The sequence below is a fragment of the Sciurus vulgaris genome (genome assembly GCF_902686455.1).
Source record: "Sciurus vulgaris genome assembly, chromosome: 3".
NCBI classification, from domain to species: domain Eukaryota; kingdom Metazoa; phylum Chordata; class Mammalia; order Rodentia; family Sciuridae; genus Sciurus; species Sciurus vulgaris.
The window spans coordinates 43,155,682-43,299,385 of record NC_136463.1 but is presented as its reverse complement, the minus strand read 5'-3'; the positions used below and the strand labels follow the sequence as shown (position 1 = coordinate 43,299,385).

General features: G+C 41.9%; 4 protein-coding genes and 1 pseudogene across 18 annotated transcripts; 2 read left to right on the top strand and 3 right to left on the bottom strand.

The window, feature by feature from the left end:
* Positions 1–15,672: 15,672 nt before the first annotated feature.
* On the bottom strand, positions 15,673–21,493 carry LOC306658386 (uncharacterized protein). Of its 6 annotated transcripts, none has more exons than XR_013763037.1 (6): positions 20,361–21,493; positions 18,637–18,766; positions 17,949–18,472; positions 16,764–16,885; positions 16,452–16,545; positions 15,673–16,210 (listed from the first exon to the last, which is right to left on the bottom strand). XR_013763037.1 is itself a non-coding variant. In XM_079135277.1 (6 exons), the coding sequence occupies exons 1-5, from the start codon at positions 20,480–20,482 to the stop codon at positions 16,488–16,490; spliced, it is 528 nt and encodes a 175-aa protein (XP_078991403.1). In that variant the 5' UTR covers positions 20,483–21,493; the 3' UTR covers positions 15,673–16,210; positions 16,452–16,487. The 6 variants fall into 6 exon arrangements, 3 of the variants coding, with proteins under 3 accessions (XP_078991403.1, XP_078991404.1, XP_078991405.1); XM_079135277.1 differs by having other exon boundaries at positions 17,949–18,044; XM_079135278.1 differs by having other exon boundaries at positions 15,673–16,204; positions 17,949–18,044.
* A 48,262-nt stretch (positions 21,494–69,755) lies between these two features.
* Positions 69,756–70,246, bottom strand: LOC306655698 (apoptosis inducing factor BLCAP-like; annotated as a pseudogene). The gene is made up of 2 exons: positions 70,209–70,246; positions 69,756–70,057 (listed from the first exon to the last, which is right to left on the bottom strand). The product of its transcript is annotated as an apoptosis inducing factor BLCAP-like (transcript).
* A 10,234-nt stretch (positions 70,247–80,480) lies between these two features.
* SHMT1 (serine hydroxymethyltransferase 1) lies at positions 80,481–106,823 on the top strand. Of its 3 annotated transcripts, none has more exons than XM_079135273.1 (12): positions 80,481–80,627; positions 86,511–86,625; positions 87,968–88,113; positions 90,090–90,205; positions 90,497–90,657; positions 96,994–97,075; positions 97,564–97,776; positions 99,415–99,531; positions 101,171–101,293; positions 104,057–104,173; positions 105,170–105,280; positions 105,629–106,823. In XM_079135273.1, exons 2-12 carry the CDS (start codon positions 86,530–86,532, stop codon positions 105,799–105,801), a joined length of 1,455 nt encoding a protein of 484 aa, XP_078991399.1. In that variant the 5' UTR covers positions 80,481–80,627; positions 86,511–86,529; the 3' UTR covers positions 105,802–106,823. The 3 variants fall into 3 exon arrangements, with proteins under 3 accessions (XP_078991399.1, XP_078991400.1, XP_078991398.1); XM_079135274.1 differs by lacking the exon at positions 80,481–80,627 and adding an exon at positions 80,670–80,985; XM_079135272.1 differs by lacking the exon at positions 80,481–80,627 and adding an exon at positions 81,190–81,376.
* SMCR8 (SMCR8-C9orf72 complex subunit) lies at positions 90,664–116,425 on the bottom strand. 4 transcript variants are annotated; one of them, XM_079135259.1, is made up of 3 exons: positions 113,582–116,425; positions 111,206–111,497; positions 90,664–92,062 (listed from the first exon to the last, which is right to left on the bottom strand). In XM_079135259.1, the coding sequence occupies exons 1-3, from the start codon at positions 115,936–115,938 to the stop codon at positions 92,051–92,053; spliced, it is 2,661 nt and encodes an 886-aa protein (XP_078991385.1). In that variant the 5' UTR covers positions 115,939–116,425; the 3' UTR covers positions 90,664–92,050. The 4 variants fall into 4 exon arrangements, with proteins under 4 accessions (XP_078991385.1, XP_078991383.1, XP_078991384.1 ...); XM_079135257.1 differs by lacking the exon at positions 90,664–92,062 and adding an exon at positions 104,184–104,348; XM_079135258.1 differs by lacking the exon at positions 90,664–92,062 and adding an exon at positions 106,642–110,410.
* Positions 116,426–116,740: 315 nt separating this feature from the next.
* On the top strand, positions 116,741–143,257 carry TOP3A (DNA topoisomerase III alpha). Of its 4 annotated transcripts, XM_079135252.1 has the most exons (19): positions 116,742–117,121; positions 118,897–118,956; positions 120,195–120,268; positions 120,848–120,923; positions 121,618–121,726; positions 122,876–123,019; positions 123,131–123,301; positions 123,589–123,689; positions 125,820–125,894; positions 127,006–127,088; positions 128,306–128,513; positions 131,147–131,332; positions 131,449–131,578; positions 134,399–134,512; positions 134,616–134,781; positions 136,679–136,822; positions 138,738–138,860; positions 140,053–140,753; positions 142,174–143,257. In XM_079135252.1, the coding sequence occupies exons 1-19, from the start codon at positions 116,942–116,944 to the stop codon at positions 142,350–142,352; spliced, it is 3,024 nt and encodes a 1,007-aa protein (XP_078991378.1). In that variant the 5' UTR covers positions 116,742–116,941; the 3' UTR covers positions 142,353–143,257. The 4 variants fall into 4 exon arrangements, with proteins under 4 accessions (XP_078991379.1, XP_078991381.1, XP_078991378.1 ...); XM_079135253.1 differs by lacking the exon at positions 138,738–138,860 and having other exon boundaries at positions 116,741–117,121; XM_079135254.1 differs by lacking the exon at positions 120,195–120,268 and having other exon boundaries at positions 116,982–117,121.
* The last annotated feature ends 447 nt before the right edge of the window (positions 143,258–143,704 follow it).

Here is a 143,704-nt window from a genome sequence, read left to right as displayed (position 1 = left end):
TCTACAAAACCTTTAAAGAGCTCATTCCAATACTCCTCAAAGTATTCCATGAAATAGAAGAGGAGGGAACCCTCCCAAACTCATTCTATGAAGCCAATATCACCCTGATACCTAAACCAGACAGAGACACATCAAGGAAAGAAAATTTCAGACCAATATCCTTAATGAACATCGATGCAAAAATTCTCAACAAAATTTTAGCAAATCACATACAAAAATATATTAAAAAGATAATGCACCACGATCAAGTGGGTTTTATCCCAGGGATGCAAGGTTGGTTCAACATCCAGAAATCAATAAATGTCATTCACCATACCAACAGACTAAAAGTTAAGAATCAATAGATGCAGAAAAAGCATTTGATAAAATACAGCATCCCTTCATGCTCAAAACACTAGAAAAAATAGGGATAGTGGGAACATTCCTTAACATTGTAAAGGCCATCTACGCTAAGCCCATGGCTAATATCATTCTAAATGGTGAAAAACTGAAAGCATTCCCCCTAAAAACTGGAACAAGGCAGGGATGCCCTTTTTCACCACTTCTATTCAACATCGTCCTTGAAACCCTAGCCAGAGCAATTAGAGAAACCAAAGAAATTAAAGGGATACGAATTGGAAAAGAAGAACTCAAACTATCCCTTTTCGCTGATGACATGATTATATATTTAAAGGAACCTGGAAATTCCATTAGAAAACTCTTAGAGCTCATAAGTGAATTCAGTAAAGTAGCAGGTTACAAGATTAATGCTCATAAATCCAATGCATTTTTATTCATAAGTGATGAGTCTTCAGAAAGAGAAGTTAGGGAAACTACCCTATTCACAATAGCATCGAAAAAAATAAAATACTTGGGAATCAATCTCACAAAAGAGGTAAAACACCTCTACAATGAGAACTACAGAACATGAAAGAAAGAAATTAAAGAAAACTTTAGAAGATGGAAAGACCTCCCATGTTCTTGGATAGGCAGAATTAATATTGTCAAAATGGCCATACTACCTAAAGTGCTATACAGATTCAATGCAATTCTAATTAAAATCCCAATGATGTACCTTACAGAAATACAGCAAGCAATTATGAAATTCATCTGGAAGAATAAAAAGCCAGAATAGCTAAAGCAATCCTCAGTAGAAAGTGTGAAGCAGGGGGTATCGCAATACCAGATCTTCAACCTTATTACGAAGCAATAGTAACAAAAACGGCATGGTATTGGTACCAAAATAGACAGGTAGATCAATGGTACAGAATAGAGGACATGGACACAAACCCAAATAAATACAATTTTCTCATACTAGACAAAGGGGCCAAAAATATGCAATGGAGAAAAGAAAGCCTCTTCAAAAACTGGTGCTGGGAAAACTGGAAAACCATATGCAACAGAATGAAATTAAACCCATATCTCTCACCCTGCACAAAAATCAACTCAAAATGGATCAAGGACCTCGGAATCAGACCAGAGACCCTGCATCTTATAGAAGAAAAAGTAGGTCCAAATCTTCAACATGTTGGCTTAGGATCAGAATTCCTTAATAGGACTCCCAAAGCACAAGAAATAAAAGCAATAATCAATAACTGGGATAGATTCAAAGTAAAAAGCTTGCTTTCAGCAAAGGAAACTATCAGCAATGCGAAGAGAGAGCCTACAGAGTGGGAGAATATCTTTGCCACTCATACTTCAGATAGAGTGCTAATTTCCAGAATATATAAAGAACTCAAAAAACTCTACACCAAGAATACAAATAATCCGATCAACAAATGAGCTAAGGAAATGAACAGACACTTCACAGAAGAAGATGTATAAGCAATCAACAGATATATGAAAAAATGTTCAACATCTTTAGTAATAAGAGAAATGCAAATCAAAACTACACTAAGATTCCATCTCACCCCAATTAGAATGGCGATTATCAAGAACACAAGCAACAACAGGTGTTGGAGAGGATTTGGGGAAAAAGGTACACTCATACATTGCTGGTGGGTTTGCAAATTAGTGCAGCCACTCTGGAAAGCAGTATGGAGATTCCTCAGAAAGCTTGGAATGGAACCACCATTTGACCCAGCTATCCCACTCGTTGGCCTATACCCAAAGGACTTAAAATCAGCATACTACAGAGATACAGCCACATCAATGTTCATTGCTGTTCAATCCACCATAGGCAGATTGTGGAACCAACCTAGATGTCCTTCAATTGATGAATGGATAAAGAAACTGTGGCATATATGTACAATGGAATATTACTCCACCATAAGGAATGATAAAATTATGGCATTTGCAGGCTAATGGATGAAATTGGAGAATATCATGCTAAGTGAGATAAGCCAATCTCAAAAAACTAAAGGACGAATGATCTCACTGATAAGCGGATGAAGACATATAATGGGGGGTGGGAGGGGTTAGCATTAGGGTTAGGGTTAGTTTGAGGGTTAGGGTTAAGGAGGGTGGCAAGAATGGAGGAAGGAAGGACTGTATAGAGAGAAAAGAGGGGTGGGAGGGGGGAGGGGTAGGAAAAAAATAACAGAATGAATCAAACAACATTACCCTATGTAAATTTATGATTACACAAATGGTATGCCTTGACTCCATGTACAAACAGAGAAACAACATGTATCCCATTTGTTTACAATTAAAAAAAAATTCTAGTAAACCAACACCCTTTCTACACAACTTGGAGGTGAGACTTGGTGGATATCAGTGAAGCCTGCGGTAGTCTGGGTTTGAACCCTGCCTCTAGCTGTGTGACCCTGGGCAAGTTATTTTCCTCTTCTGTGCCTTGGGTTCATATGTAAAATGGAATTGATAACTGTACCTATGTCTTGGGTTACTGTGCAGATTAAAGGAGGCACTCCACACCAATTCCTTAGAATCTCTGGCTAACCATAAGTGCACAATACCTATAGTTCATTTTGGGAGAAAAAGTCATTTTGCAAGTATTTTCTTCCTTTATCTTAGCAGTGGTACTTGTAGGGGAGGAGGGAGACCCAGGAGAGAAGGCATGGCATGGTAGATTCTAGGATAGGGGTGTGCGTGTGTGTGTATGTCTGTGTGTGTGTGAGCATGCATGCAATAAGGGCCAAAGAGGGATTTTAGACTGTGTGAGTTCTTAAGGGTCAAAAATTGAAAGAACCCCATAAGGACAAAGAACTGACTCAGAAGGCCTGAGGAAGTAGGGATATGGGCAGGTTAGAATGTGGAGGTTGGGCAGAGGCAGCCCCAGGTCGAGGTCTTAAAAAAAAAAAAAACTATGAACCAAGTAAATTAATAAAGCACTAAAAAACACATTCTCACCATAGACTGTAAAGAATAATGAGGACAAGAATGGACAATTCTCCTCTTTTGTTAGATTAATTCCCAAGTATTTTATTTTTTATTTTTCTGATGCTACTGTGAATGGAGTGGTTTTCCTAATTTCTCTTTCAGAGGATTCATTCTGTACAATGAGAACTACAGAACATTAAAGAAAGAAATTGAAGAAAACCTTAGAAGATGGAAAGATCTCCCATGTTCTTGGATAGGCAGAATTAACATTATCAAAATGTCCATACTACCTAAAGTGCTATACAGATTCAATGCAATTTCAATTAAAATCCCAATGACATTCCTCATAGAAATAGAAAAAGCAATCATGAACTTCATCTGGAAGAACAAGAGACCTCAAATAGCCAAAACAATCCTGAATAGAAAAAGTGAAACAGGAGGTATCACAATATCAGACATTAAACTATACTACAGAGCAATTGTAACAAAAACAGCATGGTATCCGGCACCAAAATAGACAGGCAGACCAATGTTACAGAATAGAAGACACAGAGACAAAACCACATAAATACAGTCATCTCATACTAGACAAAGGGGCCAAAAACATACAATGGAGAAAGAGAGCCTGTTCAACAAATGGTGCTGGCAAAACTGGAACTCCATATGCAGTAAAATGAAATTAAACCTCTACCTCTCACCCTGCACAAAACTCAACTCAAAATGGATCAAAGACAAAGGAATTAGACCAGAGACCCTGCACCTAATAGAAGATAAAGTAGGCCCAAATCTTCATCATGTTGGCTTAGGATCAGACTTCCTCAATAAAACTCCCAAAGCACAAGAAATCAAAGCAAGAATCAATAAATGGGATAGACTCAAACTAAAAAGCTTTTTCTCAGCAAAGGATACAATTGAGAATGTGAAGAGAGAGCCTACAGAGTGGGAGAAAATCTTTTCCACACACACTTCAGATAGAGCACTTATCTCCAAAATGTATAAAGAACTTACAAAACTTTACAACACAAATACAAAGAACCCAATCAATAAATAGGCCAAGGACCTGGACAGACACTTTACAGAAGAAGACACACAGGCAATTAATAACTATATGAAAAGGTGTTCAACATCTCTAGTAATTAGAGAAATGCAAATTAAAACAACTCTAAGATTTCATCTTACTCCAAATAGAATGGCTTTTATCAAGAACACAATCATAATAGATGTTGGCATGGATATGGGGAAAAAGGCACACTTTTACATTGCTGGTGGAGTTGCAAATTGGTGCAGCCACTCTGGAAAGCAGTATGAAGAATTCTAAGAAAACTTGGAATGGACCCACCTTTTGACCCAGTTATCCCACTCTTTGGTTTACACCCAAAGGACCTAAAATCAGCAAAATACAGTAACACAGCAACATCAATGTTTATAGCAGTTCAGTTCATAATAGCTAGATTGTGGAACCAATCTAGATGCCCTTCAACAGATGAATGGATAAAGAAACTCTGGTATATATATACAATGGAATACTATTCAGCCATAAAGAAGAATAATATTATGGCATTTGCAAATAAATGGATGAAATTGGAGAATATCATGCTAAGTGAAATAAGCCAAGTCCAAAAAACCAAAGGCCGAATGTTTTCCCTGATAAGTGGATGATGATATATAACGGGGGTGGGGGTGGGGAATGAGAGAATAATGGGGGAACTTTAGAATATGTAGAAGAAAATGAGAGGGAGGGGGGTATGAAAAATGGTGGAATGAGACAGACATCATTGCCTTATGTACATGTATGATTACACGAATGGTATGAATCTGCATTGTGTACAACCATAGAAATGAAATTATGTACCCCCATTTGTGTACAATGAATCAAAATGCAGTCTGTAAAAAATTAAAAGCTAAATAAAAATTAAAAAAAAAAGAATGGACAATTCTCAGGCTAAGGACAGCCTCTATGTTGGAGAAGAAAGAGGCTAGAAAAAGACCAGGGAAGGCTTCCAGGGCGCCTGGCAACATGGCTCTCTCAAGTGGAGCAGTGAGTTCACAGGTGCTCATTCTACTTCTTTAAACTAACAAGGAGCAAGTGTGCTCTTTCTGTGCATCGGTTTTATAAAGTGTGAGACAATCTGTGATTTCTGGGAGGGGAGAGAGAGAGAGAGAAATAAATGTGTGTGTATAATGCTGGGAGTGGAACAGAGGGCTTGCTGTATACTCAAAATGCACTCTCCCTCTGACCTACATCCTGGCCTCTGATGGATGTTTTGAAATAGTCATAATCAACTTTATAACCTACTTTAATTGTAAAACAATTTTTCACATTATCACCAAAAGACAGCAGCATAATATTTAACTAAGCAGTTATCAATCTATTAATAAACAAATAGTAGCATTTTTCAGTTTGTGGGCCAAAGTAAACTTTTAATACAAGGCACAAACTCATGTGAGATTTAACTCACCACACCATCATCTGCAGGCTTTTTACACACACACAGTTAATAGATAAATCAACAGCACAACAATGTTATATACCACAATTAATAATAATAAAAGAGGTATCCACATCACAATGATGGCAGTTCTTCCTCCAGCATTGCCAATGACTGTGACTGGGGCCTTTGCTTTAGGAATCAGCATCAGTTACAATAAACTACACACATCAAATTTATATATTAAAAAAGGAAAACAGAGCATTTAAGAAGTTAATGTTGAGCTGGATTTGTAGCTCAGTAGTAGAGCACTTGCCTAACATGTGTGAGTCACTGGGTTCAATTCTCAGCACCACATAAAAATATATAAATAAAATAAAGGTGTTGTGCCACCTCCAGCAGGTCCAAGTGTATATTTAAAAAGTAAAGCTCCTTAGAAAATGCTTTCATAAAATTAGAGTTGAAAATGCTATTCTGTGACTCAAAGGTCATAAGTCACACAGAAAATGACTGATTCCTGACAGCAAAACAGAAAGAATATAGATGTTTAGAAAGACAAAACACAACCACAAAAGTGTTCCCTATAAACATCAGGTAGATATAAACTTAATATCTAGAGGTACATAGAACCTCCTGTGTCAATGTTTTTAGAGGGACAAAAGAAAAATACCTGAAAATCAAAAGGGAATCTGCATATAGCCACTCACTTTCAGAGATGTCAGAGATGCTCAAATTCTGAATGTTGACACATAAGTGTACACATTATGAGGATGTCATTTGCCCCCACTAAGTAGGCAGGTTTTAAGGCTATTGCTGAGTAGCCCCAGTGAGAATGTGGAAGGCACAGACCTGTGCATAGATCCTGGTAGATGCAGCCATGGATACTTCTATGTCAGATAATCCATTGGCAACACCCATTAAAGTTCTCAGCCCGTGTCCCTTTACCTAGCATGGCCAATACTAGGAATTAATTCCACTTCTGCACTCACTCATTTTTTTTAAGGTTTCTTTGCAAGGCTCTTCTTCACAGCATTGGTTGAATTCATAAGGAACTAGAGCCCTCACTGACATCCATGTAGTTGGATGGACAAATCTGCTCCTGGTGCCCAACGGAAAACTAGCTCCAGAGAAGGGTCTGTGCCCATAGGAAGAAGTCAAGGAAGCTGTTACGTGGAAAAACACAGATGTTTCCAGGATGTCTATAATGAGAAGCTCGTTTGGTTTTAAAGTACATAGCAGGATGGTAAATGTGCACACCCGCATATTTGAAATTGATTCTGGGTGTGAGGACATGGTACAAACACATTGCGAGAGTCAAAGAGATACACATGAAAGAGACAGAGTCTGCAAGATTTGCCCAGTTATACATGGTGGCTGGAACCTAGAAAATCCTTTATTTCTACATTGTCAGAGGGAAATACTTTAATAATGCAACTATTTTTAATTATATAAAGATTATCATCATATTAAATCTTATTCAGTAAACCACCTACCTTATTATACCTTATTATGGTATTTATTGAAAGAGAAGGCAAATATCAAATGCAGTAAGAACAAAATGAAGGACACAGTCCCCCTACCCAGAGACAGTGCCCTGCCCAGAAGGGGCTCATCCTTCCAGTCCTTCCCTTCCTGTGCAGGCCTTATGGGCTCTTAGTGCCTGGGTGGAGTGCAAATTGGAACTTGAGCTTCACTGTCATTTTATGTCCACACTGGGGACAGGGTCCCAACAACCACCATCCCTGTTGATGTGGAACACTATTTTCAGTTTTCCATGCCCCACAGAGCTGAAGGGGACATTTGCATCTGTAAACTCATGATCTCTAGGTGTGGAATTTTCTGTTCCCAATGGACACACATTATCAAGGTATTGGCCACAGTTTCTACTTCTGAAATCAGTTGGACACTTGATGGAAAAGGCAGGGGTTGCAGTGATGCCGGAGCTGAGATCCTGGAGCTGAGGGCAAAGGGTGCAGTGGATCGCCCAGTACAGGAAGACACCCTGGCACTTGTCAGGGAACTGGGAGTGTCTCACCCCAGTCCCTTTAGCCCCATGTGATAGCTTCTCATCCAAGCAGCAGGGCCCTGTATCCTGGATATAAGAGGAGGCAGATCTGGTCACCCTGCATGGTAGCTCTCCCTCCAGCCATGGAGCCCCTTCTTCTCACTCAGAGAAACTCTTCTAAAGGCAGGTCAGGTTATAGAGGCCCATTGAATGAGAAGGAGTCAAGAGCAGTTTTCAGCTGCAACAGCTTCGGCTTGTGTTACACCACACAGTAACAGAGTAAAAAAGTATTTGATAAAGTTCAATATCTCTTGATAATAAAAGCCAGCTTTTATGACCATAAATAATGTATTTATACAAAAAAAAGGAATACACAGGAGATTAACTCTTTGAAATGGCAAAATTTTTAGGACCAAGTCTTTCATATTTATATTGGTAAATCATAATTACACATAATAGTAAGCCTCCTTGTGACATATTTGTATTAACACATGATTTGGTCTAATTCATTCTATTATAACTCCTCTTTCCCTCCCATCCTTTCTTCTTCTAATACCAGACCCTACTGGTATACCTTTTATTTCCATGAAATTCATACACAACACCCTTTAAAAATTTTTCTTCACTTTAGCTTTCCAAATCTGGTTTATTTCACTTAGACTGATGCACTCCATTCCCAATCACTTTCTAGCAAATAACACAATTCTATTCTTTATGAATGAGTAAAATTCCATAGTGTATATATATAGAGGAAAGAAGGGGAAATGGAACTCTTAGACACTGCTGGTGGGAATGCAAATTAGTGCAGACACTATGGTAATCAGTATGGAGCTTCCCCAAAGCTAAAAATAAATCAACCAAATAATCTTACTATCTCACTCCTTGGCTTTACATTTTTTAGTAATTTGCTGAGTTCATAAACAATTAAATACAAAAGACAAAAAAGTTGTTAAAGACCCTATAAGTAAGTAAAGACAAAAAAAGTTATTAAAGACCCTACAATGATTAATGGAGGATATAACTTTGGCAAGGATTATAACAGGCTTTGTAGGTTAATGTTACCAACTTCAAAATCTGTGTTTCTCACCCTTGGTTGCACATTGGAATCAAACAGGGGGATCAAGTAGGGGAGTTTTAGAGGGTGCTGATGTTTTCATCCCATTCCCTGAAAATTCTGATGTAATTGAACTGGGGTGCATCCTGAGTTTTGAATTTTAATAGTTCCTCAGGAGATTATGATGTACAGGCAAGAATAAGAACCAGTGTCTTCCAGCAGTTACTCTGAGACTTCACAGTTCATCCAAATCACTTAGAGATTCTGTTGTACTGTAGATTCTGATTCAGTGCTCTGGGGAAGATCAAATTTTTTCCATAGCTTTATTGAGGTAAAATTGAAGTATAATAAAATGCACATATTTGAAGTGTGCAATTTGATCAGTTTTGACATGTATGTCACAATTAATATAAATAGGTTTTCCATTACTTTTTAAAATTTATAATCATGCAGACTGTGTTTCCTGCATGATTTATTACATTAGTAATCAATCACCTTAAGAAATATAGAACCCCACCCCAACATGTCAACTATTTCAAAATTAAAGGGCACATATATCTCAGAGGTCAAGGAGGAAAGCACAACAAAAAAAGTGCTTTTACCTAAGTGATAATAAAATCTTAAAATATCAGGATCTCTGGGATGAAAGAGTACTCAGATGAACATTTATAACTTAAAGTACTTATATTAGAAATAAGCTAGAATAACAAATTATTTTCAAATTATGTAGTTGGAAGGAAAAAATAAGAGTAGGAGCAGAAATATATGAAATAGAGAAGAAATAATACAGCTAAAATTTGATAAAATATCAAACCAGTCTAATCAAGAAAAAAGCAAGAACACAAAAAATAATATCAATGGAAAGGGAGCTGTCAAAATTACCCTATAATGCTAAAAATATGTTAAGGCAATATTACAATTGTATGCCAAAATATGTGATAGCTTACATAACATGGTCTATATTAGAGAAGGATCCATGTGCTGCTGAGAAGAAAGTGTATTTAGTCATTGGTGGATGAAATATTCTATATGTCGTTAAGTCTAAATTATCAATTGTATTTTTTACTTCTGGAACTCCTTTATTTAGTTTTTGTTTGGAGAATATATCCAGTGATGACAGAGGCATGTTAAAGTTACCCAGTTATTATTGTGTTGTGATCTACTTGATTCAGGAAATTGAGAATGGTTTATTTGATATACCTAGATGCTCCATTGTTGGGTGCATAAATATTTATAATTGTCTTTTTGATTCCCTTAAGCAGTATCAAATGGCCTTTTTTGTCCCCTTTGTTTAACTTTGGCTTAAAGGCCACTTTATCTGATATGAGGATAGAAATCCCTGCTTTTTTACATGATCTATATGAGTAATATATTTTTTTCCCATCATTTCACCTCCATCTATGGATGTATTTGCCTGTGAGGTGAGCCTCTTGGAGAAAGCATATTGTTGGGTTGTTTTTCAATCCAATCTGCCAGTCTGTTTCTTTTTATTGATGAGTTTAAGTAATTAATGTTTAAGGTTATTATTGAAATATGATTTGTATTCCCAGTCATCTAGTTTTTCAATTGCATTATTTTCTCCATTGATTGACTATTCGTGTAGGATAGTTCATCCCTTTGCTGGTTTTCATTTTTTTAAATTTCATCTTCATGGGGTATTTTGTTGAGAATGTTCTGCAGTATAGGCTTTCTAGTTGCAAATTCTTTTAACTTTTGTTTATCATGGAAGGTTTTTATTTCATCTTCAAATATGAAGCTTAGTTTTGCTGAATATAGGATTCTTGGTTGGCATCTGTTTTCTTTCATATGTTATTCCGGGACCTCCTAGCTTTGAGGGTCTAGGTTGAGAAATCAGCTGAGATCTGAATTGGTTTTCCCCTATACATAATCTGATATTTTTCTCTTGCAGTCTTTAAAATTCTATCCTTATTCTGTATGTCAGGCAATTTCATTATGTGCCTTGTTGTGGGTCTGTTACAATTTTGTACATCTGGGGTCCTGTACGCCTTTTGCATTTGATTTTCTATTTCATTCTTTAGGATTGAGAAATTTTCTGATATCATTGAAAAGACTGGGCATTCCTTTGATTTGTATCTCCATGCCTTCATCTATCCCAATAAATCTTAAATTTGGTCTCTTCATGTTATCTCACAGTTATTGGAAGTTCTGTTCATGGTTTCTTAAATCTTCTCTCCATGGTCAACTCTATTTTCAAGATTATATATTTTGTCTTCATTGCCTGAGGTTCTGTCTTCCAAGTGGTCTGCTCTGTTGGTAATGCTTTCTATCAGTCTTTTAATTTGGTTATTGTTTCCCTCATTTTGAGAATTTCTGCTTTTTTTTTTTTTTCAGAATCTCTGCCTCTTCATTGAAGTGATCTTTCACTTCCTGCATTTTCTTTGATTTAATTTCTTATATAATTCTTTACTTCACAAATCAGTTTATCTACACGTTCTAAACTCCTTCCCTGACATTTCTTCCACTGTAGTGTCAATAGATTGTTATTAAAGTACCTAGGTTTGTTTGGGACAATTTTTCCCTGGCTTTTTTATATTGTTTGTCTACCCATCTAACAGTATGGATCTAAGGCAGTAGAGTTTCTATTCTGTGGACTTACACTGTCCCTGAAGGTTTCCAGTACCTCACTTGCTGAGAAACTGCCTGTCTGCTTTCTTGGTTTCACTCCACAGAGCACCCAGAAAAGCAACCTCCTCTAGTCTGGCATCTTGAAAATCCTCTCCTTGGTTTTTATTCCAGAGAATTAAAGTCAGCATATTCACCATGCATAGTCATGTTTATTGTAGCACAATTACAATAGCCAAGTGACAGAATCAGCCTTGTGTCTATCAACAAATGAATGGATTTAAAAAATGAAGTTTTACACAGCCATAAAAAAGAATATGTCATTTGCAAAAAAATGGATGGAACTAGAGTCCTTGGTTCTAAAACTTTGGACTTGGGTGAACCCCATTACTAGCATCCCCTGTTGTGGAACTTTCAGCCTCTATACTGCATGATCCAATCCCAATAAATCCCTTCTCCTATACCTCTATCTCTATCTATCCCATTGGTTCTGTCTCTGACTTATACAAGAATAGCCTGAGGCAGGCTTAGAAGACTCTGGATGTTCCACATGATGAACAAATGGAGTTACAAATAGGGAACTGGGGGGCCAAGGGTCCTGCATGCCATGAAAAGATCATTAATGACTTGAAGACCCTATTTATTGTACAGAACTAGTGGAGGTACCTTAATAACTGATATACTAACAAAAATATATAGCACAAATTTTTCCTCAGGGAAATTCTTTCCTTCTCAGAATGGAGATCAAATATGATTGAGTCAGAACTAGAAGGGAAAAAATAATATGTTTAACTACTGGGACAGAAAGGAAGGTCTAACTACACTGTTTTATGAATTACCTTGATGGGTACAAAGCTTTGTGCACAATTATAGTGACAGAAACAATGAAAAAAAAATTTTTGTTCTAAGGAAAAGGGAAATCATCCTAAAACTCCTTTCACGAAAGAGAAAGAAAATAAAAGACAACAGAGTTGGGGTTTGACTTAACGAGGCACCTGAAGTCTTGAGAGTTAACAAACTGTTCTGGCATCTTTGGACAGGAGCACCATCTTGACAAATATTTCACCCCATTCAACCTTCAGCCCAACAGAGAAGTTGTTGTCTCTCTTAGCTTTTGTGAGGTCACAAGGTGCTGGCATAGTCTCTGGAATTCTCTCAAAGGGCAGTAAAGAGCCAACCATCTTGTCACATGTTGGGAGGCCTATGATGGGGTGACCTTCAGAATCTGGCAGGGTCCTTGTTACTCAGGGTGTAGTAAACACAGGTTGTTGCATGGATGCACCCACACATTCCAAGAAAGCTGTGCATGTTTCTAGCAGCAGCAAGGTGTGCAGCACCCAAAGGAAAAGCTCCCACCTGGTCCCTGTCAGGTCAACAGATAACATGAGCCATGGTGAAAGAGGAGACTGGAGCCAGGAGCAACAGTCTCCTCCAGCAGCAGCCTCACAAACCTGGTCTTGAACCACTGTTGTGACTTCTTTCCTTTCTGGGAAAACTGGATTCTTTCAGGTTATTTGACCAATGACATATGACTCCCTAATGGTAAGAAAGCCTCTGACTTGACCATATTTCAGAGCCAGAGACCCTTCCTTCTTTTTCTTTTCTCTTAAGCTATTTGAAGCCCTTTCCTAGGAGGCATCTTTCAGGACCTGGACAAGAGTTAATATGAGAAAGAGGAAAGCAGTGTGGTCCTCCAGCATATGAACCAGGACTATGGGTTGGGGCTGCTACTGCTGAACCTGGATTGACACAGAGCCAGGCTCTAAAGTTCCAGTGACTCCCCTTTCATGGAACATCAAAGTGCACAAAGATAAGTGTGAACCACAAGTAGTCAGGAACAAAACAGAAACAAAAACAAGAAAAAGGCCACTCTAACCATTTCAGAACACTGATAAAAGTTGAAGACAGCTTAATTTAAAGGAGTCAACAACCATCCTAGCTAACTGTAAGTGACTCTGGTTCTCTCCTAATCAGAGTTCACCTCACTCCAGACTTCCCTCTTCTGGATAAGATGAAAGAAGACCACCACCAGAAGAATTTACTACTTCCTGATAGCATGTTCTTGATTTTCATTTCAGTTTTGGCTTCAGGATCTAGAAAGAACCCATAAAAACAGAAAAGAAACTGCGTGGGATGAACTTTGCCTGGAAAATTCAAGAATGCCATTCTTAAATATAAGAACTGAGATGAACCTAAAGAATGAAAAGGAGCCTTGGCCAGATAAAAACAGGTTCATGTAAAAAAAGAGGTTTATTTCAGAAGGAAATGTCTAGTCAGGACCAAGCATGAAAGAGCAGACATAGGGCTGCAAAAGAAGGAAGATGAGGAACAGACCCCAGGCTGGTACATCAGGCCTGTCAGTGCTGGGGCTCGACTCTGATGAACCAGAGCTAGGAATGGCCCTCACAGGTCTACCCTGTCTCCTCCAGATGAGTGTATCACCTCACAGGTGCAGCGGCTTCTCTCAGAAGTGCAAGGTCTTCTTTGTGTGGACTGATCCCTGCACTACCAGGTGCACATCCAATGGATTCCAGCTAATGTTATGACAACCATGCTTGACATTAACACCTGTATTAGGAAGTTCCCCACAAGCTGTAGGGAGATTAATTTAAACTGAGTGCTTAAAATAGAATCAACTTGGATGCCTGTCTGAAATTGAGAGCAAATTCCTCAAGTAGTGAATCATGGTGAAGGGCTACCTCTTCTCCTGGTCTGACAGATGTCAAGGAAGCTGAGAATAGAGATCACCCCTTGCCCTGACCTATATAGCCCAGACTCACTAAATCTGCACATGTATATTTCTTCCTTTTGTGTCACTTTGCTACCTGTTCTCTTTTAAAAGATTTCCTCACTCCAAGAACATCTGAAGATATTTCTGAAACAAAAATTTTTCCCTTACTTCAAAGCTTAGGGAAAAACAAAACTCTTTTTCCTACCAATCTGATTCTGAAATCAATTTGTGGAGGAGCAAGCTGTATGGATTAGCCTCATCTCTTGCACTTAATAATACCACCCACCGAGAGGCTGACATGTTCATGTCTGCAATTCCAAGGACAAGATTAAGCCTCAGGCCCCACATTGCTGGGCTCATTGTCCTAATGGAATGAACCTGGGAGGATATCCCAGGACTGATGGTATAGGAACAAGAGTGAAGTAAGATGTTCAGGACCCTAATCCTCTTGTCAAAACAGCAACTCTACTTAAAAACATTTCTTTGAAAATGCTCAAGGGATATCAAGAAGAACTGAAGATATAAAATTGAAACTTCAAAACAGAGCCTGGAGGGCGGACAGGAGATGGAAACTAACCAATGGGGGTGTTTTGGGAGAAACTATAGAGCCAGGGGCTTAGGGATGCCTCTGAGGACACAGGAGAGGAGCCCAATCTGAGGGGGACATCCAAGTGGACTTAACAAGACTGAATATGAAGTCCTAGGCCTTCCCAGGCACTTTGTGCCCCACCTGCATCTATCACTGGGGCTCCAGGGCTGGATATCACTATCTGGCTCCTCTGAGCTTATTGTGTGCACCCAGGGCTGAGTCCCTAATCATGAATGACTGGATCCATACCTGGTCTCTGTGCATTTGCAGGTCCATTTCCAGTCTCAGCCAACCAGTTTTCAGGCATGCTGGCAGATGCAAGAGTCAATCCACCTAGCTCTTCTTTCAAAACTGATGAAATGGTGCTTTGATTTACTCCACCTGTAAGTTCAAATATGTGGAGCATCTGAGCTGAGTTTGGGTCTGAATTGTGTGGCTGCCTAGTGGGTTCTAAAAGACCAGTTTCCCTAGGTAGATCTTCCCTGAACAGTTCACAAGGTGCTACTAAGAGTGTGTCTTGGGGAAAGTTGCATTCTGACCTGCTGCTCCACAAGCCACAACAATAGGTCAGTAATGGAGTGGGGGCATAAGGCTCTGCACAATGTGGCCATCAATTCCATGATCACCAAGACAGGCTGGGTTAGGTTCAGCATCCACACCTGATCCAGGTCGGTCACAGTGGAGAAACTGGAACCTGTATACACAAGTGGTAGAATTGTAAACTGGTGCAAACACTGTAGGAAACACTATGACTTCAAAAATTTTGAACTGTTCTATCCATGCCATTAAGCAATTCCAAATCTGGGAATTGCATCCTAAGGAATTAAAAGCAGGTGCTCAAACAGACGTTTGTTGGAACTCATGTTCTTTTCTAAAATTTTTTTTGTTTAGATACACATGAGTGTAGAGTGTATTTGACATATTAAACATGCTGACATATTATACATACTGTGGTTCAACCACAGTAACTCAAAAAGTAAAAAAAAAAAAAAAAAAAAAAAAAAAAAAAAAAATACACCCTTATGGCATTTCCCCATTTAAGGAAACTTAATTAGTACTTCCACGATTTTGTGACCAAGGATAAATGAAACTGCACTGGTTTGAAAAATGCAGACTAGGCATATGATAGGACTAGAAAGCTAAGGGGTTGCTGGGGTCTAGTAGGAGGGAGGGGAGGGAAGGAAGGGGATGGTTATGGATACCGAATTCAGGAAAATGTTCTGGAATTACACAGTGGTGATCAGTGCACAGTTTAGAGACTATATTTAATGCCAATAAAGTTAAGTCTTTTAAGAACGAAGAAAATATTTTAATTTTACAAGAAGCTAGATATACACAAATAAATAAACACAGAAAATAAAAAGAAGGAATAAAGAAAGGGCAGGGGAGAGGAATGGAGGCTCTGGGTTGGTCTCAGTAACCAGTGCCAGCTGAGAGGCCAGCAGGAGGTGTTGGCCTGGATGGGCCATAGTGGGTGTTTCCAGCCCCAGCTCTCTCTCAGGTGGTAGAGGTGGTTGAACTTGAAGTGGAGTTTCCACAAGCACAGGAGGTGGGCCTGTAGCTGCCAGAGGAGCAAAGGTCAACAAACTCTCCATGTTCCTTGCAAGGACAAAGTATTTCCCACTGCCTTGCACACAGTTCCACATAGAAACCCAGCCCTGGGCAGTGTTCCCAGAATGCATGCAGTGACAACTCTGCTTGTCACTGTTCCTGCCCCACCCAAGCTTCTGGAAGATCTGCTCCACATGTCCAGCCCTGTTCCTTTCCAACATGTTTATACTCCCCACCTCAGTCCTGCTCACCTTTGGCCTATTCCTCCATGAGCTCTGGGTTTTCTCTCAAGTCTGGACCCTGGGGCCTTGGTCCTCCATGTCAGGGCCTGTCATGGTGACCTGGCTATAGATATTACCAAGTAGATAGTGAAGGAAGTGCAAGCCAAGGAGTGAGGAGACCACCTAGGAGAGATGGAGGGCAGCAGCAGGAGAGGCTTAGCCTTTCTTCCCATGAGGTCAGTCTTGGTGGCCTCACAGGAGCAGGCTGAGGTTAAGAGAGGTGCAGGGCCAGTTCCAGGCATCACAGCTGTATGTGACCCTGTCCCGCTGAGCTGGGCTTACCTTTCCAACATCAGTTCAAGCTCCTGTTGGGTGGTAGAACTCAACATGGTAGACATGGAGGAGGGCAAATCATAGAGGAAGGCTGGCTGCAGGATCTCCACCAGGCTGTTCATAGAGCTTTCCTGCAAGACACATGCAGGGCTGGTGTGAGGCTGGGTGGTATCACATTGTTCAGAAGAGCAGGCTGAGGCTCAGAGAGGTGCAGGGCCAGTTCCAGGTGTTAGAGCTGAATGTGACCTGGGCAGTGCTTACCTTTGCAACATCATGTCAAACTTGTGTTCGATGGTAGAACACGACATGGTTGACATGGGGGACGCTGAGTCATGGAGGAAGTCTGACTCAGGGGTCTGCAGCAGGCTTTCCTGCAAGACACATGCAGGGGTGGTGTCATCCACCTGTGTAGCCACCTGTGCCTTCTGGGTTGGAGCATGGAGACACAGAGTCAGTGCCAAAGTGTGACCCACTAGAAGTGTCTGGGGATGGAGTTGAGTGCAGTATCCAAAGCCATTAGGGGCTTGTCCAAGAGGGGACAGGAGGGCCCCAGTAGAACAATGGCTGGGAGAGTTGAAGGAGGAACTGCCCAGGGAATAGTTAGAAGCCTGAACAGCTTCAGGCTGGTGTGTTAGCTGGCAAGAGGTGGCAGCTCCCTGCATTGGGAGCATTATCCCTCGAGTCCCAGCAGAACATGGCCTCTGGAGAAGAGAAAACAGGCTGATCCCAGACAGGAGGCTCTGTGTGTGGGGACACCCAGGACATGGTTCTCTGTGGCACAGTTGACAAGTGTCCTGGAGGGAATCTCCAGGTGTCCCAGCCCTGAAAGGCTGAATGGCTATGGAAGTGTGCCCAAGAGGAAGGTGGTGACGCCCAGGGGCCCCAGGTCCTGCCCTCAGAGTCTGGGGTATGTTCCTTGAGACATCAAGTGACAGAGCAATGGAATGATTGGCAAGAGTCCCCTGACGTTTTGGCTCAATGCAGCCCTACTAATCCTGACAATGTGTTAGACTTGGAGAGTATGTGGAGGGACAGTCAGGCCACTGGCAGCTGGACACCTGGGTGCAGGAGCTGTAATCAGTTGGATGGCAGAATGCAAAATCATCACAAGAATAGAGGTGGTGTGAGGGCCCTGAGTCACTTCTGTGCTTCTCTGAGGCCCTGCCAGTGGAGTCCCGCGTGTCCAACACTTACCCTGAGGCCCAGCTCCTTGCCAGCTGTTCCTGGTCCTGGCTCTTCCTGAGTTTTAATGGAGCTTACACTGCATGTCCACTGGTGGTGGATGAGAACCTGTGCAGGGCATGGGAAGACGGTGCCTGGTAGCTGGCAGGGAGCACCAGGCCCTCCTGGCCTGTGTTGAGGGTGTTTCTGCCCCTTGTGACCTTGTGTTTCCAGACCTTATCCAGACCCTGTGTCCCAGGTATGCACCCTGAGAGGACAGGAGATGACCCTGGGGGCCCAGGAGGTACCCTGGACACTGCCATTCCCCACCTCCAGTCCTGTTCCTGGGGGGCTGACCATGACAGGACACCAGGCTCCCAATCTCCCACCAGCTGCTCCTGCCTTAGGTGCCTGTTCCCCCATAGTGAGAAGGAAGGCATGGAGGGGCTCTGCAGGGGTACTCACGTGACAGTGTGTCCTGGGTGAACCTCGCCAGGGCTGTCGCGTGTGGGCCATATGCTACTTCCCCCACTTGAAGCAGTAGCTCCAGAGAGGCTCTGGGAATGGGAAGGGGGAGGGGAAGGGGAAGGAAAATAGGAGTGGGATGCAAAGCAAGACTGGAAGTTTTTCTGAAACTTTCTTCTGTGGGGTGTGGTGAGGCTGGGTCCTGGGGAAGGGGTCGTGCAGTCACAAGTAGAAGTCTGGATGCGAGGCCTCCTACCTCCTCGACTTCCACACGGGAGACAGGAAAGCATAGTTTCTGGCTCAAGTGAATTTCACCAAATGAGCTGGGGAGGAGGCCGTTGCTAAGTGGGGGTGCCTGGTTACTGGGTTCCAAGTTCTGTTTGGATCTATCACCAAGAAAGGGAGGCCATGTCTTGGGGTCCCTGACCTGACCCTTCCTAGGTCCCCCTGGGCTCCTGTCTGCTCTCCTGCAGCCCCATGACATTTCTAGATGTGTACACAGCATCCCCAGCAATGAGCCCACATCCATGTTATAGCCCTGGGTGCAGCCAGGCTCCCAGCTCTGTGGAGACCCAGCTAGGCCTAAACCCAGCTTCTCCTCCTTCCTCTCCTGTGACATTGGACAATTCAGTGTGTGTTTAAGGCTTGCCCAGTCTCCCCCTGCACAGTGGGGTCTTCCTAGCATCTGCTTGTTAGCAGTGTCACCAGGCATAGGAGAGGTAACACTTAGAAACCATGTTGTCACATGTCTGTAATGCACAAAAGTAGAGAAGATGTAGAAGCAGGAGGGATGTCACGTAGAACAGAGCTAAAGAGAAGGCTCGCCTCCTGCCTGGTGGTTTTGAAACTGCCGTTTTTCTCCTTGGCCTTCTTTCCCCGTCTGCATCCTGAGAGGATTGAATTGCAGTTAGTGGGGACAGCCTCATCTCCCAGAGCCACCCATCTTGTTCTGTTACAGAATGAGTGAGAGTAAGCAGGTCCCTGGGCACCTCAGGGATACCCCGTCCCTGAAATTCTGGCCTCTTCCCCCTTTCCATTCTCTGGGTCCCAGTCAGGTACATGGAGATGGCTGCTCCTGTTCCATGGAAGCGCCATCTCCATCCTCTTTCTTCCTGCCCCCACCTCAGGGTTGAAACAAGGGTGCTCAACACCAAGCCATACCACCACCCTTTTCTGTGATATTTTGAGAGAGGGTCTCATAACTTTCTTGAGGTTGGCTTTGAACTTGGGATCCTGTTTCCTCAGCCTCCTGAGCTTCTGGTATTCCAGATGTGCACCACCAAGCCTGGCATCTTTGTCTTTTTCTCTTTTATCCCCTCGGGTCCCCTTTTTCTCTGACCTACACTCTGCTCCCCACAGGCGGTGTCAGTGTCTGTGTGCATCTGTGTGTATGTACCTATTGGGAGGCAGAGAAGCAATGTTGTCACATGGCAAAGGCAGGTAGGCGTGACCAGGACCATGGGAGTTCTTTTTCCCACAGAAACCCCATGGGTGATGACTGAGTCCTGACTTCCTAGGTCTGCCTTTTCCTGGAGTATGGCTCAAAGCCCTAATCCTGTATTCAAACTACTACTGTTTTTGGTCAGTAATCTCGCCTATCTTACATCAGATTCCACCTGTTAGCATAAACGCAGTTATGATACAAATAATAACATTGTGTTATTTGAGAAATTCCAAAGATTTATCCCCCTTTTCAGATTTCACCAGCAAAAGACAGTCAATTTTGAACAAAGAACTGTTAAACCTGAGATTGCTGTCTTTTACTCAGCATAATTTTCTTTCCATCAGCCCAGAGCAAGCATGTGGCAATAGTGCATTCCTTTTTATTGCTTTTTAATTCTTTGTTGTGGAGGTACCACAGTTTGTTCCACCATTCAACATTCTTTCTAGAGCATTAGTTTTTCCTAATGATCACTTTGTACAGCAGATAAAATGCATGTTGATGACTGAAATAGTAGTTGAAACACAATACAAGCTCACCTGCATTCTTTACATTCAGGATATTCTGTCCTCTGCCTTAGCACAACTGAGAAAATAATGATCTGAGGGAGAAAACAACAAAATAAACTGCTTATGTCCAGAAGAAAAACTTTTTCTGGCATAAAATTTAGAGAATCCCTCTAGTATGCAGAAACGTGCTTATACACAACCTTGTTGAATCTAAATGTAAACAATCTGTTCTGCACGGGAATTGGATTCTGACTTTATGGTTTTATGGAAGGCAAGATAAAACAGTTGAATGAGGGAGTCAATAAGGTATCAGGGTCTGAATCAATTGTTTTCATTGATTCCATGGGAATTTTGTGCTGTATATCTGATAAATATGTATATTTCATTTTACTTCCCCTATTCTGAGTGCCCTTCTTTGTATACTCATGGCAACCTCCCATGCCTTGAGCGTGAGAACAATTTTAAGTTATGTTTGGATGATGAATTTTAAGAAGCCATTGAAATGTTGGGATGTAGAGGCATGAAAGGCTGGCTTATACACCTTCATTTGCATCTCATTCAAAATGAGTGGATCAAGCAATTTTGTCCACTGGGGAGATTTCATATGGGAGAATTGATAGAGTGTTTAGGGAAGAAGTTCATGTGCCTATGGGATGTTTCTCATAATTGGATTCTCATTCAACTAATTATTTTTTTCAAGTGGAGAACATGATGGTTTTATTATAGTGTTTTAATTTCTTATACCTTGACATTACAATTTCTAAGGGTTTAATAATTGGAGTTTTATTTTCACGCCATCTGGAAAAAATGGGGTTTGCAGTTAGTGTGGCTGTAACTTGTGGTTGAGCTAGCCCACTTGCTTTATACCCAAGTAGCCCCACCCTGAGTGGAAGGGAATGGACTAGAATTGTGATGCCAGCAATTGAGACCAATAAAGTCATTTCCCTTTATGTCCCTCACAAGGGTAGAAAATTTTGGATGTAAATGTGAAGTAGGCTGGGTCCAGAGTTTGGCTATTGTGAATTGTGCTGCTATAAACCTGAGTATGCATGTATCACTCTAGTTAGATGATGTTGCTTCTTCAGGATAAATACTGAGGGGTGGTATAGCTGGTTCCATGCCTAGTCTTTTGAGGAGCCTCCATATTGATCTTCATAGTGGTGGTACTGTTACAATCCCAGAAATAGCATAAACATGTTCTTTGATCTCCACATCCTCTCCAGCATTTATTATGATTTGTATTCTTGACGGCTGCCATAGTGACGGGTGTGAGATGAAATCTCTGAGGAGTTTTGATTTTCATTTCCCTTATTGATGATGACCTTGAACATTTTTTAATATATTGTGCCAGTGTTTTTTGACTCTTTCTTTCGGGCCAAGTCTGCTGTACTCTGATGTGGTATAAGCTGGCCTTGTTGGGAACCTCTTAATATACTGGGAACGCTGATCAAGTGCACTGGGAAGTAGAGTTAAAACCTCTTGGTACTATCTCCAGCTCCCTCCCTCCACTACTATAGAAGAGAAAGAACCATGACCAAAAGTCTGTTAGATAAGGGTGAGTAAGCTGCCTTTTCCCTCCGACTGCTGGAAGGGATTCTCTAAATACTAAACTTTCCCTAATGATAGGGGTGTTTCTGTTGTTCACCATGGTTGCTCTGAGCGCACTTAACTTTATGCTGGTGGAATGACTTAGGATGATGTCATGCCAGAATGACCATCTTATTTTAAGATTAATTGTTAAACCTGGGCATGGTGGTTCACAGGTGTAATCCCTGCTGCTCAGTGGGCTGACTCTGGAGGATCATGAGCCTGAAGCCAGCTCCAGTTTCTTGCTATTTCAAGCGGTGCTGACTTGCTAGGTAAAGGCACACTTTTAGAACTTTGATAGGTGCTGCCCAGGGAGTATCTGAGAGAGGAGTATCCACAGTCATGTAACCCAGCAAGTCCGTCAAGGCCTCCACCTCCCACATTCTCATCAGTGCTATTCTGTATCAGTAAAACTTGCCTTATCAACAAGAACAAATGTCATCTCAGTAATGTGCACATTTCTGTTGACTGATTCAGAGGTTGAGCATCTCTGACAGTTACTGCTCATGTGTTGATTCCCTTTTGAAATACAGACTATTTTCCTTTGCCCCCCAACCACACACACACACACACACACACACACACACACAAAATTGATTCCTGAGGATTCTGTGCGCACCCAGAGTATTAACCCTTTATCTGCCTGAGGGGGTAAGGAACCGTCATCCAATTGTATAGCTATCTATGTTGTGGTTATTTTTTTAAAAATGTTTTTTAGTTGTAGCTAGACACCTTTATTTTTATTCATTTATTTTTATGTGGTACTGAGGATGGAACCCAGTGCCTTATGCACTAGGCATGTGCTCTACCACTGAGTCATAACCCCAGCCCCTGTTGTGGTTCTCTTTGTTTTGCCATTAGGAGTCCTTTCCTTTTTGGTTTCTTCCACTTGTATCATAGATAGGCACTTCCAACCCCAGCATTATGAAGGTGTTGCCTAGAAAACTCTGCTTTTTACTTATGAACTTAGGGCTATCTGGAATGTAATTTTCTAATAAAAATCAAACTTAATCAACCCCTTCCAACACTGTGTGGCCAAACAGATATCTGACTGCACTGAAGTGATAAATCCAGAATAGACAAATCATGTGAATGTAATTATGTGTGGTTGTGGAGTACTAGAAAGAAGAGAACAAGAAGGGATCAGTGGAGGAAAATATTCCGAACTAGAGTTGTGATAGTTGCACAATATTGAAAATGCACTGAACTGGCCCAGGTGAGGTTGCTCTTGCCTATAAATCCCAGTGACTCAGGAGGCTGAGGCTGAAGGATTACCAGTTTCAGTGTAGCCTCAGCAACATAGTAAGAGCCTAAGTAACATAGCGAGACCTGTCTCAAAATAAAAATACAAAGGATTGCGGGTGTGGCTTAGTGGTTAAATGCCCCTGGGTTCAATCCCTGGTAGAAAAAAAGAAAAGAAAAAGAAGAAAGAAAATGCACTGAACTCAACATTTCAAAATGAGTAAAATATTAAATTTTATTTCAAAATAATCATAAAGCAAAATGAGTGAAATAAATAGGGAAACAAATGAAATGGTAAGGGATGGCAGGGCTGCTCTTGGCATAGCAGGTCCAAGTCAGAGCTCAGGAACTGGCACTGTCTGTGGAGTCTCTAGGAGCTCAGATCTGGGGCTGGTGTTAAGGGGTTTCTGGCAGTGAGTCTCCCTCTGGTGCTCAATGTGGTGATGGATTTGGCGCTGGAGGTGCCACAAGCTGGAGGTGACTCTGCAACTGTAAGATGTCCTTCCCGGAACAAAATACTGTCCACCGACTTTCAGAGAAATCTCCACACAAAAGCCCAGCCTGAGAAAGTGTTCCCAGACTGCATCCAGCCAGTGACTGCTCTGTTTGTCATTGTTCCTGGCCCATCCAGCTTCTGGAAGCTCTGCTCTGGGTGCCCAGCCCCATCTCCTTCCCACATGCTCACAGGTGCCCACCGCAGACCTCTCCCATTCACGCTCTGCCTCAGTGGATTCCAGGTGCTTCGACAGTTTCAGGAGTAGGTGGCCTTGTGTCTCAGATGTGTGTCTGGCATGTTGAGCTCTTTGATGTCCTGACCTGCTGCGTAATGTTCCAGAGATGAGCCACAGAGAGAGGAGACCGCCCTAGGGGAATGTGGGTGGGCAGCACATGAGAGGCCAGGCCTTTCTTCCTCACTGCTCTCCCAGGCAACCCTGCATGGGTGCACTGCCAGGTGTCTGGCCCCTGCCTGCCTAGAGGCCAGTCCCACCTTATTCCACCCTAATGTGACAGCCATGGACCACAGGCACCTCTGATAAGGAAGAATGGACTGACAGGAATCCAATGGGAAGAAGTCTTTGATGGAAGGATGGTGTGACCACCTCACCCTTGTTCAAGGAAACCTGACACTTTGTCTCTCTGTTCCCTCCCCAATGGCATGTCAACTCCACGAGGAAAGGGAGGTGTTGTCTGCTGTGTGCATTGCACTTGCTGTCTCAGGGCTGGTGCTCCATAAATATCTGGTAAGGGAGGGAACATGGGAGTCTGTCCTACCCAGCCTTCCCAGGGCCATGCTGCCAAGTTCTCTTTGCCTCATCTGAGTCAGCTTGTCCCACTGATTTTCATAAATATCTACAGGAGGCCAGGAGGATGTCACAGCTCCTCCGGTGTTGAAACTATGTACCCTGATACCCAGTGTGACTGTGTGGCCTGGTCTAATCTAAGAGGGAAGGGGCTGCTGTCCACTGTGTTCATGGAATCATGGTCAGTGCCTAGAAAAGTTTCAGCTCTTAGGGTAGCTTCAAGTTTGTGCAGTAGAGTGGAATGAATGCCATCCACCTGCTTCCAAGATGTCTGAGTGGGCCTGAGCCCCTCTGTCAGCCCTCATGGAATCCAGTTCTGGGTATTCCCAGAAGCCCATAGAGTGAGTCCCAAATCTCCTTCATGGTTTAGCCCAAGTCCAGAGGATAAATGAGGCATGGGGCAAAGATATCCTTGAAGTAGAGAGGAGAATAATCCATGAGAACAAGCACAGCCCCCTCCAGCCAATTTTTTCCATGGGATCAAGTCCTGGTAAGCACTTTCCATGGAAATCACTCCTCAGTAACCCTCTAGGCTGATCTTCTAGTTTCCCCCACTGTTCAGAAGAGCAGGCTGAGCATCAGAGAGGTACAAGGTCATTCCCCGAAACCAGAGTGCAGGTGTCCAGGTCACACGGTGCCTGGAGGGTGGGGCTCACCTTTCAAACATGATGACCTGTTGTGAGGAGGTAAACGTCTAGTTGATGCTGGTGGAGGAGGGATCATATGGGTGGCCATCCAGGACATCAGGCTCCAGGGCTGCCTCCAGATTGCCCATCATGCCTGCCTGTACCTCTCATAGAGTTGGGGTATCATTCATCTGCTTGGCCATCTCTCCCCTTTGAGGGAGTTATTAGCCATAGTGTGATTAACCAGAAGACTATGAAACTTCAAAGCCCTAAGTGGTTAGTGCCGAAGGAGGGATCAGAGAACCCCAGCACAATGCTGGTTCTCAGTTAAAAAAGTGTAATTACAGAGGGAATAGTCTGAAATGTTGACAGCTTCTTTCAGGTCTATTTGTTAGCTGAAGAGGGGGTGGTAACTCCCTTCACTGAGAGCATTGTCCCATGAGCCCTGACAGAAGGTCACATTCTAGCAATGAGAAAACAGGTTTATCCTGGGTGGGAAGGTGGCCAAATGAGGATACCCAGGCCATTGATCCCTATGGCTGCTGAAATGGCTCCAGGAGGGGCTGAGGTCCAGGTCCCACAGTCCTGAGAAGGGCTCAATACTGTGATAACTGCCTCTCTTTTGGAATGGTGCCCTGCGCAGGGGGCCCAGCTCCTGCCTTTGGATCCTTGTGTGCTCCTTGAGACAGCAAGAGAAATGCACAGGATAGCAAGAGGCCCCTGATGTTTTGGCAAAAGACAGCCCTACTAAACCTAATGATGTATGAGACTTGGAGAAGCCATGAAAGGACAGTCAGATAGCTACCACATGGCACCTGGGTCCAGGAGTTTTATTAACTGAAAGTAATAAATGACCTTGCACCTGGCCTTGACCAAAGCTGGGCACAGAGGATGGGATGGATGAGGAGTTGGGAACAGATTCCTTTGGAAAGAGGATTATAACCACTCCATCCCCCAAGCCCTGCAGTGAGGTATTTACTGTCATCTGGGCTCCAGGTCCCTCTCTGTCCTTCTCTAAGCCCTGTCTGTGGAGTCCCTTCTGTGCCCACTCACCCTGAAGCTGGGCTGGTGTCCCCTGGTGGTTTCTGGCCCTGGCTCCTCAGTCAGGATATGGAGCTGATGCTCCTGTTGAGCAGCTCTTCAGTTACATCCTGTGCAGTACATGTGAAGACAGTGCCTGGCAGCCAGCAGCCCCGGGCCCTGCCTGGCAAATGTGCAGGCTATTTGTACTCCTTATGTCTGTCTGTTCTACAAACCTTATACAGACCCTGTGTCACAGCTTCTACCCCACAAGGATGGAAATGACACCGGGGCCCAGGTTGAACCCAACCTTGTAGCCCAATCCTGGGTTTGACCGTGACAGGACAACAGGTTCTCAATCTCCCACCACTTGTTGCTGCCCAGGAGGACCCTCTCTCAGGTCCCTGTTTCCCAACACTCAGGAGGAAGGGGGTGCAGCTGCACAGGGGTGCTCACAGTGCTGGTCTTTTCTGCCTGGGTGTCTGGTATGCCTTGGTGCCTCAACTGAACAGCCTATGCATCTGAGGCAGGGGCTGAACCACCTCTGACTTGAGGAAGAATTTGTCACTGAGGCTGGGACCAGGGAAGTAGGGATGCAGGAGAACATGCTGCTCTCACAGCAGGGCACCCAGAGGCTATGGCAGCTGTTAGTGGGATACTGTTGTCTGTATTCACACATAATATGCCACTGCTTGCCTGAACCACACACTGTTTCTTTGTTCATCTGCTCTTTCACTATGCCTTGTGTCCATTGTTGCCCCTTAAACTTCAAGCTGCTATGGTCATTCTTGGACAAAACTGACTTCATAAGGCTATATGCTCTTGTTTCCCTAAAGAAATATTTAGGTGTAAAATTGGGGATCCTATAGTTGGTGCACATTTAACTTAGATTTACTTAACCATCTTTGAAAGTGAGTTTATTTAGAACCTGTCATTGTAATCTCAGTTTTCTCTGATTTGATTTTGTACGAGCAGCCCAGGAAATGTTGTTTATATTACATAATACTCTATCTCTTTCCTTGGGGATAATTCTTGTACCCAGAGGTAAGGAAGCTTCTGACTCCTAATAAAGCCCGTGTCTTACCTGCCTGCCTGGGGGTGGATGCTTGATTTTCTGTTCACTAAATCAACTTGAAATCATTTTCTAAAGAAGATTGCTGCACATCCAAGTCTAAACAGATTTAACCTAGGCTTTTTTCACAACACTGAAGTGACAAGTCACCCCTCTACCCTCACTAGTCATGAGTGACAGCTGCTTTTTATTCAATTACATTGTTAACCTCACTCAAGCCTTCTATTTTTCTGAATAATATGTCAGGTCATGAGAGAATACATAGGACTTATTTTGGGGATAGTGATGGGAGACCCACCAAATGCCATCTGCATGAGACATGCTGTAGACTCAAGATATAAATAGGCTTAAAATGAAGGATGGAAAAGATACTTAATGCAAACTATAACCCAAAGGGAACTGGGTGGCTGTCCTAACATCAGACAAATCAGACTTTACGATAAACATTATTAGAAAATATAAAGGAGAATATTATTCATCAATAACAGGCAGGAAGAGGTAACAATTATAAACATAATTATACTTAGAAACAAACATTGTTGAATCTGAAGGGAGAAAGACATTTTTACAATAAAAGAGATGTGAATTCTTCACTTCCAATAATTAATGGAAGGATTAAACAATATCAGCATAGAAACAGAGGTCTAGAACAGTGCTATATACCATGTGACCTAAGAAACATCCCTAGGTCACTCTACCCAACCATGCAAAACACATGAGCCATGAAACTCTCTTGGATTGACCACACAGTAAGCCACACAACAATTCTTAATACATTTTTAGAAGCTGAAATCATTCAATGGATCAATTACAAACTCAATGGTAAGAAAATAGAGTCAGAAAGAATACTGGAAAATTCACTGTAGTTAGGAAAAAACTCACTCTGACTGATATAAAAATGGTTATAAAAACAAACTGGACAAGTGTGCACCATGAAATTAGATAACCTAGTTAAAACACACAAAGTAAGGAGTCAACTTACAGAATGGGTGAAAATTATGTCGAATCATATTGCTGAGATTCTAGTATTCAGAATACACTAAAAGCTCTTATAACTCAACAAACAATAGACAAATGGAACTAAAAGTGAACAAATGACCTAAATAAACATTGCTGCAAAGAAAATATAAAATCTCCAAAAACACATGAAAAGATGCTCAATATAAGTCACTCTAGAAATGCAAACAAAACCACAAAGAAATATCAACTTACACCCACTTGGACAGCTGTAATTTAATAACAAACATAAAATACCTAGTATTGGCATGGATGTGGAGAAATGAGAACCCTCATACATAACTAGGAGAGTTGTAAAATGCTGCAGCCACTGTGGAATCCTATTTGGTGAGCCTCAACTAGTTAAATCTATAATTACCTAATGACCCATCAATTTTACTTCTACATATATACATATATAAACTAGATATATTTAAAAAGGCTGCTCAAACAATCTTTCATGAAAGGTCCTGGCAACACTCTTCACAATAGTCAAAACACTGAAGATCACCATCAACTGATGAATTGTTGAACTAAATACTCATTCCTCATACAAAAGTGACCAAGAAATCATGGAACTGTCCTTAAATCTATTCATCCTATCTGTCTCCCTCATTGCCTCTCACCTACTCAAATACTCTTCTCAGGTTTTCATTGTGTTAAAATATACATAACCTGAAATTTACTCTCTATTTTAAGTGCTCAGTTCAGTGTCGTTAAGTGCACTGTTGTGCAGCCATCATTCAATGTCTCTCCACACTAAAACTGGGAACCTATAAAACAATAACTCCCCATTGCTCTAATCCTGGAAACTCCATTCTACTTTGTGTCTTTATGAATTAACTCTTCCAAGTACCTCACATGAGTGGAATCAGGCAATATTTTCCCTCTTACATCTGTCTTATTTCACTTAGGATTATCCATGGTGTAGCCTGTGTCAGAATTTTAAAAGTCCATAACATTCCCTTATATTACATACAACATTTTGTTTATGTATTCATTCTTTTTAGGACATTTGGGTTCCATGTTTTGTTATTATGAATAATAATACTAAGAACATGGGTGCCTATCAAATAAAGTGAACTTTAAGCCAAAGGCATTCAGAAAGAACAAAGAAGGTCATTTCATGTTCCTTAAGGGAATTATACATCAAGAAGACATAACAATCATATATAGTTATCCCCCCCGCCAATGGAGCACCTGTGTACATCAGGCAGGTCCTTCTCAATATCAAAAAACAATAGACCACAACACAATAATACTGGGTGACTTTAACCTGACTCTTTCATCACTAGATAGATCCCCCAAACAAAAACTAAATAAAGAAGCTACAGAAATAAAATTTCAATTAATACTTTAGATTTAATAGACATGTATAGAATAGTTCATCCATTAATGACTGAATACTTATTTCTTAGCAACACATGAAACCTCCTCTAAAATAGATCTTATCTTAGGCCACAAAGCAACTCTTAACAAATACAAAAACACAGAGGTAATACCTTGCATTCTATCAGATCACAATGGAATAAAAATAGAAATAAATGATAAAATAAAAATAGAAACTAACACCTGCAGATTATGAATACACTATTAAATGATCAATGAATAGCTGAACAATCAGGGAAGAAATTAAAAACACTTAGATGTAAATGAGAACAGCAATACAAAATAGAATCTCTGGGACACTGTAAAGGCAGTTCTAAGAGGAAAGTTCACTGCATTGAGTTCATTTGTTAAAATAATAGTTTCCGGATAAATAAACTAACATTACATCACAAAGCCCTAGAGAAAGAAGATCAAATCTACATCAAAATCAGTGAGAGGAAATAATTAAAATCAAAGCCAAATCAATGAAACTGGGAAGAAAACACAAAATTTGGAAAATACAAAGTTGATTCAAATAAATAAAACTGATAAACCATTAGCCAAGCTAATGAAAAGAGAGAAAAATAAAAAACCCAAATTACAAAAATTTCTGATGAAAAAGGAAATATCATGATGGACACTACTGAAATACAGATGGATAATCAGAAAATGCTGGAATTTATACTCTAATAAAATAGAAAACCTTGAAGACACTGACAAATTCTAGAGAAATATGACCTACCCAAATTGAATCAGGATGACATAGAAAACAAACAGATCAATTTCAAGCAATAAAAGTGAAGATACCATCAAATTCTATCAACAAAGTAAAGCCTAGGACCAGATGGATACTCAGTCAAGTTCCACCAAACCTTCAAAGAACTCACACAAATCATTCTCAAATTATTTCATGAAACAGGAAAGGAGGACCCCTTCCAAACTCATTTTATAAAGCTAGTATTGCCCTGATACCAAAACCAGGGAAAGACACATTAAGGAAAGAAAACTTGAAGCCAATATACCTTATGAACATGGATGCAAAAATTCTTAATAAAATACTAGCAAATTGCCTGCAAAAACATATTTAAATGACAATGCACTATGATCAAGTGAGGTTCACCAAAGGAATGCAAGGTTGGTTCAACATATGGAAATCATTAAATGTAATTTATCACATCAACAAACTTAAAGACAAAAACCATGTGGTATCTCAATAGATGCAGAAAAAGCATTTGACAAATACACCACCCATTCATGTTCAAAGAACTAGAAAAATGTGAGATAATAGGAACATACATCAACATTGTAGAAGATATATGTGTAAAATCCAAGGTCAATATCATTCTAAATGGAGAAAAATTGAAAAGCATTCCCTTGAGAAACTGGATTAAGACAAGAATGCCCTCTTTCACCACATCTATTCGACATGGTCTTTGAAACCCAGCCAAAGGAATTAGGCAAAAGAAAGAAATTAAAGGAATAAAAATAGAAAAAGAAGAGCTAAAACTATCTCTAAGCTGACATGATTATATATGTAGAAGACCCAGAAAATTCCTCCAGAAAACTTCTAGAATTCAATTTCAACAAAGTAGCAGGATGTAAAATTAATATCCATAAACCACTTATATTCCCATAAACCAATGATGAATCACCTGAAAGAGAAATCAAGAAAACTATCCAATTCACAATAGCCTCAAAAAACCAAACCAAACAAACAAACAAAAAATCACAAAAAAAAAAAAAAAAAAAAACAAGCAAAAAACACCTACACAAACAACAACAACAACAAAAAAAACCCTTGGGAATCGATCTTATAAAAAAAAAAGTGTGGGGGGGGGGATGACCTCTACAATGAAAACAAAAGAACACTAAAAAAATTGAAGAAGACCTCAGAAGATGGAAATCTCTCCATGTTCCTGGATAGGCAGAATTAATATTGTCAAAATGGCCATACTACCAAAAGTGCTATACAAATTTTATTCCATTACTATTAAATTCAAATGACATTCTTCTTAGAAAAAGAAGTTAAAGCAACCCTTAGGGAGAAAAGTGAAGCAGAAGACATCACAATGAGAGACCTCAAATTATGCTGCAGAGCTGTGGTAACAAAAACGGCATGGAGTTGGCACCCAAACAGACATGAAGACCAATGGAACAGAAGAGAAGATACACAGACACACCCACATAAACAGTTATGTGTCACACTAGACTAAGGTGCCACTAGTATACGTTGCAGAAAAGATAGCCTCTTTAACAAATGGTGCTGAGAAAACTGGAAATCCATGTGTATAGGATGAAACTGAATCCCTAACTCTCACTCCACTCAAAGTGGATCAAGGACCAAGGCATCACACCAGAAACACAGCACCTACCAGACGAAAAGTACACCCAACTCTCCATTATGTAGGCTTAGGAATTGACTTCCTCAATAAGACTCCTGAAGTGCAAGACAAAAAAATCAACAATCAGTAAATGGGTGGTATCAAATGGAAAAGCTTCTTCACAGCAAAGGAAATGATCAAGATGGGAGAAAATCTTGCCACCTGCACCTCAGATAAAACATTAATCTCCAGGATATACACAGGGCTCAAAAAACACTAAAAAACACCAAATAAACCAATTAATAAATGGGCAAAGGAACTGAACAGGCACTTCGCAAAAGAAAAACTACCAATGATGAACAAACATATGAAAAAATATTCAACATCTCTAGCAACGAGAAAAACACAAATTCAGGCTACACTGAGATTCTATCTCCCTCCACCTCAGAATGGCAATTATCAGAACATAAGAACAATAAATGTTGCAGGCTGTGGCGGGGGAAAGGTTCACTCATGCCTTGCTGGTGGAACTGCAAACTGGTGCAACCATGCTGAAAAGCAACATCACAGGTTGGAACTGTGGAGTCCTTCTTGCCTTGTATGATGTTAATACGGCCCATCCTGCCTTGTTGAATTTCTTACAGTCTGCAAACTGGCTGCTGAGGTGGGTCTGTCTGTGCCCACAAGGCCTTTGGCCATGATTCTTTTTCTTGTCTAATATTGGAGAGATGGAGCTGAAGATAGTACCAAGAGACTTTTAATTCTACTTCCCATAAACTTGATTACATTATCAGCATATTAAGACATTACCAACAAGGCCAGGGTTATACCACATCACAGTATTACAGATGTGGCCTGATAAAAAGAGTTAAAAGTAATGGGCACATTACTAGAGTCCCACTTGATCATTACTGATCAGTCCAGTTCATTATCACATCGGATGTACAAAATGTCTCCCAGGGCAAGACCACTCAGATTTGTAGTTTTCCATTGGATTTTAAATTTTAAAAGTAGAAGTGTCTCAGTCATACATGGCTTCATCACTTAGGGCAACTAGTGGTACTCAATTAAGAGACAAAAGCTTATCTTCCTTTGAGACTCATTTAAAGTGTTAACATAATAGTGGATTTCTCTCCTTGTGCAACCCATCCATTCATTTCTTTTCTCTCAGCTATTAGCTATTTCTCCTCCACATTTACATCAAAGTATTCTACCCTTGTGAGAGATGTAAAGGGAAACCACTTTGCTGGTCTCAGTTGGTGGCATCAGAATTTTAGTTCACCAAGTGCCTCCCTGGACCCAGTCCATTCCCATCATTCAACGAGGGATTACTTTTGTACAAGCAAGTGGGATAGCTCAACCACTAGATAACAGCCATACTGACTGCAGACCCCAATTTTTACAGATAGGATGAGAGCAAAACACACCTTATCAGACACTTAGAAATTCTAACATGAAGGTTTAAAAATCAAAATAATATCAATGCAGTCAGATCATCATGATCTCCATATAGAAAGAATGATTAGTACCAGAATCTTCTCATGGGAAAAATCCCATAGACATATGAGCACCAAAACGAACCAAAACGTCTTCCCCAAATCTCCCATATGGAAGCTCCCCAGTGGAAACCATTCCATGGTCCCTTTATCTTGAATGAAGATATTATATGAATATAATATTATATTATATAATAATATAACAATATATATTATATGAATGAAATATAGCATATTTCATATGAAATATGTATAAGTGAAAGTGTATAAGCCAGCCCTTCAAGCCTCTACTTCCCTATTTAAAGATCCAACATTTTAATAGCCTCTTATAAATCTCCACCAAAATATATCTTTTTAAAAATTTTTTGTAGTTGTAGTTAGACAGCAATAAAGATTTTATTTGCTTATTTTTGTATGTGGTGTTAAGACTCAAACCCAGTGCCTCACACATGCCAGGCAAGTGCTCTGCCACTGAGCCATAGCCCCAGTCCCAAAACATATCTTAGGATGAAAACTGTGTTGTTTGATCTGAAGATATATAAACAGGCAGTCCATATCTGTGCAGTATCACTTGTTTCAATAACTTCCCCTTCGGTAGTTATTTGTATCTACAACCAGGAACACAGAGACCAGTGAAGAATTCTTTTCTATTCCTGCTAGGATGCATCTGTAGTCTCCAAGCGCAACTGTCAGCAGGGACTTCTCTGGAAATTTGCTCCATAGCCATCTGTACTCCTGCTTCCCTTGTTCACAAAAAGAACACTTCTTATTGACACTTTGTGCCAAAGAGTGTGCACGTGGAATGTGTCTGGATTCAGCCCTTCTCTTCATTGCTGCAGCCCTTCACCATAGATGCTCATTTCCTGGACCCAGGTGGCCAACTCATATGAGTACACTGGGAATTCTACTTGTCAATTCAAATCACATGCTAATCTGAGAAGGAGGTTCTTCCAATGTCCTACTTCAATGAAGCTCACACATTCCCGAAGTAATTTGCCCTGGGCTGTGTCTTATAGAGGCATTACTTAAATAGGCCAGTTTTCCTTTGTCCTTCTTCCTTATCATAGGACAAGCCAGTGGGTCATACTCATGAATTGATAAAAACTCAAACACATGAGCAAACAACATGAAATTGAGCCTACCAAGTTAATTTGTATTTACATTCTTGAATAGAGTGGTGGCCTTCCAAACAGGATGCTGTCCATTTACCTTGGTGTAGTCATTCATAAACCAACCAGCTATTTGGTTGTACCGAAGGTTTGCTAGAAGAGGAAACAACCCACTGTGCGCATCTTCTCCAACACTCTTCCTTAAATGAGGCCTTGAGATGAGAGTCTGTAGAAAGAACTTAGAGGACTCCATGGAGAGGGTTTGGACACTTATTACTCACATATTCCTTGGTGGCCGCAGGCCAGCACAACATGGAAGGCCACATAGCACTTACAAGTAGGGGAATATTTAGGATAGGTTGTGTGCCTATTGCACAGATTAATTTTTTCAGATGTTTTATCAGTACATTTCTTTACTTTATGGTCATGATCACTCTGGTTTGATCCCCAACTAAAGACTGAAGATAAGGAAAGTGGCCCATTATCCTTCTCCTTGTTATCACATTCTTTAAAGTCCTTCTTACCTCACTGCTGGGAGCAACAGCTTTACTAGTCACTGATCAGCATTTACCCCAACACCACCTAATATAGATCATTATAATAGCCCTTGAATCCCTCAACATATAATTTTTCTACATCATGTTCTCAGATCACTACTCTTAAGAAGACTCATGAGCCAGTCATGGTGGCTCACACCTGTAATTCCAGCAGCTCAGGAGGCTGAGGCAGGAGGATCGTGAGTTCAAAGCCAGCCTCAGCAACAGAATGGCGCTAAGTAACTCAGTGAGACCCTGTCTCTAAATAAAATATAAAAATAGGCTAGGGATGTTGCTCAGTGGTTAAGTGCCCCTGAGTTCAATCCCCAGTACCAAAAAAAAAAAAAAAAAAAAGAAGACTCAAGAACTCTGGGACAGTTATTTTTCTTCCTTTCCTTCCTGCTGTACTGTCTACCAGTATAGAATGGGGATATATTTTTCTCACTACCTCAGAGCTCTTGCTTTTGGCAGAGTGATGGTGGAGCATGTCATGAACCACTTGAGACAGGATAGGTACAGAATTTGAAGAAGTTTGGGAGGTTTTTTTTTTTTATTTGCATCTAGTAAAGGATTTTGTTTCTTAAACCTCATCAAATCAATCCCTTCTCCGCAGTCAAGATTGGAAATTACACAAAATGAGATAATACTACAAGATTAGCATATTTCTCAAAATTGGGCTTGGAAGATCTGACACACAGAGCCTCCACAGGCTGGAAACTTAATGATGAACAGCTTTATTTTTAGTTGCAAAATTCACATAAATATTTTTTGTTCCAGAGAGTCTTGGTGTTACCTAGAAACAATCCAACACACTTTCTAAAGAGACAACTGTCTCTTATCTGAGAGAAAATACTATTCCCCAGGCAGAATGGTTCTTCATGAGATGGGAATTCAGGAACACAGAAAAAAGATATACTGATATACTGAGTCTCAAAAGAAAAGAGATCATAAACCACTTGCTATGGTTTAGATATTAGGTGTCCCCCAAAAGTTCATGTGTGAGACAATGCAAGAAGGTTTAAAACTAAAATGATTAATCAGTGAATTAATCTCCTGTCAGGGATTAACTGAGTGGTAACTGCAGGCTGGTAAGGTGTGAATGGAGGAGGTGAATCTTGGAGTACGTATTTGGTGAGCAAAGCTTAGTCTTTTTCTGCTTCCTGGTGTGATGTCTTAAGCTGCTTCCTTCTACCACACTCATCTGCCTTGATGTTCTGCCTCACCTCTACCCTTGAGGAAAAGAGCCAGCTCTCTATGGATTGAGATCTCTGAAACCATGAGCCCTCAAATAAACTTTTCTTCCTCTAAAATTGTTCTTGTCAGGTCTTTTAGTCTTAGCAGACAAAGGGAAAAATGCTAACTAAAACACTGAGATACAAAACAAGCAACTCTGAACAACACAGTCTGAGCACCCAGCCCCGACCCTTGCCCACAAAAAGTGACATATGAAGAGGTTAATGCACAAGCACTAGAAAAACTACAGGAAATTGCATAGCTCCTCCATGACTCCACCTCTAGTCAGCCCCTAGTTACTGTGTCTCTATAAATATCAACACCCTAAGCCAAGGGATTGCTTTCTCTCCCTCTTGGGATAGTCACACTCTCCCTTGAATTCCTTGCTCTATGTCGAAAGTCTTCTTGATGTCTTGAAGATAGCCCACATTCTCCCTCATTTGTTTCTCTGATTTCCCAAATAAATCTCTGTGTCTCTGACACAAACTGAAATAGTTCTCCATCACATACACCGAGGATGCAATCATTCTGAGTCAAGGTCACCTCTCTCAGAACTCTAGGGACCTCTTCCAGTGGCATTGCATCCGTTCCCTGTGAATGGTTGGGCTTTCTTCCTTCCTCTCACACATGTCCATACCTTTATGGAAGTACAAATATCAAATGAAAATTGTGTATACGGAAGGCATACCCCTTGATGTTTTGATACAGGCATACACTGAGAAATGATCACAAACAAGCTAAAGAGCTTATCTATCACCTCTCATAGTTACCATTTTCTTCTTTTGCGTATCTTGTGGTAAGAATACTCAAAGCCTACCTCTTGGCAAATTTCAAATAGCTGATATTGTTAACTATAACTGCCAGTCTATACATTATATGTCCAGAAATGATTTATCTTGCATAACTAAACTTTTATACCTTAGGAACAACATCCATCACTTCATTTCTCTCTCCCAAAGTCCCAGACACCCACCATTGACTTTCTCCTTCTATGATTTTGACAATTTAAGTTCCACATACAAATGAGATCATGCAATTATCTATATTTCTGTGTGGGCACATGTGTGTATTCATTCATGGTTTGAAAATGGAAGTCACATTATGAATAGATAAAAGCTTTTTAAAAAGTCCACTTGAGGCTTAAACAACAGGACCAGGGGTACTAAAGGTTCAGGGTTATTTTAATTTTTAATCTGGGCCTAGGGGTATAGCTCAGTTGGTAAAGTGCTTGTTCCGCATGCACAAGGCCCTGGATTCAATCCCCAGCACCACAAAAAAAATTTTTTTTAATCTGTGTTTAAATTTTGAATTATTTCCCATGATTTATCTCACCAAGTCTTTCTTGGTAAAATCCAGAGAGAGTTGAGCCTTGACCTGTCCATGGATGGTAGATTCATTATGAAAACACCAGAACCTGCAGCCAGAGTGTTGTGGTGTCTTCCTGAGTGTTAGAGGACAGGTGTCTCTCTTGTCCTTTCTTATCTCTCTTGTCTGGGAAAGGACCTGAGTGTGTGAAGGGGCTGAGATGGTGAGGAAGGGGAGGAGAGCTTGTGATTCTTCCACACAGACTATTCATGTCAGAATAAGCCTCCATCAGCTCTCTCTGCTTTCACAAATCCAGGACCTGTCAAAGCAAATGTGATGATTATCAGCTCAGGAAGTTCATTCCCCTGAGGATAGGAGGAGGCCAAGGGGAATGCTGGGTTCTTTTCAATCACAATTCAGTATTTCAGGAATCTTATCTTTTCTGAAACAGCTTATGTTTTATTTGTGCTCTGTGACACATCTATTGTCTCATGTATTTTATAAAGCAAACTTACCCTAGGAGCTTGAAGACTTCTCCATTCCCAAGCTGGTATCTTTGGTGCACTACCAAAATGTCAGAAGTACTTAACAATTGAGGACTGAAGGTATCTCACTGTTGCAGCTCTGAAAACAACGGGAGGAAAATGGCATTGAACTCCATCACTTTAAACATTATACGTGGTTGCTTCCTGACTGATCACCTTTACTTGGGAACATTGCTGGCTTACTAAAACAGTTATTATGGTTGTTCTTTTATGCTTTTCCTGTTTGGAAGTATGTATGATCCCTATTACTGAAAATTGAAAAGTCATCCCTCTGATTTAATATGGTGAAATTCATTGAGTTTGGATTGGATAAGGTAAATCATTGTATATTTCGTAATCCATCCCTGGTTTCATCTGTTGAAGCAATGTGCTGTTGCAGAATCCCTCCAGCTGCAGTAAGTGGCAACTTCGCCCCCTCTAGTGGCCACAGGGTTGGAACACAAAGGCTTTGCACCTGGGCAAGATGGTCATGTGCCTCCTACTGGCTGCCTGATGATTCACTGGCATTGAATTTGACCCTTACCTACGTGATCTCATTCATTGAGGAACTTTGCTCATAGTCTTCTCTTTGGATCACTTTTCTTTCTATAAGGCCTATAACAATGACCTCATATTCAAATCTAATTTCATTATCTTATAGTTTCCCTTGTTTCTTGGTCACTGTGGGTGAAATTTTGTCAGCTTTGTTGATCTTTTCCAAGAAACAACTTAAGATTTTATGGATCTTATCTACAGTTTTTTTATTCCCATCTTTAATCGATATTATTTCCTTCCTTCATTTAACTTGGGTTTAGATCAAAATTATTTTTCTACATTGTTAACATGTAAATTAAGGTACAGAATTGACAATTCTCTTGAAGACAATACACAGAGTTCATCTTAAAACCACAATGAAACATCACTGCACAACTACTAAAAGAGTTAACATTAAAAAAAAACTAGTCGCCACACCAAAAGTTGATAGAGGCAGAAAAACTGATTCACTCACATGTTGCTGGTAAGAATTTAAAATAGTCAAAATGGCCATACTACCAAAAGTGTTATACAAATTCAATGCAATTCCTATTAAAATCCTATGACATTCTTCACAGAAATAGAAAAGGCAATCATGAAATTCATTTGGAAAATAAGAGACCCAGATTAGTGAAGCAGGAGGCATCATAATACCAGACCTTAAACTATACTACAGAGCAATAGTAACAAAAACAGCATGGTATTGGCTCCAACATGGACATGTAGGCCAATGGTACAAAATAGAAGACAGAGACAAACCCACATAAACATGGTTATGTCATACTAGACATAGGGGCCAAAAACATTCATTGGAGAAAAGATAGCCTATTCAACAAATGGTGCTGGGAAAATTGGAAATTCATATGTAGCAAAATGAAATTAAACCTCTATCTCTCACCCTGCACAAAACTCAACTCAAAGTGGATCAAAGACTTAGGCACTAAAACAGAGACCCTGCACCTAATAGAAGAAAAAGTAGACCTAAATCTTCATCATATCAACTTAGGACATAACTTCCTTAACATGACTCCTAAAGTACAAGAAGTGAAATTAAGAATCAATAAATGGAATGAATTCGAACTAAAAAGCTTCTTCTCAGCAAAGGAAACAATCAATAATTTGAAAAGAGAGCCTACGGAATGAGAAAAAATCTTTACCACACGCACCTCAGATACAGCACTAATCTCCAGGATATATAAAGAACTCAAAAAACTTAACACCAAAAAAACAAATAACCCAATCAGTAAATGGGCTATGGAACTGAACAGACACTTCACAGAAGAAGAAATACAATCCATCAGCAAACATATGAAAAAATGTTCATCATCTCTTGCAATTAGAGAAATGCAAATCAAAACTGATTTCATCTCACTCCAGTCAGAATGGCAATTACCAAGAACATAAATAATAATAAGTGTTGACGAGGATGTGGGGATAAAGGTACACTAATATATTGTTGGTGGGACTGCAGATTGGTGCAACCACTTTGGAAAGCAGTACAGAGATTCCTCAGAAAACTTCGAATAGAACCACCATTTGACCCAGCTATCCCACTCCTCAGTTTATACCTGAAGGACATAAAATCAGTATACTACAGTAAAGCAGCCACATCAATGTTTATAGCAGCTCAATTCACAATAGGTAAACTATGGAACCAACCTAGCTGCCCTTCAACAGATGAATGAATAAAGAAAAAGTAGCATATATACACAATGGAATATTACTCAGCCTTAAGGAAGAATGAAATTATGGCATTTGCAGGTAAATGAATGGAACTAGAGAATATCATACTAAGTGAAATAAGTCAATACCAAAAACCTAAAGGTCAAATGCTTTCTCTGATAAGTAGATGCTGACCCTTAGTAGGGGGTGGATAGAGAAAAATGAAGGAGCTTTAGATTATGCAGAGGGATATGAGGGGAGGGGTGGGGCAGTGGGAATGGGAAGATGATAGAATGAGACAGACATTATTACGCTATATACATTTATGAAAAAATTTTTAATAAAAAATAAATTTAAAATTGTATAGCCACTGTGGAAAACAGTTTGGTAGTTTTTTAAAAACAAAAATTTTATTTGATGTATCAAATGTATCTCTGAGAACTTATGTAGAGCAATGAAAAAATCAATAATCAAACCTCTCAAAAATACCCTTGTATTCAATCTTTTCTAGCTGTTTTATTTGTAAGAGCTAAAAACTGGAATCAACTCGAATGTCCATTTATAGATGACTGTACACCCAAACTACATTCATAACATGGAAAACTACAGCAATAAGGAGGAATTAAAACAAATACATGCAATGACCTGCATGAATATAAAGAAAATTATCCTGAATGAATAAAAGCAACAATCACAAAATAACATATACTGGAGGGCCTATTTGATCTATGTAAAATTCATAAAATGATGAAATTATAGAAATAGGAGAAGCTGAGGATAGGGGCAGGATAAAAGTGCTATAGGGCTGGGGATATAGCTCAGGTGGTAGAGTGCTTGCCTCACATGCACAAGGCCCTGGGTTCAATCCCCAGCAACACACACACACACACACACACACACACACACACACACACAATGGTGTGGCTTTAAAGGGCAAGATGTGGGCTGTCTGCAGAGATGGAAATACTCTGCATCCTGACTGCTTCAATGTCATCCTTGGTAATATCAAAATATAATTTTTTAAGATATTACTTCTGGGCAAAAGTAAAAGGTACACAGGACCTGTTATTTTTACAGATGCTTGTAAATTAAAACGTTTATTTAAAAACAGAAACAACCCAAGGACTGGGAGTGTGGCTGTGGTAGAGTGCTTGGTTAGCACACATAAGGCCATGGGTTCCATCCCCAGCACCCAAATACCTAGCAGTAGAGTATGTTTTATGGTGTCTCCTAAAATAAGGTGTTTGCATTTTTGTGCATATATGTGATATTTTCTGAAAACAAAATAATTAGGGTGATATGATTATAGGTGATTTTAAGTTTTTATTTCATATTTTAAAAGATCAGTGCAAGCCTAATTAATTTTATGTAATGCAAACAGTCTTTATTCATTGTGATTCTGCAAAATCAAATAAAATGCTGAAAACCTAACAGCAGAAACTAGGAATCCTAACAGGAGGAACTGGAAATCTCATACACTATAAAATGAAAATTCAACAGGTGGGAATGTAAAGTGGTTTGACCACTTTGGGAAACATTGAAAATGTCTTTACAAGTTGGATATACAGGGGAATATACTGGGGTGGAGATATAGCTCGGTGGTGTCCCAAGTTCAATGTCCAGCACTGTTTTTAAAAAAAGTTGGATATACAGCTATCACATAATTTGGAATTAAACCAAGAGAAATAAAACTGGGGCCTGTTTTATTTAACCTGTTTTAATAAGAACCTGTTTCAAATAAGCCCTAAATACTTGGAAACAATACAGATGTTCATTAGCAGATGAATGTCTGAACAAAAAATAAAATATCTACACACTGCCATGGTAGGATGAACTGTAGACACAAGAAAAGCAGACAAATCTGAAAATTATTATGTTGAAAGAGGCTAGACACAACAGAGTCTATACTTTATAATAACATCTATTTTTTTAAACTCTAGAGAATGTAAACTAATCAAGTGTGACAGAAAGCAGATGAGTGACTGCTTGGGTTAGAGGGAGTAGGAACAGCAAACAGTAAGTGACTGCAGAAGACCAGTAGGAAACATGTCAAGATGATGAAAGTATGTGTTCACTTTGTTGGTGAACTTTCCATTACTGTAGCAAAATAGCTGAGATAATCGATATATAAAGAGGAAAGGTTTATTGTGGCTTACAGTTTTGGAGGTTTTGATCCATGGCTGAGTGAACCCTTTGCTTTTAGACCTATGGTGAGGCAGCATATCATAGCAGGGAGAGTTAGTAGAGCAAATCATTTGCCCCATGGCAGGATGCAAAAATAGAAAGGGTCCCACAGTCCCCTCTGAGGGCACCCCGCCAAGTCCTAAATTCTTCCCAGTAGGCCCCAATTCCTAAAGGTTCTGCCACCCAATTGTGCCACAGGTGAGAACTAAGCCTTTAACAGATGGCACTTTGAGGGACATTTCACATTCAAACTATAGTGTTCACTATCATGATTGTGGTGATGATTTTACAGGTGTGCATGCACATGAATATTTACCAAGTTGTAGGCTTTAATTATGTGCAGATTTTTGTGTATGGCAATTATACTTCAACAACATCTACTTATTAAGATGTATTTTTACAAGGAATAAATCAAATAAAAATTCTCAAAGAAAAAAATTTAAAGGAGGAAGAGGGGGTTCCGAGCCTGGGAAGAGGTACAGACCCTGCTGGGCCCTCAGCAGTTCAGCTCCCTCTTCATGTATGTTATCCTTAATGAAAAGGAGCACAGTAAACAGGTGCACCTGTCCAGCCAGTCACCACTAGACCTCCTGACAAAGCATCTGTCTGGCTCAGCACCACTGGATCTCCTTCATATGCATTTCTCAATAAATCTTATATAAAGATAAAAACTTTATATCTCATATCCCATCTCCAGTTGTCTTCTTTGGTCTCTCAGCAACCTATTCTGTGTCCTAACACAACTGGGCCTTCTAAAAGTTCAGATCCTTCTTCACAAGGGTGTGTGCTTTCAGGCATTGTCTAAAGTAAATGTGTCTGGGAAACTGAGCTTTTATAAAGAAGCATAACATGACATCATAGAAAATGAAAATATACTGCAGCCACTGAGGCAAGCTGAGGTGCTTCAGGTTGCATTAGTACTAATATTTCAATTTTTCTCCCATATCTGTAAAGGTTGAATATGTTAGCCCTGGATCCTGGCTATCCAGAAAACAGCAGAGGCTGCACATGGCCACCCCATCTTCAAGTTCTCACAGCAAAAGTGGAGCATGAATATTTGCCTGAATTAGTCCGTTTTTTGTTGCTATACATAATATGTGAGCATTGTCAATTTATAAGGAAAGAGGGTTATTCAACTTACAGTTTGGGAGGCTGAGAGCCCAAGATTGGACAGCCTCCAACTGTTTGGCCTCTCATGAAGTCCTCGTGGCAGGTGGTATTGCAGTGGTGGGAGCCTGTTGCAGAATAAATCACAGGACAAGACAGGAAGCCACAGGAGCTAGTCTTGCTCTTTTTATAAGAACCTGTTCTCCAGAAACTAACCAGGGTACCACAATAACTACATTAATCTGTGCCCCCAATAACCTAACCTAACCACCTTCTACAAGGTCCTAACTTTTTTTTTTTTTTTTTTTTTTTTTTTTTTTTTGGTATAAAGGATTGAACTCAGGGGCACTTAACCACTGAGCCACATCCCCAGCCCTTTTATATATCCCCAGCCCTAGATATAGATAGATACAGATATAGATATAGATATAGATATAGATATAGATATAGATATAGATATAGATAGATACAGACTTTTTTTTTTTTTTTTTTTTTTTTTTTGAGAAAGGGTCTCACTGAGTTGCTTAGGGCCTCGCTAAGTGCTGAGGATGGCTTTGAATTCATGATCTCCTGTCTCAGCCTCCCAAGTTGCTGGGATTACAGGTGTGTGCCACTGCACCCAGCTACAAGGTCCTAACTCTTAAAGGTCCCACCACCTCTCAATGATCATCATGCTGTGGACTAAGATTCCAGCACATAAACCTCTAGGAGATTCAAACCCTGTAGAAGAGGCAGTCAGGAAAATGGAGGGAGATGCTGTCTCCAGACATCAGGACTGGATACCACCCTGCTGTAAATGCCGTGGAGCTACAGGCAATTCTCAACTTCTCTGTGCCCTGTGTATAAAATAGGGTTTACTCACTTGCATTTCAGGGTGGTTGAAAGAGCAGAAAATGACACTGGTGAGGACTTATCAGAGGAATAATGCTGCCACACCAGTCTACTGAAAGACTTCTGGTGCTGATAAACCAATTTACTCAAACACAGTATTGTTTCCACATTTTCATTGAAAAATACAGAGAAAACCAACTACAAAAATGTTTTCTTGAGCTTGAGTTGTAGCTCAGTGGTAGAACGCTTGCATAGCACATGTGAGACACCAGGTCCAATCCTCAGCACCACATAAAAAACAAATAAATAAAATAAAGGTATAAAAATGTTTTATTTTTCAGACCAAAGCAGAACAGTGTGGAGAAACACCCTCGGAAGTTCCATGTTTCCTGAGATCCACCCCCTGACCCCAGTGCGGACCAGGTTCCTGGGGGCAATAATGGCTCATAGAACTGTAGTGAGGCCCAGAACCAGGCATACTAGGGAAGAAAGAGCTCTGAGGGGTCCCTGGTGTTCCCAGACTGCTTCCAGTTTCCCTCGCGCAACCCCAGCTCGTTCACAATAAAAAAAGGATGAGGACATACCTGTCCCAGCCCTCCCCCAGGTAGGCAGAGGAGGGGCTTCTGCCCAAGTCAACTGCAACCCTTCACACCCTGCAACCCAGGGAGGAGAAAAGGCAAGGTTCCCCCAGGGGAGGATCAGGACAGGAGCCTGCTGGGCAGAGAAGCCTGCTCTCCTACAAGCACTGCAGATGCAGATCACTGTCATGAGGACAGCTGGGAGATTGCACAGGCACCTTGACTCCTTCAAGGTCACTAGCTAGGGATTCTTGCATAGCCAATAAACCTGTCCTTTGTTAGGCCACATGCAAAGACCTGGGATTCCTAGAGATGAACATGTATTCTCTAAACTGGCATATTATTTGGATACAGGACTTCTTATAATATACTGTCTTTACTACCCATTTTCAAATAACCCATTTTCCTCTGGTGAGTAAAATCGCCACCCCCTCCCCCAAAAAAAAAAAAAGAAAGAAATTTTACACAAACATAGTAGCAGGAGGGGCCAATGAGCTAATAAAATCTATGACGTGATAGAACAATGTTGGGGATCACTCAAGCCTGTTTTCCTCTCAAAACTCAGGGTTGGGAGTTCAAGTGTGAAAGCAGCAGGGGAAGAGTCAGGGAGCAACTGGACCAGGGCCCTGTTCTGCAGGCTGGAGGAGCAGATGCAAACATCTCTGCACACAGGGAGGTGAGGATAGTAGAAATAAACACATGGCATCACAGGACAGGAGAAAGGGAACTCATTTGGACTGAGAGGGAAAAGTACAAGGAAAATTTCACTGAGGAAATAAGACAAACTGAACCTGGAAGGATGACTGGAAACATGTCCACCCTATAAGGAGAAGAAGAGGACAACAGAGGTGTGATAGTTAATTTTAGTGTCAGGGTGACTGGATTAAGGAATACCTAGAGAACTGGGAAAACATATTTGTGTCCCTGAGGATGTTTCCAGAGAAGATGGCCTGTGAGTCAAAGTGGGTGGGCACCATGCAATTGACTGGGGGCCCTGATAGAACTGAAACAGAGGAAAGGATTTTGTCTCTCTTCTGGAGCTTTACACTCTCATCCTCCAGAACTCAGAACTCTGGGCTCTCTGGCTTTGGGATCCCTGATTGATACCAGCAGACCATAGGCTCTCAGGCCTTCAGCCTTAGACTGAGAATGACATCACTGGCTTCCCTGGTTTTAAGACCTTTGGGCTTGGACTGAGCCACACAACCAGCACCCCGGGGTCTCCAGCCTGAAGACAGCCTGTCACAGGACTCTCAGCTTCCAAAACTCACATGAGCCAATTCCACCAAAAAATCCCCTTTCTCTCTCCCTCTCTCTCTCTCTCTCTCTCTCTCTCTCTCTCTCTCTCTCTCTCTCTCCCCCCCCCCCGCCCTACCTCCCCTCCTCCTTCCCTCCCTTTCTCTCTCTATCTATCCATCCCATTAGTTCTGTCTCTAATTTATAAAAAAAGAAATAGTCTTGAGTTGGATGTGGCTCAGTGGTTAAGCACCCTGGGTTCAAACCCTGGTACCAAAAAAAAAAAAAAAGAAAGAAAGAAAGAAAAAAGAAATAGCCTGAGACAAGCTTAGAAGACTCTGGATGCTCCACATGATGAACAAATGAAGTTACTAATAGGAAACCAGCGGGCCAAGAGCCCTGTATGCCATAAAAAGGTCTTTTTTTTTTTTTTTTTTTACATTTTTAGTGTAGATGGACACAATATCTTTATTTTATTTATTATTTTTATGCGATACTGAGGATCAAACCCAGCGCCTCACATGTATTAGGCAAGCACTCTACCACTGAGCTACAACCCCAGACAGAAAAGGTCATTATTAAACCTAAACTTATTATTAAGCTTAAAGACCATATTTCAGGCAATAAACAGAGGCACCTCAATGACAGAGCAGACTTACCTAGCTGCTGTACATTCTCAGGAAAATGGTGTCCTCCTCCTCAGAATAAAGAACTCAGCCATAGGTAAGTCAGGACCTAAGGGGAAAAAACAATATGGTCAACTGCTGAGAAAGAAAGGAAGGACTACAGTCATCCTGTTTTATAAATTACCTGAATAGGCTGGACATGGTGGATCATGCCTTTAATCCCAGAGTCTCAGGAGGCTGAGGCAGGAGGATCACAAGTTCAAAGTCAGCCTCAGGAACTTAGTGAGGTCTGTCTGAAAATAAAATACAAAATGGGCTGGGGATGTGGTTCAGTGGTTAAACACTCCTATTCAAACCCCAGTACCAAAGTAAATAAATAAATAGAAGATAGATAGATAAATAAATAAATGACTTCAACTGGTACAAAAACATGTGTACATGTATGATAATAGAAAGCAATTTAAAATACACCATTTATTTTCAACAGTACAGAAACCAACCGAAAATCCTTTCACAAAAAAAAGAAAGAAAATGAAAACGCATTGGGGCAGTTTGATTTACTCAAGCCTCCCAGAGTCAGAACAGTTACAATATGTTTCCCTGGAATCCTTGCATAGGAACCCTATTTTTACAAAACTTTTCACCCCACCTAACCCTCATCAAATCTGTAGCCCTTGACTCAGCTCCTGCCAAAATTAATCCCTTTTCTTTAGGGGAGGTCACAAGGTGCTATCACAGGCTCTGTGTGGAGGCCCAGGAAGAGGCAGCTTTCAGGCTCTGACAAGGCACTTGATACTCAGCATGTAGTAAACATGGTTTGCTGCAGGGATGGACCAACAAGCATTCCATGAAAGCTATACGGGGCTCCAGCTGCCACAATGTGCACAGCATCCAGGAGAGAAGCTCCCACCTGGACCATGTGCAGGTCAACAGACAGCCCCAGCCAGAGTAAAAGAGTAGGTTGAACAAGAACAGGAACAGGCCCCCCAACCCAGCAACAGACACCCAAAACTCAGTCCTGAACCATTGTAGTAGCCTTTTCCCTTTAACAATTTCCCTAATTTTCTTTCCTAGGAAAATGGATTCCTTCAGGATGCTCTACAGATGACACATAACTCTTAAGGCTAATAAAGCCTGTCTTGACCACTTACCTGGGCCAGAGACTCTGCCTCCCTTTCCTTTCCACTTAATGTGTTTGAACTCCTTTCTTAGGAGTCATCATTCAAGTCCTGACCATGAGGTATTACCAGAAAGAGGAAAGCAGTCTCTGACCTCCAGCAGCTGGCCTGGGTGTACTCCAAACAGGCTCCATTTTAACTAATTACATCTGCCAAGACATGGTTTCCAAATAAGGTCGTATTTTGGAATTCCAGGTGGACATGAGTTTTTGGAGGACGCTTGCCAAACCTATAAAAGTGCTCAACAAGAGATTGCTGGAAAATACCTGTCATTCCCCATGCTCACCCTGGGGTCTGCTGTCACCTTTGATACAACAGTCACTTTCATAACATGGGAGTACAGAGGGAGGGAAGGATGGAGTGGGAGGTTCTAGGAGGTCTGTTAATCATCTCTGCTGCTCACAATGGTCTCCTGGGTATTTGGGTTAAGATTTCTCCTAGAATCCCTTTGAGCCCTTCTAGACCAACTCTCCAGAAAGGGCCAGGCCCTGGACACTGTAAACTGCTATATTCCAGTTTTCCTCTCCTTTCCATTTCAAACATTTTAATTTCTTTTTTCAGTGCTGGAGATTGAACCCAGGACCTGTGCACAGTAAGCAAGTGATCTAACATCAAGCTACACCCCCAGACTTTAAATTGATTTGTGCATTTATGTTTTATTTGTTGCATATTTTTATTTATTTATTCATTTATTTATTGATGTTGAGAGTTGAGCCCAGCGCTCGCACATGCAAATCATATGTCTACCTCAGAGCTACAACCTCAGACCCACAAACATTTTTTCTATGAATACACGAATAATGCATGGTGAGTTTTATAAAATTTTAGAAGGTTTTTTTCCCTTTTCATTTCAAATATTTAAAAATATACCAGTAATGCATGGTGATTTGTTTTGTTTTGTTTGTGTTGGAGTCGAACCCAATGCCTTGTGCATACTAGGAAAATGCTCTACCACAGAGCTACATCCCCAGTCACTACATGGTGATTTTTTAGGCATTTTTTAAATGTATGAAATGAAGTCAAGGTCTGGGTTTGTGACTCAGTAGTAGAGTGCTTGCCTAGCACATGTGAATCTCTGGGTTCAATCTTCAGTACCACATAAAAATAAATAAATAAAATAAAGGCATTGTATCCATCTACACCTAAAAATATATTTTAAAAAAAATGAATACAAGCCCAAGGAGGGTTAGGGATGTGGCTCAGTGGTAGAGTGCTTTTCCAGCATGTGCCAGGCACAACATCAGATGCTGGGAATTCTACTGGACAGGTCTAGGCTGTGCCTTCAAAGAATGGCATATTGCTAGCAGAAGTTACATGACACATTACACACCTCAGTATTTCATGGGAGTTATAGTATGCATGTGACTCTGAGTTTGGTTTCTTCTCACTCTATTTCTCCCACACAGATTCTCCAAGCAAGAAGCTAGTCATTTATTCTCTACAACTCACAGACTTTGGGCTGCTGCTGAAAGAAACCCTTGAAATTCTTCTTGATCTTAAAAAAAAAATTGACATAAACCATTTAAGGTAATGACAATAATGAAGAGAGTAAGGAGGAGAAACCAAAGCTTTCTTGAGATGGTTACAAGAGAGAAAAGATCCAGTTTATATTCTATACGGTCAGAAAAGAAAAAAACTCTAAATACTAGTAACATGATAGACAAATTAATTTCTCTCTTCCATAACAGTCTGGAGGTGAGGTAGGCATTCCCAGGACAAGTCCTGCATTTTGACCCTCCTCCCATCAAAAAGGTAAAATTGAATTCTACCCTCTTTGAATATGGGTCAGCCTTAGTGACATTCTATTGTAACAGAATCATGCTACATGAATTTCAAGGCTATCATAAAAGGTGCCCAGTCCTTTCTCCAGAAATCTTACTCTTAGAACCCTGCCACTGTGCTGTGAGGAAGGCAAGGACTACATTGAAGAGGCCACCGATTCACATTCTAGCTGAAAGCCCCTGCTGGACTCAGCTGATGAACAGCATCAATCATCAGACATGTGAGTGATGCAGGCTTCTAGTCTCCAGCCCCAGCCTCCATCTGACTGTAACCACACAAAAGCCCCCAAGCAAGAACCAATTACAGGAGTGAAGTTAACCACCAGACATGATAAACAATTAACTATACTTTTTTTTTTTTTTTTTTTTGCGATGCTGGGGATTGAACCCAGGGTCTTGTGCTTGCAAGGCAAGCACTCTACCAACGGAGATATCTCCCCAGCCTCAATTATACTTATTTTACACCAAATGTTTGGGCTGATTTGTTAAGCAGCAACAGATAAACAGAACATAGGTGTTCTGTCTCCTGGAAATCCCAGCAGATTAGACCCTGTACCAGTTACCTGTAGCAGTATTAGTTACCTGTAGCAGTATACTTGGCAGCATATCCTTCTTGGCTACTTTCCCTATTTTACTCCTTTCTTGCTGTTTTGAAGATCATCTCCCAAATAAACAACTTTTACCAAGTCCCTAATTCAGGAGTACCTTTGGAGAACCCATACGAAGCAGAGTAATGGTTAAGAACAGGAACTCGGCAACCAAAATGATGATGTTCAGGATGCAGCTCTAACATACACTGGCTATTGACCGTGGATAAGTTGCTTAATAGCTCTTTAGTTTCTTCATGTGAACAATATGGATGAAAACTGGACCTACCTCACAGGGCTATAATAAGTTTAAATGAGTTGGTATATGTAAAATTTTAAAAATAGTTTCAGACACATAGCAATAGAAATATGTTCTTTAAAGAAACAATGAAAAAACTCTTTAATAAAGAGTATTGCAGCAGGTAGTGAAAAATTTCATTGTAGAACAGGATATAAGATTGTCTTCATTGGGTTTCCACTCATTTTGAAGTTTTCTTTCAACTCTGCAAGTCTCCACTGGCTGGCTCCATTCTTGGGCTGGGTTCTTTTCTGATAAGAAGTTCTAGGACTCCCATTCACAGAACACATCATGAAAAGGAAGACAAAGATTCCATTCCCCCTAAAATTTCTCAAAATTTTGGAATTCATTCTGATAGGACCAACTCAGCCCTTGTGTCCCATCCATCAGGTGGACAGAGGTTGGTTCAGACTAAACAGAGCTCATCCCAGGTGACCAGGGTGCCACCAATCCTCTTCAAATCATTCCCTATGAGAGGCGATGCAATGAGGGTTGGACTTATCAGAGCAAACGGGCTTTGCAGAACTTTAAGCAGAAAAGTGGCTTTTCTGGTTGGTATTTGCAGCAGGAGTGTGGAGGCCGGAGGCACTCAGGCAAGGAGATCAGATGGGAGAAGGGCCAGAGTAACAAGAAAAGTCAATTCAGAGGTTTTGGCAGTTAGTAAGAAAAAAATAACCAAAGCTTGAAAAATGACTCAATTTTCAATGTCATGCAAAGTTTATTCTAACCAGCCTGAATAAGAAATATGACTTTCTGATGGAAAAGGTAACTTAGTTTTTTAGAATTGCAAAATAAATTCTACAACACTAACAAGATTGAGGTATTTTTATTTTATATCCAGCAGAAAAGATTACCACAAGACTCATGGGTCCTTTTTGTCCTAAAAAATATTTCTGGTACTGCATTGAACACAGTATTTCTTTGCATTCCTCTTTTACCCCAATAATAATAAAAATATTCTAGTTTTTTTATATTCTCTGTGCCTTAAAAAATAAGAAAGGAAGGAAGAAAGGGAAAAGAAAAATGAGCCACGTGTTTATAGGATGCCCAATAAGTAGAACTTTCATAAATTGTCTATGAGAATGTGAAGTTGTTACAAACACTGTGGAAACGTTTGGCAGTTTCTTTTCTTTTTTAGGAATATTTTTTTTTAAATATATTTATCTTTAATATTTTATAGACTGCATTTTGATTCATTGTACACAAATGGGTACATCATTTTGTTTAACGCAGCCACATCAATGTTTATAGCAGTTTGGCAGTTTCTTAGCCCATTGTGATTTCAGTTTTCATTTCTCTGATTGCAACAGGGGTTAAGAGAGGTAACTCAGCAGCCAAAATGATTAGGTTCATGCTTTGAGTTTGTAACAGTGGTTCACGTTATGCTTTGAATGTAGGCCTTACTGTTCTGCCACAGCAACTTATTTTTTGGGGGGGGGGGGGGAAGGGGGTACAACTTTTCATTTCTGTGGTTGTACACAATGTAGATTCACACCATTCATGTAATCATACATATACATAAGGTAATACTGTCTGTCTCATTCTATCTTTTCTTCCCCCTCCCCCTCCCCCACCATTTTCTTCTATGCCACCCAAAGTTCCTTCATTCTTCTCTTGCCCATCCCGCCACGCCCCCTCATTATATATCGTCATCCACTTATCAGAGAAAACATTTGACCTTTGGTTTTTTGGGCTTGGCTATTTCACTTAGCATGATATTCTCCAACTCCATCCACTTACCAGCAAATGCCATAATTTTATTCTTCTTTATGGTTGAGTAACATTCCACTGTGTATATATACCATAGTTCCTTTATCCATTCGTCAATTGAAGGGCATCTTAGTTGGTTCCACAATCTAGCTATTATGAATTGAGTAGCTATGAATATTAATGTGGCTGCATCTCTGTAGTATGCTGATTTTAAGTCCTTTGGGTATAAACCGAGGAGTGGGATAGCTGGGTCAAATGGTTGTTTCATTCCAAGCTTTCTGAGGAATCTCCATTCTGCTTTCCAGAGTGGCTGCACCAATTTGCAACTCCACCAGCAGTGTATGAGTGTGCCTTATTCCTCACATCCACCTCAACACCTATTATTGCTTGATAACAGCCATTCTAATTGGAGTTAGATAAAATCTTAGGGTGGTTTTAATTTGCATTTCTCTAATTACTAGAGATGATGAGCACTTTTTCATATATTTGTTGATCACCTGTATATCTTCTTCTGTGATGTGTCTGCCCAGTTCCTTAGCCCATTTATTGATTGGGTTACCAATTTATTGATTGGTATTTTTGGTGTAAAGTTTCTTAAGTTCTTTATAAATTTTGGAGATTAGTGCTCTGTCTGAAGTGTGTGTGGAAAAGATTTTCTCCCACTCTGTAGGCTCTCTTTTCACATTATTGATTGTTTCCTTAGTTTGAATCTATCCAATTTATTGATTCTTGCTTTTATTTCTTGTGCTATGGGGGTCTTGTTAAGGAAGTCTGGTCCTAAGTCAACATGATGGAGATTCAGTCCTACTTCTTTTATTTGGTGAAGGGTCTCAGATCTAATTCCTAGATCCTTGGATTCATTTTGAGTTGAGTTTTGTACAGGGTGAGAGATAGGGGATTAATTTCATTTTATTGCATATGGATTTCTGGTTTTGCCAGCACCATTTGTTGAAGAGGCTATCTTTTCTCCATTGTAAGTTTTTGGCACCTTTCTCTAGTGTGAGGTAACTGTGCTTAAGTGGATATGTCTCTGTGTCTTCTGTCCTGTACTGGTCTACCTGTCTACTTTGTTGCCAATACCATGCCATTTTTGTTACTATTGCTCTGTAACAGAGTTTAAGGTCTGGTATTATGATAACCTCCTGCATCAGTCTTCCTGCCCAGGATTGCTTTGGCTATTCTGGGTCTTTTGTTCTTCCAGATGAATTTCATGATTGCTTTCTCTTTTTCTATGAGAAATGTCATTGGGTGTAACTTGTTTTTAAAATGGACATGTTTCTTTCTCTTCCTCTCTTTACTCTGCCCTAATCTCTCCCCGTCCCTAATCTCAGGGGAAATAGGATTACCTTTCTTCCCCATTTTAGATTTATCTGTCCTTATACACACCCACCATAGGAACAAAGTAATCCAGACTTTGGGGATGGTACCAGAAGATCTCAGAAATGACTACCTCCCACATTAACAAGTGAATTACAACTCCAACAAAGAACACAGGCAATATAACCTTTGAATCACCTTTTTAGAAGCCCACTGTTCCTGCTAATGGGCATAATCACAGCGTCTGGGACAGGAGTTTCTGGTTTCTCCGTTACTAGCAAAGGAATAAACCTTCTTTTTCCTTTTTCTCAAAACCATGTCCTCGTTATTGGATTGGAATTGGGGACAAGGACTGAGCTTTCTGCAACAAGTATAAACCACCTTCTATGTGGTTTTTTCATCCTCATTCCCTTCTCCCTCTTCCTAATAGTGTCAATTAACAATGTGGAGATTAACAAAGATTAACATTTTTCCCCCGTTCCATGCTAAGCTACCTTGTCCTTCACTGCCCAAAAGAATAAAGAGACTCCAGATCTGGAAACTGGTACCAGCTCTCTCAAGGACACCAGTTTTACATTAATTATATCTACCGATAATAAATATACTTGGAGCCCAATCTTCATATCCCCCTTTTAAAAGTCCTTATTTTGCTTTATGAGTGAGACAGTAGTCTTTGAGGATATTGGTCCACTGCCCTCTCCTTTGTTAACAAATCAATTAGACTTGTTTTTCCTTTTCCTCAAAAACCTTCTCATTATCTGGATTGGCACCTGAAATAAGGACCAGACTTTCAGTATCATGATGACCTAGGATGCTGAGCATCTTTCTATGTGTTTATTGGTTATTTCTATATCTTTTTTGGGAGGAAATGACTATTAAAATCCTTTGCCTATTTTCTTTTTTTTAAAGGTTTGTTTTAATTTTTTAGTTGTCAATAGAACTTTATTTTATTTATTTACTTATATATGGCACTGAGAAGCAAACCCAGTGGCTCTAACATGCTAGGTAAGCACTCTACCTCTGAGTCACAATCCCAGCCCCATGCCTATTTTCTAATTGAATTGTTTTTCTTTTTTTATTGTTGAGTTATAGAAGATCTTTAAGTCTTCTAAGATACAAGTCATTTATAAGATTATGTACTGAATATATTGTCTCTCATTCTATGGATTGTCTTTTCATTTTCTTAAAGAGAGACCCCAGAGAGTGAGTAAGAGAAGAAGAGGCCACAGGGAAAATGAACGCATGCCAGGACACGTCCCCACATTTCCTCCAGCCACATTCTACCTGGCAACAGTTCCCACCTGGTCAGTCCATTCAAACTAGGATGGACTGATCAGGTTACAGCTCCCACAATCCAATCACTTCAACTCTGAACATTCCTGCATTAACTCAGAAGATTCTGGGGGAACACCTTGTAAGGCCCCCAAAAAGGAAACCCCAACTCTGAACCACGGATCTACGGCAACCCTAATCAACCGCAGGAGGCGTCACTTGATGCAAACCGCAAGAGGCGTTTATTCCAGCGTGCTGGGACCCAACTCGTGACTCACGCAGGAGTCGAGGAGTCGAGTCCCTAGCAGAAAATCTTACAAGTTTATAAAGGCAGAAATCACACATCGGGAAGGGTCGCACACGGAAGGGAAAAGGGGAACAAAGCCGCCGGGAAATTCCAAAGGGGGTCTGGGTTTGCTGATAACATACAACATGTTTCACAATGTTTTACAACAGGGTGTAGATTCTGGTAATCTTATATCATATATATCTTAACTGTCTGAATACTATCTTGCTCCAATTACTCTTTTACTCTCTGTTTGGGGCTGTTTCCTGGAACAGCTTTAAGGGCTTTGTTCCCATCACTGGGAGGGAGACCTTAGGGAGTTGAGATAAAATAGACAGCTTAAAAAAATGTCCATTCTTTCAACCTCATATCCCAAACATAACAGTGATATTTCTATTTTCTTTACTCCTTCTATATTTATTAATTGGAATTCTTCTGTAAGGGAGAGTTATAACTTCATTCTTATATTGTTTTGTTATATCATCATAGACTTAAGGGCATTTATTTTATTCTTTGGGTTATATACCAATTCTATCATTGTTTCCTTGCCTTAATTATTCCAATTTTGATCCCTGACACTTTCAGTTTAAGTTCTAGCCTTTAAACATACCCTTTTTAATATATTTTCTTTAGCACTTCCTTACTTTTGCCACCACAAGATGCTCTAAGATCAGTTTGTATTTTACCTGACTCAGCCTTAGAATCAACCACTTCTCCAAGATCCAAGTGTAAGGGATTCCATGAAAACCATGCCAGACTAGGGAAATCATATAAGGGAGTTTATTAAGCAAACAGAGTCTCCCTGCAGGGTAAGAGAGAAAATGAGAGGAAAAGAAAGGGAAAGAGAAAGAGCACGCACAAGAAAGAGTGTGAAAAGCCAGGTGGATAGAGAAAGTGAGTAGAAGAGATAGAAGCATGGGAAAAGATGGCGCGTAGCTACCATGAAGCAATTGAATTCCACTAGGCTAACGGGACCAATAACGGAGAAGGATACTTGCAAGCTGACTGATGAACCAATAGCTAGCTAGGATGTTCACAGACTGACAGTAGTTGGGAGGCGGGGAAATGGCTGCAACGGAAAGGGTGGGAAGAGCAGCTTTGTACATTACACCAAGAATGCAAGGTCTGGTACTCGGTGTACTCATTGCTGCTGGAGCATCATTCTTACCAGTTGTCTGTGATAAGGAATATATCTATGTTTACTCCCTGTGTACAAACACACACACACACACACAATCACACACGCATTTTTATTTCTGGATCTCTATATTTACATGTATGTATAATCAATTGTTTTAAGAACCATAGGATTCATTCTAGTCTACCCTCTTTCCTTCCTTGTAACTTCCCTCTCTAACATTGACAAGTCTGGCTGTTATTCTCTACAAAAAAAAACTTGTTGGATCCTGGGACACATCTAAAAGAGTTTCAAAATTCCTGACCTATGACCCTGCAAGAAACAAATTTACCAATAGAATACTATGTTTTTATACAGTTCTTTTTGCAAATATTTTCAATACTTTGTTTTCCAATTTAATTAGTCAGTTTCTTATTCATTCCTTTCACCTCGGTTATGTGATTCATTTGCAATATAGATACATTTGCTTGTCATTGTCTAAGTTGTATTTTGCATTGCCCCACAGCCTGGCCAATATTTTAAAATTTTCATTCATAAAGTTTGCTCTTTGTCATGCATAATTCTGTGGGTTTTGATAAATGTATATTGCTCTGCTCAAGGGTGTTACACACTAGGTAAGTTAAATAATAGAAATTTATTTTCTCACAACTCCAGGGTCCAGAAATCCAAGATGAATGTGCCATTAGGGTTGCTTTCCTATGAGGACCCTCATCCTGGTTTAAGGAGAGCCAGGTGCCTTTTTTCAGTTCCCATGTGTTCTATACATATAGAGAGAGCATTTTGGTGATTCTTCCTCTTCTTATAAGAACACCAGTCCTATAGGATTAGGGTCCACCCTCATAACCTGATTTAATGTCAATTACCTTATAGACCCTATCTCCAAATATAGTCACCCTAGAAGTTAGTGCTTCGACATATGAATTATAAGGAACACATTTCAACCCATAGCACAATGTATAGAATCATATGCTCACACTGCAGGGCCATGCAGAAAAGTTCCAGAAACCCCAGAATTCCCTCCTGCTGCTCCTTCATAGTCAAGGACTTCATAGTCCTTTTCCTATTCCCAATTCCAAGTACCTCTTTAATGTTGTTTTTTATTTTTTATCTCTGTGGTTTTGCTTTTTTCAGTATGCCATCTAAATTTAGTATCTTGAATACAATATTTTGTGTCCAACTTCTTTTCACACAAAAGAATGCATCTAAGACTCTTCTTTGTTGTGTTCTACTTGTGGCATGGCTATCTGAATAACCCTGGGAATCTGCTTCCATGAGAAACTGGTGAAAATTATTTTTTGTGAAGAAATTAGTCTCTGAAAATGATACTAAAAGCATGCAGCAAATGAAGAAATGTTTATTCAAGAAAATCCACTAAATACAGTAAGAAAAATGAGAGTTTGTGATATTTGATCCAAGACATGTGCTCTCCTGAAGAGGGCCCTCCACTGACCTAGTCAACTCCATCTTGTCCCTCTCTGACTCTATTTGCCCCTTCAGTGTTTTTTCTCCTGAACTACTTTCTTCTGCAGTTGCTTTGGATTCTAGAAACCACAAGTCCTATTGATAAGCATCTTCATAACAAGGAACCAAAACTACCCTCAAGCAACAATGAGACAGGGACCATCACAGAGACAAAGGACAAAGGTACTCCTGGACCTTAACTCTTGGCTTAACAGCTATCAAATGATAGTGTAAGTTTTCTCTTTGCTTTCCTACATTAACTTGTAGCTTGTTAGTTATAAAATGCTTGGTATGTGGGCTGGGGCTATAGCACAGTAGTAGACCGCTTGCCTAGCATGTGTGAGACACTGGGTTCAATCCTCAGCACCACATAAAAATAAATGAATAAAATAAAGATATTGTGTCCATCTGTAAATAAAAAATATTAAAAAAAAGAAAGCTTGGTATGTGCCTTACCTTATCAGATCAGAGCCCGGTGCATCACTGGAGCCAAGATGTTCTTGCCATGAGTCCCCAAGGACAAACAACAAAAAGGATGAAAACTGTTAAGGAGCCATCAAAAGGACAGAGTTAAGGGCCCTTAACTTGCTACTTGCCATGATTTTCATTCTCTTCCATGTATTATCTTAACAGCTACAGCAATTCATCCTAATCTTAACAGCTACAGCAGAGATAAATATTTATACAGAATATGGCATCAATATGAAAAATTAACATTTGGCTCCAGGTTGATCAGCTTGCTCTTGCCTTCCTCAGAGTTAAAGTGCCCTCATGCAAAAGAAAAACACCTTTGAAAGGTACCTCAAGCCAATTAGCATTCCTTAATCTTAGCCCCCTTGCAAACAGCCCTTTCACAAGAACAAAAGTAACTCTCTCCCTTTATTCTGGGAGCCAGAATGGTTGATGCTCTGTATTCCTTCACAAACACAGGCCTTAATAAAAGCCTTGCCTTATGCTCATTTGCCTGACTTGTTTTCATTTCTACCATCACCAAGGTCATATACCCATGTTTAGTGTCAACAGTGAGTCTTGCAGAACATCCCATGATGAGATTGCTCCCTCTAAGCATGTGCAATTACCTTTGATGGGATCAAGGTCGCCCCTCTAAGCAGGAGCAACCATCTAACAGTGGGAACCAAATTGCCTCCTTATGAAATGATGACCTTCCCAGAGCTCCACAGAACCAGTCTTGAGATAATGACCAACAAGACCATGGCTTGACCAGATATCCTACTCTGCCAGCTTTGCAACTCCACAGCCAAGCAAGCTTGTCTTTTTCTATAAAACTTCAAGGTTTCTGTCAGACCCCTGAAGATGAATCTTTTGTCACTGTACCCCTATATCTGTTCTTCCCAGTATGGCCACACTAATTAAAGCTCCTTTCTTGCCCTCTGGCACTGCTCATTTCTTTGATTGGCATATTGAAATAGGTGATTGGGGCTGGTCTATTGGGAGCCCCTAGAGCCAAGGCCTTTGCCCCAGGACTCCAGTAACCCTCCCTCTTTGCAGCTCAGAAAGACAAAAATTTTACCCCTGTAACATATGTGTGCAGCTACTCAATTTGGCAGGTCAAATCTGATGGACAATGAAGATACTCTCTTTAGATAAGGTAGTGTTTGTTTTAGTAGTAATATGAAAGCAAAAGCAAAACAAAAGTGAAAGGTGAGTGAGAAAAAGAAGAAAATACATCACCCTGTCAGAGAAAACACCAACACCTGAAGTCATGTAGCTGGGTTTGATTCCCAGCACTGTAAAAATAAGTTCATGTAACTTCTTCCACTTTAGAGCACCTTATTCAAAGTAACTTGAATCTGTGTTCCCAGACCTCAGCAATTCATATTTGGCTCAGAGTAAACTATTTCTAATTTTCTTCAAATCATGTTGTTGTTTTATATCAGATAGATAAATTATTAGAAAGAACCAAGTGAAATTCTGGAGTTAAAAACTATAATGGCTGAGATGAAAAATTCATTAATGGGGCTCAATAATACAGTTGAACTGGAGGAAGAAAGAATGAGTGCACTTACCTATAGCTTGACAGCTTGAAGTTATGCAGTCAAAAAAAAAAAAAAATGAGGAAAAAGCAACAGAACCTCAGAGAAATGTGATATGCACACCAAGATGTGTCTAGTGGGAGTATAAGAAAAGAAGAGAGAAAAGAGAAGAAAATTTTTCAAAGAAATAATGGCTGAAACAAATGGATGTCAATAGATTAGATAACAGATGAAATGGACAAATAAATTCCTAGCAACACACACTAAAATTGATTCAAGAGACTGGAGTTGTGGCTCACTGGTAGAGCACTTGCCTGGCATGTGTGAGGCCCTGGGTTCGATACTCAGCACCACATATAAATAAATAAATATATATATATAAATAAATATATAAAAAGATCCATTGACAACTAAATATATGTATAAGATATAAACACATATATATGTTTTATATATAAAATATAAATATATTATATATGAATATGTGTATATTGATTCAAGAAGAAACAGATACTGTGAGAACTATAAAAGCAAGGGTGAAAAACATCAACTCAAGGTGAAATACTAGATACTTTCCCCCCATCATCTACTGTTAGGTATCTACCAAAGAGAAATTAAAGCCTAAGTTCACACAGACATCTATACATGAATGTTCATGGCTACATTATTTACAGTAGCCAAAAGTTGGAAACAACCTAAATGTCTATCAAGTGATAAATGGATAAACGAAATGTGATGTATTTATACAGTGAAACATTACTCTAGTAAAAGTAGGAAAGAAATTCTGATACATGCTGTTACACAGATGAATCTTGAAAATATTATGCTAAGTGACAAAAGCAAATCGCAAAAGACCACATATTATACCATTTAATTTGTATAAAATGTCCAGAACAGGGCTGGGGTTGTGACTCAGCAGTAGAGCACCCGCCTAGCACATGTGAGGCACTGGGTTCCATCCTCAGCATCACATATAAATAAATTAAATAAAGGAATTGTGTCCACCTGCAACGAAAAAATAATTCAGATAGATAGATAGATAGATAAATAAATAAATAAATAAATAAATAAATAAATAAATAAAATGTCCAGAACAGACATGTCTGTAGAGATAAAAGTAGATTAGTGGTTACCTAGGGATGAATGAGGGTGGGGAGACAGGATAACTATAGACAGAATACAGGGCTTCCTTTTGAGAAGAGAAAAAGTTTCTAAAATTGACAGTAGTAACAGTTGTACAGAGACAATATACTAAAGAGCATTTAATTGTAAAAATACAAAAGATCTACGTTTTTTGGACGAATCAGAAGTGTGTTCTTTTTTTAGGTCAAGTTGAGCTCATTATTTGATTTAATGAAACACACACACATCATCAATGTGTCCAATTTTATGGGTGAGTAGTATTGCATTGTGTGGATAGACCATTCACCTACTAAAGGACATCTAGGTTATTTCCCATTTTTACCAGACAAGTAAGTAATTGATATTTGGCAAGGATGCAAAGGAAATTCAATGAAAAAAGGACAGTCTGTCAACAAATGATACATATGGGCATTCATGTGCAAAAAATTTTTAACACTCCTTGACACATAGAACACCTTATTCAAAATGTAATTCCATGTAGATCTTTCTAGGAGAAAACTGGAGAAAAACTACATTACTTTATTTTAGAGAATTTAGACACAACCCCAAAACACACAATCCATTAAAAAAATGAAAAATTTGACAGTATACAAATTGAAAGCTTCTTTTTGTTAAAATAAACACTATTAAAGAGCTATCAGTAAACTCAGTGGTAGAGTGCCTGCCTAGTATGCACAAGGCCTTGGGTTCTATTCCCATGACCACAAAAATGGCAACAAGAACAAAAACAAAATCATTCATTAGGAAAACGAAAAGGCAAGGTACCAACTGGGAGAAAATATTTGTAAAGGATGATAAAGGACTTGTATTCAGAATACTTAAAAAATTCTCAAAAGTCCAGTAATGAGATAACAAAAAGTCCAACTTTTAAAAAATAGGTGTTGTAGTTGAATAATGCCTCTCAAAGATGTCCATATCCTAATTTCAATAACCTAGGAATATGTTTCTTTATTTGGAAAAAAGGAATTTAAAGATGTGGTTAAAAATTATGTGCAATCTGGCAAGAGAAGGAAATTAAAGAGATGCGAGTATGAAAAAAATTTGTCAAAGAGGGGCATGGTGTCACACACCTGTAATCCCAGTGGCTCGGGGGCTGAGGCAGGAGGATTGTGAGTTCAAAGCCAGCCTCAGCAACTTAGTGAGGCCCTAAGAACTCAATGAGACCCTGTCTCTAAAAAAATACGAAAAGGGGCTGGATATGTGGCTCAGTGTCAAAGTGCCCCTGGGTTCAATTCCCAGTACCAAAAGAAAAAGTTGTCAAATTATCTCTGTTTGCTAATGACATGATCCTATACCTGAAAGACTCAAAAAACTGATAAATGAATTCAACAAAGTAGCAGGATACAAGATCAACACTCATAAAACAATGACTTTGCTATACTGCAACAGTGATTCTGCTGAGAAAGAAATCAGGAAAACCATCACTTTGGCAATAACCTCAAAAAAATTAAATGCTTGGAAATCAATCCAACCAAGGAGGGGCAAGAGCTCTACAATGAAAATTACAGAACACTGAAGAAATATATTGGAGACAGCCTCAGAAGATGTAAAGATCTCCCATGTTCCTGAATAGGCAGACTTAATATTGTCAAAATGGCCATACTATCAAAAGCAATAGAGAGATTCAATAAATCCCCATCAAAATACTAATGACATTCTTCACAGAACTAAAAAAAAAAGAAAAAAAGTTCTTGAAATAATTTGGAAGAATAAAAGACCCAGATCCTAGGGGCTCAGGAGCCTGAGACAGGAGAATCATGAGTTCAAAACCAGCCTCAGCAATGGCAAGGCGCCTAGTAACTCAGTGAGCCCCCGTTTAATATATTTTATTTGTATCTAAATAAAATACAAAATAGGGCTGGGGTTATAGCTCAGTGGTTGAATGCCCCTGAGTTCAATTCCCAGTACCCCACCCCCCCAAAAAAGAGACATAGAATAGCTAAAGCAATCCTGAGCAAGAAGACTGAAGCAGGAAGCATCACAACACCTGATCTCAAATTATACTACGGAGCTATAATAAAAAAAACAGCATGGTGTTGGCATCAATATGGACATGAAGAATAGAATAGAAGTCCATAAACTAACCCACATACTTACAACCATCTGATACTTGGCAAAAGTGCCAAAAATATATGTTGCAGAAAAGATAGCCTTTTCAACAAATGGTGCTGGGATAACTGGATATCCATATGTAGAAGAATGAAAGTAGATTCCTATCTCTCACTCTGCACAAAAGTCAAATCAAAATGAATCAAAGACTTAGATATTAGACCAAAAACCCTGCAACTACTAGAAGAAAACATAGGATCCACATTCCACATTCCATAGGTACAGACATCAACTTCCTCAACAAGACCCACGCTCAAGAAATAAAATAAAAAATCAATAAGTAGGATGCCATCAACTCTAAAAACTTCTGTACATCAAAAGAAATTGTTAGGGACTCGGGTTGAGGCTCAGTGGTAGAGCGCTTGCCTAGCATGCGTGAAGCCCTGGGTTCAATTCTCAGTACCACATAAAAATAAAAAATAAAGGTATTGTGTCCACCTACAACTAGAAAATATATTTAAAAAAAAAAAAAGAAATTATTAACCGGGCACGGTGGCGCATGCCTGTAATCCCAGCAGCTCAGGAGGCTGAGGCAGGAGGATCATGAGTTTAAAGCCAGCCTCAGCAAAAGTGAGGCACTAAGCAACTCAATGAAACCCTGTCTCTAAATAAAATACAAAATAGGGCTGGGAATGTTGCTCAGTTGTTGAGTGCCCCTGAGCTCAACCCCCAGTACGCCCCCTCCAAAAAAGAAACTGTTAAGAACGTGAAGAGAGAGCCAACAGAATGGGAGAAAATCTTTGCCAGTTGCTCCTCCAACAGAGGATTAGTATCCAGAATATATAAGAATTTAAAAACTTTAACACCAAAAATGAAATAACTCAATCAACAAATGGGCAAGATGACTAAACAGACATTTCTCAAAAGAAGAAACACAAATGCCAATAAATCAAAAATAGTCAATATCTCTAATGATCAGGAAAATGCTTATCAAAACTACACTAAGGGACTGGGGCTGGGGCTCAGGGGTAGAGTGCTCACCTAGCATGCATGAGGCCATAGGTTCGATCCTCAGCACCACATAAAAATAGAATAAAGATATCGTGCCCACCTACAACTAAAACAAAATTTTAAAAAAATACACTAACATTTTATCTCACCCCAGTCAGAATGAAAATTATCAAGAACATGAATAATAATAAATGCTGTCAAGAATGTGGGGAAAGATACACTCATACATTGTTGGTGGGACTGTAAATTAGTACAACCACTCTGGAAGAAGTAAGGAGATTACTTCTAGGAATGAGGGCAGGGGTTGCGGCTCAGTGGTAGAGTACTTGCCTAGCATGTGTGAGGCACTGAGTTCAATTCTCAGCACCACATATAAATAAATGAATAAAATAAAGGTCTACCAACATCTAAAAAATATTTTTTAAAAAAACTAGGAATGGAACCACCATATTACCCAGCTATCCCACTCCTTGCTATTTACCCAAAAGAACTAAAATCAGCATACTATAGTGATACAGCCACTTCAGTGTTTCCCAGATGCCCATCGACAGATGAATGGATTAAATGGTATATATACACAGTGGAGTTTTACTCAGTTACAAAGAATGAAAATATTGCGGGCTGGGGAGATAGCTCAGCTGGTAGAGTGCTTGCCTCGCAAGCACAAGGCCCTGAGTTTGATCCCCAGTACCGCAAAAAAAAAAAAAAAAAAAAAAAAAAAAAAAAATGAAAATATTGCATTTGCTGATAAATGGATGGAAATGGAGAACATCATGTTAAGTGAAATAAACCAGTCTCAGAAATCTTTAAGGATCAAAAGTTTTCTCTCATATGTGGAAGCTAGAGCAAAATAAAGGAAAGAAGGCAGTGGGGAGGGATCAGATATCAAAAAGATAGGGAAGTCAGCAGAATAGAAGATTAAGAGAGAGTGTGCAAGAACAGGAAAGGGGAGGAAATATGGAATGAATTTAACAAAATCATGTTATATGCATATATAAATATTCCACAGGGATTTCACCTTTATGTATGTGTAGAAAGTACCAATCAAAAATAAATAAATAAATGAGTGAAAGGAAGACTGGCAGAGTAGAAGGAGAAAAGGGTGAAGGAGGAGGGGAGGGAAAGCAGGGAAATGGGGATTGAAATCAAATTCCATGTGTGTATGATTTTGTCAATATGAAACCAACTACTATGTGTAACTGTAATAAAAAATAATAAAATTAAAAGTTTATATCTTGATTTTTAAAAAATAAAAAGTGGTGTGTTACTGTGGCTTGAACCCAGGGGTACTCTACCCATTAAACTACATCCATAGTTCTTTTTATTTTTTTATTTTGAGACAGGGTCTCACTAAGTTACCAAGGCTGGCCTCTAACTTTTTTTTTCTTTTTTACTATTTCAAATTTTATTTATCTACTCTTCTCAGTTTAGTCTATAAATTTGCCAATGATGCTGCAATATTCTTTTTTAATTTTTTATTTTACTTGTTCTAATTATTTGTATATGATTTAGAATGCATTTATACATGTTGATAGATCATACATAAATATTTGATCCTCTTGCCTTTGCCTCCTGAGTCACTTGGATTATAAGCATGTGCCACCATACCTGGCAAGAATCTCTTTTTTTTTTTTTTTTTTTTTGTTTGTACCAGGAATTGAACCCAGGGACACTTAACCTCTGAGTCACATCTGCAGCCCTTTTTATATTTTATTTTGAGACAAGTTCTCATTAAGTTGTTTAGGGACTTGCTAAGTTGCTGAGGCTAGCTTTGAACTTGAAATCTTCTGCCTCAGCCTCCTGAGTCGCTGGAAATGAATCTTAAAATAAGAAGAGTAGCCTGATTTTCAAGGTTGTTCCAAAGTAAGAATAAGTGTCCTGAAAAGATGGAAGAGGGAAGAGTCAGAGAAGGAGATATGATATAGAAGTGATGGCCAAGTGGCAGGATAGATAAATTCAAAGATTGAGGCAGTGGCCACAAGTCCATGAGTGCAGGTACTCTCATAAATATGGAAAAGAGGTCTGCGTGGGGCTGTGGCTTACTACTAGAGCACTTGCCTACTGTGCATAAGGCCCTAAGTTTGATCCCGCACTGAAAAAAAAAAAAAAAAAGGAAAGAATATAAAAGAAAAAAGAAAACTGGAAAAGGCAAGGAATTCTCCAAAAGGAAAGAATGCAATCCCACTAACACCTTGGTTTTAGCCCAGTGAACCCAATTTTGAACTTCTGACTGCCAGGACTATAAAATAATAAATTTGTTTTGTTTGTTTGTTAACAGTTACAAAGAACATTTTAATTTTTATACTTATTAAACTAATGCTTTCAATGTATAAAATATATTGTAGTATTTTATAAAATGTGGTATTAATCACTTTTAACACTATAATGAAATACCTGAGGCTGGATAACTTTATTAAAAAAGAAGTTTAACTAGCTCACAGTTCATGGAGTTTAAGAGCATGGCACTGGCAAATACTCCGCTCTGGTGAGGGCCCCTCAACTGCATCACATCATCAGATGGCTTCATGGAGGGGATGTGTATGAGAGGAGAAATCATATGGTGAGATAGGAAGTCATAGAGAGAGGAAGGGCCAAGCTTGCTCTTTTATGACAATGTTCTGGCTCTTTTCAACAACCTTCTAGTCAGTGTCCCACAAGAATTACATCAATTCCTTCTGAATGCTGCACCCCCAGTGACCTAATTAATTTACACTAATCTCCACCTCTTAAAGGTTCTACACCACTTCCCAACACTGCCACACTGAGGACCAAGCTGACAACACATGAACTCTTGGGGGCATGCTGGAATCACATCCAAATCAAAGCAACACTGTTTCAGTGACATCCCAGTTCACAATGCCCTATGGGTGGGGTGATCCAGAGCAGAACACCAGTTCAATTAGAATAATTACTTCAACATCTTTCATAAATGTTACTCCTATCAAAGTGCCCTACTTCCCTCTCCTCCCCTACACACTCCAGCTCCAGGACCCATGGGGTGAATTTCCTATTGCTGCTGTAACAAATTTCCATGGACTTAGTGGCTTAAAGCAATGTAAACTTTTTCTATTTCTTGAGGTCAGAAATCCCAAATGATACTGGGCCCAGTAGCACACGTCTGTAATCCCAGTAGCTGAGAAGGTTGAGGCAGGAGGATCGTGAGTTCGAAGTCAGTCTTGGCATAAGCGAGGTGCTAAGCAACTCAGTGAGACCCTGTCTCTAAATAAAATACAAAATAGGGCTGGGGATGTGTGTCAGTGACTGAGTGCCCCTGAGTTCAATCCCTGGCACCCTCCCCCTCAAAATGGAAAGAAATCCCACATGGTCACACTAGACTAAAACAGAAGTGAAGACAAGGCAGCGTTCATTCAGAAGATTCTAGGGAAGGATCCATTTTCTTGCCTTTAACAGTTTCTAGAGGATGTCTGCATTCCTTAGCTTTTCATCCCTTCCTCCCTCTTCAAAGCCAGTAAAGGGGAATAGAGGCTTAGCACTGCCTGCCCCTTCCACTTTTAAGACCTGTATGAGTCCATTAAGCCCACCCAGTTAAGTTCCCTATTTAAAGGTCAGTTGATTAGCAAAATTATTTCAATGACAACTTAATTCCCCTTTGTATATAAAGTAACATATTCACAGAGTCCAGGGATTAGGATCTGGGCATAATTAGGAGGTTTTTTTTTTTCTTTCCTACAATACCTACAGACACTGATTTTACTATAGTCATTTGACTTGGATGAAAGAATGAAAATTAGTGTATAATAGACATTGAAAACATTAGTCCTTATGGACTCTGCTAGCTTTTCTTTTTTAACAAAATATACATAGCACGAACAAAATAAGATTACTTGCCTGTAATCCCAGGAACTCAGGAGGCTAAGACAGGAGGACGCAGCCACTATGCCCAGCCTTACTTGCTTATTTTTTTTAAGTTTATAAAGCTTTATTAAGCATTTCAAACAGCTGTACAGTAAACACATCAGAAATGAAAGCCCCAGAACAGCAGTCCAAATGTTTCACAAGTGTGGCCTCAGAGTTCCATTGCCTAGATGGACTGCCTTCAGTTCTGTCCTCGCCTGACCCGTTCCAGCCTCCTCAGATGAGAGAGAGAGGGATCGTTCTGACTGCAAGGACAACCATACTGATCACCACTGGGCAGGGGCCAGGAGTGGATGGTGTAGAGGAAAATGGGGTGGGAGGGAGTGGGGAACAGAAAGAGAGTAGAATGAGACAGACAGTATTACCCCATGTATATGTATGATTACATGAACGGTGTGAATCTACATTGTGTACAAACATGGGAATGAAAAGTTGCACCCCATTTGTGTACAACGAATCAAAATGCAGTCTGTAAAATTTTTTTAAAAAATTAATAAAAAGAAAAAAAAAAGAAAGGAAGTGCCAGTCACAGTCTTCCTGTATGTTCTTCATAATGTACAGTGTACACCCTCAGGAATGAAGAAGCTCCTGGCAGGAGGATGATAGCGGCTGCTTCCCTATGTCTTGTTTGAACCACCTGGGAGTCCAGTGTTCCCATCACTCTGCAATTCCCATGCTCAATAAAAATGTAGTGGTACCTATTAAAGGTAGCCACTGCTGAACCTCAAAATTAGAACAAATTCGTTAAAGTTTCTTCTTCTTTTTTTTTTTTTTTTTTAGTTGTTGATGGACCTTTATTTTATTTATAGACCTTCATAGACATTTATTTATATGTGGTGCTGAGAATCAAACCCAGTGCCTCACACATGTGAGGCAAGCACCCTCCTGCTGAGTTACAATTCCAGCCCCTCAGTAAAGCTTCTTTAAAAGGAATATACAAATGTATTCACACACACACACACACACACACACACACACACACAACAAAAAATATCCAAACACCTATCAAGATTGCCTTGAAACACACAAGAATGTTTCCATTCACTCAACAGGGTACAGCTAGATCTACCTGAACACGCCATATCTCCATCCTGCAGAGCTTACACAGTAGACACAGGGAGGATCCTTCTCCTAATTCTGAGAAGGGACAAAAGGCAAAGGAAGTGAGGATGGACCAAAAGAGGGAGCCCAGACACTCAGGTGAAAGAGCAACATCTATCTGTTGCTTCTCTCTTAAAAATTGATCAGAGAAAAAACTGGAGTTTGTGGACAATAAATAGTCTGACCTGCTGAAGGGACAGAAGGATGAAAAAACAAGGCTCTCGAGTGTTAGCAATCTCTTCAAATTTGGTAAGTGTAAAAATAAACCCTGTCTTGCTTGGACAGGTGCTTCCCACAAAAAGGAATAGGGAAACCAGGAGAAGGACTGAGCAGTCAGTAACATTCTGGGAAGCGCAGAGACGCTGACTGGGAGGATTCACAGACATAATAATGAGACTGGCATTTTATCTGCCCAGACTGGTTGATCAGGATGGGTATAGACTACTGGCAGTAATGAGACATGGGGGTTGGCCCTCCTGCCAGCCAGTACCCAGATGGGGACCGAATACACACACCCACAACCACAAGACCACCCACAGCTATAGGACTTTACAATTAAAGCACAGGTCAGTGCCTTTGCACTATAAGAATAAAATATCACAGGGCAAAAAGACACTGTCAAGAATATTGCACCCACTGGGCTGTGAGATTTGAAACTCCAGTGCTTTATGATCTGTCAGTGCCTCCCCTCCTGTCCTCTGCTTTCTTGGAAAGCTAACAGGACGTCTGTTAGGTGTGCACCACCTCAGGGTCGTATGCCAATTCTGGAAACTGGGGAATCAGAGCCATGGTACTGGAAAGTTTCCCCTGCAGCTATAGCAGATGAGAAACAGCTGCCAGGAAAACCAAGGCACAAATTGCGCAACGCTTCCGCTCCAGGAGGAAATTGAGCCGGTCGAACCCCAAGAACAGGGAGTGGCTGAACCACAGGGCGGGATTGAAGGGTTTGGGGTTGAGGAGGAACCGGCAGCAGCCACTGGTAGCAAGGCTTGATCTCTGCCCAGCAGGGCCTTCTCCAAGGCTGCGGGGCACTGTTGCGGGAATCGACCAGATGGGAGCAAGCGGGCGCAGGCGGCTGCCCTTTGCTTTCTTCAACACTCTGCAGGAGCTGAGCCGCTGTGCTCTCTGGCTGTCAGCCCGGGATCACCAGGCAGCAGAGACTCTAGAAGCCCAGGGCGCCACCGCCACCGCCGCCGCCGCGGTCGCCGTCGCCGCCTCATCCTGCCTCCACCTCCACTCTCCACCAACGCAGCAGAACTTTGCTATCTTGTTTTGAAGTGTTTGAACTTTGTTCTGAAAGGCGGTTAAGTTACTTGTGAATCTGATCCCTTTGAGGCTTAAATCTTTATTTCAAAATTAATATGGATTCGGGGTTGGGGTTGTAGCTCCGCGGTAGAGGGCTCACCTAGCACGTATGAGGCCCTGGGACTGATCCTCAGCGCCACATAAAAGTAAAGGTATTGTGTCCACCTACAACTATATATATATATATAAAAAACCTGGATTCACAGGTAATTGCAGAGAGTAGAGTAAAATCCTGTGTCCCCTTCATCCAGTTCCCCACATGGCTACAGTTTCCTTAACTGGAGTACCATATCAAAAGAAAAAAAATCCACATGATAAAATATGTGTATAGCTACATGCCCATATCACATGTGTAGATTCATGTAACCACCACAGCAATCAAGATGGAAAGCTATTTCATGAAGAACTCTCCCCTGTAGTTATCCCTTTGCTCTCAACAATTTAACCCCTACCCCACACTATCCATAACTTCTGGCAATTAATAATTTGTTCTAAATGTCTATAATTATTTCAAAAATGTCATGCAAGTGGAATCATATGATGCATAACCTTTTGGTTTTTTTTCATGCAGTATAATGCCCTTGCATTGCACCCATGGTGTTTTATTTATGAATAACTCATTTCTTTATATTGCTGATTAATATTCCATATATGGATGTACCACAGTTTATTTAACCATTCATCTGTTGAAGGAAATTTGGATTCTTTCCAGTTGTTGACTTTACCAATAAAGCTGCTATGACCATCCATGTAAAGACTATGTGCACAATTTTCTTTTCCCTGGGATAAGTGCCCAGGAATGTGGCTATGGAAAGTATGTTTACTTTGTTAAATCGTTGATAAACTATTTTTCAGACTGGATATACCATTTTATATTACTATCAACAAAGTATGACACACCAAGTTCTACCAGATCCTTGCTAGCACTTGATATGGACAGGACTTTTTTTTCCTTTTTGACCATTCTATTAAGTGTGTTATGACTTTTATTTTCATTCTGCTAATGACTAGTGATGTCAAATATCTTTTCATGTGCTTATATGATGTAGCCTTGTCAGTAAAATGTGTTTTGCCATTTCTAATTGGATTGTCTGGTTTTTTTACCTGTCAAACTTTTTCCCCCAGTATTGGAAATTGAACCAGGGCTCTCTACCATTAAGCTGCATCCCTAACCCTTTTTATTTTATTTTATTTTTTCTAATTACTTTTTTAGTTGTTGACAGACCATTATTTTATTTATTTATTTATTTATTTATTTATTTATTTATTTATTTATTTATTTATTTATATGCTAGGCAAGTGCTCAACCACTGAGCCTCAACCACATCCCTCCTTTTTAATTTTTTAATTTGAGACAAGTTCTTGCTAAATTGCCCAGGCTGGCCTCAAACTTGAAATCCTCCTACCTCAACCAGCTGAGTAGCTGAAGTTACAGGTGTGAATCGCCACATCTGAATTTACTGTTGAATTTTGAGAGTACTTTAGGTATTCTGTATATGAGTCCTTTGTCAGATATGTGGTTTGCAAATAATTTTTCCTGATCTGATACTTAATGTATTTATTTTTAGTTGTACTGGTGATTATACTGAGTCACGCCTTGAGCCCCTGTAACTAATCTTTTCATACTCTTAATGTCTCTCATAGAGCAAAACCTTTAATTTTGAAAAAGTACAATGTATTGTTGTTTTGATTCATTTTGTTTTGCTTTTTCTTTTAAGGATTGTACTTCTCGTGTCATGTTTAAAAACACCAAACAGTAGGTCCTGGTATTTTCTCCAATCTTTTCTTCAAAAAGTTTTATAATTTTATACTTATACCTGTCTGTGCTTCATTTTTTGAGTTAATTTTCAGGTTGTTGTGACATTTAAGTAAAGATTCACTTTTTGCTTATGAATACCCAATTGCTCCACTATTATTTGTTGAAAAGGCTATCTTTCCTCCATCAATTTGCATCTTTGTCAAAAATCATTATATTGCATTTGTTACGTTTATTTCTGTGTTCTCTATTCATTTCCTATGACATTCATATCTATTCCTTCCTAATACTACATGGTCTTTATTACTATAGCTATTTAAGAAGTCATAAAATTGAATAGAATGGTTCTTCCCACTTTATTCTTCTTTTTCAATATTCTCTTAGCTCTTCTAATTCCTCTGCCTTTATATATAAATTTTAGAATAATTTTTCTATATCTACAAAATATTGCTAGGAATTTTAATAAGAATTTTGTTAAATCTGTGTATATATTTGGGATGAATTATCATCTTTACTATGTTGAGTCTTCCAATCCATTAATATGGTTTGACTCTTTGTTTATTTAAATGTTTGGTTTCTCTCTCTCTTTCTTTCAATGTCACACGTTTTAGGTAAGCACTCTACCTTTGAGCTATATCCTCAGCCCCTTTTTATTTTTTATTTTGAAACAAGAGTCTCACAAAGTTGCCCAGCTTGCCCTTGAAATTGGGATCTTCCTATTTCAGCCTTCTTTGTAGCTGAAATTATAGGTATGTGCCACCATGCCCATAGATATTTGATTTTTGTCATCAATGTTTTAGTTTTTAGCTCATCAATTGGCATAAAATGTAAATCTTCTTAGTCTATTAGTATGTTGTATTGCATCAACTGGTTCTCAAATATTGAATCAAACTTACATCTCTAGAATTAACTCTATTTTGTCATGGCATACAATTCTGTTTATGTATCGACGTACTATTTATTATTTTGGTGTGCGAAGTCAATCCAGGGCCTCACATATGCTGAGCACATCCCAGCCCCTTTTGATATATTCAATATGCTAATATTTTGCTAAGAATATTTGTCTATAGGTTTCTTTGGTAATTTTGGTACTATCTTTATCTACCTTTTTTATCAAGGTAATATGGGCCCCACAAAATGAGTTTGAAAAATTTCCAATTTTTCTTGAAGAGATTATGTAAAATTGATATAGAATACATGTTGATTCTTCTTTAAGTGTTTATTTAAAATGTCTTTTTTTCCCATTTGTTTACAATAAAAATAAATTTAAAAAATATATAAAATGTCTTTTCAAACCATCTGGACCTGGATATTTCTCTTCCTGGAGATTTGCAATTCTAGATTTAGTTACTTTAAAAATTATGGGGTTAGTCAAGAGCTACCTATTTAATATTGAATGAAGTGTGATAATTTGTGTGCTTTGGGGGGAATTGATTCATTTCATGTCTGCTGTCAAATTTATGCGTGTAGAGTTGCCCTTTGTTATTCTTTTCATGTTTGCAGGATCTATAGGGATATTTCCTATTTCATTCCTGATGTTTGTAACCTGTCTTTTATCTCCCCAACCCTCGTCCCCACCTCGTCTCTTTTGTCAGTGTTACCAAAAGTTTTCCAATAACTACCTTTTGTATTCCTCTATTGTTCTTCTATTTTCAAGCTCAATGATTTCTGTTCTTACTTGTTTTATTATTTCCTTCTTTCTCTTTGCTTTGGGTTCACTTTTCTGGTCCCCCCCCCCCCTAGTTTCTTAAAGTGGGAGCTTAAATTATCCATTTGACTTTTCCTCTTTTTTGGGGGGAGGGGTTGCTACTGGGAATTGAACTCAGGGGCACTTGACCATTGAGCCACATCCCCAGCCCTATTTCATATTTTATTAGGAGACAGGGTTTCACGGAGTTGCTTAGCACCTCACTTTTGCTGAGGCTGGCTTTGAAATTGTGACCCTCCTGCCTCAGTCTCCCAAGTGGCTGGGATTGCAGGCATGTGCTACCTCACCCAGCAGATTTTCCTCTTTTCTAATACATTCAGGACTACAAATTTTTCTCAGTGCAACTTTAGTTGTGTTCCATAAATTTTTTTAATGTTCTATTTTCATTTTCATTCATTTCAACATATATATATATATTTTTATTTCTCTTGAGATGTCATCTTTCAAAATGTGTTATTTGGAAGTGTCTTATTTAGGGGCTGAGATCATGGCTTAGTGGTACAGTGTTTGCCTGGCATGTATGAGGCACCACATAAAATAAACAAATAAATATGTAAATATATAAATAAAAGATATTGTGTCCAACTACAACTAAAAATATTTTTTTTAAATAATGAAGTGTCTTATTTAGTTTTGGGAATTTTCTTTTTCTCTTCCTGATACTGATTTCTAGACTGATTTCAATGTGGTCAGAGAACACACTCTGAAATTCGTTGGTTTTAATTAGAATATGGTCGGTCCATCTTGGTACATACTCCTTTGTCAATTGATAAGTATGCGTGTTCTGCTGTTGTTGGATGAAATGATCCATAAATGCTGATTAAATTTTATTGGTTGATGGTGGTGTTAAGTTCTTCTAGATCTTTGCTGTTTTCTGAGGTTTGCTTTATAGTCTTGCTGAGACAGACACAGGGTAGCCTGCATTCCAAGGGTACTTAAGACTTATTACTAAGGCATGTTCCCTCTAGGGTCAGCACTGTATGTCCAGATTCATACCTTGGCTAATCAGAGGCTGAACATCTTCCTGCCCTGTGCAAACCCTGGGAATTTCAGCTTTCAATTTCTCCGTTGTTCTACACATATATTTAGCAAAAACTCCAAGGAACTCAGTGCAGATTTCCAGAGCTCATTATCTGCCTACCTCCCTCCTTTCTGAAACAATGCCCCACAGCTTCCAGTTGCCACAAACTATCCCCATCTCCCCAAGACCACCAGCTTCTTTGTGAATTCCCCTCCCTGAACCTACATCTCTCAGTGGGCTCCAAGCATCAAGTCAAGAGGCAGTTGTATGGGCTGGGGAGATAGCTCAGTCGGTAGAGTGCTTGCCTTGCACAAGGCCCTGGGTTCAATCTTCCGCACTGCAAAAAAAAAAAAAAAGAAAAAAAGAAAAAAAGAAAAAAAAAGAGGCAGTTGTAGGACTCAGGTTGTTTGTTTTCTTCATGAGTCCTTGTCCTATTCTGCTTCTTGTCAAATGTCTGCAAACAGTGATTTTATATGTTATGTCCAGTTTTCTAGTTGTGTGTGTGTGTGTGTGTGTGTGTGTGTGTGTGTGTCTATGTGTTTTGTTTGGTACTAGGGACTGAACCCAGGGATGGATGCTTTACCACTGAACCACAACCCCTTGTAATTTTTTTTTTTTTTTTATTTTGAGACAGAGTCTCACTGAGTTGCTGAGGTTTACCTTGAATTTCTGATCCTCCTGCCTCAACCTCCTAAATACCTGAGATTGTAAGTATGGACCACTGTGCCTGGTTGAGTTTTCTAGTTTATCATGGAAGGTTAAGTCCAGTCCTTTCCACTTTGTCCTAGCTGGAAGTGGAGGTTGCTTTGTATTTTTAACATTCTGAAAATAACACTTTCTTTCACATGGTAACATGGAGAAATGATGACAATGGAGTTTTTAGTTCCTTTTATTTATTTAATTTTCCTTTTTTTTTTTTAAGTTTTGCTGACTAGTAAAAAGAGAAGACAGCCCGATGATGTCAAGAGGTGGGGCTTAGTGGGAAGTCCTTAGGTCATTGGAGGTGGAGGTGCTGCCTTTGGAAGAGATCAGTTAGTTCTGATGGGACCATGGGTTAGTTCTGGACAGAGTGAGCTATTATGAGAACAATCCTAACCCCTGAATCATTCTCTGACTTCCTGTTTTGCAATGTGATCTCTTGTTCCTACCATTGTAGCACCATCCACATGGGGTCTTTGCCAGAGCTGCACAGAGGCCAGTGCCATGTCCTTGAACCTCCATAACTGTGACATAATAAACTTCTTTCCTTTATAAAGCTACCCGGATTCAGGTATTTCATTACATTAATGAAAAATGAACGAATCCGTACATCCTTGTTGTTTCTGGTGGTGTCTACTCTGACTGGCCTCTTCTCATCAGTTAGAATCTAATCCATACAGGTTGGTTAAATATTCAGAACATCACCTCCTAAGCAGAATAATATTTTGGTCTATTTGCTGATGCATATTCCCTTCCATTCAATATTTGCTGCCACTTCTCCCCACCCCACCCTGACCTACTACAGCCTCAAGGAAGAGACATCAGAGCAGAAGGAAGAGAGAGAAAGGTGTTGATTCTTGATGCTTTAGTTCTTTAGTAACCTCCTCACAGAGCAAACCCTTTGAGGAAAGAGGGTTTCAAGTGGAAAAAGTAGAGGTCTTTATGGTTACAGAAGACTTTGCCTTAAGGACACTTGGGGTAGAGAGAATATCTGGTGAGTCTCTAGACTGGAAGATGAAGTATTGGGGGAATAGTCATTGTGTTAGTCAGCTTTCCATCATTAGAACAAACATCTGAGAGAATATATTTATAAAGAAAGAAAGTCAGATCTGGGGTTGTGACTCAGCGGTAGAGTACTTGCTTAGCATGTGAGAGGCACTGGGTTCAATCCTCAGCATCGCACAATAAATAAATTAATTAATGGTGTTTAAAAAATAAAATAAAAAGTGTTTATTTCCCTCAGAGTTTTGGAGCTTCCAGTCCATGATCGATTGACTCTGTTGCCTTGGGACTGTGACGAGATAGCACATCATGGCAGCACACAGTGTATGGCAGAACAGAGCTGCTCACCTCATGGTCAGGATGCAAAAGAAGGAAAGAGGAAGGGGCCAGGTTCCACAATCCTTGAGGGCATTTTCCCAATGACCTAAAGACCTCTCACTAGTCCCTTCACAAATTTCCACTTCCCAAAGTGCCACCTTCAGGATCAATCCCTTAACACATAGGCCTTCAGGGAATATTTACAATCCAAATTATAGCAGTCATATGTTTGCATTCCTGGGAAGGGATCTTCTTCCTGCCAATATGAGTGACCAAGAAGTCTATAGAAATCAAAAATAGGTTTGAATGATTGGGTAGTGGAGTGCTTGAGGAAAGGGTAGGACCCAAGATTCTCTGTGCCTATCCTAAGGGATAGAAACTCTCCTATGGTCCAACCCAGTGCAGTAGAAATCTTCTCATCCCCAACCTGGCTCCAAGGGAGTAGACACAGAAGAATCCCCAACACCCTGGTAGAGTGCAAGGAAAAGAGGGATGTCACGAAGCAGAAGAAGTTAGCTGTGGCACACAGCAGTGGACCAGCAAGAATGCACCATGAATACTAATGTGTATCCATTTCACAGAGTCCTCTCAGCCCAGTCTGTGCGTTGGCATCCCTTGATCCTTGGAACAAGAATAGGGGGGAAAGACCATGAATTAACTGAGACCAAGTTCAAGATGCTTGGAAAAATGAAGGCTAAATATCAAGTAGGTGTATAGAAAAACAAAGCTATATTTCAAAACATCCAAATTTGATTTTTGAGATTCACACCCATCTCTAACATTCAGTCTTTGGCATCTACTATATGCTATTGTAGATGGAAAATTGCAGGCATCAGCTATCATACAGCATTGTGGACATGACTCTAGCCTAAATTGAATCTGGGTTCTATCACACTACCTATGTGATTGTGGTTTGTCTGAGTCACAAGTGCCTCATCTGAGAATGGAAATAACATATCTTCTTGGGAAAATATAATTAGAAACAAAATCCCCCAATCTAGAAGTCCCTTCCACAAAGGCAATAGAAAAAGAACAGATTTGTTATTGAATAAGCATTAAACCAGAAAGCAATGCTTACCATAGGCAATCTGCTAAAAGATTACAAAGACAGAAAACTCACCTCCTTATATAGTCAAGGGGCTACAACTCAATACATGCACACTTTCCAAGATAAACAAGAAATTGTCCTTAGATAAGAGGACTTTACAGCACCATTTATCACATGTAGTCCATCCTAACTTTACCTGGTAATTGTGGTAACCATCTATATCAATAAGAAGAAAAACAAACTTCTTATACCTTTGTGAGAGGAGGTAGTTTTTTAGTGTTTTTGTTTCTTTGGTTGGTTGGTTTTTGTTTTGTTCTTGTTTTGCAGTGCTGTGGTTCAAACCCAAGGCCTTGGGCATGTGAGGCGAGTGTTCCACCACTGAGATAAAATCCAACCCCAAGAAAATGGTCTTGAAACTGGGAACAAGATGCCCAGTTGAAGAAACTGAGAGATATGGGTGTGATCACCTCTGATGTTTATTTTTATTTGCTTTTGTCTTTGCTTTTGCAGTGCTGGGACTCAAACCCAGGTGATGCACATGCTAGGCAAGTGCTCTACCACTGAACTACACCCTAAGCTCCTTTGATGTTTATACTTCAAGTCCTTAAGAAAATTTTTTCTGGGTCATAAAACTGACAAAAGCCCTATCTATATTCACAAACATTTCAAAGAGAGAAGAACTTAGCAATGACAAGTTTTCTCTAAAGTAAGTGCTAAAAAAAAAAAGAGAGAGGGGGAAATCCCTAATTTTGAACTGGTTGAATCAAACCCATTATTTTTTATTTCTATTTCTCACAAGCCTACTGCTTGGCATCCTAAATTCCAAAAATGCAACGTGGGGCAGGGTCGGGGAGGATGGGCTATTACTAGGCAAAAAAAGATATCCCATTGTAAGTACTATAGCGTGTGTGACTGGAAATAATTGTTGCTTTGCGCCTCTCTCTCTCTCTCTCTCTCTTTGTCTGTCTCTCTCTCTCTCTCTCTCTCTCTTTCACTGTTGCTGAAATCTCAGTCCTTAACCCTGATGCCAATCTAATAACACAGACACGGTTTTGAGAAAAAGGAAAAAGAAGGTTTATTGTTTTGCTAGCAAAGGAGAAGCACAGAGACTGTGATGACTGTGATTATGCCTATCAGCAGGAAAAGGGATTTTTTTTAAAGAGGACATTCAAAGGCTGTATACATTCCATGTGTTCTCTGTTGGAGTTATAATTCACTTCTTTTTTAAAATATTTTTTAGATGTTAGTAGACCTTTATTTTATTCATTTATTTATATGTGGTGCTGAGAATGGAACCCAGTGCCTCACACATGCTAGGCAATCGCCCTACGGCTGAGCCCAGCCCCTGTAATTCACTTCTTAATTTGGGAGCTAGTCATTTCTGAGAACTTCTGGAACCATTACCAAAGTCTGGATTACTTGTTCCTATGGTGGGTGTGTACTCAGGTAATTCTGTTTGTCCCCATGATTACTGACGGGGAGAGATCAGGGAGGGAAAAAGAGAAAGAAACATGTCCATTTTGAAAATGAATTGCAGTGGCAGAGCAGTAAGGGTTATATTCAAAGCATAAAGTGGAATACTGTTAAGTCCTCCCTCTTTTTTTTTTTAATAGTCATTGAACCCAATGTACATCCCCAGTCCTTTTTGTTTTTTTATTTTGAAACAGGGTCTCTAAACTGCTGAGGCTACCTTCAAATCTGCTATCCTCCTGCCTTAGCCTCCAGAGTCACTAGGATTACAGCGCCACTGCAACAGGCTTCTCTGGCTTCTTATAGATCCCTGCTACTCTATCTTTTCAAGGACTTCTCCGAATCAATTTTGAATTCATGTATTAAGGGTCACACCAGCCACATTTGACACATTTTGGAAATTACTGGATATCATAAAAAGGGTATAAATTTCTGAGGACAGAAAAAGGAGCCCATCTTCTAGATGGTGAAAAATAAGACTCAGATTTACCTAAGATTACACTCCTGGTAAGAGAATAGAACTGAACCTGGGCTCCTTTCCCTATATTGTGCAGCAACTTGCTTTTCATTTTTATTTTTGTGTGCGGTGCTGAAGATTGAATTCAGGGCCTGGCATATGCTATCCCCTAAGTCACATCCCCAGCAATTATTCTCAACAAGAGCGAATATTTATTGAGTCCTTGTTACATACTCAGTATTTTAGATATGTGTGTTAATCCTTCTTGCCCTGCCAAAAGCAAAGTGACTGGTCTAGGTTTCCACTCTTAATAGTGTGTCGGTTGGAACCAGGTTTGACCTATTTAAATGACCACTATACTAACTGGAAGTAGGACCATGAAAAAGTTAAATATAAGTAACAAAATTCAGCACAAGCGATCCAACCAGATCGACCACGGGAGGATCTTCACTGTCTTCCAGTAACGTCGCACTGCCTCCCCAGCAGCCTGCAACCAAGCCAGCTCCTCAGAGTCCCCGCCCCAAGGTGAACAACTGCACAAAGAGACTGCTCGAGGGACCCGCGGAGCTAGCCCCGCCCACCGTTTCACCGCAGCCAATAGCGTTGGGGAGGAAGGGGGTGGCTCTGCTGGATAAGCGCTCTGATTTGGCGCCTCCTGGGGCGAGGGCGTGACGGGGGCGGTGCACTCAGCCTTCGCGCGCCAAGTTCGGGTTCTAAGCTAAAGCTGCGGGTCACGTGTCTAGCGCGGCTGAGCGCAGGTAAGCGGGTGTCTGCGTGAGACCCAGGCGTCGCCAGACACGTGCGGGGCTGCATTTCGGTAGGTGGGCAGTCTCTGTTCCTAAGGCCTCAACCTTCCGGCGCTCACGGCGCTGTGCTGTCCCAGCTTTCCCGTCGCACTCCCCCAGCCTCTGGAAAACCGGAATAACCCGGAGAGCTGTTGGTTAGCGCTTAGGCTGAGTGGGCGGCGGTTAGGCGCAGCGCCTAGGTCCTGGGCACTTCGGTGTAACGCGGGTAGTGGCCGGTAGCGTTACGAAGGCTTATTGTGGGAGTAAGTAGCCGCCCAGTGCTGAGCACTTTTCTCCTGAGCATTCTTGTTTTGAAAACAATTCACCTTGTCCTCTCAACTAAGCTGCAAGTAGAGTGGTAGCATTTCCCCCATTTTGCGGATGAGGAAGGTGAGTCTGGGGTAGAGGAGCTGGCAAAAATGGCAGAGCACAGAATGGAACCCGGATTGTTTTTCAAAAACTGCGCTTCTAACTGCTGGTCTGCTTTTGGCTTCCTCCGGATCCCTGTTGCCTGCAGTCTGCCACCCCCTGTTCTAGGAGGCAGACGTTGCACTGTAGGATCCTTGGCCACGTGCCTGTACTACAGGGTTCTGAAAGTTAAGTGACCCTTGGTCGGCTGGGGCTAGCACACTTGTAGCCTTCTGTCAGGCAGTTACCGGACTGGAAACATTAGTTCAGGACTTAGGAAATCAAATTTTGAATTTCTTACTTGAGGGGACATATAAGGACTTGTGGGTGATTATCTAGTACATTGTTCTGGCGAAAGACTTCGGAACTAAAGGTAAGCCAGAGTTAAGATTCTGAGTCTTCTGATGATATGACCTTAGACAAGTTAGCTCTCTGACAAAATGCGTGTGTGAGGCAGACAGAAGTTGTTCTTTGTTTCTGGGTTTGGTTTGGTTTTGGTTTTTTGTTTGTGTGTTTTCCCTAGAAGCAGTGGACTTAGGGCTTTATTCTGCAATATAGAGAAAACACCTTTGCGTGCCTGCCTTAGAACCCTAGACATAAACTGTTCTGACTCAGGAACTGGCAAGCAATACCCCTTGTGGCCCTCGTGTGGGGTTCTGAAGATGGATCAGAACCTGAAAATTCTAAGCTTTCTTCCCTTAAAAACACTCTTGTATAATTATATACAGAATTCACTTTTATATTGGTGTCAAAAATTCTAAAAATTTATCACTTAACTTCAATTTTTGCCCCTCTTAAATTTTTTTGCTAGTATTTTCACTGTCCTGATGACTTATTTTCTTGATGCACACAGTATCTTTATCCTGCCTTAAACTTTCTGCACATCTCCTATCACCTTGAGTTACTCTCTGCTCAGATTCACTCTCCAGTCTAGTTGTTCAACAAGGTAGTTAGTTCCCTCAGCTGATCCCTGGCTGAATGCTCTTGTGTGGCAAAGTTCCAGGTAAGATTCAGAGGCATAGAGAGACTGGTGACTTTGTAAGTGACTTCACTTAGTTTCTTTCCCTAAGGTTGTGAGGATCATGGTACACATGACTGGCAGTGCAGCTGCAGTGAGCCATGTTAGACTGGGGTGCTCAGCAGCTGTCACACTGGCAGTGGTAATTAAGAAGATCCTAAGATCCTCAGCATTTTTTAATGACAATAATCACTGATGCTTTTGGAGTATTTACTCTGTGCCTGGCACTATTCTGAGTGCCTTTTGCCTAATGTTTCATTTAACTCACGACCAACTTCTAAACATCATGGTGTCCAGCTTGTGACACTTGATCTCACATTGAGTTTCACTAGTTGTTACTTTCAGATTTCACAGATGGATTGGGCAATAGCTTAATACCAAAGTTTTTAGGAAATGGTTTGAGATCATTTAAACTGAGAATAGATAACATCAAGGCAAAAATCTGTTTTCCTGTTCTTGCTCTGGTCCTTGGCCTTTGAATCTCATGTTCTATGGACACTACTTTGTTCCCTAGGCTTCAGTCACATGAGCCTGATTACTGACCTTTACCAAGTCAGACTTCTTAGGGCTTTACACTTAGCGTTTGCTCTGCCTATATTGCTCTTATCCCACTGTTCAGTCTTTAGCTCAGAGATTTCTATGGAACAGTCTTAAAGTTGCTCCCACCCATTTGTTGTCCTCATAAGTATCATCACCATCTGTAATTGTTTTGTGTATTTCTTTTCTTGTTTATAATCTGTTTCTCATCAGAGCAGGGACTCTGTTTTATTAACCTTTGTATTCTTAGTGCATAACTCTGTACATGGGACATAGGAGCAGCTCAGTAAATATTTCTTAAATGAATTCATGAATGAATTCATTGCAGGCTGATAGCTGTGAAATAGTGTTCAGCTATGAAAAGTTTATTTTGAATCAAACATATGATCTAGCAATTCCACTTCTGGTTATATAACCTAAAGAACTACAAAGCAGAGACTTGAACAGGTATTTGTACTCACAGTTGCCAAAATGTGGAAGCAACCCAGTTGCCTCACAACAAGTGAATGGATAAACAAAACGTGGCAAGTGCATACAGTGGAATATTATTTCAGCCTTGAAAAGAAAGGAAATTCTGATACATACATGGGCAAATCTTGAAGACATTATGCCAAGTGAAGTAAGCAAGACACAAAAGGCCAAATTCCAAATGATTCCACTCCTATGAGGTGGCTAGGATAAATTTCATAAAGACAGAAAGAACGATGGTTGCCAGGAGAGAGGAGGGAAAAGGAAGTTAATGTTTAATGGGTGCAGAGTTTCACCTTGGGAAGATAGTTCTGGAGATGGGTGGTGGTAAACACTATATAACGTGAATGTACTTAGTGCCACCAACTCAATACTTAAAAATTTTATGTTTATTTTATTACCCAAAAAAGTATGTTTTTCAGCCAACCTTCAGACCATAAGAAAAGATACTGTGTCTATCTTTCCAAAATATAGTATTAACTTAAAAATGAGTGTTCCCCTCTGAATCTTAAAAAGTATATAGTTTCAAGATGTCTTTCTTACTGTAATTAAGAATGTCCCAGTATAGTCCCCAAGAAATGATAACAGATTGAGATGGTGTAGTGTATTCTTGGTTACCAAAAATATTCCTATAGCTTTGGGATTTTGAATTGGTGAATATTTATGATGTGTGGAAAAGCATGATATACACTATGATCTCAATCACACAGAATGAGATGTTGAGTATATATACACACGACCTGGAGGGACACATCCAACTAAGCTGCTTGTGACTGAACGACTTTGGTTTTCCCTTGTGTTTTTATTTTTTAATGCACATATTAACTTTTAAAAAATAAAAGCTATTTTAAAAACAAAACAAAAAGAATGCCCCTGGATATAAAGATTTAGCTGAAATTTTAACTGATAGGAGACCAAGTATCTTGAACTGTTTGAATAAAAAATTCAGACCTGTTTCATTGTTCAGGAAAAAAAAGTTCATTTAGGACTCAAGGAGATGGTATAGGTCAAAAAGGGATATGTACTAATACACTAATACTGCTTGGAATGGTGGGAATGGGTATTTGATCCTCCATGATAATAAGAACAAGCTAGAAAACTGCAGGTGGGAGGGTAATGAGAGCAAGAGCAGAATGCTGGAGTGCAGAGGCGTACTACAGCTCTTACCCAGGTTATGAGGTAACTGTGTCTCACAATTACTATCTTAGATCAGAAAATGGTTTGTGTGTGAGTAAAATGGCAACAAGTTGTACTGAAGCAGAATCTAGGAGTCCATGGATGAAGGTGATGGAGCCTGGTGTTTGGCCCAGGAGAACTGAATTGAATGCCTTTTGCCAAATGATTACAGATCTGACCCTCTGGAGAGGAGGTTTCTGAATGCACTTTAGTTCTTTGGAGGTTAAGAAAGACCCCATGTTGCCAGCCACCACTGAATCCCTTTTAACTTTGAGTAGTTAATATTTAAGAGAAGTTTTGTTCTTTGGGATTTTAAGACCAGAAGGTGTAGTTTGGCTTGTGTGCCAGTTTGTGGTTTCTCACCTACTGAGGGTGTGTGTTAGTCACATGGAAGTGCTTGGGTGGCATTGGCCATGCTTAAGAGCAGAGCACAGTGGGGAGAAAGAAACTCTGGAGCCTGACCCAAAGCACTTAGATTGCTTTCACAGTGCCTTCACAAGGTACTGCGGCTGGGACCATAGAAGCATTCCATTGCCTTTGAATCCAAGCACTTTGACTGCCCCTCTGTGTTTGGAGGTGTGGCTCTGTGTCTAATTTAGATGTCATGCTGTGTTAAAATAATGATTGCTTTGAAAGCCCCAATTACAAATTTCTAGTTAAAGATGATTGACAGTTCCATGTAATTGCTTTGTCAGAGAGAGGGGACAATCCCCATGATTTTGGACTTTTTAAGCTATTTGTCTAGCAAATTATACTGTTGTGTACACTTGGCACTTGTCAAATTAATGAAATTTACATGAAAGTTTAATGAAATTGCTGGGAAAGTACAGAAAAATTGACAACTATTGATTAAGGGAGGACAGTTTCTGTAAATGTTTAAACTTTCTAGGAGATACGCCACTGATCACAAAATTTTAGCTCTTTGTAGAAAAATGTCATAAGATATATGTATTTTCTAGTCAGCTGTATTTTTATGGGCTGTGATTTTCTAATAGAAATACAAACACATAAATCTAATCTATAATTCTTATAGATTTCTTTTCCAACAAGTATGCATTTTAACTTGCTACATGGAGCACATATTTTGGGGTTCTGAATTCTGTCCCCGTGACCAGCTGACTGTGCAGTCCTGGATGGACTAAGAGACTTTACTTTTCTTTTCTTTTCTTTTTTTTTTTTTTTTTTTTTTTTTTTCTTGGTATCAAAAATTGAACAATTGAACCCAGGGGTGCTTAACCACTGAGCCACATCCTCAGCCCTTTTATTTTTTATTTTTGAAATAGCATCTTGCCAAGTTGCTTAGGGCCTCACTAAGTTGATGAGGGTAGCTTTGAACTTGAAATCCTCCTGCCCCAGCCTCCAGAGCCTCTGGGGTTACAGGAGTGTGCCACCACACCCAGCGATACTTTACTGTTCTGAGCCTCATTTTCATTACTGGAAACATGAGGGGAAATAAACACAATAAATTGGTGCTGAGATTACAATGAGACAGCTGATACCCAGGGATTGGTAGAGGCTTTTCTTCCATTAGAGTTCCTATTTACACTTTTTTAGAGTCTGGGAGAAATGTGTTCAGTTGAATGAAGAGTTTCTGTCTTCTGTACCTAAATTATAAAATGCTGCCATTGTGTATCCTGGAAGGAGTATCCCAGTTGCCTGCATTCTGATTTTTGTTAATTTGTGTATCCACCCAGAAAAATCTCCTTAAAAGCTGCTAAATACATAATTTTTACCATTTTAGGTTAACCTACCAATCCCTTGCCAGTAGAATTATTTTAGTCAACAATTCATTTGATTGGTCATTTGGCAAATAGTTTCCCTTTCTCTTCCCTCCCCCGCCCCCCCCCCCCCCCCCAGGGCCTTGTATATACTAAGCAAGCACTCTACCACTAGAGCTACATCCCCAGCCCAAATATTACTTCTTCATGCGTAGCTCTGCTGGGCTGTGGGAGATTTAAAAAAAGAAAAAAGAAACACAGAGTACTCAGTCTTTGACTTGAAGGAACTTGGTTTAGTCAGGGGTAAATTATACCAAAAGATGAATAGTAAGGGGGCCATGCTGGTTTCACTGTAGGTGGCTACCTGGGAAGGCCTCCCAGGAAGAGGGTTTAGAGAGAGTTGGAGAGAGGAAGGTCTGGTCCACAGTTAAAGGGAACCAGAAGTTCCACACAATGGTTTTGCAATAGATTGTGCTTAGGTTTACCAAACAATTCTGAGGGAAAGGCTAAAAAGTATGTCAGCACTTTAGCAACTTGAGGGAACTTACAGATTGTGATGAGCTTTGCCATACACTTTTCCTGTTTTTTAGGCAACTTTGAACCAGGATAATGGCAACTCCAGTTAATGGGACCCACTGGGATGCTGCCCTGTGGTCATCCCATGATAAGATGCTGGTGCGGCCCCTCAAGGACAGTGACGTTGAGGTGAGATTTGTGAGATCTTCACCATATTTTTACATCAGATTCCTTTGTTTAAATCTCTAATTCTGTTCCTCTCCCTACCCCTTTAACCCCCATGATGTGGACTGATCTTATACATTTAGGTCCAGCCCCTAAATTTCTAGTTCTAATTATTAATTTATTTTATTATGGACAGCTTTGCATTTATTGTAAGAGTGTCAAATTGTGGGGCTGGGAGTATAGTTCAGTGGTAGAGTGTTTGCTAGTAGTAGTGGTAAGAGAGTAGTTTGCTAGTGGTAGAGAATTTATGCTAGGCCTTGGATTTGGTCCCTAGCACCACACACATGAAAAAGACTGCGAAATTGAAACTGAGTGGCTTGAGAAAGGCTAAAAGTCCTTTGAGGCTAAATTTAGCTGTTTTGGAGTTTCTGCAAAGCATAGAGTACCATGCTGGATGTTCTGGAGGAAGGCAGGGAGAGATTACAGAAATTGACCCTTTCTTTACAGTGCAGAGAGCATATGTACTTAGCTGTCAGGAAGCATCTTTTTTAATTTTATAACAATGTTCATTTGTTTGTTTTTATTGTGGTTCTGGGGATTGGACCTAGGGCTTACCTCGTGCTAGGGAGTACTCTACCACTGAGCTATATCCCCAATGTTTTTGTTTTGTTTGTTTTGTTTTTTAATTTTGAGACAGGGTTACCAAAGCTGGCTCAAACTTAGAATCCTCCTGCCTCAGCCTCTCATATGGCTGGGATTACAGGTGTGCATCACAGTGCCCACCTCCCAGTTGAAATTTTGAAGTAAGGTTTCTACAGAATGCATATCACTTTCCCACCATCATAAAGTCAAAAAAATCTTAAATCAGGGAACATCTTTATTTGCAATTTGTTTTCCCCCAGAAGAACCCATAACCATCACTCTAGTCCTCCCCAAACTCCCCAGTCTTAGACAACCATTAATCTACTTTCTGTCTCTCTGGGTTTGCTGAAGCATCTTTTACTTTAAGGAAGAGGTGCAAGGAATGAAGTTCAGGGAGGGAGAAACTTGGTGAAATGTAGGGATAAAAATAATAGGATGGCATAGAATTAAAAGGTGGGATATGTAATTTTTTCCTAAATTGTTTTGTTTTTCTTAATTCATTTTATTATTCTTTCCCAAATGCTAAAGCCTTTAAGGAAGATTTGTTCTATCCCTTAGCATTATAGGAATCTTCATAATTTGGTTATTTGAGTTACAATCAACTTCTGAGAGCAAATACAAATCTGTAATTGTGTCTTTTCACTTTAGGAGATTAGGGCTTTGATAGGAGCAAAATTTTAAACCAAAATGCCCAAGTGTCCACCATCTGTTTTCTTTTTATAAGGTTTACAACATCATTAAGAAAGAAAGTAATCGTCAGAGGGTTGGATTAGAACTGATTGCCTCAGAGAATTTTGCCAGCCGAGCAGTTTTGGAGGCCCTAGGCTCTTGCTTAAATAACAAATACTCGGAGGGGTACCCAGGCCAGAGGTAAGTGAGTGTCTGATTCAGAGTCCTGTTTCAGACACAGTTATGTGGAGTACTGAATCAGTGTAGAATCTAAATAACACATAAAGTTCAGAAAATAGGCTTCTCAACTGTAGAGTCTGTTCTCTTCCACTCCTGCCCTCCATGGCTCTTGTATGATTTGCAGCCCTTGATACCATTGATGTTCCTGGAGCAGGTTGCATTTCACAGTCTCTGGGGGCTTTCTAGAATAGCAGACCAGTCTAATTAGGAGTATTATCCAGCCCTGACCTAGAAAAAAATCAAAGTCCTTTGATGCCATAGAAGATGACTGTTGCTATGATCTGTATCAGATGTGGCTGGGAAGTGAAAGGGAACTGTTGGTGAAGGCAGAGTGTCTCTTATCTCAAATGCTTGGGACCAGAAGTGTTTCAGATTTCAGAATTTTTTCAGAGTTTTGAATATTTGCATAAACTTTACTGGTTTAACTCCAAAATGCTCCAAAATTTGAAGATTTTTTTGTTGGTGATATTGGGTTGTAACGCAGGTCCTAATGCATTCTAGGCTCTACCAAGTGAACTACACCCCAGTTTCTTTGAAACTTTTTTTTTTTAATGTTCCTTGTGATTTCTCTTAACCATGTTCAAAGTTTTCTGAATACAGTTGTACATATTTTGTTAGATTTGTACTTAAGTACTTCAGTTTTAGAGGTGCTATTGTGTATGTTATATATTTTTATTTTAAATTCTGATTTTCTGTTTGCTCCTGTGTTGCTGATTTATAGGACATCAGTTGACTTTTGTCTATTGGCCATCTTCTTTACTTCTTGTATCTCCAGCTTTGTCTTTTTTGTTTGTATAACTGAATTCCTAAGACTGAGTAATTTGTAAATAAAGTAATTTGTTTTTATAGTTTTGAGTCTAAGAAGTCCGAGGTCTAGGAACTGTCTCTGTTGAGTATCTTCTTTGCAGAGTCCCAAAGCAGTTCTGGGCATCACACGGTGAGACCATGGGAACTTTTTGGATGTCATGTTGGTGCACAAAAAGCTTCAGATTTGGGAACATTTGGGTTTGATATTTTCAAGTAGGGATGCTCAACCTGTGTGGGAGCTTATTCTTTGTTATAAATGTTGGATGTACGTTGTCAAGTCTTTTGAACCAGATTAAGCCATAAACCGTATATGTGTGTGTACATATATACATACTTATATACGTGTGTGTGTGTATATATATATATATATATATATACACACACACACACACTTTTTTTTTTTTTTTTTTTTGAGATAGAGTCTTACCGGTGTTGCTGGACTTGAGTGACCTCCTTCCTCAACCTCCAAAGTGCTGGGACTGATGAAAGTGTCACTATGCCTAGCTTCATTTTTGTTTTGGAGGTGTGGTTTCTGGTACTAGAAATTGAAACCGGGGATACTTACCACTGAGTTATATTCCGAACCCTTTTTATGTTTTTATTTTGAGACAGGGTCTCACAAGTTGCCCAAACTATACTGGAACTTGAGACTCTCCTGTTTCAGCCTCCTAAGTTGTTGGGATTACAGGCATGCATCACCACACCTGGCCATTTGTTGGTTGGTTGTTTTTCACAGTCATTATCAAAGTACAGAATGTGACATGATCTTTGTAAATTTTAGCATTTGTATTCCAATGGACACAGAAAAAGAAGGGTCACCCTTGGAGAATGTATTGTCATTCTATTCTGAGATGCCACTTAAGTTCTCTGTAGAAGTCTGAGAGTCAAATTGACGGCTTTGTCTTTCTCCGACTGTGAATAACTACCTTTTGCCTTGTGCCTTGGTAGATTTACTTGGTAACAGTTAATATTTCATCAGATCCTTCTAGCAACTTTATAGGACAAGATGGGGGAGCTGAGACCTGCTCACTTCCCTCCTCTGTATTCTTCCCACCCGTAAGCTTTGGACTCTGCGAAGTGCAAAGGTTCGGGACCACAGTGGATGTGGGGCTCCTGCTTCTCTCCCACAGGTATTATGGTGGGACTGAGTTTATTGATGAACTGGAAACACTCTGTCAGAAGCGGGCTCTGCAGGCCTATCATCTGGACCCACAGTGCTGGGGAGTCAACGTCCAGCCCTACTCAGGTGATTGCCACATCCAGATAGGCCCATGCAGCCCCTTCATGCCAGGCCCCCAGGCTGATGTTTACCAAAAGGAGTCCTAAGTAGGAAATAAGCTCCCAGCTCTGCACTCCATGAACTTACTCTTCTCTTACTCTGAAGAATACTGGTATAGGGTTACCTCCTGGGGCTAAGAGAGGTCATGGTGATGGTCTGGTACATTCTCAGCCTCTCCTGGATAATCACCTAGTAGCCAAACTCCTGGATGCCACTCAAGAAGAAATAGTCATGTCTCTTCCGGCCTCCCTGTTTCAGGCTCCCCTGCAAACTTTGCAGTGTACACAGCCCTGGTAGAGCCCCATGGGCGCATCATGGGTCTGGACCTGCCTGATGGGGGCCACCTGACGCATGGGTTCATGACAGACAAGAAGAAAATCTCTGCTACATCCATCTTCTTTGAATCTATGCCCTATAAGGTAAGGGCTTATGTGTCTCCATTTCCTTTCATTGGAAAAATCTCTGGCATCTGACTGACTGCTCCTGTCAATTCAAGTAGTTTTGTTCCTGTGATACTTCTGGAAACCCTGCCTTGCACCATTTCTCATTTCCCTGTCCCCAACTCCTCAGATAACCGTGGCCCACTGGGGACAGCTGGGATAGATGGCTTTATTTTTTGTTTCGTTTGCCACCTTAATCAGGCAAAGAAAATACAGATTTGAAATGGTGTTCTGGTACCATGAAGGGAGGGAGTGGAGTGAGCAACAACTAAGGAGGGTTCAGATGCAGCCAGGTGGTTGCCACCCCAGAACTATGGGAACAGCAACTAGAGTAATAACTCTTAGCAACCAGGTCAGCCACAGCTCTATCTTCATCAGGAAACAGCCCCACCTGGATTCCCTGTGGACTAGCAGCTGTAACAAGGACTGCAGTGACCCTGGCTCTAGCAACAATACCACTGTCAATGACCACAGACCTCTACACCCTAGCTAAAACCAGCCCCTGCCTATACGTGGTTTCAGCCCAGTCCTCCAATCACTGCCCACTTTGCACAGGCCTATCCTCAGCCAGCCACAAGCAGCCATATGTCCATAAATGGAACCGAAACCATCAGAAACTGCCCAGGGTTGCCTCTAGGATTTGTGGGGCCCTGGGCAAATATTCTTTAACGGGAGCTCCATCTGTATAAATACTTAGGTTCAAAAAATGCATATAGGAGGTAAGGGCTCGTTTTAGACATAGTGATTTGTCTATAATAAACCCTGAAGGTGATGGGTAGAGAAGAAGTAATGTTCAAATTTTTTGTTGTCTAGTGTTGTGATTCTTGTGCCTAGAATTTTGTGTGTGTGTGCCTTATTGTCAAATGGTGTCATTCCTGGTTGTTTTCTGCTTGCTACCAGGAGAAAAAAAAGGTTTTAAACTTGCTAAATATTGGAGGTATAATTTTCTTCTTTCAAGAACAACAAGCCAGTATTCCACGTTGGCATCCCATGTTCTTTGTGGTGACCTGTTGATTGTTATGTGTTTACTCAACCTGTGTCTCAGTTCTGATAGTGACACATCAATTGTTTTGTGTGTGTGTGTGCAAGTAGCTGTTTGTTTTATGGAAAGCATAGGTGTTTCCAGTCACAGATCTTCTCAGTGGCCGAGGCCAGCCTTAAGGCTAGAATTTTAAACATGACAACAGTAAAAAAAATACTTTTTGTTTGGATTTAGAACATAAAAGCCAGTTTCTACTGTTTCATTCACTGTCGAAAGAACTGTGGCAGAAACTCCAGGATAGTAGCACTTACCCATAGTCCTAGCCACATGGGAGGCTGAGGCAAGAGGATCAATTGAACCCAGAAGTTTCAGTCTAGCTTGCTCAAAATTTTAAGACCCCATCTCAAAAAAAAAAAAAAAAGAGAGAGAGAGAGAGAAAGAAAGAAAAGAAAAATTTATGGCAGAGAGTAATTATTGACTTATTTTCTGGAGCCTTCCATCATGAGACCTTGAGGCCTTGGGCAACTTCTTGCTTTTCTCTATTCCTGAAGAATTTATTCTGGGCATTAGGAAGCAAAGCCCTATGCTCCAGTTCCCTCCAGCCATCCCCAACTTGATATGCTCTCTGCAGGCTGCAGCTCCCTGGGCAATAATGAGGGACCTACCTGTGGCAGGCCTGCAGGAGTATAGAAGGCAGGGCCCAGGACCCTGGCTGATGAGGGCCATTGGAGGCACAGCCTATTTGCAGGGTACTGTGAGTGCCACCCTCAAATTCTCGGTGAACAGGGCAAAGACTGGCCTGATTGGCCTCCACCAGCAGCCACAGATGCCCTGCCTCTTTTCTAACCATTTGGGGGACAGGAGGTGTTGTGGAGTGGCTTTCCTACCCAGCCTTTCCCCAGACCACCTGCCTCTGCCTTCAACCCTTACCCTGTTCCGTGGGACTCTGTGCAATTGCCTAATGCAGGGCCAGGCATTCATTTCCCTATAGAACAACAGCAGCAACACTGAGCTTCTATTATCTGGGTTCTAATCCACCCTTGCATGGTCTGCTCTTGTCTTCCTCTATGACTGAAGAATCCCTCCCATTCCCTGGTCCTGTGGGACTGAGGTTGGGTCTCTCTTCCTAGCCACCAGCCTCTGCACTGCCCTTGCCCCAATGCAGGTTGTTATAAGTGCTTAGGAATGTTCAAGGAGCATTTGAAAGAGACAGTAAGAGTCAAAAAATTAGTAAAATCTTTAAAAACCTCCAAAGTTTAAAGAAAAACATGGAGGGATAGACCAGCAACAGATGTTTTTTTTTTTTTTTTTTTTTTTTTTTTTTAATTATGGCTTTAAAAAAATTGCAGGGACTGAGTGTGTATCTCAGAGGCAGGGCACTTTCTTACCACGCATGAGACCCTGGATTCAGTCCACTGAAGAAAAAAATTTTTAAGCCTTTTTAAATTGTTGAGATGAGATTGCATTATGTTCCCAGCCTGGGCTCAAGTGGTCCTTTTGTCTCAGCATCCTGAGTAACTGGGACTAAAGGTGTGTAGCACCACACTGGCTGTGTCCACTTTCTTAGTAGGGATCAGCTAGGATAAGTTTCATTTGTCCAGTTCAGAAAAACTACATGCTTAAAACCAAATGTTGAGAAAAAACTACATGCTTAAAACCAAAATGGTCTTTCAACCTGACTTAGATTATGTCTCAGTGTCTAGAACCTTGCATGTAAGCCTCTGTAATTGTGCTGGATTGTAAGTGCTTTGTTTGGGGATGACTAGCAAACCTGGAACCTTTCACTCCAAGTGTGCCGGTAGTTTTTAGTAAGGCAAGTGGATGAGGGGAAAGAAGCTCAGGGTGGAGGATGCAGAGCATGAAGTTTCTCTTGGTATCGCCTCCCCACATCCCAGACCTGGCAGGTTTTCCCTGCAGTAATCCCCTTCCAGTGTGTTTATCTCCCCTTTACCAATATATTTTAATATAACTTTAATAAACTGAACTAAGAAACATATTTTAAAAAATATAGCTCAGTGGTAGAGCACTTACCCAGCTTGCATGAGGCCCTGAATTCAATCCTCAACACCAAAAAGAAAAGAAAAAAAAAGATAATTTTGTATTTCACATTTAGTTCTGCAATTAACAAATCCATTTCCTTAAGTACTTTGCATTTATTCCTCGTTCAACTTTGTTCTCTTTGACCAACATCTCCCCATTTATCCCTCCCCACAACCTTTGGAAGCCACCATTCTCTCTCTTCTGTGACATCCATTGTCTTAGATTCCACATATAAGTGAGATCATGAAGGTTTTGTCTTTCTGAACCTGGCTTATTTTACCTAGCTTGATGTCCTATAGGTTCATCCATGGTATCACAAATGGCAGAATTTCCTTCTTTTTTAAGGTGGATAGGCTTCCACTATGTGTCTACTCCACATTTTCTTTACCCATTCGTCTGTTGGTGGATGGTTGGCTTGCTTCCATATCTTGGCTCTTGTGCATAGTGTTGTGGTAAAATGGAAGTACCTTCCGCAAACTAATTTCCAAGTTCTTAGGATGTCTACACAGAAGTAGGATTGCTAGATCTGAAATTGATTTCTGTGTGTAGTATGAGGCACCAGCCACGTAACCTTTTTTTCCATGTGGATACCCAGTTGATCTAGAGCCGTTTACTGAAAAAGCAATCCTTTCTCCACTGCATGGTACTGTCACTCCTAACATTGACCAGGTAACTTATATCACGTGGGGTTCTGTTTGGGGGCTCTCTTCGTTCCGTCAATCAGATTGTCTGCCATTCCATAAATATTGCCTCAGTGACTTGTATTTTAAAATTGCTTTCAGTAATGTACTGTATAAAGGTCTTATTATGAAACTTCCACCGTTCCTCTCTTGTTAGGAACACAGGTTGATGAAGGAAAACAGGTTTATTCAAAACCATCCCTGAGGAAGACAAAAAACGTTTTTCTAAAATCTTCATCTTCTGCGGCTCAGGGGCATGAACAGTTTGTTGTTGTTTATTTTTGTTTTTGTTTTTTAGGGGAGGGTTGGCAGTAATGGGGATTCAACTCAGGGACACACTATTCCCAAGTTACAAGCCCAGCCCTTTTTATTTTAAGACGGGGTCTTACTAAGTTGCCCAAACTTGCCTTTAACTTTTAGTCCTCCTGCCCTAGCCTCCCATCCAGTCTTCTTGTTTTCTTGTGATACTGGGTATTGAGCCCAATGGCTTTCTATCACTGAGCTACATCCCTGGCCCTTATTTTTAATTTTGAGACAGGTTCTATTTAAGTTGCCTAAACAGGCCTTGAACTTGGAATCCTCCTGAGGTGGCTTCCTGAATTGCTGGAATTATAAGGATAGCCAATATACCTGTCACACAAACAGCTTTTATGAGAAGGAAAAGAGGGTGAAACTAGGTAGGAAAGACTTGACCATTCATCTCATTCTACTACAATGCAGGAGACAGGTTTGTGAGGGAAAACAGCTGTCATTCAAAGCTGGCTTTATGGAAGATAGATGGGACTTTTTTCTTTCTCAAAGCTTCATCTTCCAGGACTCCAAGAAAACAGAAAACTTTTATAAGAGAGAGCACAGTGGGACCAAAGGCAGAAAATATGTATGTGTAGATTTAGCTAGGCTGTGCTCATCAGAAGTTTGTCACAGTCTCAATCCACCCTCCCTCGTGGGGGAGGGAGAGCAGAGGGAAGCCCTTCCTTCTGAATCAAAAACAATTCAGATTCATATCTTTAATTTCATAGAGACTTTGTTGCAGGGGTAAAATGGGACAAAAGGTAGGAAATCCATCCTCTGCCTCAGTCTCAGTCTTTGTTGCTGCCTTATCACATCAGCGGGAACATCAGCCTCCTGGAGGGTAGGTAGAGGAAATAAATTCAAGAAAAACATCTTCCGAAGGGAAGATGGAAATAGTCTTCAAATTGTTCTGCCACCATCTCAGATACCTCATGTTACATGTTTTATGGTTTTTGAGACATAATAACATTATTAAATTTCATTTTTATTGATTTTATGTACATATATAATTGAGTTTTGATTTTGGTTGGGGGTATTGCTACTGGGAATACACTAAGTCCTTTGTGCGTGCTAAGCACGAGCTCTACTACTGAGCTGTACTCAGTCCAATTTTTGCTTTTTGATGCTATATTCAGTGACTTCACTAAGTTAATTTGTTCATTCTAATAGTTTACCTCTAGACTTTGCTGGATTTTTTAGGTGCCCAGTCATGCTATATGTGAAAATATCAGCTTTTCATTTCTTTTTTTTTTTAAGTAATACACATTTTTTTTTAAAGTTGTCAATATTTATTTATATGCGATGCTGAGAATTGAACCCAGTGCCTCACACATGATAGGTAGGCACTCTACCACTGAGCTACAACCCCAGCCCCAGTTTTTTTATTTCTTATTTCCTAATATTCATGACTTTTATTTTGTTTTCTTATCTCATGGTGATACTGAAAACTTGGTCCTTGTCCCTGGTGCTGATCCAATAATGAGGGCAAGGTTTTGAGAAAAAGGAAAAAGAAGTTTTATTGATTTGCTAGCAAACGAGAAAGGCAACGGACTCATATTTCAGGGAGGCTGCAGTTCTAACTGCCAGGGGAAACAGAGGGCTTTATAAAAGGGGCAAACAAGGGCTAGGCTTCAGGTATGCCTATCAGAAAACATAATTCATATCTAGATGGTAGCCTTGATAGCCATTTCTTAGACCTGCTGTTACCAAACTCCTAAGTCTGGATTTTTTATTCCTGTGGTCAGTGACTTGAAGGACACATTAACACAGGCTAGGACAGGAAGAATGTTAATGTTGCTTCCCCGGCATCTAGGGAAGAGAAGAGGGAAAGGAGAAAAGAGAAACATGTCAGTTTTAAGCCACTGGTGGTCAAGCAGCAAGGTTTATGTCAAAAATAAAAACTGGACCCCTATTACATGAAAGGTACTAGAGTAGAAGTGGTATTAGCCGGCAGGTTTTTTGTTTTATTTTGCTTTGTTTTATCTCATTTCTGAAGGTCATAGTGTTTCGGACTGTGTATTATGTATGAAGCCTATTTGTTGCATCTTTTTCCTTCTACCAGGGCTTTGGGTTCCTCCTCAAGGCGTAGCACCCCAAGGCCAGGACTGTCTTTGCTTCCTGAGGCCCCTCAGGGCATCCTGGTTGTGAGCCATACTTGGTTGTCTAAACTCCTTGTGCAGGCTGAATATACCCGTGCCCTCCCCACCTTCAAGTCCTAGTTTGGTACGTGGTTTCTGTTGTCATGGTGGTTGGAAAGGCAGGAGGCATTATTGGTTGACCAGAGGAAGCAGGTAAGCCTGTGTCTCCCTGACACCCCCACAGGTGTACCCAGACACTGGCTACATCAACTACGACCAGCTGGAGGAAAATGCCCGCCTCTTCCATCCAAAGCTGATCATTGCAGGTGAGGAGTGGGGTGAACAGTGGCCTTATTCATAGGCAGTGCCTGTGCCTATTACAGAGGATATGAACAACAGTTCCATCATGCCCTAGTTCACTGCTGGTTTCTGCCTTGGGTAGCTAAGCTTCTTGGCTCCAACTACATTTTTTTCTTCAAGGACATATTTGTATTTGCCACCATTAGTGCTTGGTGGAATAAGATCTGAGGCTGTTCTGAGAGAAATATTTAGAAATGTTAATCCCTTCTGACTCACTGGGGTTGACTTTTACAGGCCATCTCGACCACCATGACCTTGAAGAGGCAGGTCACAGTGGTTACCTTCAGCATGAAGATGTTTTTTGAGGGCATTCTCCATTTCTGTCTTAGAGAGTTTAGAGCAGAGATCTTCAGACTTTCTTATCTTCACAGCCAGAGGCCATTTTGTAGATTTGCACTGAAGCTAACTTGGCTGCCCTCAGGCATCTTTAACTCCACTGTCATTCTTGTCTCAGGAACTAGCTGCTACTCTCGAAACCTGGACTATGAACGTTTGCGTAAGATTGCAGATGAGAGTGGGGCATATCTCATGGCAGACATGGCACACATCAGTGGGCTGGTGGCAGCTGGTGTGGTGCCCTCCCCTTTTGAACACTGCCACGTGGTGACCACCACCACCCACAAGACCCTGAGAGGCTGCCGTGCCGGCATGATCTTTTACAGGAAAGGTGAGCTTTTGAGTGTTGGGTGGATGGGTATTGGGTCTGACATGTCTCCTGTGGGAGTTCAGGTTTGGTTGAAGAAGCTGAAAAAACTCTGACCTGGAAATTCTTGAAAATAATAGGATGCAGCCCCTTAAAAAGCTACTTAGGAAGGAGCAGTGACAGGCTTTACAGAAAGGATGTACAAGGACGTCCTGAGCAAGAATTTGGCCTCATTCCTGTGTATCCAGGTGCTAGGAAAACATAAAGGAAATCAATAACCGCTCTGTGGAATGACGCAGACACTGGTGCATGAACCTTAATACAAGTTCAATCATTTTAGTGGGGAATTTCTCTTTCCAGTACTTTATAGCCTGTCTGTAAGCATTTGAGCTCCTTATTTTTGGATTCCCGTACCTGGGAAAACCACTTGAATGGTCAGGTCATTAGTTAGTCAGCCTATGATGACATCTGTGCCCCAGCCTCACATCAGAGAAGCCACCCCTCTGATAGCTGCGTTACTCTTTCCCCTCATGCAGGGTCTCCTTGCCCTGCGCCAGCCAGGACTTGACCCAACTAGGTGCCCACTCAGTTTCCCTGAGTCCTGTTGCCCCTGTGCTCCACTGAGAACCTTCTTCAGTGGGGTTGATGTTTCTGAGTCAGGTAACTTTTCCCACCTGCCTAGGAGACATTTCATTTCTGCCATTATGTGTTAATGTGATTCTTTAGTCCCACTGCTGACTGACTGGAGCCAGTGGACCAAAGCAAATCCTGGCTCTACCACACACTATGTGGTCCCAGGCTGCCTGTGCAGCTTCTCAGTGCTTCATTTCTTCACCTCTATAGTGGGACTGTAGTAACAGCACCTATCTCAATGGAATGCCATTTGGGAGATGAAATGAATTGACACAAAGTGCTTAGAGCAATTCTTGGCTCCCAAGACACTCCATTTGGGTTGTGGATGTGGCTTAGTGGTAGAGTGCTTGCCTGGCATGCGTAAGGTCCTGGGTTCCCCATCAGTGCCAAAAAAAAAAAAGAAAAGAAAAAGAAAAAACTCCATAGAGATTAAGTTATTACTGACTAAATATTTTCTCAGAAAGAAACCTTCCCTATGAGTAGCCATCTGAGCATTATCTTGATTAGGTCATCATCTTGTACATCTTTAAAAAATGCCAAAGGCATGAGCTTTGTTACAGTCTCGTGGAGAGAAATTTCTGTCTTTTCAGCTTTAAAGCTTCATTATAGTCATGTGTTATGGAGAAAAGATGCCATCATAGGCAGCAGGTGCTGAAGTTAGTGTTCCAGTCATGTCCTATTTCCAAAGAATCCCAGCAATTCAGGAGGCTGAGATGGGAGGATCTCAAGTTTGAAACCAGCCTCAGCAACTTAGTGAGGCTCTTCTCAAAATAAAAGGTGCTGAGAATGTAGTTTAGTGGTAAAGCACCCCTGGACTCAATCTCTGGTACAAAAAAAAAAAAAAAGAAAAAGCATCAACAGCAAGGGCCCACTCTGCTCCACAGCCTTACAAACCAGCTGTCCTCGCTGCCAGAAGTTAAGGCCATACTGGTGCTTTCTATCCCATGGACAGAGTAGATTTGAGTCCAGATAGGGAGAAGACAGAGGGTCAGCTTATAGGACTGCATTTTGATGGTATTCTTTACCCAGGAGTGCGCAGTGTGGATCCCAAGACCGGCAAAGAGATTCAGTACAACCTGGAGTCGCTCATCAATTCCGCTGTGTTCCCGGGTCTGCAGGGAGGTCCCCACAATCATGCCATTGCTGGTAAAGCATCACCAAATGTACCCCAGAGCCCTTGGGTGGTATCAGCAGTCATGGTGGCCTCTCATGGTTCCTTATTTCCAACCTGTCCTCCAAAAGTGTGTGCCAGGACGTCTACACTGGGGAGGGCACTTGGGGAAGTGCCCAAGTGGGGGAATCATCACTGTCCAGGAGATGCTAACGCAAAAGAAAAGGTTTACTCTTGGGATTGGTACAAGATGAGGATACTCCTATCCTCATCTTGGAAGTAGTGTCTGCTCCACTCATGGCCATCCTCAAGTGAAACTGTGGGTCAGGCCAGAGCCCTCTTTGAGAAATAACAAGGAAGAAATCAGAAGAGGGCACAACAAAGGTTGAGGAAGATAGGATCCAAACCCTGCCAGACAAGTTGCCTTTCACTGACAGATCCTGCCTGTGGAGGTGAAGGCCCCTGTGTCTGACCCTCATTCCCTGGGGCCAGATTGATAACTCCTGGGTTGATTCTGTGACTACCCAGCAGGCTCTCATTGATATATATTTTTCTATTTGGACAAGTGACCTAAGACATCTCTGATGGTCTGAGTCATCCCACTGTTCTAACAAGGTGATTAGTAAAACTTAGACTGAGGAGCTCAGGATGAGATGTGGCTTCTTGGTAAAGGAGGAGGTGACCTGAGAAAGCAGCCAGTGGTGGAATTGTAGACATAAGCATATGGGAAGCATTGGGAGCCTAAGGTCAGTTTTCAGGTTCTCTGTTTGCACCTGCACACTCAGTATCCACAGTTCCTTCTACTCTGGAATGCTGGGGTCACCCAGTGCCCAGCCACTGTTCTCACAAACCCTGATTGGAAGCTCAGTGATAGGACTCAGGTGGATGGATTTTGCATGATCCTCCATTTTTTTGTATGTGTCCATCTAGTAAAGGAGCCCTCAGCACTGAACACAGGTGCCAGATGAGTCTGGATGGTGCAGGACAGGGCTGTCCCTTCCATCCAGGCATAGACCTGAGCGATCAGCCTAACTTGACATCTACGTACCAACTTTTGGGGCAGCTGAATGTTGATTTTCACACATTAAGCTTATAAAGGACTATGGAATCCATCTTACTTAAAAAAGCTATCACACAGTAATCTTATTAGCACTGAGTTTCCATTCCTAGAGAAAGCTTACCTCGAAAGCAGTTGTTCAGAGAAATGTTTCCTTAGTAAAGTCTACAGTAATCATAGGATTAAAGAAATGGCGCTGGGAGTGTAGCTAAGTGGTAGAGCACTTACCTAGCATTTGCAAGGCCTTGGGTTCAATGCCCAGTACCACAGAAAAGAAATATATTACTGGTCACTGTGGTGTATACCTGTAATCTCAGCTATTTGGGAGACTGAGGTAGCAGGATTGCAAGTTTGAGACCAAATTCAGCAACTTAACTAGATCCTATCTCAAAACAAAAAAATAAGAAAGCTATTATATAGCTCAATGATAGAGCAACCCTGGATTCAATCCCCAGTATCAGAAAAAGAAGAAATATATTATTTTGGAGTAAATTATAATCCTCACACCCTTAGATGACATTGCAAAGCAAGGAAGCATCAGGGAAAACGAGGGCTGCTTTTGATTCATCATCTTTCAATTCTTTCCTGCCTTCCTGACCCATCATCTCCCTCTTCAGGGGTTGCAGTGGCCCTGAAGCAAGCCATGACTACAGAATTCAAGATCTATCAGCTCCAGGTGGTGGCCAATTGCAGGGCTCTGGCTGAGGCCCTCATGGAACTGGGCTACAACATAGTCACAGGTACAAACGCCACATGATGTTGGGTAGGCCCGCTTTCCTCGTGGGTGATCAGAATGTGACCTATAGAGTGTCAGCTCTGGGCACTGCCACTGTAACAACTCTCACCTCCTTGGGAGGAAGCTGTTAGGCCCTCAGGTGGAGGGCCTCCTTTGTGGCCTCCCTGTTCCTTATGCTTTTCCAACTGCCCTCTTGGGTGGGCCACATGTGATAATAGTAGCTGCTATTCATTACCCAGCATGAGGACTAGATACCCTTAGAACAGCTTTATAGGGGAGTACCTGAAGCTCACCTGAGAGGTTGGGCTGCAACCAGCACACTCCTGTAGGTGTCAGAGCCAGAACTTGAAATTGGTGGGACCCAATACCCTCCTCTATACTGTCTCACTCTGAAGTCAGGTCATGGCAGGCTCTCCCTGCTAGGAGGGAGACCCTGTTTGGCTGTATTTTCCTTGAGAATTGGCTTGCCAGAGACTTGTTTCCTTTAATACAAACCCTCTGGATCTAATTGACCATGAATGAAGTGGACTTCCAGGTCATTCCAGGTGAGGACCCCACTCTGGCGTTACAACCCATGTCACAGACACTGCAGGAAAGGAAGACGGCGTTTTCCTCAAATGTCAGTTGCCATGAGGAATGGTGGCTTTATTATGCTCACAAGGCTGCCCTATTTATAGCCATGGTGATCCAGAAAGGTGGGCCATGGCATCTGTAGACTTAGGGGCTTTCTCCCTCTACCCTGTCCTTCACTATCTACAGATATTCCAGATCCCACGGTTTAAGGAGTGGGACTCCTACCAAATTGCATCCATTAGTGGCAGAGCTGGCCACTTTAGTGGCCCGGGGCAACACCCATCCAGCATGTTCTACTTCATGTCTTCAAGATATTGAAAATCCAATATCCAATGGGAATAGAAATCCCTATGTGGACTGTGGCCTTCAAGACTCCTTAGATCCATTTCTCAAGCCTGTTGTGCAAGTGAATCCCCTGGGGATCCTAGTAAAACACAACTTCTGACACAGCAGGTCTGGGATGAGGGCTGCATTTGTAACCAGCTCCCTAGTAGCACTGGTCTGGGAACTGCCCTTGGAGTTGCAAGGAGTTAGGTCCTGTTCATTTTAGTCACAGAAAAGCCCTGGTATCAACAGTGTCTTCCACCTTTCTACATCCCAGGTCTGCCCTGTCCCTGGTGACATCTTTTCTCACTGCTGTTTGAGATGTGGTACAGACATCGAAGCAGATAATGGCTGTGAATGTCTACTTTGTGCCTGGCACCATGTCAAGCACTGTGTACAGTATCATGTTTAAATCTTGTGACAGCTTTTTGAATTATTGGTCTTTTTATACAAATGGGCATCTGAGGTTCCAAAATGTTGAACTGTCTGACAGAATCCACATTGCTAGTCATGGACTCAGCCATGGAGCTCCAAAGCTAAGCTGTTAACTTAGTTTCCCCTGCTTAATGAAAGTTAAAAGTGGAAAGACCCAGGGGCTCCAAGGAGTTTTGGGACTTTTGGACAGGTTCAGACAGCTCTGTTGGCATTGCTATCCTCCTGTGTTAGTCAGTTTTCCACCACTATAGCAGATACCTCAGGTGATCAGCCTATAAAGAGAAAACATGTCTTTTGGCTCACAGTATTGGAGGTTTCTCACCTACAGTCCTGTTGCTTTTGGGTCTGTGGTAAGGTAACACATCATGGCAGGACTGGTGTGGTGAAGTATATCCTCACTTCATGACCAAGTGTCAAAATAGAGAAGAGGAAGGAGCTGGGTTCCACTGTTCCCTTCCAGGTCACATCCTCAATGACCAAAGACCTCCCACTAGGCCCCACCTCTTAAAGGTTCTACCATCTCCCAAAAACATCACATTGCAGACTAAGCCTGTAACACATGGACTTTTGTGGGGCACTTAAGATCCAAACCATAACATCTGTACTACTTTGATAATAGAGGCTGAGTATTCCTAATCCAAAATCAAATTTTCTGATAGTGATGTAGTACCTAAAATATTTTGGATTTTGAGTTTGTGGGTTTAGGGATACTCAAACAGGAAAGTCTAGCAAATAGTGAACGTGAAAAATTCCAAATCTGAAACCTCACGCATTCTCAACTATCAACACCACAGGGTTTGGAATAAAATGAACGAGTCTAGCTAGTAGTGTCTAACACCAAATGTGTACTCAGTGAGTAGGTGGTTTCCCCGCCTGGTAGTAAGTTGAACCTCCTACCCACCACTCTAGTGTTTCCCTAGAGGAGCCTTTAAGATTGGTGTCAGAAAGGCTCTGGTGTGGCTCAGTGATAGAGTCCCTGCCAAGTATGATCAGGGCTTTGGGTTCCATCCCCAGCATGGCATAAAAAAATCAGTGCCGCTTAGGAAATTTACAAGTTAATTGTCAGAAACCAGAAGCTGCAAACACATGGACCCAGAGGAACTCTAACCCTGCTCTGTTGTGTCATGTCATGGGTGTCAGTAGTCTGAGCCACAAAAGCCACTAGATGTTTTACCTGGCAGCCATCATCCCCACCCACCATGCTAAGGACTGAACCCAGGGCCTTGTGCTTGCAAGGGCAAGCACTCTACCAACTGAGCTATATCCCTAGCCCCCCAGGGCATCTTTTCTCCTGGGTAAGTGATATTCAAGGCCACATGATAGGTGCTTACTTTCCCACCTCCTTAGTCTTTGCCTCCTCCACTGGCTGCCCAGTTTCCTTCACTTGGTTCACAATGAGCCTCTTGTATTCCATCATGTCCAACTCTGTTTCCAGGTGGTTCTGACAACCATTTGATCCTCGTGGATCTCCGTTCTAAGGGCACAGATGGTGGAAGGGCTGAGAAGGTGCTAGAAGCCTGTTCCATTGCCTGCAACAAGAATACCTGCCCAGGTGAGACTCCTCTTTGGTCTTCTTTTCCACACACACCGTCTGCATTTCTTCCAGCCAAATTTTATCTGATGAAAGTATTTCAGACCTCAGATCATTGGGAGACAAATACACCATGCTAGGGGGCAGTTAACCCTGGGCATTCCCCCCATCCATTCCTTTGGATTTGGTTCTTACCCTGTAGTGAGCAGAAAGGAAAAGGCTGATAATGGAACCGTGTGTGGTACAGGCTTTGATGAAAGGCAAGGTCTCTTGGAAACAGGCAGTATTTCTCAATGTATAATAAAATGGTAACACATTTCAATCCTAGGCAGATGTTGACCTTTTTAGGAGGAAGGGATACAACACAGAAGACTATTTTGCATACTGTTAAAATAGAATAGCCAAAACATGATCCTGCCTCTTTGTGCCTCTGGTACCACTAGTTTTTTATTTATTTTATTGGTTTGTTATTGTTGATGTTTTAAGACTGGGGATTGAACCCAGGATACTCTACCACTGAACTATCCCACCAACCCATTTTCATTTTGAGACAGGGTCTCCCTCAGTTGCTGAATCTGTCCTCAAAATTGTGGTCCTCCTGCCTGAGCCTCCCAAGTTGCTGGGATTACAGTTGTATGCCACCCCACCCAGCTTCTGCTACTTTTTAAATCAGCTATATTCTTCACAACTCTTATTATTCTTGCTAGGTCAAGCCAGGATCCTCAGGCCAATTCTTTTTGCCCAAGTGTCCTTTTTAAATGTAAGTCAGGTGCAGTAGTGTACACCTTTAATCCCAGCTACCCAGGAGGCTGAAGCAGGAGGCTTGCAAGTTCAGAGCTAACCTTGGCAACTCAGCAAGACCTAAAATTTTTAAAAGGGCTGGGAATGTAGCCCCACAGTGGCAGAGAACTTGCCTAACACATGAGACTCTGGGTCAGTCCACAGCACTGCAAAAAATGAATAAATGCCCAAGAGCTCTGAGTTTAGCTTAGGGGTGGAACCCTATCTGTCTTGAAGGTGACAGAAGTGCACTGCGGCCCAGTGGTCTGCGCTTGGGAACCCCTGCACTGACATCCCGAGGACTCTTAGAAAAAGACTTTCAAAAAGTAGCCCTCTTTATCCACAGAGGTAAGATCAAGATTTGGCATGTCTGCCACTTTCTACTGTATATGAAGTTTCTAACTGTGCTTGAATACCTGAGATCCTGCCCCTAATGATGTCTATGTAAGGCCAAGTGATGGAAACAAGGGACACAAAATCACCCTACTAAATCTTGTGTGAGAGATTTATAAATTTATGCTGCTCAGGGATGTCACACACAAGAATCACCTTGAGGGGAACATTAATACCTATGAAGTTTGTCCCTCCCAGCTGGGGATATTGTGGCAGTTGTGCTTTGGCTTTCAACGATCCTCCCCTTTGGGGTGGCTAGCGTGGGGTGGGCCCACTGGTGAGTGGCTATGTCTTATGGCACAGGGATAGAGCTGACTCTGCAAATTCAGAGCGACGTGGGCTCAAAGGCCACACTGAAGGAGTTCAAGGAGAAACTGGTAGGGGATGAGAAGCACCAGAAGGCTGTGCAGGCTCTCCGGGAGGAAGTAGAGAGCTTTGCTTCGCTCTTCCCTCTGCCTGGCCTACCTGACTTTTGAAGCTGTCATCCTACTTCCTGTACTTGCCTTGGTGCCACCTCTACACACTGGAAGGGCAGTCAGGGGCACTGCCCAGGGAGTCGCCTGCTTGAGGAAAGATGACAGAGCTTGCCTCACAAGGGACCTACTAAGCGCCTCTCTGCCCTTTGGAGGTTATTTCTTTTAGACTTCTCATTTTCACAAATTGAAATTTATTTAAATCTGATTATTAGTAATCTGGGACAGGTTATTAAGGAATTTAAATTTGAACCTTCCTCAACAGTTGAATATAATTCTAGAAAAAGAAAATACTGTATAGCCCTTTAGGGTTAATCATTTAGACATCTGTACAGGACAAAGCTATTAGAAAGATCCCAATATTTTCCTCTGCATTCTCTGAGTTGCTGGGCTTTCCCCTGACTTGCTGTGACAGGTAAGAAATGCCCCAGTTCATAGCTTATAAATGCTGCCCACTCTTCTGTTTTGTTGCCCAGTGGGATAGATGCCAAAGGAACACTGAATTGTGACCATTACAACTAGAGAGGGTAATTCTGAAACTTCTGTGCTTTAAAATATGTTAGACAAGTATATACAAGGGGTACCCAGTACAGTTGGAGCATATGCTGTCAGCACCTCAAAGTGTGTCATAAAAGGGCTGGGAGAATATATCTCACTTGTTAGCATGCACAAAACCTCATGTTTGATTCCCAGGATCAAAAATAAGTATGTACAAATGGTCTCTTCCACCTTCTACCCAGTGAAGGACCCAGTCCCTTCTTGGTTTGAGAATCAGCCAAGGGAAAGAGCCTTTCCTGCTCCACCCAAGATAACCAACTCCCTCCTATAATCAAGAACCCAATGTCACCTTCCCAAACAATCTTTTATTTTTCACATAGCTGAAGTGCAAACCATAGTGACCATTAAGCACAATCAAAATTTTAACCACAGAATGTCTACAAGAATTATAGCTTTAAAAAATACAACCAATTTTTATATTTCAAAAATAATCTGAACTCAAATAAATTAATTTCTTAAAAAGTCTACTCCTTATACTGTTTGTTTGGCATTTACTCTGTTTAAACTCTTGTGCAGTAAAACACCTGTGAGATGCTGTCAATGTATCAGTCCTACTCCTGTTCCAGCCACTGTGACAATTGCAGCTTGTGGGGTTGGGATGCACATTCACAGACACCACAGGAACATGCAGTAGTAAAATAGCTTTTTAGAAAATAACAAGAGTTCATCACAGATTGTGGTTCTAGCTGCAACCTTAAAAACGGCATTTCTCTCCATTCAACATGCAACTCCAGCTCTCCAGTGTTTGCCAGCGTGAATATGGCTCCCTGGGGTCCTATCTTGCAGGTGATGCTCCTTGTGACCTAGCATAGAGTCTGTTGTTTCTTCCACTGTGTGTAGGGACAGCTGCAGTGTTCTTCATGGTTATGGGTGACACGCCAGTCCCCATCCCTCTGCCTCTGATTTAGGAGCTCTTGTACTACCTAGGTAGTTTTAAATTCAAGGGCTTAACTCTCCCTCAGCTGAAGATAGCTGGACAACCCCAAGACCCTGTGTGAAGCCTCCTTTTTGGAGCTGAGAAGTCCCTCCTGGAAGCTAAGCCCATCCCAGCAGGTTAACAAGCTGCTGAGTGCTCTTTTGCCATCCCAACATCCCTATCCACTTTTGCAACCTCCTTCCTGAAGCTTTACCCAAACCTTAAAAGGCTCAGAGGTCAAGGGAGGGGGGTCAGTAAAGCTTATCGTGCCCTGCCTTATCAGCTGAGTTTGACTTCACTTTTCCAATCAGAAGTAGAAATTTGAACCTTTTTAATTTTTTGCAGTCTGTTAATAGTAAATCTAGAGTCCAATTGTCATTTCCAATCATGGTCCTGGCTGACCTGGCACTACCTGCTGTGCAGGGAAGGTTCAACATGACAGCACAAGACACTGGCTCACATGCATAGTTCAGGTTGTGTAAGACATGCATACGTTCAGCAGTGGCAGATGAGCAGTCAGTATGCATGCAAGATGTCCAGGGAGTGGAGGACTGCTCTCTGCCTCCACACCACATGGCTCAACTGCAACAGCCCCGGGAACTATGGAGGAATCTACTGGCTTTCCTAGGATTTTGAAATGGGGCTTACTGTGTGGGGTTGCAATCTGTAGTTTTGCTCCGGCATCTGATCTGAAATAAGTTAAAAGTTAGATGGGGAATCACAGTCCATTTCCAAATTTGGGAACAATGTAACTTCAGCCATTGTAAATTATGGAAGAGTCACCCTTCCATTAAAGTAGCAAGATTCCTAGGGAAAGTGTGAGGCAGGAGACAGCAGCTCAGGCCAGTGTGCCTCACCTGCCCCACCTGCTAGAAGGTTATGAGCTCATCTCTAAAATGGAACTTCTGAAAGTTACTAGTATATCAACTGGCAGCCTGATCTGGTGGTTCTTCACCTGGACTGCTTTAAAAATTGTGGGGGAGGGAAATAATGGGTTGGAGGTCCAGTTGAAACAAACCTCAGACAACTAGTTTTAGTACCAGGACCCTCAAAGCAATAGTTAGGATTAAGTAGTAAGGGGCACTAATGTTAACTTCCTTTTTTGGGAAGTATTGTTTTAAAATGTCTTATGAATACTTCAGATAAAAACTCTTGAAGACATCCCATTACAAAGGTCTCCATACCCTCACGGTACGTAGATGGGAAACTTCTGGAAGGTTGATTCCTCCAAAGTGGAGGGGCTAGGGAGTGGCACAGCATTGGTATTAATTAATTGCCTCTGCCCAAGCTATGACTCAGTGTCAGCACCACTTTCAAGATCCTTCTAAAAGAAACACACTTTGTATCAAATAAGTCTTTGAAACCACTATGTGGAAAAGGTTAATTTTTAACCAAAATATAAATTGGGAGTTCAACCATTAGTCAGTGAAGCCATCTTTGCATAATGAAGAACCACTCTGAAGAAGTTTCTTTACCATTTCTGTGACTGTGGCTGCCCCATGGGCCACCTGTTCTATTTATGGCCCCCCCCAAGTCTCTTGCCTTTTAATCTCTGAGCTGCCCTTGAGGCTGAGTGCCAAGCAAATACCCACAAAGGGACTTCCACAGATGACCTGCATGGCTTTAGCTTCCAGAAAGCCAAATGTGGCTGTTCATCTGCCTACAGCTCATCTTCCTCCTTTATCAGTTCTCCTAGTGAACACAGTGTTAGCCATGAATTCCTGTGCTGGTGTGACACATAGGAACACAACTGCAAAGGTGCCAGTGATGGTTTCCCAGCCAGTCATTTGGACTCCACAGACCTTCCCTCCCTTCAAGATAAAATATCACAAAGTTATGTCCTTGGAGGCATGAGAAGAAAGCACTTAGCCACTCAGTCAGAAAGCAAGGTAGCATCTGGAATATGATAGGGGGAAACGAACAGGTTGAGGGATCACATGAGAAGATAGTCAACAGATGTTCCAGTCAGAAGTTGCCTAGTGACCTGTGAACATGTGTACTGAGCACAAGGACAAAGAAAACTGACAGTATACAGGCAGTGCCATCTGCCACAAAAGGTTTTCAGTCATAGCCTCAGAAGTAAAATCACACACACTGTCACAGAAATGCAGACCTAGACTGGAAGCCAGTGGCCACGGTCAACAGGCCACATGTTTATGTCAATGACGTAGATAAGGAAAGTGACCATGTGAGTGATGTGACACAAACTTTGGTCACTCGGCTTCCACCAGCAGTTTCTGCCCCTCAGTGAGAAGTAGACCTGCCTCCCTCCATCAGAGACCATGATGGTGGCATAGTATGACAGAGCAACCAGGGCTCAGCAGATGTACACACACAGCTGACTCAGGTCCAGTTTACTGCAACTTTCATGGAAAAAAATTTAAAAGTAGTAACACCCAGAGTTTTCTCCACTAAGGGGAAAAGAATGCTTTAAAAAAAAGATATTTTCAGGGTTGTGAGACACCACCCCCCCCCCCCCCCCCCCCCCGCACACCAGTGGCAGCAGTGGAAGGAGCCCTAGGGAGGTCATGCTGGCTGCCATCAGTGGGACAGCTGAGGGGACAGGGACCAGAGGGTGTCTCCTTCCCAGTCTCAAATGCCTTCCTTGAAGGGGGACCCACATGGGGATGATCATGAACTGTGGAGACAGGTGAGCACAGCCTTCCAAAAGGTAGGTCCTCAAAGGGAGAGTTGTATGGGAGCTGGTCCAGGAAGACCTGCCATTTCAGTTTCTGCTGGCCAGGATGACACCCACACCAGCCAGCTGAACAGAACCCTACTGTGCCCCACCCAGTCCAGGAGACCCCATGAGAGGTAGTGAAGTGGTTGCAAAGGTTTGCCATGGGTGGCTACTAGAGTATACCTCTACCAAGTCCCAGCCTGTCTGTAGAGCTTCCTAAGGGAGTCAGTATTCCTGCACTTGGGCTGGGAGGAGCCAGTGGGTGGCACCAGGAGAGCTGCTGGCAACTCATCTCTTGCACAGTGTGGTGATGGCTTCATGGCCCCATGGCCTGCTCCATCTGCAGCTCCCAGAGCAGTCGTCATGCTGGCTGTGGTCTTCTGCACCTGCTTCACATCTGGGCCTAGTGATGACCAGGAAGAGTGATCTCTAGGGGCCATTCACAGGCATTTTCTTCCCTGGTGGAGGTGAGGGCAGAACAAGAGGCTGCTCATGACCTTTGGGGCCCCAAAAGTAAGCATTTCCAATCCCCAGCTGGCCAGAGCTCTCTCCCTCCAATTTCCTTCATTCATGGGTCTTCCCTGGGATGATGGGCTCCAGAAGGCCAAATAGAGGGCCACAGCAAAGGTCTCAGTGAGGCAATGGATGTTCTCTCATTCAGTTTTCCACCAAATCACCAGTTAGCAGGCTGCTTCTTTAGCCAATTTTGCCATCTTGAGAGTCCAGCGATGTTGAATGGCCAGTGTTTACACCTCTTCCCACCAAGGACTAGGGCCTTCTCTCCCCAGCCAGGCCACCAGCCCCCTCTGTAAGCTAAGGACACCCGCTATCTGGTTACCGCTGCACCAGGGAGCTATGGAAGCCTGTCACTGATCTTCCAAGTGCCTTCAGAGCCAGGCTCCCACCTCTACCCAGTTCACCTAGCAGGCTGCCGGGAGCCACATGGGAACTACAGCTGCCACCACTGTTTTCCTTCACCAACACCACCAGAGGGCTCAACGGTCCAGCTCAGGCAACCATCTGGTCATGCCAACCCCTTCCCTTCCCATACCCTAAGTCACAGGTCTTGGTCACAGCGGCTGGGACCAACTTCAGATTTTATACAAAAAGCTGGGGACATAGTCAAACCTGAGCATAGGGTGGCTGGACCCAGGAGACTCCTGCATGTAGTGTAGCTTTAGCAGCTCAGCCAGGTACTGAACCACCCTGACATCTTCATTTACCAGGCCCAGGTTCAGCCTCAGGAAGCTCACCTGGCGGCTGGCAACCAGCTCCTCCGTCTCCTTGTCATGGGCAGGCAGGTGCAGATGGTGGCAGAAGGTGTAGAGAAAGGCCTTGGAGCACAGCTGGGTGAGCATGCTCTGGACATGCAGGTAGTAGGTGCTGCCCCGCTTGATCTGAGTGCGGTGATCTGCCAAGCGGGGCACCAGAGTGCCCCTGTACAGGGGACAGCGCAGGGTTTTGTTGTCCAGGTCAAGGATGCTCGTGTAGCGGCTATAGCGGCTCAGGGCATGGAGGGTACCCGCACTGCCAGGGGAGGCCACTCTGAAACAAACAAGTCAAGGTAAGGAGGAAGGGCAGGGATCAGGAAAATGGAGGGGCAGACACTATGATCATGAGGCTTGCTGTCTCCAGGGTAATTCCCACCCAGCGAGCACGCACTGGCTCCTGTAAGACAAATCTGATCATTAGGCTCTTCAAAGGTCTCCTCACTACCCTCATGACCAAGTTCAAACACCTTGGCTTGCTCATAGGCCCTGTTAAGTCTGAATCCTCATCTAGTACTTACTTGAAGAGACTTTCCCTAGAGCAGGCCAAGCCTTTGTGGGGCCTCAAAATCCCCTTCACATTTGCTCTGCCTACAATGCCCTCTGGGCTTGACTCATGCCTATTTAAATCATGTTCATCCATCCCTGAGCTGCTGTGTTCCTCTGCTTCTGTGACCCTGGTCAAGCGCCTTACCCCGAGCACTTCTCTATGATAGAGATAACAGTTCCTGCTGTTATATTCTTCACTGGGTCACTGCAATGACAAAATGAGCCACCTTAGTATGGTGACTGGCCCATAGTCAGTGCTGCTTACCATCATCTTCACAACTTTAAACTCAGCCCTGATCAGTGTGGTGATGCTGTTTACTCACCTCCCCACTTCACAAGGAGCATCACCATCCTAGAAATTCTAAGACTAGCACTGATTTGGTCTTATCCCTCACACTGCAGGAAAGCAGTGTGTATTCCAGGAGGGAAGAGGTGGCTTACCTTGTAATTCTGGCACTAGGCAGCGCCTGGCACTTAGCTGTCCTCATAAATATTTGGCAAATGACCTTTTTTCTTAGAATGGTGGAGTGACCTACCCAGAAATGGGCCAGGGTAGGGTGGCCCCAGAATTCAGATCTGAGAACCCCTTCTCCTCCTCCAGGGGGGGCAAAGACACTGCTCACAGACCAGCAGCCTTGCCTGGCACCCTCACCTCATCATTCATGGATCATTGCCAAACTTTTAAATTCAGCCAGCTTGGCTCTCAGATCCCCTCTACAAGGCACTCCAGGAACCACCCGAGCCATTCGTCATTCTGAGTCACCCTGGTCCCAGATAAGCCATCATGTGTTGACAGATTGATGAGCTGCCCCTACTTGTGTCTTTTAGAGTCTCTACCTCTGACAAATTAAAAGTTGGGAGGAGAGGAATAAATTGGAGAACAGAGGGAGGTATGTGTGAGGGATACTGACCCATCATTCCACAAGTTAACAGCAGCCAAAAGCAATCCAGGAAAGCCTTTCCTTTCAGGGCAGACCCAGTAGCAAGGACTGGATGGTTTCCTGGGAGGCCCTAGAATGGCTCATCCAGAAGCCTACCAGGTACTCAGCCATGCCTGGCCCTTTGGTCTTCCTGACCCAGTGACTAGCCAACCCACCATGCAGGCCAAAGACCCAGATCATTCTCCAGGCACCATCCCCTCACTTCCTGTGTGTCACTAAGTTGCTTCTTTCATCTTCTCAGAACACAGAAAGCATCCCACTTATCTCCCTGAATGCCAATGCTCTGGTAACCTGTCTCCTCTCCTGAATATGAACTCTTCCAGAGCAGTGGTCTTGCTCAGGTACCTCCAGCTTGTTCCCAGAACCTGCTGGCACAGCCTGGAGTGGATTCTCCAAAAGAGATTCAAGTCAAGAAATGGCACTTGCTGCAACACCACCCACCACCCTAAAAGTCTAATGCAACAAGGGTCGGAGTGAGGCCTAAAACTTCCACTCTAGGGCAAATAAATAGGGGACTCAAGATGGTGGCCTTATTGATATTGGGGACCCATGTAAAGTCCACATTCTTATGCCAGACCAAATAAATAAGAATCTTCAGGGTGAAGCCCAGGAATCTATGATTTTTAAAATCCTCCCAAATAATTCTGACACAGCAGGACAGACTGGGGTTGGCAACCACTTAGGAACTATGCCCCCTCCCCCACCCAGACAGTAAAGGAAACGGAAGTCATAGATAATGACTTGCCAAAAGCAACACTATGAGTTGGTGTTGGGCCCTGTTTAGAAACCAGGCTTCCTGATCCTGTCCATGACACAATCTGCCTCATCTCAAACTGACCAGGGCCTTTCCCCACCACCTGGAGCCAGTTACCTCTGCAGGCCAATAAGCTTCCACTTCTGAAAATCCATAATGTGCAAAGGGGAGGAGACCCAGTGCTTGACAGGTTTGGCATAGCGGCCATAGTTGGGGACAAAGATAGACAGTGCTGTCACAAGCTTCCTGACTATAGTCTCGTCTTCCCCCAGGACCACTAGCGTCCTCCCACTGAGTAGGGAGTAGATAGCTGGGTGGGCAAAGGGGTACTGGCGGATGAATTTTAAGGCGTTCTGGCCAGCCCGCTTTTTATGCCTCTCAGAAGATGGGCCAACAGGATGAGCAGAGGAGGGAGTCCTGTCGGAGCTGGTAGAGGCCACACTGCTTACGTAGCTGGTGGTATCCGAATAGTTGTCCAAGCTGGTCTTACTGACATCCCGGCTAGCCAGCAGATAGCTTGGGTCCAGCTCATAAGCTGGGAACGCTTCACAGTTGTCTTGAGAAGAAGGGTTGGTGTTTTCCACTGCAAAGTCCACATGGAACCTTTCATCCTTTTGCCTATAGCGCTGTGGGGGGATACTCACCACACCATCCTCATCAGAGAGAGTGTGGGCCGGAGTGGGGAATGGCACCAGCTTACCATCACTCTCTTTCCCAATACAGCAAGAGGAGTCTATTTGGGGTGGGGTGTTTTCCAAGTTGCCCTCTCCAGCCTCACCCAACTCTGGTGGACTGATGCTTGCCTGGAAATGGATGGCCCCCTCATTATCTGCATATGATTCTTCTTCATTAATGGCACTTGGGTAGCTGGCCTTAAAGTCATCAGGGATGAGGGCTTCAGAAGGACAGGTGCTCAGTACTTCAATACTGTCCTCACTGATGGTCCTGTGGCTAACTGCTTTGCTTCGGACCACCAGGGGGCTCAATGGTACTGTGAGGCTGCCCTGGCTGTCAGACTTAGACAGCACAGAGGTGGACTTCTCCGTGCCCAGAACCTCAATGCTTTCACCACTGCTGATACTCCCTTTCATATCCATATCCAGGTAGTCTGGGTTTTCCTGGGGGTCAAAACTGCTTGACTCTGTCACCTCTACTTCCTTGTATTCCTCATCTCCAAGTTCCTGCTCCATCTTGATCAACACAGACTCCACACTGGACTTATAAGAACCAACACTAATTAACACTTTAGGAATTGGGCATTCTTCCAGAGGTCTGGAAAGCAGCTTGTCTTGTCTGGGCTGAGAGGATACACTCTCTTGTTTCTCCACCATCTTGTCATCAACCTCTACAAAGTCTTCAAAGAGGAAGTTTGTTATGTGCTGTTGTTTTAGAAGTGCTCTATCAATCTGACTGGTCAAAAGGTAGCACAGGTCTCCTCTGAACATGTGCTCGATGTGGCTCAGCTGGGCCAGAGTCTGGGTGAAATACTCAGTGTCACAGAGTTCCTCCAAGGTCTTCAACTTCTTGTCAAAACACTTGGTGGACTTTGCTTTGATGAGTTTTGGGATGTAAGCTGGTCGGCAGGTGTAAAGGTCTGTGTCATCAGTCTCATCAGGGTTAGAGGTAGCAGGTGCCTGGTTGGCATGATCCTGGGTGTACTCTATCTCACCAGAAGACAAGTCAGACCCCTTCACCTTCCGATGAGGGTATGAGCGGATCTGCTTCAGCAGGTCTTGATGTTCAATGATGGACTTCTCCACGCTGGCCAGTTCATTGGCTTTCTCAATGGCCTGAGATGAATAAAAGCCTTTGTCATTGGCTTTCTTCTGGATCTCTGTTTCTGTGTGCAGCACTGTCCTCGTGTAATCCAAGTCTTTCAGTTTTTTTTCAAGTTCTCCAGCAAATGCCTTCCTATTGCCTGTCTTCAAGCATTCAGATGCTTTGGAAAATTCAGCTGAAAGCTCCTGGAACTGCTGCATGATTTTATGCTGGTCTGCTGAGATATAAGCCATGCAAAAAGGCCTCACAAAGCCACGGGCCTCCAGGTCATACAGAGTGAGGTGGTGCACATATGCGAAGGCTCCTTCCTTGGAGTCTCCCAGCACCACCTTGGAGTCCTCCACAAAGTTCAGCTTGGGGTAGGCAGAACCTGGAGGATGGCCCACAAAGGAAGCCTGGTAATCCACAGACATGATCCGCAAAGAGAAGTAATTGAGATCAAAAGTACCAAAAACTTTGGTGTCATTAGGGATGGTCAACAAAGGTTGGGGTCCCACCTGCTCAGAGAACTCAGAAATAAGGATGAAATCCCTGGAGAACTTGGCCCCAGACAGTTTTGACCATGGGTTGGCTCCCTGGCTGGCAAAGGGGAAAAGCGGCACTGAATACTCCTCCGGCAGGGCTGGCTCATTATAAGGCTCTTCCTCGTATTCGTCTTCTTTGGTGAAGGCCACCACGTCAGGGGCGCTGATCATATTTCCTGATAAATGGAGAGAACATTGAGAGGAAGTGAGAAGCAACGCTGGGTTAATCAAGGCGGCGAGACCAGGCCTCGGAGGGAGGGAGGGAAGTCCTGGCTGCCTTCTTCAGGCCTACAGGGGTCCCAGGCTGCTTCTCAGGCACGCCTCGGCTGGAACTCCCCCAGCCCCCTCAGAGATGTAGCTCCTCTGGAGCCCTCGGAGGCCTCATGAACAGCAAAAGCCCAAGTGATCAAAGAGATTGATTGCTCGCCTCTTCCTCCGGCAAGCAGGGCCCGCGCAAGGAACCTGCAGCGAGCGAGGTCACCGGCACTCCCCCTGAACACGCTGCAACAGCAACAGCCCCGGGTCGGGTGCCCAATGCAGGCTGCCAGCGGCGGCAGGAGTCAGCCAAGGGTTGCCGCCCCCACAGCCAGAGGGCAGAAACCGTCGCGGCTCCTTGGACGCCACAACTCCGAGCCAGCTACCGCGGTGCCGCCATCTTGGTATCACATGACTCTCGGTCATCGGTGTCGCGTGACCCGGAAGCGCCAGGTCTGAGTTGGAGAGAAAAAGATTAACTAGACAGAGCGCTTTGAAAGGGACTATCCGGCAGCCGGCCCCTTCCAAGGATGAGCCCTATAAACCAACCACTGTCCTGAATAAAGGGAAAGTAGGGCAGAGCGGGGATGCGGGGAGAGAAAAAAAAAAGCTTGAAGGAGAGTTCCGGGAGTGTAGGGGAGACTGGGAGTTGTAGTTCGTGGTCGCTGTGGGACGCGCGCCTGGCGGAAGCAGCCCGGGAAGGCGGACGGAAGCGGGACACTGAAGTGCGGGGTTCGGGGTAAAGGCGGTAGCGTTCCGGAGACTGCACAGTGGCCGCACCCCGAAGGCCTGCGGTTGACTGCAGGAAAGCGCGGCCGATTCCCAGAGGACCTAGTTCCCTTGCGGTGCGCGGTACCGACTTGCCTGACATGCTTAGGCATCCGTGGAGCGGGGTCCACTGCAGGAGCGGGGCCTAGGGATGATCTTCCTCGTCACGCGATACGCGCCCCGGTGGCTGGGACAGCCCGCAGGCCGTGCCTTGTCCAGCGCCGCCATGGAAGTGGCCTTCCGAGGCGTGCGGAAAGTCCTCTGTGTGGCCGAGAAAAATGACGCGGCCAAGGGTATCGCCGACCTGCTGTCCAACGGTCGCATGAGGCGGGTAAGAAAGTGTTCTGGATAGGCTTAGCGCCTTGAGCTGGACAGCGTAGTGGGCGTTCATAAGCAAGATGAAGTTGTCTTCTCCCACCTCTGAGGCCTCACTGTCTTTCGCCCAGACCGTTACAGAAACCTTGTGTCTACCCTTCCCAAGCCCCAGGTTCTCCTTGGACTGATGTGCATTTTTAAATGTAGTTAGGATGTGCTACGCATTTGCTTGAAAACCTTTGATCTTTGCCCACAACAGCTTTCCCAAACTTGACCAATCCTCTTAAACTCCTGGGACGCAGGCTATTCTGTTGGTCTGGAGTGATTCTAGGGAAATCTGTACTTTAATATTTTTTTATTCTGATTCTAAAGTTCAGTGCAGTTGGAAACCTCTTAGCATACTCCCGAACTTGAAATTCAAGTCTTGGCTGATGGCTCCTCAGCAGCTGAGTTCCTTTCCTTTCTCTGTCACATCCTCTGCATTGTGCAGTCCTTTTGATTTTCTTGTCTAATTGCACCCTGAAGGGGCAACACTATAAGATTTGGGAATTAGAAGGAAGTCAACCTTGGTTTTACTCCTACAGATGAAGGCTCTTTGTTCCTTCCTCCCTCAACATCTTTGCTATTTCAAAGCCATACAACTGCACCAAAAAACTGGTAACCATGGCCAAATCATTAACTCCTCTTAAAATTTAAGTCCCTTAAAGGCAGGGATTGTGTCATTCAATACACACTGACCCTATGATTTCCATGGAGCAGACTGTTTTAGGGATAAATGAATAGGACCTTCCCACGTGAGTGTGTGTGTGTGTGTGTTTTAGATATTTTTATTGGTTGTTGATGGACCTTTATTTACTTATTTATATGCAGTGCTGAGAATTGAACCCAGTGCTTCATACATGCTAGGCAAGTGCCGTACCACTAAGCCACAACCCCAGCCCTGCCCACTGTTCTTAAGGAGGTGATGTGTTCTAGGACTGATGGAAAACAGTCTACTAGACTAGTAGACCTAGAAATGAAGCATAGAAAGGAATTGTGGAGAGGATGTCTGGGAAAGATTTCACAAAAGAGGTTACATTTCCTAGTCCTCAGGTGGCCTTTCTCCTCTATTCTGTTCAGCGCTGGTATCAGAACTCCCAGGAATAACAGCTTTGAATGCCAGTTGGGAAGGTGGGACCTACGCAGAGATGGTCTCGCTCATCCACAATTGGAGCATCAGATGTGCTTCATAGACTGGATTTTGGTTCTGACTGTGCTCATGGTGTCATTGAATTTCAGAGCCAGAAGGAGATACAGAAATAACTTTATTCAAGAATAAATTGAGACTCAGAAAAGTGAATGACTTGACTGTGGTCACCAGTTCATTGATGCACTTGTATGATCTTGAAATCATAAGAATGTTGGGGGAGGGAAGAATGAATGGTAAACAGACTTTTCATCTGAATGAGAGCACTTAGTGCCATTAATTTTCATGTGACCTTGGACAAGTTCTTTCTCATCTTTGAAAAGGTGTTATCTTAGCTGATCTCAAGCTTACCTTCCAGAATAAAAATTCCATGAATTCTAGCCCAGCACAGTGGCACACATCTGTAGTCCGAGCAACTGAGGATAGCATGACCTTGTCTCAAAAAAAAAAAAAAAAGTCTTAGTAATTTAGCCTAGTTTTTATTCAACAAGAAATAGTGTTGCTTTTTAGTATTCCTCCTTATTTGAGTTTTGCTTGATCTTTTTGCTTAGGATCTTTTCTATTTTCACATGGTTTATAGCTTTTACTTACTTTTTGTTTTATAGAGAGAAGGACTTTCTAAATTCAACAAGATCTATGAATTTGACTATCATCTGTATGGCCAGGTAGGTGCTAAATATTTCTGTCATGAAGCTGAGGTGGGGTTTTAGGTCCATGTGCCATTTTGGTGTATATTCTTTTGGTTTTCAGCTGTGGCTAGAAAGAGCAACTGTTTACCGTAAATCCTCCCTAATTGCTTGTGTTTTAATCAGTCAAGGAGAATTAGTCAGCCTGATCATATGTAAAATATGTCACTGTCTTCAGAATAACTTTTTTAGCTGAGTGCAATGGCACATGCCTATAATCCTAGCTACTTGGGATTACAGGACTGGAGGATTACAAGTTCCAGGCTAGCCTCAGCAACTTAGCAAGACCCCATTTCAAAATAAAAAATGAAAAGGGATAGGGATGTAGCTCAGTGGTAGAGTGCCCCTTTCAATCCTTATTGCCACATCATATTCATATATATATATATATATATATATCCATATTCATATCCATATCCCTCCCAGGGTGCGGTGGTGCACACTTGAAATCCCAGCTACTCAGGAGGCTGAGGTGGAAGGATTGCAAATTGGAGGCCAGCCTGAGCAGTTCAGTGAGACCCTGTATCAAAATGGAATGAAAAACAGAGGGCTGGGGATATAGCTCAGTGCTCAAAACCTTGGGTTCAATCCCAAGTACCACTAAAAATAGAGTAAGTTTTGTTACCTAAGAGTTCCTGGTTAAAGATGATAGTTTTATAAGTTAGAAGGAAATCTCTTTATATCATGTGGTCCCATATCAGCTGTTTTACATGAAGTTAATATGTAGTAGTTTGAAGAGTTTTGGTTTTTGGTTTGTGTATGAGTAGTACTGAGGATTGAACCCAGGACTTCATGCATGTTAGCCAAACACCCTGCCACTGAGTGACAGACAACCCCAGCTCTGAGAAAACTTGAAGTGATATAAAAGTTGTTGTGATACTAGAATTATAGTGGTGGTTATCTTACTATGGTTTTTGATTTGACGATTTATTATACGTGTTTGTTTCTTCCCAGTCAACTATTTTTGGTTGGGGTTTTTTGGCTTTGTTTGTAGAACTGGGGATTAAACCCAGGGCCTTGTTCATGCTAGGCAAATCCTCTCTGCTGAGCTACACCCCCAGTCTGACTATCAGCTGTTTTTTTTTTTTTTTTTTTTTTTTTTTAATTTTTGCTTTTGTTTTTGTTTTTGTTTTTAAATAGAAATTCCTACCTTTGATTTGAACAGTTTGGCAAAATGTAAGTGCAAAAAGATTAACTTGAATTTTGTTGTCATTCAGAGTGTTACCATGGTGATGACTTCAGTTTCTGGACATTTACTGGCTCATGATTTCCAGATGCAGTTTCGAAAATGGTCAGTACAATTCCTAGGGGAAGCACTTTCTGATTATTACAGTAAGTTGTAAAAACTATTACAGGAATCTTGAGGCATGTTGATGTTACTATGTAATTTATAATACTAAAATGACCTACGCTTATCTGATTCAAGGTAAATGTTTATCTTTAAAATAAATAGCCACTCTTAGGTGTTCCCCCAAAACAGACCTCTCATATAGTCATTGGAGTGCATTTATCCTGTTGTACATGTGCATAAAAGGGTTCCAAAATATCATAGCAGCTCATCTTCATGGGATAGTGAACAGTGGTCTGTGCAGAGTAATAGCTTTGCTTTTAATTTTCTAGGCCTTTTTTTATTTTGGCAATGGAGTCTTGCTATTTTGCCCAAGCTGGTTTCAAGTTCTTGGGCTCAAGTTATCCTCTTACCTTAGCCTCCCAAGTAACTAGAATTATAGCACGTACCACCATGCCAGGCTTCTCTGAACCATTTTGGGGGTTCACACATGAGCCCATTGGAATGGTGTGGTCTTATGAGAGTAGGGGGCTCTCCATCAGTGCTGAGGTAAGACTCCTTGTGCTTCTGTTTCTTTTCTAGGCAGAGCTGCAACCCCCTTGTCCTCTTTGAAGCAGAAATTGAAAAATACTGCCCAGAGAATTTTATAGACATCAAGGTAAGATCTTTTAGAAGACATGTGGCACTAAAGTTGGAACTACCACAGAGGGTTACACCGAGTAATTTCTGTAGTCTTAATGCCTTGGCATTTGGATGTAAGGTTTAGCAACAAACCCCAGATCATGATAAAAATGTTATTTCCACCCATTGTATAAATAAGGCTTTTTAAATTTCGTATCCAAGGGACTAAAGTAAGCTTTTTATGAATAGTAAGTGTTTGAAGTAAGTATTGTTGAATTATTAATTCCAGTGTCAATCCCACCTCTAGAATAGACTGAAGAGGCTACAGAGTATAAGTCATTTAACAATGAATTGTCAGTTTAGGGCACCTGTAGGTAGTTCATTGCTAACTGGGAAACTTTGGGATGAAACTCAGTGAAGTTGTTTTTTTTTTTTTTTAACTAGCACATAATTAGAACCACTAGAGATCGAAGTGTGTGTTAGAGCTAAGTTGTAAGTTTCATTGTATTGGTGAAGTTCAACTAAACCCTTGGTTTTCTCCAGACTCATTTATGAGTCTGGAGGATTGTACCAGTAACTACACCATCAGTAGGATTGTTATGAGCAGTTTTCTCTGACTGCTCTAAAGTTGGCACACTCCAAGAACAGCACTGATCCTCAGTCAGTTCTCATTAGTGTAGAAGTATCAGGTAATTGCTCTGGATTCTGCTTTCACTGCTCTTTATCTTCAGAAAACTCTAGAACGAGAAACGCGGCAGTGCCAAGCCCTGGTGATCTGGACTGATTGTGACAGAGAAGGTGAAAACATTGGGTTTGAAATTATCCATGTGTGCAAGGCTGGTAAGTCTGCTGCTATTGACATTCTCTGCATTTCCATACAAGTGAGCTATATTCTTCTGCATATATTTTTTTCCTCCCAAAGCAGTGGGAGTCACACCAGCTGTGTTTCTTGAGCAAGTCACTGAACCCTCAGCTTCCTCATATGCAGTGTCAGGGCAGTCTGACATGCTTCCTAGAACTACTGTGAGGATTAAATGAGTCAGCAAATAGTGTATTTTATTTCTTAAAATTATATATTGAATTTGTGCAAAAGAATGTGTTTACCATAAGGAAAGTACAAAGAAATTTTATAAAGTTCTGTTTTTTTAATCTCTCCATATTCTTTGTACAATGCTTGAGTATTCATTGTTGGGTTGGAATGTGGCTCAATGGTAGAGCACTTGCCTACCATATGCAAGCCCCCTGGATTCCCTCCCTAGCACTTGAATGAATGAGTGAATAGATGTTGGCATGAATTTGAATGTCTTTAACAGAGTTAATCATTCCAGATAACTTAGAGGAAGTGATGAGCAACTCATTCTGTGGCTCAGAGGGTGAGGTTGACACTTTGCCTAAGTGATATTGTGTCAAAAGTTCTGATAGCTTCTGAGAATTTAAACACATTAACTTTCAAGAACAGATGTTCTTTTCAAGAACAGGTGTCGTATGTTCTTTCTTGAAGGGACATGAAATTCCCCCACAGGACCTTTAATTGATAGGTAAAAGTAAAGTCTGAAAAGCCCTACCTAAGGAATTTTAGTTAGTAGGTAAAATTGACCCTGCTCTTTTTTTCTAGCAATACTGTAAAGGTTGTAGTGATGCCAGGAAGACAGGGATTAAACCCAGGTGCATTTAACCACTGAACCACATCCCCAACTCTTTCTACGTTTTGAGACACGGTCTCACTAAGTTGCTAAGGCTGACTTTGAACTCCCAATCCTCCTGCCTCTGCCTCCCAAGTCGCTGGGATTATAGACCTGTGCAACCACACCCAGCATATTTCCCTTTTTGATATTGTATCCTGCTAATTTAAACTAGTAGGTGAAGTGGACTCCTTACAACTTCTTGAACGGGTTTGCCTTTCAAGAAGGCGATTTAGAAAAAGTGAACCCTTTGCAATGAGTGCACTGTGATTTGATTTTGACCTTGGTGACCCTTTGTTTTGTATAGTGAAGCCTGGTCTACAAGTGTTGAGAGCCCGTTTCTCTGAGATCACGCTACGTGCTGTTAGGACAGCCTGTGAAAACCTGACTGAACCTGATCAGAGAGTGAGTGATGCTGTGGACGTGAGGCAGGAGCTGGACCTGAGAATTGGTGAGGAGCCAGGGACTCTTCTGTGTTGAGGCATATTAGTATTGGGTTGTAGATTCAATAACCTCATCATCCATCACTTCCTCATTCCTTCCATCTGCTGTCACTGTCCAGGAGCTGCCTTCACTAGGTTCCAGACCCTGCGACTTCAGAAGATTTTTCCCCAGGTGCTAGCAGAGCAGCTCATTAGCTATGGCAGCTGCCAGTTCCCAACACTGGGTTTCGTCGTAGAAAGGTTCAAAGCCATTCAGGCTTTTGTGCCAGAAATCTTCCACAGGATTAAAGGTAAGGTCGGGGGATGTTGTTCATGGTATGAAAACTACAGGCCCAGGGATAACAAGAAAGTGCTAATAACATTAATTAAGTATGTGGGAGGGGGGATTGGTTTGTTTTGTTTTTAAGCTTGCTGCCCTTCACCTTGCCCCATTACAATATTTAGAATCCAGTGGTTTCCTTAGTAATTCAGAACTCCTCCTCCTTATATCATTTGATTTGCACTATAATACACCTTTTCCTGTCTGTCATATCACATGGCTTCTCTGAGACAGCGTTTCTGTTTATCTTACTAATAGTAACTCATGACCACAAAGATGGTACCGTAGAATTCAACTGGAAAAGGCATCGTCTGTTTAACCACACAGCTTGTCTTGTCCTCTATCAGCTGTGTATGGAGGTAAGAAGTCCCTTGAGAGTTCAATGATCTAAGAAACGTTCTGCATACCTGCCCAGCCATACCCTCCCTGTTGGCAGCAGTGAGCCTGTCCCATTCTTCCACTTCATTATACTGCCTTTAAGTTTGCATCTCAGGGCATCACTTTTTGGAAACCAGCAAGACCAGAACCCAGGGAATAGCACTAAAAATGTACAGGGGTAATATCTGCAGAACTTTTAGATAAAATCAGAAATTTTGAGATGTATACAACTATAATTCCTCCTGGTACACATATGGTCACCAGGGTTTAGGGTCAACTTAGACCCATCTAGATCATGGATTCTTAGAGCTGGCAGGGAGTTAAGACAGCACCTGGTTCATCCTTTACTTGAGAGAGTATAGAGAGTTGAAAGTCATATGAACAAATTAATGTACGTAGTGATAAATTTCAGGACAAAAATAAAGCAAAAGGCTGGGGGCATGGCAGGAACTGTTCTAGATGCAATGGTCTCGAAAGGCCGAAGAAGCGACATTTGAGCGGGAAAAATGTGTCCCATAGAAAAAGGAGCACTTGCAAAGTGTCACAACCAACTCAGGCCCCATGCCAATCATGACAGAACTGGGACCCCACCTTCACATTCCTGCCCCTCAGAGGTATCATGCACTGTGTGATGTCACTTCCCATAGGTCAGCACCTCTTTGCGTGGCTTAACCCTGGGCCTGTACACAGAGATGCCCAAGTAAAATTCAGACATAACTAGGTTTGATAATTTATGGTATGCTCCTGGCAGGTTTATTAATACTTTGATAAATGGAATGATAACTATTAAGCACCTGTATTACCACCCCATTAAATGTCATTTTGTTTAATCCTAATAATCCTGTGAGAGCAGTTATGTCATCCCTTATAGAGAAGGAAACTAGAGAAATTGAAGTAACTTGCTCATGGACACAGTAGACATATTGAGTGGCAATCCACTAGAATGGATCCCAGTATGTTGCACCTTCACTAGGATATTATGCAGGAATACTTGACAGGTAGTATACTTTGAGCCCCTCAAAAAGAACATCTGCTCCCCAGTCTATTGGGAGGAAGAAATTTGGGTTGTGATATACAAATATCTTCATTAGCAAATCACTTAAACGGAGTTCCTTGTTTGTTTACATTCTGTTGGAAATGTAAATTTGGTTTTACATTTTCTGGCTTGTATTATCTGGTTTTTCCTATTTCTAACTCTGTATTATCCTGAAATTAAAAAAAAAAAAAAAAAAGTAATACTGTTATAGGGCGCAACTTAAGAACAGACCGATCACCACTGAGAAGTCCAAATTTGAGAGTCTTTATTAAGCTGGCCAGCTGATTGTCTCACACAATGCCCCAAAAAATGGCTATTGGGAGAACAGCCCCAACCACAGGGTTATAGGGGTTCTTATACCAAAAATCACATTAATCATAAGTGTCTGTTGCTATGATTCGAAATTACACATTAACATCATGAGATCATCGACAGCGGGGGAAGTGGGTCAAAATGACCCTTACTTAGCTACAAACTAAAGAATGGTTACTAACATCTACACAATCACTGTTCACATGGTACATTGTTTAGGAGCAATAGGAATCAAAAGAGAGCAATTTTTTACTACATAGGAGTTGCCATTGTATATTATTAAACATGTCACACCAAGTAACTGATGATGGGCACAGAGACGGGGTGTTCCCATGGGAGAAGCTTATTTCCTACATAACATGGAGTCTCAGAGCAAAATGGAGTCTGTTTAGTCATTTTCCTTAGAGTCTGGCCTATAACATTCTCATGGAGTCAGATCTGTCAGCCCATCACAATACTATGCATGTATAGATACAAAACTGAACTTGGGAGATAAATAGATTGGTATGTTGTCATCTTTGAAGTAGGCACCTTAAGGCTTGTAAAACTGCCCTTCAGAATCTTGGTTTAAGTGGGAAGGGGATGATGGTGTCCACCACACTGTCAAATATGAGTGTCATTAAATGAGGGCCCCTCCTGGGCTGTGACTGAACCCTCTGCTGGTGATCACCATGATTTGGAATGGTAGGCAGCGGCTGTTACAGGCAGGCTGCAGATGACACATCCCTAGGTTAATGAGGTCTTTGTTCTCCTGGCTTTCTAGGATCCCGTGGCGACTGTGGTGGAGATCAGATCTAAGCCAAAGAGCAAGTGGAGGCCTCAAGCATTGGACACTGTGGTATGTTGCAGACAGACTATTCCAGGCACTGGAGAACAATTACTTCCTATTGTTGGAACTGGGGTTCTGCATGGGCTGTGGCCCAGTGGAAGGAAGATCATTTGGGGAAGACATGGGTTTTCTTTGTCTCTTACAGCTTTTTTGTTTTTAAAGTTAATAAATGCAGTATAAGTCCATTATATGAGGTTGGAGATTCAAGAAGAAATGACAGATGACCCATGATATTCCCATCCTAATGAAATCAATGATGTAATTTTGATGTCTTCTCTTGTTTTGGGTACCAGGGATTGAACCCAGGGGTGCTTAACCACTGAGCCACATACCCAGTCTTTTTTTTTTTTTTTTTTTATGAAAAAGGGCCTCACTGAATTGCTGAGGCTGGCTTTGAACTTGTGATCCTCCCATCTCAGCCTCCAGAGCCACTGAGATTATAGGTGTGCACCACCACACCCAGCTTCTTATTTTTTATGTGTATATTTTTATAGCATTATAATTGGCGTAGCTTGTTTTGGAGGTTTTTTGTTTGTTTGTTTGTTTTCCACACAAGATAAACATTTGCTAGGCAAGTACTCTACCACTGAGCTACACTCTCAGCCCAAAGTATTTGTTTTATTCCTGGCTGGTTAGATGTGCTTTGACTTATTGTGAGAGCATTGTCATGGTATCACATAAGGAAAAGAATAGCTGGTTATTCCCTAGGAGGTATTAAAGAATACTTTTCATCCTCCAGGGCAATTTCCTGGGACTTGAATGGTAGTTTCCAGAGTGTGATTCTCAGACTACCATGCATTAGCATCAGTCTGTTAAGACTGTTGGTTAAAAATGCATATTTCAGCCTCTATCCCAGCCTACTCTTATCACATTTCCTGGTCGTTGTACCTTTGAATCTTCTGCCTCCCCAGGAAAGTCTCATGATTGCACATCAGAGAACTGCTAGCTGGCATCTGCCTGGAAGTTCCAGAAATCTTCCTTGAACACACTCTTTCCCTCTCAGCATGATGGCAACAGCTGGAGTTGCAGGAACCAGACCTGCCTAAAAACAAATCATGTAGTAATGGCAGGTCCTGACTCATACATTATACCTTAACATGCCTATTGCCCCTCTTATTAGGAGCTGGAGAAGCTGGCTTCTCGCAAGTTGAAAATAAATGCTAAAGAAACCATGAGGATTGCTGAAAAGCTGTACACCCAAGGGTAAATATTCTGTATTTGGCAGTAGAATTTGCTACATCTTTATCAGTATATGGGATATTTTAGAAATAGATTTTATAGGGAAACACAAACTGTTTAGATATCTCCCAGCTCTGACAGAAAAGGCATTTGAATATAAACCCATAAATAAATTGAACTTCCTTTTTTTTGTTTTTTGTTTTGTTTTTCCCCCAGTGCTGGTATCAACTCTAGGGCCTCCTGCACACTAGGCAAGGGCTGTATCACTGAGCTGTATCTTATACCCAGCCCAAAGTCCTATACTTTTTGGTGTGATGGGATGGAGGGTACTGGGGATTGAACTCAGGGGTACTCAACCACTGAACCACATCCCCAGCCCTATTTATATTTTATTTAGAGACAGGGTCTCACTGAGTTCTTTAGCAACTCAACATTGCTGAAGCTGACTTTGAACTCATGATCCTCCTGCCAAGCTGACAAAGTCTTATTCTTAACCCCTCAGCACCGTAGCACTGAGGTTCCTTAATTGTGCTGTCAAAACATGTGATTGTTAAGCACTTGAAATTCGAGTCATCCAAATTGTGATATGTTGTAAACATGAATATAAACTGAATTTTGAAGATTTGTATGAAATAAGATATAAACTATCTCAATATTTTTTTCTTATTTTTTGTAATGCTAGGTATTAAATCCAGGACCCCACATGCTAGGCACAAACTCTACCACTGAACTACATTGCCAACCCCTATCTAAATAATTTTTTGCTGGCTAGTATGAAATTTTTAATTACATAGAGTCCATGTTACAGTTTTATTAGACAGCACTGTTCTTGGTATGCTTTAAGAAAAGTTACAGAAGTGCACTATTGACTGACTGGATCAGGAAGGCTTGTACATCGAGTAGGGTCTTTCTGTCAGACAGACCAACCCTAAGAGGCCAGTGATGTGCCCTAGGACACAAGGCTGTTGCAGAGTCCTGGGCCTTTATCCTGTCTTATGTTGTCCCTTTGTAGTCTCCTTTGACTTCTCAAAGTGACCCAGCAGGAAAACTTACTGCTTTCCACTCCCCATTGGCAGGGGTTCCCATATCTGACCTTTGTTCAGCATAGATCACTTAAGTGCTTTTCAGTTGAGCTGGCTATATCTGATGGTTGACTGCAGGTATATCCTGGGACTTGAAGTTGTTACAGACTAATGAAAGAGTTTAGTGATTTCTTTCTCATTTGTTTACCTTTCTTTTAGGTACATCAGCTATCCCCGAACAGAAACAAACATTTTCCCCAGAGACCTAAACTTGATGACATTGGTGGAACAGCAGACTCCAGATCCACACTGGGGGGCCTTTGCCCAGAGCATTCTCGAGCGGGGTGGCCCCACCCCACGCAACGGAAACAAGTCTGATCAAGCTCACCCTCCCATCCATCCCACCAAATACACCAGTAACTTGCAGGTTCGTTTCTCTGAGTGTCCAACCTGCTGGAACACAGTGGCAGGTGCTGAGGATCAAAATATGATTTGAATTTGTCCTACAGGCTCTGATTTTGGAAAATAAGTGATGTTGAAATATCTCTTTCAGGGGCTAGGGTTGTGGCTCAGTGTAGAGTGCTTGCCTGCAATGTGTAAAGGCCTTGTGTTCCATCCTTAGCACCGCATATAAGTAAATAAATAAAACAAAGGTCCATTGTCAACTAAAAAATTATATATATAAAAAAAAAGAAATATCTCTTCCATTTCAAAAAAGAGAAGTTAGTGTTAGACACAGTCACGTTCCTGGCTTTCCAAACAACTACCCCCTACCCCACCCATGTCCCCATGGTAGACTACTCGGTCAGCTCTGCTGTTTCTTCATCAGTCCCTCATATAGACGCAGATATGGCGACCTACCTTCCCCCATGCCCTTGCAGAGCCTCCATACCCATAACTAGCTTCCTAGCCTTGCTGGTTCCTTGTTACCTAGAAAAAGCCTTAACCATCTTCCAAGACTGGATCGGTTTCCATAACCTTTCAGAACATTTCCTACCACCCGCTGTCTTACTGCAGTCTCCCCAGCATTTCACAATCACCTCTGCTCAGCCATTCAGTGGTTCAGTCATTTCCTCAGCTGGGGCGAAAGCACTGTGGGAAGCAGCTATTATGTAACCTTGTTTGCATCTACCACTAAGTAAACTTTGGTTTTTTTCATTCTTTGTTTTGGCACTACTGGGGGTTGAAACCAGGACCTCATGACTCTTAGCCAAATTCTCTACTGCTGAGTTCCCTGCCCACTCCTTTTTATTTTATGTTTTGAGACAGGGTCTCACTAAGCTACCCAATCTAGTCTTGAACTTGTAATCCCCCTTGCTTCAGCCTCCTGAGTTGCTGGTATTACAGGTGTGCACCACCATGCCTGACTGCTCTTCTTTTAATAACACATATTCTTTCCAATTTAAAAAAGTACCTTTGCAGCCAGGCACAGTGGTACACCTGTAATCCCAGCGACTCAAGAGGCCAAGTTAGGATTTCATGTTCAAAGCCAGCCTCAGCAAAAGCAAGGCATTAAACAATTCAGTGAGACCCTGTCTCTAAATAAAATATGAAATAGGGCTGGGCATGTGGCTCAATGGTCAAGTGCCCCTGAGTTCAATCCCTGGTACCAAAAAAAAAAGTATCTTTGCAAGGTCCTGGGTATAATCCCTAGTACCACAAAATAAAAAGTAGAAAACACAAAAGATTATAAAGAAAAGAATTGCCTATAATCCTGCCGTTTACTCAGAACCTGATTTTTCAACACATGTATATAATATTCTTATAATAAAAGTATAATCTGTTATAAAAACTTTCTAATACTGTATTATGAGCATTTCCCATATGCGGCAGCATTTAAAAGTATAATGTATAAACTGGGCATGGTGGCACACATGGTCTTCTACTCAGAAGACTGAGGCAGGTGGATTAAAAATTTGAAGTCAACCTGGGCAATTTAGGGAGAACCCATCTCAAAATAAAATAAAAAAGGCTGGGGTCTAGCACAATGGCACATGCCTGTAATTCCAGCTACTCAGAAGGCTGAGGCTGGAGGAATATGTTAGAGGGCAGTCTCGGGAACTTGGCAAGGTCCTAAGCAACTTAGACCCTGTCTCAAAATAAAAAAATTTAAAAAGGGCTGGGGATGTGACTGAGTGGTTAAGCACCCTTGGGCTTAATCCCTAGTACAAAAAAAAAAAAAAAAAAAAAAAAAAATGCTGGAGATAATAGTAAGTGGTGGAGTACTTGCCTAGCATTTGCAAGACTCTATGTTCAGTACTGTAAATGATTACACCAGTGATCCATAATTTATTTTGCCATATCTGTTTTTCTAAGATTTAAGTTTCAACTTTTTGACACATGATGACATTTATACATAAATATTTGTGTGGATCTCAATTATTTCCTACAAATGAATGAATGAATTTTGGGGAGGTACAAAAGATTGAACCCAGGGGTGCTTTACCACTGATCTATATCCCACAGTCCCCTTTTTAAATTTTATTTTGAGACAGGGTCTCACCGAGTTACCGAGGCTGGCTTTGAATTTGAGATCTTCCTTCCTCAGCCTCCCAAGTCACCATGTGTTACCACTATGCCTGACTCCTCTGAATGGCCTCTTAGAAGGTGAATTATTAGATATAAGTATGAACATCTCATGGGAAGATTTAGCCTCACTGAATCCTTTCTTACCTGATTGATGCAAATTCACCCCAATAAATCTTTGCTTGAGTGCAAGCATGACATTGGCTCAGGCAGCCAGTTGTAGCATTACTCTGATTCTTATCTTTCAGAGAAATTCTGTTTCTGTTGAATTTACATCAGAAAACCCCATCCTGGGCCAGAGGAAATAATGACTACCCTTGCTTGCCTTTGACTGATAGGATTGTGAGGTTTATCAACCAAAAACCATCAACTCCCCAAGGACCTGCCTAGCCTCACATTGGTGTAGGCCCTAAGGAGTACATGGCCTATTGTATAGAGCTTTAGATTGACAGTGGCATAACCAGGGTGAAACTACTGATGATGATGCTATCCTTGAAAGATGCTCGTTCTGGAGAGATTCTTCCTTTTCTTCAGGGAGATGAACGGCGACTGTATGAGTTCATCGTTCGTCATTTTCTAGCTTGCTGTTCCCAAGATGCTCAGGGGCAGGAGACTACTGTGGAGATTGACATTGCTCAGGAACGCTTTGTGGCCCATGGTCTCATGATTCTGGCCCGAAACTACCTGGACGTGTATCCGTATGATCACTGGAGTGACAAGGTGATAAGGAGGTGGGCCCCAGGGAGAGGGAGGACAATGGAACTCCAGACCTATGCTGGTTGATGGAGCAGACAGAGTATTTGTGATCTGATTTCCGCACCTGCTGCTCTCTCTAGCTTCTGCCTGTCTATGAGCAAGGCTCCCGCTTCCAGCCCAGCACCGTGGAAATGTTGGACGGGGAGACCAGCCCACCACAACTGCTCACCGAGGCTGACCTTATCGCCCTCATGGAGAAGCATGGCATTGGTCAGTAGCTCACGTGGGGAGCTTGTAACTCTCAGGCACTTAACTGTGTACCAGGCTCCCAGTTGCCTCTCAGCACAGGTGCTACCTCCTTATCCCCATTTAATAGTTAAAGCCAGGCCTAGAGAGGTTAAGAATGTACCTAGGGTCACCAAATGTGTGCATTATTAAATTTGGATCCAAATAACTCCACAGCCAATGTGCTTTTGGGATTACTGAATTTTAGTTTGATTTGTTTTGCAGTGCTGGAGATGGAACCCACGCCTCTTACATAATAGGCAAGGGCTCTGCTACTGAGTCACATCCTTACCCTTCAGCCATTGCTTCTAAGCCCCACACTATACCATATGTGTAATGTATGGCTCAAGACTGATCAGGGAGTGCCCATTAGCCCACATGGGGATTTAGGTTTGTTTTTTTTTTAATCATTGCTTTGTTTTGTTTTGTTTTTTAATTAAGAGCAACAAATAAGTTATCAACAATTAAAATTATAGGTTTGTCCTCAAATCTGTATCTTCATTCTTTGAAATATCACATCTGGCAGCCCTCAACCTGAAACTGTAGTGTGAGTGGCAGGCACTGGAGACCCAAAGAGAATTAAGACCTAATCTTTCTCTTTCAGGATTCAGTCTACCAGAAAACAAACCAAACCCAGCAAAATGTGATGGGTTCTGCAGGAGCAGGCAGGAAAGGGGACTAGCATTTGAGCTGAATCAGAAAACCATATAGTGACCCTTCCTGATCAATGAAGGCAAATCCAGCCTAGGCAGAGCCTGAGGAAGGACATGGAAACAGGAAAACACACGTCTGCTATGGATGGAGTGTGTAAAATGAAAAGTCAAATAAGATGAGGGTAAAGAATAATTTGAGCCAATTTTGCAGGGCCTTGTGTGTCCAGCTAAGATTTCTAAATGAGGGAACCACATAGACTTAAGTTCTTAGCAAATAATTTTTTGAGGGGAGGGGTTTACTGGGGATTGAACCCAGGGGCACTGGACCACTGAGTCACATCCCCACCCCTAATTTGTATTTTATTTAGAGACAGGGTCTCACTGAACTGCTTAGTGCCTTGCCATTGCTGAAGCTGACTTTGAACTTATGATCCTCTTGCCTCAGTCTCCCAAGCCGCTGGGATTATAGGCGTGTGCCACCACACTCAGCCTTAGCAAATAATTTTAAGAGTTTTATTAAGACATAATTCATATACTACATAATTTGCCCATTTAAAATGTACAGTTCAATGCAAGGGATGTAGCTCAGTAATAGAATACTTGCCTAGCATGTGTGAGGCCCTGGGGTTGATCCACAGCACTGCAAAATAAAAGGTTAAGTTCAGTGTCTTAGTATATTCACAATGTAGTACAACTATCACTCCAGTTTTAGAACATTTTCATCTCAAAAAGAAACCCATTCCCTTTAGCAGTCATTTCCCATTTCTCCTTCCTTCAGGTTCCCCCCAGCCCTAGGCAATCCCTAATCTTTCTGACTCAGTAAGATTGCCTTTTTTGAACCTTTCATGTAAAAGGAGTCATACAATATGTGGCCTTTTGTAACTGATGTCTTTTTGGGTTTTTTTTTTTTTACAGTGCTGGGAATTGAACCCAGAGCAAGCACTCTATGAACTGAGCTATATCCCCAGCCCTGTAACTGACTTGTTTTATTTAGCATGATATCCTCTAGTCATCTGTGTTGTAGCATGTCAGATCTTTTATCTTTTTTATTACTAATACTCCATTGAATAGATAGACTGTATTTATCCATTTGTCAATTGATAAGACACTTGGGTTGTTAAAACTGTTCTGCTGTTATGAACAATGTTACAGATAGTCATGTTACAAGAATTTGTGTAGACATGTTTTCCAGTCTCTTGGGTACCACTAAGAATGGGGTTGCTGCACCCCTTTTTTTGAGGAACTACCAAACTGTTTTCTGACATGGTTTCAACATTTTACTTTCCCACCAGCAGTGTGTGAGGGTTCTAGTTTTCTCCATATCCGTGCAAACACTTGTTATCTGTCTTTCTGATTATGCTGTAGTTAAGGAGTATGAAGTGATATTTCACTGAGGTTTTATTATTTCCCTAATAGCAGAGCTACTTTTTTCTTGGTTGATTGATTGGTACTGGGGATTGAACTTAGAGGCTTTACCACTGAGCTACATCACCAGCCCTTTTTGTTTTATTTTGAGACTTGGATCACTAAGCTGGCCTTGAACTTAGGATCCTCTTATTTCAGCCTCCCAAATTGCTACGATTACAGGTGTGCTTGGCCAGAGCTACATTTTAAAAGAGCCCTTTGGCCACAGCTTAGAATGAGTTGGGTAGAGATGGGGGAAGAGACTAGAAATAGGGAGATGAGGATGTTGCAGTTCTGTAACCATGATCCTGATCCGGGAAGAGTAGAATTTAAAAGAGGAGTTATAACAAGATACAATAGCGCACACCTGTAATCCCAGCAGGAGACTCATAGGTTCAAAACCAACCTCAGCAACTTAGCAAGACTGTCTCAAAATAAAATTTCAAAAGGGCTTGAGGTGTAGCTCAGTGATAGAGCACTTGCCTAACATATGGGAGGCCCTGGATCCAGTCCTTAGTACCTAAATTAAAAAGTTGTGAAGCTGGAGTTGACAGCTTTGATGAATGATGGGATGGAAGGGACAGGAGAGCAAGGTCCCACTGTGATTTCTAGCATGAGCCAGATATTAATGGAGCTATCTTACCTGCATAGGCCATCCAGGTACATGAGGGATCCTAGTGTGATTGAGGTTCCCCTAGACACTGCAGTTGTCTCTGATGTCTCAAAGTAACTGGGAAATGGCTTCCAGGTACTGATGCAACTCATGCAGAGCACATCGAGACCATCAAAGCTCGGATGTATGTTGGACTCACCTCAGACAAGCGGTTCCTCCCAGGGCACCTGGGCATGGGACTTGTGGAAGGTAAGGGAGAAGGGAGCTTGCAATGACTAGCAGGGAGAGCACATTGCCCAGATCCCCAGGATTATTACACAGGATCTCACAGAACACTGCTCTTTCCCTGCAGGTTACGATTCCATGGGCTATGAAATGTCCAAGCCTGACCTCCGGGCTGAGCTGGAAGCTGATCTGAAGCTGATCTGTGAGGGAAAGAAGGACAAATTTGTGGTACTAAGGCAGCAAGTACAGAAATACAAGCAGGTTTTCATTGAAGCAGTGGCTAAGGCAAAGAAGTGAGTACAGGCCATGGCCGTAGCATCTACCCATGAGAAGTGGGAGTTCTTAGAGATAGTTCAATAGGAACAAGGTGATATAGTCACTCCTGACCCTTGCTTTTTGGCATGCTAACCACAGTTCATCTTCACCAGTAGTCTCTTTACCTGTGAAAGAGGGGAACTGACCATGTAGGCTCTACCCCTTTTGTTTTCCTCCTCTGGGTTTGTCAGTATAGAAACAATAATTAGGATGATTTACTCCAATTATTCTGGATTTTTGGTTTAGAAATACCATTCTCTTGATATTAAATCTTTTTAGGGGGGGAGGGGGAGTACTGGGGATTGAACCCAGGAGTACTTTACCATTGAGCCGCATCCCTGCCCCCCCCCCCACTTTTTTTTTTGGAGACAGAGTCTTAATTCACTTAGGGCCTTACTAAGTTGCTGAGTCTGACCTCAAACATGCAATCCTCTTGACTCAGCCTCCTGAGTTACTAGGATCATAGGCATGCAACACTGTACCTGTCTTGATGTTAAATCTTGAATTAGCACCATCTTTTACATCAGAAAATCCAAATACTAGTGTATGGTCCATTATTTTCTGTGGAACATTTGAAGGTGACTACTTAGCATGCAGCATGTGTGTGTGTTGTCAGAAATAATGTGTTTTCCAAAAAAAAGAAAGAAAAAGAAATAAAGTGTTTTCTGCCTGATACTGTGATTTACATCAGCTATATTATATAATTTTATATAATATATAATTATATACAACATAATTATGCATGTATGTGTGTGTGTGTGTGTGTGTATATATGTAAAATTTTATCTTTTAGACTCTCCAAAATGATGTGTCTTTGTTGCTAATCAGATGAGTGATGACAGGGTGCATATTGATGAGCCACAAGATAGAGGCTAGTAGCCAGGGAAACCAAATGTTAGAGAATTGGAACTTTCAGCTCCACCCCACCATACACACACACTTACAGAGAGGATAAAAGGGGCTAAGGGTTATGTTGCTCACCAGTGATCACCAATGATTTATCAATCTTGCCTAAGTAGTAAAACCACCGTAAAAACCCAGAAGCAGAGCTGGGGGCATAGTTCATTGGTTCAGTGCTTGCCTAGTATGCTCAAGGCCATGAGTGGATTGAACCCCAGTACCACAAAACACACATGCACACACATAGGCCTCTAAGAACTTTCAAATAGCTAAACGTGGGAAAGGATGGCATACCTAGAGAGAGCATAGAGGCCCTTCCCACGTGTCTTGCCTTATGCATCTCTTCCATGTGACTGTTCACCTGAGTTTTGTGAGCTGCCCTAAACAATTAAACCTGAGGAGTGGGTCATGGGAAGCCCAGTGCCAGTTGGTCCGAAGCACAGGTCACAACCTGGAATTTGTAGCTGGCATCTGAAGTTGAGACAGTCCTGGGGACTGAACCATCAACATTTAGAGTCTGACACTTACTCCAAGTAGATAGTGCCAGAATTGAATTCAGTTAGAGGATGCCCAGTGTTGTCTGCTGGACAATTGCTTGTTGTGGGGGGAAATTCTACCACCACATGTCTTTTGCATGTATGGTAGGAAATGACAGTTTGGGAATTTTTTTTTAATACTTCAGATCACTGCCACTTTTAAAAAGAATTGCACAAATTAGCATTAATTGCAGACACATATTTCTGGTGTTTGTGTTTGGACCCAGTCTGTTGTTTTTGTTTGTCTACCTATAGCTGATTTCCTTCCAGGAGTCATGAGCCAGGGCCAGTGGAGAGCTCAGTCCCCTTTCTGCCTGCTGCTCAGGCTTGTGGCTCCCGGACCACCTGGTTCCAGGCTCACATATGTTCTTGACATATGAGAGTGTTGTAGATTTCTGTGCATTGATTGATGGCCACTGTACGTCTGTGTTTTCTTCAGATTGGATGAGGCCTTGGCCCAGTACTTTGGGGAAGGGGCAGAAGGGGCCCAGCAAGAAGAGATCTACCCAGCCATGCCAGAGCCCATCCGGAAGTGCCCACAGTGCAACAGAGACATGGTCCTCAAGACCAAGAAGAATGGAGGGTTAGTGTCCAGCTTTTGCCTTTATCTCTGCTTGCCTAGCACCTGCTGTGTTCGCCCCCCAGTACTGAAAGGCCCTGTCAATTCATGTCCATGTCATTATTTAAAAATAAGCCTGTTGGCAGTCTCTGGGCAAGGTGTTAGAGCTAGCAGGATAGCAGGGTGGGGTCTGGGGTGTGAAGTGCTGTAGGAAACCAGAGTAGTTAGGGAATTGAATGATGGTGGGCATTTTGGTCCCTATAAAATAGACATTATTTACCCAAAGTCTGGCAAATGGGGAGCATGAGCTTCAGATCCAGACGGGTTTCAGTTCAAGTCCCACTTCTACCACATATAAGCTGTATAATCCAAAACAAGTTATTTGACTCCCCTGATTCCTAATTTGCTTTTCTATAAAATAAGAACAGTAGTACCTGTTTCACAAGGCTGAGTTATTGTGGGGATTTGAAGAATTAAGACATGTTATCCAGTCCATGGTAGATGCTGAGCAAGTACAGTTTCTTCTTCTTGCCTAGTTTTAGTTCTAAATTGGGCCTGAAAATCTCAGCTCCCTTTTCATTTCAGTAGATCAGGGTGGGATCAATTGTCCAGTCTGGCCCATTTTCCCAAGTCAGCAGCTGACCACTGCAAAAGTTCATGATGAAAGAAGTGAAAAACAGAGACAGCCACGCTTTGCCCTGCACCATCTCTCTGCCTGATGTGATAACAGGGTGCTCTGCAGACATCATCTCATCGGTTCTTCATAACTGCCCACAAAACAGGTGTTTTAAAGAGTGACAAACTCTGGAACTTTAGCGGGCTGAGGGGCTGGTTCTGAATAGGGCAGCTATGGTGAGTAGATTCTGATCCCAAGTCCCCACTTCCTTTTCCACTCTGCCCTGCTCACCTGGGGCCGTAGCACTATGTGAATGAGGAAGGTGGTTCCCCCTGACTCCTCCCAGCCCAGCAGCCAGAGATCTGGCTAGCCTGGTGACAAGAAGAGCACTCTGGCTCTCAGCAGAGGGTGTGGCCAGAGCCAGAAGTGGGTGTCAGGGATTGTGGGCCCACAAACACAGAGGCCAGTGCCATTCAAGGCTTAATCAGCACCTGAGCATAGAGTTTAGTGCTTAATAAATCGTACTGGTAGTTTTTTCTTTGCTACCAGTAGGTAATTGGATTGATAATCATTAAAATATAAAGGAAAAGAATTTTTACCAGGATTCTTGATGAAATACTTCTCAGAATCACTGAGGGAGGGCTGCAGATTATGTCAGTATTTTATCCGGTAATTCCAATTTCTGAGTTTGTGAATTTTTCATTTAAATAATTGGACTTTAGTTGGTTTTCTGCCTGGTCGTACCCAGACCTACTCTAAGGAATTGAGTAAATCACATGCATGTTGCCGAGTTAAACCCTCAGTTTCATGACTTGAAGTTATCAAGAAATGTCCAAGAAAAACAAGCAGTATAGTTTTGGAGAGAAAAGTCCCTTTCCTAAGACAGGTGGGTTTCCAGGCCTAGCTCCCACTTGCTCCATGTGTGTCCCTGGCACGTTTCCAGATCATCCCAAGCCTCTCTTTACTCACAGGCAAACCGAGGTGCTCAGAACACCATCCTGGGTTGTCATGAGAAAGAAGCAAGAATGTGGGAGTGCCCAGCACAGGGCATTTGGTACACAGTGTGACTCTGGTTGGTGGTAGTTTTTTTAAATAGAAAACAGGGTCCCCAATAGCTGCTTCATTTTTTAGGGATGTGAGAAACAAAGGCAGGCTTGATTTTCTAAACCATTTGATGCCAGTCACTCTGCATCCAGTTAAGTGTCCTCCAAAAAATGAAGGTCCTCTAAGTCAACTGAAGAAGGGTTTCCTTGGTAGATGGTGACAGCCCCTACACACCTTCTGTATTCCTGTGGTTTGACCCTAGCCATCCCTGCTCCACAGATTCTACCTCAGCTGCACAGGTTTTCCAGAGTGTCGATCAGCTATTTGGCTTCCTGACTCTGTGCTAGAGGCCAGCAGGGATGGAAGTATGTGTTCTGTTTGTCAGCCACCCCCTGTGTACAGGTAAGTCAAGTTCCTTTTGAGGAGTGCACCACAGAACCACCTTTCCCTTCCTCATACAGGAACCCAGGTGGGAGCATCCAGGGAATGTCCTGCCCAGGCACTGTTTAGCTTTAGCTATGCTCAGCAGCAGCCCAGGCAGTCAGACTATTCTAGGTCTGCTGTGTTTGGTGGAAGCCTGGTCTACGGTTGAGCCCTCCCTCATCCTTGAGCAACCACAGAGGCACCTTTCCAGACATACCATTGCAGCACTGGGCACAGGAAATTATTCACATGTTAAACGAGCTATCTAGGCTCCTCCACAAAGCCCAGAGCCCTAGTACAGACAGTATTTCTCAAACCTGTTGGCCAGTGGACCCCTCACACTCTAGGAACTCATTGAGGAACTCAGAAAGCTTTTGTTGTGGGTAATGTTTTCATCATATATCATGTTGAAATTAAAGTGGAGACATCTTTTGAAGTACAGCAAATGGCCAGGCATGGTGACACATGCCTATACTCCCAGGGGATTGTGAGCCTGAGGCAGGAGGATTGCAAGTTCAAAGCCAGCCTCAGCAAAATAGGGCTGTGGGTATGGCTCAGTGGTTGAGTGCCCTTGAGTTCAATCCCCCACCAAAAAAAAAAAAAAAAAATACAGCAAATGTGTTGCTTACTAACAAAAATTGTAAAGGTGACTTTAGGACAGAATAACTACTTTCCAAAGCAGAGATAGAATAATACTAATGAAGAGAATGCTCTGCATTTTTGCAAGACTAAATTCCCATCTCTGCTACTATAGCCACAGTTAAACTACTGCATGTATTGTCGCTTCTGAAAAACCCTGGTGGACACACATGGAAGAATGGGAGCAAATTAGATACAATTTCTTAGCATTATTATTGTTTCAGCCTCACCTTGAAAGGGTGAACCCTAAGGGACCCTGGAACCACACTTTGAGAACCACTGTTGTAGAGAAATGGAACCTTTCAGAGGTGTCTGTATATTGGATGATTAACTAAGGGTCTTTGGTTTCATCTGCACTATTTCCCACTCTGCATTTTGGTGAAGACTGGAGGTGACTTGTGCCTTCCATGAGCTTCCAGGGGCATGAGAGGTGGTGAGGGAAGGCCTGTGGCCAGAGTAACCTCTATGGATCAAGGAAAAGATGCTGGCACCTGAGTATCAAATGTTTTTTCTCATCTTCTGGCCTCACTAGGTTGAAGTTGAAGTTCAAGCGTGGCAGCCTTCCCCCAACCATGCCCCTTGAGTTTGTTGGCTGTATTGGTGGATGTGATGAAACCCTGAAGGAGATCTTGGGCCTGAGATTTTCATGGGGACCCCCCAGAGCTAGCCAGCCTGCCAGCCAGCCCTCTGGCTACCTGCAGGCTAGCCAGTCCCTGAACAGGATGGACAGCAGCCAGCACAGCCAGTCCCAGCCTCCTGCCAGCAGACAGACTGGACCCTCAAAGGCTCTGACCCGGACCCTCCTGCCACCTGCAGCCACGGGTGAAGACAATTCCATTACCTGCAACTGTGGCCAAGAAGCTGTGCTGCTCACGGTCCGCAAGGAGGGTCCCAATCAGGGCCGGCAATTCTATAAATGCAATAACAGCAGCTGCAACTTCTTTCTGTGGGCTGACAGCAGCCATCTTGGAGAAGGACAGGCCCCTGTCTCTACCTCAAGGCCCCCAGGCAGCTCATTGGGAAACCCACCAGGCTCACTGGGTGGGTTCAGCAGACCTGGCAGTGGCAGTGATGGCAGCACATCCTGCCTATGCAGTCAGCCTGCTGTCACACGGACTGTGCAAAAGGATGGACCCAACAAAGGGCGCCAGTTCCACACTTGTGCCAAGCCACGAGAGCAGCAATGCGGCTTCTTTCAGTGGGTCGATGAGAATGTGGCCCCAGGCAAAGCAGGTAAGGCATGCAGGTCCCTGGTTAGGTTTCCACAGTGGTCTCTACTTCAGAGACATGGAGAAGAGAGCAGGGCAGTGTAGTGGTGGGATCCATAGGGGGTGCCCCACTGCCTTGCCCCACCTTTTTATTGACCACTTTCAGCAAGGTAATGAATTGCAATCTTCATTTCAAATTAGAGGGTAGCTGCTATAAATTGGGTAGCTCACTGTGCTGGTACTGCAGTGACTATACTTTCTGCAGCAGGCCTCTTTCACTTTCAGCAGGCAAACATGATCTCAGTTTGACCAATGAGGAAGGTGAGGCCCAGACCAATGAAGTAGCTTTGTTCACAGTCACACTGCAGCAGCCCAAGTTAGGCACGTAGGTCTTTCCTCTCCCACAGCCCTACTCTCCTCATAGCAAGGTCATTAGCATCAGCCTCATTTCTTCAGATGAGCATATTAACCCTGGTAGTGTCTGGGAACCTTCCCAGGGTCATGCAGTTTATACCAGCATCCCAGAAAATGGGTATCATGAGATCTGATGCCCAGCTGTTGGCTCACAGTAGATGGTGTATGAGGGCATTTCAAATAGTCCCTGCCACTCCAGGACACAGAAGCTCCAGATGGGAGCTTTGGAGTTATGCAGACCTGGTTCCCAATTCCAGCTGCTTAACCTCAAATGACTTAGCCACTCTACCACAGGTTTCTTTATAAGATGACACCAGTCTACTTTCATAGAGTTTCTGGTTCATAAAGGAGTGGAATTAGTCTGAAACTGTGAGTCTTAAACTCATATCACCAGATCAGAAAGAACCCAGAAGGCATGGTAAAAAACAGGCCTTGGAGTCACCACTGGTGCTCAAGGGACTTGGAGACAGCCATCCTATACTACACTCTGATTTGAAGTGACCGCAGAGCAGATGCACACACTTCAGACTTAGCCAGGGCCACAGAGAGTAACATCTGACCTGCGGGTAAGGTAGGAAGCAGGCTGCTGGATAGGCTCCTTGTCTTTGCCACTGTTTACCTGAGTTTCTGCCTCTGTAAAAAGGGCCTACATAAAGGTGACATTGTGCCCACTTATTAGGACAGTGAGCATAGAACAGTGTCTCCAAGAGTTTTAGATTCTTCCCCCGCCTCCTTCACAGTGCTAGGATGAAACCCAGTGCCTTAGATATGCTAGGCAAGCATTTTACCATGGAGCTACACCCCAGCTTCTGAACTTAGGGTTCTTTAAAGAGAGAGGGGTAGGAAACATAAGGTGGTAGACAATGTCATATCTTGACAGTGTGAAACTGTCCTTCATAGAGCATGGGGAGTCTGACTCATGGAGTGTACCTATGTGAAAGTTCACATAACCCCAACCCAATGCTGGCTGTCTTTCTTGCCACTTCAGTGTATCTGTTCTAAACTTAGCCTTCCACTGACTCTTCCCACAGGGACGTTTGCAGCCTTACCCTCGCCAGGAGGCAGAGGAAAAACACAGGGATCAGAGGCTAGGAGCAAAAGACCCCGGGCCAGCTCCTCTGATACAGGGTCCACGGCAAAGAAACCCCGGAAATGCAGTCTTTGCCATCAACCTGGACACACCCGACCTTTCTGTCCTCAGAACAGATGAGGGCAGGCAGGGTAGAGAGAGCGACTTTCTCAGACCAGGAACCAAGTTAACTAGAACAATTAACTATTCACAGTCCTTGAAACAGGAATGTCAGGTTTTAGAGTTGGACCTTCCTATGTGAAGGAGTGCAAGGTGTAGACCACTCTCAAGTCTGCTAGACTATAGGCCTGTACTACCCAGCACTCAGGAATGGACACAGCCATTGTGAAGAAGTCAGGCAGCTGCCCCAGGACCCCCAAGAACTGTCACTGCTATCTAGGGGTGGCAAAGCTGGCAGTGGAGACATAACCAATGGCATCTGTGTGTTCCCCACTATGGCCTACTGTGCAGTGAAGCAGAAGCACCAGGGCTGCCTTTGCCTGAGTGAGGAGCTGCACTCCTGACAAAATCCCTGGCCACTTGGACAAGGCTTGTCTGTGGCCATCCTAGGAAGGAGGTTATAATGCCAGGAAGTTACCCTCCTCCTACCATTGTTTCTGCAGAATTTTCATTTCTGCTTCATCTAGAAGCCAGGATACCCATGGCTCATGTGCCTTAATAAAGAATTCAATGCCTCTTGTTCTGACTGCTGACTGTACAGCAGAGTATCTGGTGACAGTCCTAAGAGTGACACCACAAGCACCACCCAGTGCCAGAAGCAGCTCTCAACCTGCCACTGTCCCTGGTGGCCATCCCCCAGCCCTTCCTCCCTGCCAATGTGGCGAGCACTGACTCCAACTTCTGCCTTCCCATTTTTGTCCCTTGGAGCAGAGGTGCCAACCCAAGATCCAGAGCACTAACTTTCCATTTTCCACATTTGCCAGGAGCAGCTTTATTCCTTGTTCGCCTCCACAAAACCTCATGAACAATACACAGCTATATTGGCCCTGGTTTGTGCGCGTGTTTTTTTTTTTGGGGGGGGGGGGGGGTTTGCTTTTTTGGTTTTTTTTTTGTTTTTGTTTTTGTTTTTGGGGGGGTACTAGGGATTGACCCCAGGGGTGCTTAACCACTGAGCATATCCCCAGCCCTTTTTGTATTTTATTTAGAGACAGGGTCTCACTGAGTTGCTTAGAGCCTTAGCCTCCTAAGCCACTGGGATTATAGGCATTTGCCACCAGTTTGGCTCTGTGTATAGCTTAGAAGCAGAAATGGGGTGTGAGTTACCCAGTCAGTGAAGAAACTGAAATTCTCAGAACTTGGGACTACTAACCCCTACTAGTTAGACCACGATTTGGTGCCCTGGCTGGGTGTGAAGGTCAAGGATTTCTACAAATGTAGGTTCCTGGTCTTGTTTCTGGAGCATCAGCCTACAGGTATGGGTTGTGGCCTACCCCAAACTCTGGCAACCACCTACCTTACTGATTGTCTCTATG

Bases quoted from the DNA above. Each gene is read 5' to 3' on its own strand.
- LOC306658386 (XM_079135277.1), bottom strand. From the start codon at position 20,482: ATGCCAGAAAAAGTTTTTCTTCTGGACATAAGCAGTTTATTTTGTTGT. The intron at 18,045-18,636 runs GTAGGAGGCCTC...TGCCCTGCACAG, and splicing joins CCCGTGTGGAAGTCGAGGAG to GTTCTCATCCACCACCAGTG. The intron at 16,886-17,948 runs GTAAGTGTTGGA...TGTGTCTTGCAG, and splicing joins GCAAGGAGCTGGGCCTCAGG to GAAAGCTCTATGAACAGCCT.
- SHMT1 (XM_079135273.1), top strand. From the start codon at position 86,530: ATGGCAACTCCAGTTAATGGGACCCACTGGGATGCTGCCCTGTGGTCA. The intron at 86,626-87,967 runs GTGAGATTTGTG...TCTTTTTATAAG, and splicing joins TCAAGGACAGTGACGTTGAG to GTTTACAACATCATTAAGAA. The intron at 104,174-105,169 runs GTGAGACTCCTC...TCTGTCTTGAAG, and splicing joins CAACAAGAATACCTGCCCAG to GTGACAGAAGTGCACTGCGG.
- SMCR8 (XM_079135256.1), bottom strand. From the start codon at position 115,938: ATGATCAGCGCCCCTGACGTGGTGGCCTTCACCAAAGAAGACGAATAC. The intron at 111,498-113,581 runs GTAACTGGCTCC...TGTTTGTTTCAG, and splicing joins AAGCTTATTGGCCTGCAGAG to AGTGGCCTCCCCTGGCAGTG.
- TOP3A (XM_079135252.1), top strand. From the start codon at position 116,942: ATGATCTTCCTCGTCACGCGATACGCGCCCCGGTGGCTGGGACAGCCC. The intron at 118,957-120,194 runs GTAGGTGCTAAA...GTTGTCATTCAG, and splicing joins ACTATCATCTGTATGGCCAG to AGTGTTACCATGGTGATGAC. The intron at 128,514-131,146 runs GTTCGTTTCTCT...CCTTTTCTTCAG, and splicing joins AATACACCAGTAACTTGCAG to GGAGATGAACGGCGACTGTA.